A 144,179-nucleotide genomic window follows, 5' to 3' on the forward strand; every position below is an offset into this window, starting at 1 on the left:
CAGAAGCCAGTGATTGCTATAACTGAAGCTGAGTGAAGCTGACCCTTTAATCCATACTAAGAAGTAAAAAATATCAGCATCAATCTCTGATGTTAGATATCCTCTTTCAGATGAGAATTGGAGCTTGCCAAATTCATAAGACATAAATTTCTTTCAAGAAGTTTCTTAAGAAGAGATGAATTGCTGATATTTTCGTGGTGAACTAAAATTTTCCTACATCACAGCATGTCTGGAAGACCAAAAAGACCACCATGGAGAGGTGTTTTATTTAAGTCTTTCTTTTAGTAATTGTGCCCTATTTTGAATCAATTTCAAAATTAGCTTTACATATTACTGAGAATTATTTAGGCCATTTCTAAAAGCATTTTTTAATAACTTTTCTATTTAGATATCAGACCTAAATGAACTGCACAGATTTATTTTTTCTTGATTTTCAAAATATCTGTCTTAATAAAATTAGCTTCTCAGGGAATAATGAAGTATTAATTAACAAGAAGAAAAGGGGAGGAGATAGGAAGGTAGGATAAAGGAGGAAAGGAGAGGACAAGATAGGAGAGAAAGGTATAGATAAGAATTTTTGGTTCTAGTCAAGCATAATTTATACTGATTTGGAAGAAGAATTGGCAGTCAGTAGCTATTCCTTTTCCTAAGTCAACTTAGTCTTGCTCACCAAATAATAGAACAGTGAATATAAATGCTGAAGGTTATATGTAATTAATTTATCTACATAGTTATATACACATGCATAACCAGAATTATTTATATAGACACTATAGTGTAAGAAATACTAAATCACTATTAGATTTCAGGTGAAAATTTGTCCAGTGAGATTAAAACTGCAACTACATGGACAATCTGAGTTTGATTTTCAGAAGGTCCATTGCTAACTGTGCCAGAAAACATAATTTTAGTGAAGGTGCAGGTCCTACACGTTTAGAATCTCCCAACTCCTATGAACGTTCAAATATGGGCAAAACAGAGTTTATCCATACACGGAAATGGACAAATCTCTCTGCTGAAATGTTGCAGTTCATTGCTTAGTGAGGACAATCTCTCCTCATCTGTGGTATTTCTCACTCAAAATGAATTTACATTACATAGTCAGGAGCAGATATTCTATTCAGGACATATTGGGTCTCCCAATACTTGTCCAGAAATAAGTCTTGTTAGAAGCCACAGAAATGAACAAAGCATATAGAAGTGGCAGCAGCAGAAAATTCGTGAGTTGCTAGTCTTTCTGAAATTATGTTTCACTTAAATGGTTTGAAATTTTTAATATGTATTCACTATATTGCAAAAATGCAAAACAGTTGTCTGCCATATTTTTGCATAACACACTTCTGACATTCCAGTCTGTTCATGAGTGTGTGTTAGTTTCCTCAAAGACAGTTTTATAAAGCAATTAGCAATAATGGCAAACTTACTTAATAAAAAATGGAGGCAGTAAACACCAAGAGCACCTGGTTAAAAGAAAGAGAAAACTGGGATAGAACAACAAACAATGTTTCCCCAGATAAGAAAAAGGTAGAACAACAAGAGGAAGTGACATAGTTTCATTCAACAATTAAAAAGTATCACTAAAATACAATGATAGTGCAAAAATAGGAAGATAAATATATTTGTATGTTGCTTTCAGGCTTTTTACCAGCACAATTTTATTTAAATTCAGAAGTCTGTGGCAGTGTGCCTCAGCGGAGACAAAGAGTTACATTGTCCCACCCCAAACCCCTTGTGAAGGATGGCCCAGGGGTTCTGATTGGGTTTGAGTCCCTGTGGGGTTCTCCCTTGGTGTGTTTCTACAGGTTCCTAACCCTGAACTCCACCCTCGGGGGTGGAGACCCTCGGGGGTTCTGTCCCTCAAAAACCCCTGCTGTGCCTCTGTTCGGAGCTCTGTGTTCTGGATCTGACTTTGTTCCCATGCTGAATAAATGGTTTCATGAACCGGGAGCCCGGCTCATTGGTGTTCCATGCTGGTCCCCAGAATCCTGCTGCTTCCTGGACGTGATCCTGAAGTTGTGGACTGCAACATCTGTCTAAGATACTATTTTCACTAATGACGAACTTCAGCCTTTCAAGAATCAGTACAATTATTTAGCAAGCACTTAATCCTCTGCATCCCATTACTTTCAGTGGGACTTGGATCAAGCTGAAAGCAAAGTACTACACAATGTGTAGCATTGTAAGCATCAGAACTCAGAGTAGGTAAGGATTTTCCTTGAGATATTAAAATACTGTCTTAGTTGTATTTGAATTTGGAGATAAATAAAAAGGGAGACATACTATGAGTTAAAACATTTTCAATCAAGATAAAAGATGACAATTGAGATAATTCTAAGTGCATTCTAAGATTACTCTTTCATTTATGTCAAAGGGAGTTTGTTTTAATACAGTAAAATTGATACACATTATTCAGAACTAGACTTTCAAATTTTACACACAGACAGGAAAGGAATTAAACAACATTTTTTTCATATTTGCAAGGTATTTTTTAAATCCATAATGCATTACTGAAAGAAATGTGCATAAGACAGAATGGTCCATTAAGTGTTGTTTTGAGGCTGCACAGAAGACTAATACCTTCACCTGTCATAGCCTTTCCATATATCCTTAGAGATTAGGGCAAATCCAGTATCTCAAATAACAAAGTCAACAGCAAACTGTGTAATGAACATAGCCCACTTAGTAAATAATTTCTCACTTACAATGCTAACTCTAGTCTTCATTATAATTTCTGGCTAATTCTAAAACAGGCCATGAGGCAATCCAATTTTTTGTATCAGAATGTAACAATATATCTAAAGTTAGAGATATTTTTTCCTTCTTCCCCTAGTGAGGAAAATCAAACTTTTCCATCTTGGGAGACTGCACTTCTGGCTATTTGCTGTTGCCATGTCAACAACTTTGCTCTTAGTTATTTCTGTGTCCTTCCTTTTGCTGGAAATTTAGTTGGAGACATATAGTCTTTTCATGGCCTGTATTATCGCCAAAGAGAGGGAGAGAGCTTGTGTTTTTGTGCAAATACGTATGATAGCAATAATTAAAGGGGAAGATAGAATATAAATTCCTTGCATTTATATTTTGTATTCAGTTATTTCTTTCTTGTTCATGTCTGTCTTTTGGAGGCAAATATTTGTTTCTTTCCTATAAGGCAAGAACCTAGGAAATAAGCCTTTTTGTACTGGTTTAGCTGTGCTTGGGGTAGTTTTCTTCACAGTAGCTTGTATGGGGAAATATTCTGGATTTGTGATGAAAACAGCATAAAAATCACAGGGATGTTTTATTCACTGTTGGGGAGCACGTATACAGAGGAAAGGCTCTCCACCAGTGTGGGGTCTGGGGCTGCACAAGGAGCTGGGAGGGGACACAGCTGGGACAGCTGGCACCAAATGACCATATTTCACACCATATCATAATATCATGCTTGGCAATAAAACATGGGAGAGGAATTTTGCTGTGGCTGCCCATGATTTGGAACTGGTAGGATCTGAGAGAGCTGATAATAAGTAGCATTTAGAGGATGGCAAGTAAGAGTTTGAGGGGTTTTTTTGCACTCTTTTTTCTTTCCTCTCCTTTCAACATCCCTTCCCCTCCCCCTCCCCCTCTTCTTATCCTTTTCTTTTTCATTTCTATGATTGCGGATGTCATGTGTTGTCTCTGCCCTCCCCCTCTTTTATTTTCTTTACTTTTTCGTTTCTGTACTTAGCTGTCTTTTATTAACTGACAAACTTTCTGAGCATCAGGGTGATTCAGGCCATATACCCTTCTTTCCAATATTGTAGCTTGGACAAATATATAACATGATGGTTAAAAAACCCCTCAGAACCTAAGATAGAAAAAATAATGACCTACAGCTGGACCATGTAATCTGGTTTCTGTACCCCTAATGTCAAGTTTGATGACAACTGCTAGCAGCACCTGTTCTTACTTGTCTTTTTCCATGAAAGTTGCTAGGAGGAATTAATTAAAGGTTTCATGCATATTTTAATACATACTTGTACATTGTTATTAATATGCATTAATATTATGCATTTTATTAATATTCTTACATTTTAGGTTTCAAAGCAGCAGCCTAAGTTGCCAAGCTTAAACTTTTTATTTTTGCTCTTGCAATTAGTTCAAGACTTTGGCTATTTAGTTTCTGAAGATGCAAGTCTGCTGTACAATGCTTTCTTAGTATCTCAAGGAAAAAGTATAAAATAAACAGTGAAAATATTAAGAAAATTTTAACACATTTTCTTAGTCTTTTACTGTTAAAAACTGTCTGGATGAGAACAGTACAAAAAAGAACTATGGTCCTGTGTTGCTGATAACTGCTTAGTCTTGCATCATAAATGAAGCACAGAGGTTTAGGTGTGCAGGCTGGTATCTGATGGCATTATATTTAAAAATACTGCCTAACTCTACCACATTTCTTCTTATCTGTATATGCCACAACATTTTCTAAAGATTCTCAGTGTCATTATTTCCACTTCAAAGGCGGAAGGACAAGTGGGAAGAGAGAAATGAAAAGACTACAGCTAAGATTAAGTATCAGGCAAGTTGTAAAACTAGAAACAAAGTTATCAAGTCCACAACCAGGGCTGTACTGATTTCTAAATACCATGAATTTTCTAAGTCTTACAATTATTAGAAACCTCTTCATTTACTGAAAACATTTTCAACAAAAGAATAAAGGTGGGACAAAGGAAAAATAAGCTGCACACTTTCTTTTCTATATAATAAATTTTTTTATTGAGTAGGAACAGTGTGAAAATAAAATTCTAAAGAAGGCAGGAGAAAACAAATTTAATAAAATAAATTACACTCTGGTGACAAACTATGGGTTCATTTAATTAATCAAACCTTCAAATCACCTTCTCTCCAGGATATCTAAATCCAATCCACAATAATCAATTCCAGAGTGAACACTCATATTTCAGACCATTAAAATGCAGCACAATGCCATGTTTCTTATCTTTTGAAGAAATAGAGCGGTTATATTCATCAATATGCATCCCCAAGGGCAAAGAGTTTTTATGTTGATTTGAGCAACAGGTCTTTCATAGCATTTTTGAGATGAAGATGCTTCATCTCAAGAATGCTTTATAGTTATTATGGGATATTGTATTAAAACATAAATATCTATATAAAGTATTCCATTAGTTCTCTAGATTTATATTTTCCTAATTCAAAATCACTTTTAAACATGTAAATTTTAAAGCTTGCAATGAAAAATATTCAACATTTTATAATATCACTGACAATACCTAAAGTCTTGAATAATAACTGTGCTAGCATTTTATTCCAGCTCTCAGTTGGTTAGACTAGGTCAAGAAGTCACTAACAAAGAAGTGTTTGAGTAAAAAAAGGGCTCAATGCTCTTTCTCTTAATCTTTGTCTAGATAATAAAAATAATTTGTTGTTACTAAGAAATATTTCCGGTCAGTATGAGTTGATCTATTACAAGCTCTTTGTGAAACACTAGTTAAACATCGCTCCTTTTGCTAACTGTATACATATAAATAGATGTGGCAAGGCATTTATTTTCTGGCTCTGGCTTCCTCCCTCTGCTGATAAACCAGAGCAACATCTTCACAGATGCCTCAAGGCTATGCTCAAAGGTGGTATACTGCAGACAACAAAAATAATTCAGAAATACTTCAGAGATATTGCCTTTGTAGACACAGTCAGAAGTGACAGAGTTGAGTAACCTTCCTCCTTCCCTTACATGTGGCTATCAGCTAAGTCATTCTGAAGACTGACTGCAGGAGTGCCTCAGGGGTTCAGTCCTACAACAAACTGAAGGATCATTTTCCTCACAGGGCAAACAAGAGTCTATACACAAATTGTGGTGTCTGCTTCCTTTGCTCACAGACATTCCTTGAAAGGGCAGCCATTGTCTTTCCTTTCTCATTAATTTCTCAATTATTTGACATTCTGCTTTTCTGCATTTTATATGCTCTTATTTAAGCAATTTTTTTTTCCTTTCTCAAAAGTTTGTTTTTTCTCTCCCTAGAGAGTATTCCTAGGTAGAATCACAAGAGTCTTTGTGTATTCAAAGCAGTTGCCAATGCAAGGCAGTTTTGTAAAAAGCCACCTGCTTAAATAATATATGCTTCCTTCTCAGAATGTCTCAATTTCTACTCCAAAAGTATTAAGAATAAACAAGGCAGGTAGAGTCCATCTTCAGTGTACATTTAGAAAAGGAAGAAATTCCTCCAGTGAGATATTTTTCCTTCAGGAAACATCAACTGAGGTGTCCTTTGCAACTGTGGCAGGTCAAAGCAATGCAGTTTCTAGAAAGTGAGATATTAATGTAGTTTGGAAGAAAAGGCATGATATGAGCTGAAAACTGCTTTTTACTGGAATGAATATGCACTACAGTGCTTGGAGACCCCTGTTTATTCAGGTTTAGTACTTCATATTAAAAGGCAACTGTCACTCCAGAGAATTTGAAATAGGAGGAGCAGGAGATTCCCTTTTTTGTCAAGAAAAGAAAAAAATAAAAAGGGGCTTCCATTGAAGATAAAACCACCTGAATTTAACTTTTACACTTTCAACTGTCTTTTTGCTGCGATACTGAGAAAGAAGATAGTTGTCAAGAATGGGCTGTGAGAATATTAGGAGAACATTTGGAAAAGTTTGACAATCCTTTTATCCAAAAATGCTCACATTTTGGTCCCACTACAGTTCAAGTCCTCTCACAGTCTCGTTTTTTATTTTTAATCAGTCTGCCATGGTTTCATTTTCTCTAGGAATGAAGCTTTTCACTATTTCCCAAGTAGAATCATTAGATTTTTCTCATTTTTCAGAAGTCATCACCCTGCACTATACAGCACAGCAAGGAGTCATTCCAAGTGAAAAGTCAGCCAACGAAACTTCCATAAAGATCAGTCAGTGGTCATGGTTGAGAATGGTTTCCAAGCACTGGATACAGGAAACAGAATGGTAACAAAAGAACATGAGACAGGAGATATGATACAGGTAAACTACAATAGCAAAAAACTTCTATATTTCTCAGTCTTATTCCTTCTTGTCCATCTATTCCTATTCTGTCTTAAGAGCAGTCTCCCACACTGTGTTAAAGCTTTTCTGCTAAGCTTCAGTTTATTCTTTTCCCTTATTATGCTCACAGTCACAGAACTGACTGCTATTTCAGCAGGACAGTTTGCTCTGCCTGGAGATGCCCAGATAACCTGCTGACAGTTTTAATATCCATCCCTGCCAACACGCTCTGCCTCTGCAACCTCCTGGGATCCATCATAGCCTTTGCCCTTAAAGGATGAAAGTGTAACATATCTTAGTTGAGGTGTCTATGAGAGTGCCTTGACTTTTGCTATGTGTTCTCACAAGAAAACTGGTTAAAAAAGAAGGGAAGATAAGACATTTTGCCACAATGTTCTTAGAAGCCAATGTCCAAATCTGTGCTCTAAATACTGGAGATTTGATGCAGCAGAAAATAGATAACTGTTCAGATCAGGAAATGGGTTCGAAGGAACTTTAGTTATTACATCTTTAAGAGAAACCAGCTACTTCTTCACTTGTTTTTCTTCTCTTCATTGGTGTTTCAAGGTTCACCCATATCTCTGGTTCTTATGGGGTGTTTTAATCCTTTCAATATCATCTAAAGGGAATACATGGTGGAGTACCAATAATCAAGAAAACTGAAAGTGCCAGGAATGCCTCCATGATACCTAGAAAGGAAGAACTTGTTGGGGATGTGATAGTTGATGACTCCTGTGGTGGCAGTGGTCGTGAAACAACAGAGATGAAGAAGAGAGTGAGAAAATGAAGAGATAGTGAGAAAAGTAACAGAATGCAGTCTTTGTGGGAGCTTGTGGCATCCAATGGGAAGCTGTCTCTCTCTGGATGAGGCAGAATAATGTGTGATCTTCTGGCAATGTCATATTGACCAGTGCTGTTTCCACTTTGAAGACTCTATTCCCTGACAGAAATTTTTATACTTTTCCATCTGAGACTATTTTTATTGAAAAGTTTCTTCATAATTTCCAAGTTACTGTTGGATGATGATTTCATTGCCTTTAACGTAATCTATTTGGGGCAAATGCCCTCCAGGCAGTCTTGTGCACTGATACATACAAACAGACATGCAAAGTTTACACTCATATTCTTGACTTCTGATCTGATATACATTTCTCATCATACAGAAACATGTCCTCCTTGTCTTTTTCTAGACTTTCTTTGAAGAATTACCACAAATTTTTGTTTGAAATTCAGTGCTTATTTATCAATAAAGGGAAGAGTAAAGTCAAGTTATTTTTTAGTAAAGCAAATTGCACTAAACCTAATGCATCAAAATAACCAGAATATTTTCAAAGGACTTCACATTTGTTGTCACTGCTTTTGGAACATACATATATATATATATATGTATATATATGCCTTTTTATCAAAAACTATGAGCAACCTTACTGTCTCAATATAGACACCAAAATTTAAAGAAGAATTCTAAACGTTGAACCCTAAATGGTTTCTCCTGAGTCACATCAGGGACCAAATCAGAAAATAAAAACGTGGTTTGAATCGGTACTTTTTATTTCTCTCCTAGAGCACACAGGCTTTCCTGGTTCTTTTTCCTACTCTCATCCTTGTCACTCAAACTTTGTGTTTCAGCTTCCTTTTCTACAAGAAAGAAAATATTTCAGGGATGATTTTCTTTTATTTGAGTATGTTTCAAATTCATATCCTGATAGAGGAGAAAATACACTGTTGTTCTGACAGAAAAATAGGTACAGTTTGCAATTATCAAGTTTAAGACAGACTTTACATGTATATTGCTGCAGAAAAAGCTGTGCTTAACAAATGTAAATAAGAATAGATTTGTGTTCTATCAAGAAGAGTTATGAATTTCTCCAAGTTTGGAAGTGTGTGAATGTCTACATTATAGGTTACACCATAACTTAGATTTCATTCAAAATAATGTTCTTTTTTTTTTTATGTGAGAATTCCGCAGTTTTAGGGAGGCTATTTCAAGTAGCATTCTGTCCAAAAAACAACAAAAGTGGCAGAAATATTAAAAAGCTCTCAGAATATGATTAATGTTTTGGAGAAGATGCTTTAAAATATCAGTAACAATGATATGGATATATCTGTAAATATTCTCACATAATCAAGCTACAACCTATTTTACCAAGAGAAAGATACATAAAGTTAATTAATAATTTCAATAAGATTTTTAAAAAATATATTATTTTCACTCTGGTTTTGGTACTTAGTTATATATTCTGGATATAAAAGTGCACTCCCAACTTTCATAGACATTATAGGGGAGATATTTATCCGCCTCTAGTACCCCATCAATTAAAATGAGAGATTTTTCCCTGTCCTAAACTTAAAAAAGATACATTTTGCAATCTTAGGCCTGCTCGTTCTATTGCAAGTAGATCACCACAGAGTGAGTTTAGAGATATTAAAGTACACAAAAGTATCTTGTCAGTGGTAGTTAATTTGGCCATAGTGTTTTGGGACTGAAAAAGAGTTCCAGGAAAGCAGAAGCACTACCAACAGCCTGTAGAGGTGGGATGTTCTCTGGTGTGTGCTTAGAAAGAATTCTTTTAGTTATAAGCACTATAATATATCTAAAGTGTCTCTAAGTTGATCCTGGAAATCATGCAAAAATGATTGTTAATCTTTGAATATAAATATGTCAAGGTAACTAAGTTACATGCTTCAAATCCCATGGAGGTCTTCACTGCAAACCTAGTGTACATGCAGGAAAACATTCATTTTAGACCTTTTCTTTAAAAAAAGGCATTTAAACTTTTAAGGCCAAAGCTATTATAGAAAGATATTTTCTATGCTCTATGTCAACACTTAATAAAACTAGTTGGTTCTGACATAAGCCTTTGTCATTGTTCTAATGATAATGTTACACATAACTACAACTATAAAAAACTACCAAAGTAGCAGCTTTGCAGTACTGGGACCTTAAAAAGGATTTGTTAATACAGAATTCTTAGAATGTAAATCTGAATTTGCTTTAATGCAGCTACACTGTCATTTGAAACAACAGCGTAAAATTTACGTATTAATATTTCCTGATGAATATGAATTAATATTTATTTTCTTCCCTGTCTCTCAAAAATGTGGACTTAGTCAAACAGTAATCAATGCTTTTGTAATGTCAAGGTTTTTCATAAGAATTTTCTTAGAGGAAATTTTAAAAAAGTGATTTCTCCTTTGTCTTTGGGACACAAACAATTTCTCTCGCTTTGAGAAGATAAAGTAATTCTCCACGTTTTAAATGTATTTTTGTGCACAGCCTGGGATACTTACTGACTTTTATTCGTGATTCAAGAAATATTCCTCTTTCTCTTTAAAAATAATTGATTAGAAACAAATCTGAGAACACAAAAACATCTTCATTTCAAAATTTTTATCATGTATATTTAGAAGTGATTCAGTTCAACAGTTATTCAATTGACATTTCTTTACTTGTAGTTTAAATCAGCAGGCCATGTCACTACACAAAACCTAGCATCAGACGCCTAACTGTTTGAAAAGGCTTTATTAAATACAGACTGCAAGCACTAGTATGAAGCTAAAAGAAATTATTTATGATTTGTAACAACACAACTAAAATAAGGCAATAATCATAATGAATATAAAGACTCACAGAATCACAGAATCAGATTAATTGGAAAAGGCCTTTAATGTGGTTGAGTCTGACCTATGATCAAACACCACCTTTGTCAATTAGAGCATGGCTCTGAGTGTCACATCCAGTCTTCTCTTAAACACTCTCAGTGACGGTGACTCCACCACCTCCCTGGGCAGACCATCCCAAAGCCCAATTATCCCTTCTGTGAAGAAATTCATTCTCATGTCCAATCTAAAAGGACTCAGTTGAAGATACATCCCTTGCCAAGGTGACAATCTCTTGTGCAGGTGTGTTCCACCTGTGGAGGATTGCAGTGTGCAGGGTTGGAGAAGCTCTGAGACCTGCAAGGAGCTGGCAACTTGAGGTTCATGAAGCATGGACTGGGTCAGGAATAATGGGGGCCAACCCCATCACCCAGTAGGAGCAGCCCTAGGGCAGTGAGAATGAGCAGACACAGCATGACCAGGGTGGGCAAACCAAGGTGTTGGGAGTTTTTCTTGTGCATTCTTTTACATAAAGCTTTAATCTGTATGATAATGTTACACTGAAATTCAGTTGACACCAGGGAAAATGTATAAACTTGCAAAGATTAATTAGATACTTTGATTATACAGTTCCTTCAAGACTTTCAAATTTTAAGAACAAAGTTTGAGCTACAGTAATCCAGAAAAACCTTGTATTTGACTTTGAGTTAAGACCTTTTAAAACCAAAGTTTATCCAAAATGCCAAGCTTAAAATTGTCACTGTACAAGCTCATGGTAAGCCATCTTTTGTATTTGGAATGGTAGCTTTAAAAATATTGAAATTTGCTATCACAACTTTAGGAAATACTGATTTTAGTTTTTGGCCTTAGCTTCTTTGAGTGTCATTATTTGCTTTTTAAAGCAACATTTTATTTGCTAGTGTATGAAATGTTCGTCTCTGTAAAAGGAAAAGTTTATATATTAAATATTTATTTATGTTACAATAAATTGCATGATACCATGATGCCAATTTTTAACTAGATTAAATATATTAAGTAACCACAAGAACATTTGATCATTAATTAGAACAAATGCTCACATTTTGATAAAACATTTGCCAGCTTGTAAAATCCTACTGTTTTTCCCTATGTAGACTTCAGCAGTTATTATTTTAATATCATGTCTCACAAAGAAATTAAGTTCAACTAAAAATACACAACAGGATGAAAACCAACTATATATTCGACAGGTTGTTAAAAACAAATTGTCACTGCTGTCATTTATGTAAGATAATCAATAAGGAAAACAATTTGAAAATAACATGGAGGCTTATGGGAATGATTTCAAGAATCATTATTCTTATTTTGTAGACAAATAAACTTGGGGCAGTAGTTTTAAAGTGGCTTCTAGAAAATTCAATAAAAAATAAATGTCAAAGCTATGTCTATAACCCAAGAATTCTGCTGTCATTTTTCCATTCATTCCTTCCTGCTCTTCAGTAGTTCATGTCTTTTTACTTTATATATTCAGGAGTGTGCTAGCAAAGGGTAAGAGACAGCAGGAATTGCACAATTAGTACACTAGACATGTTGGTATTTCTTTCAGAACAGACACAGCTAAAGAGGACACTGTTCCTTTCAGTGCCCATCAAATCAATTGAGGCTAAGTGTTGAAATCTATATAAGTCCTAAACATACCAGTTTAATTTCCTGCTCCTTGCCATTATGATTGTTCACCTATAGTTTACAATATTATGTAAGTTTCAATCTATATATCTAGTATCAGGTCAAAGTTTCCAAGGCTCTCAGGACCAGCTGAATAAAAGTGCCTCCTACTATAAACTAGATTTTAAATTTCCTCCTATTACTACATCAAGGCTTTTTCTTCATACAATCTCCCACAGGAACTCCTGATTTATGTTAAAAAGAAACCCCCAAGCAATGATTTTCAGATTCAAATATCATGCCAGAGGTCTCTGTCCATTTCACCTTTATCCTTCCTTCACTTGTATGAGAAGCACTTAATTTGCATTGTAGCTAAAAAAAGAGGTAGAATATCTATCAGGATGTCTCAAATTATTTGACTAAAATTGACAATTCCTCTGAAGGAAAGATGCATTTACTGAGATATTTAGGTCTGATAAATAAATTTACCAGGCAGATCATTATCTCCTCACTTTCCTGAAGGGAAAATGCTTCCATCTTTGTTTCTCTGTGATTCATTATTGATATATGTAGATCTACAGGTAGAGGAGGTCAGTGTACAGCCTACTTAACACACTTAACACTAGTAAGTTGTTTGTTGGAGCTTTTATTTGCAAATGTGATTATTGCTAATGGCAAAAGCAATTGAAAGTCCTTTCAAGTTCAATATTCACCAGCCAGGAAAGTGAAGGGAAAAGCACTCATTTCTTCCTTCCTCCCATCCCCACAAACAGAAGAAAACAAAGACCATTTATTGGCCAAGTAAATACAGTACATAGAATGGGTATAAATTCAATATCTAAGGGAAGATATATTAAAAAATTAAGAGAAAGGAAGGATTGAAAAAGGAAGGGAAAGAGGGAGGGAGAGTGGAGGAAAGGGAAGAACTGAAGAAGAAGGAGGAGAAAGGAGAAAGAGAGGAAGGGAGGGGAAATAGCTAGAGTTATAGAAAGTATACAATGCAGAATAAGATATAGATACTAGTTATTAAAATATATCCCATGCAATCACTGCAAGCTACAGTCAGAGCCTTTAAAGTCAATGCAGAAACAAAAAAACATTGTTGACCTATATCTTGATCTTTCTAATTAGCTGTCCAGAACACAAATAAGATTGTCTGTAATTATTTTATTTTCAGTAATTAATTTTACTTCTATAGTGGATGCCTTCTGGGAAAAGCTATTGATCTTTCTTTGTATTAGACACATAAATATTAATGGAAATTGAAGAACTCGACATTTTCAGATATTGCAACAACTCCATCTAACTTAAAAAATGTCTATCACCTCAGGAGAAATTCTCTATCTGCCAGCATGGCTACCTTCATTGTATGAAAGTTCAGTCAAGCATTTATCCTATCCAGATCTAGCTAACAGCATATTTTAATAGTCTAACCTATTTTTTGTGTAGCAAACTGTCATAAAGTTCCTTTACCTTTAAGAAAGTTAAAGTTGCTGGGGTCTCCTGGGAGTCTTTTCTCTTGACCAATTATCGGTCATTGCTGAGAATTGACAGCAGTTTTAGCCATTGAAAAGTAGAATCAACTTGTGAACCTCACCTTAAAGTGTACACCCAGAAGTCTGTAGTGCTTCTTTGTTTCCTGGTTGTGAAGAGTGGCGGAGCTCCGGCTGGCTTCTCGTTCTCTGCCCAGGCCATGCGGCCTGGGTGGGGGGGGCCGAGCTGGGCCTGCCGTTCTCCCGCCCGGGAGATGGAGACCGGCGGGGGCTTGCCCCGGGCTGAGCCGGGCCAGGCCGGTTCCTGGCTTAGCTGCAGGTTTTGCTGTAATAGAATTTACTAGGAAACTGCCGAGTAAAGAAGAAAAGCTCTGGACCTGCGGCAGGCTGAGACAGCAACTACACTGCAAAGCAGCCATGAAGAATCTTCTATCAAAAACAGCTTCAGCTGCTGCTCCGGCAGAAATCACAGAACCATCTACAAAACCTGGGCAAGATTTTAACTCTTTCTTATCCAGATGAAACTTGCAGATTAATCTTTTCATCCAGAGAAAGAAAAGGAGATTGATCAACATGAAAAGAGACTTTATAAACTACTAGTGGCAAGAAAGAAAAGAGACTTCAAGAAAGGTAGAGAATTAAGGAGATGCTTTAATTAAGCTGAAATATCTTTCTGTTAAAACTATGGAAATGGACAATGAAGTCTTGAGAAAAACCCCTTTAATTCATAATAGAGTATGGAGAGGAATAAGGTGTTCAAAGTGTAAATTTAAGTAATAAGTGAAGTAATTGTGGTATAGTGAAGTGCTGAGAAATTTGAAGCCTTGAGAGGCAATGAGAAAAACTGTTTCTTAGTGAAGCTCACAGAAGCAGATGAAGAATACTTTTTTGCCTTTGACTAACTTATCCTTAAAAATGCTATCTTCAAACTCATGATCCATAACACATTTCAGAGTGATGTGGAATGGGAGGGGTGGGCTTTAATAACAGTAGCTCTGAGCAGCTGATATCAGAGAAACGAGAAACTATAACAAAAATAGTTTTCTTGTGACAAACTCCATAAATTAACAGAAAGGAACTTCTGTTTCTCTACAGAAATTGAGGAAAAGACTATAGAAAGAATTAGAACTGTTTAAACCATCAAAATTATACAGTTTTTGTCTCTGTTGTCATGTAAACAAAAGAATAGTGAGCAGTGAGAAATGAAAAGGTTTTTTCTAAAAGTTTATTCTGGTGTTCTTATTCTTGTAGTTTGTCAATAAACTCCTCTTTATTCCTTTTAAGTTTTATACCTAGTTTGCTCTTATTTTAATCCATATCTCACAGCAGAAAAATAATAATTCTTCTTTCCCCCTTGTTTGTTAATTACTGGTTCAAAACCACGACACAAACATGCCCATGTAATATCTCTAAAGTTAGTTTCAATATCTTTCTAATAACAAATAAAAGTAAAAAGAAAAAAGTCACAGAAACCCCACCACTACCACCACCACCTGCACCACTTATTCTAGTTAAATTTGAGAGATAGCTTTCATATGCTTTTTTTTTTTTTTTTTTTTTTTTTTTTTCATGGGGAAGAGAGTTCAGGGATAATGGAGATGATAAAGTTGAAGATGATGGAAGGTGAAGCACTTGGTTACGAAAAACTCCAGAAGGAGTTCCAGCAACAGAACAGAACATCGCCAGCTGCCAGAGGCATGAGGACAGTGCACCTAAAAGTGATTATTGCTGGGGTTTCCACTGGGTCAAACATGCTTCAGATGTATAGCTCAGACCTTTACTCTTTCCACTCCATCAAATTCTCAGCATGGTTCTCAGCTTGGGTGATATAGTTCATATACAGCAATAGCTTAGATGTCACAGGGAAATGGGACAGCTTAGCAATGGGGTCAAACGCAGCACAGAATTTAATAGAAGAGAGACACAGGACTTGTGAAAAAGTAAAAAAACAGAAAATAGATGGTTAAAAAATCCATATGAAATATTGTTCCATGTAGATCATAAATTATCTGTATACCTTAGTACAAAAATAAATTTATGCAGGGAAATGTTCTACCAAGCTGTGCATAAATTTTGAATGGAAAAAGGTGTTAACAAGAAGAAAAATTCGGTGACATGAATTGAAAATGAGAGAAATGGTGTGGTATATAAAGAAAGAAGAGATCTACTATGCACATTTCTCTCTTACCCATGAAAAGCAAATGTAAAAATACAAAGAATGATGATTCCTTGGAAAATGCCACATATTCACAGATACAAGAAATAGCAAATTGCAAGAAAATGTATCCTGGATTTAGCTTGTTTCAACATACATGTACTTTGTGGGTTTTTTTTTTGCTTTCAGAGTCTTGTACTTCAAACTATATTTATAATGCCCTAGAGCCTCAGTATGTACCCTATTTTCAAAGACCCCACTTCCAGCATCTATTTTGTCTTTAAAGATCTAAAAATCACCTATTTTACAACTGAGACTTAAAATGTATCCATTTTCCTCTCTGTCTCTGTGTAGCCTAATATTAAAATATTCAACATGAGTTAGCTTGAAGAAAAGTTACAAATAATTGAATTTTGGAATTTATTTATAGTACTATACTACTTTGAGCTAGAAATGTTGTGGGTTCACTATGCTTTGGACACAGAAGATATACGTGAACAGGCATATTTAGCTGATCATCTGTTGGCTAAATTGGAGATGACACCTCGAAGCTCTTCTCTTGCCAGATAAGACACCAGTTTCAAAAGAGAAGGAGAATCTAGATCTTGGAACCCTGGGGGTGGAATACTTAGATCCTGATAGAGGGTAAAGCTGACACATCTCTAATTAAGAGAAGTGAATGGCAGTTTTATACTATAAACACATGTAGAAGAAACCTGTGGGTGGTGGGATGGCAGAAATCAGCATTACTATGATTAACTCCTTTTTTGATGTAATATGTTATGTAAGCACTTCATTATACAGTTGCTTGGGGTTAGGATGTTTTTATTTTTTATTTTCTAGAAGAAATAGATCAAAGCCTTAATTCATTTTAGGAGGATTTTCTGTACAACACCTGATAAAATGCAGACTGCAATAAACAAGGAGATTCTTTTTAGCATTCTATATATTATTAATCTAATATTCAATGGCAAAACTAGCAAAGACAATTTCAGGCACTGCCAGCATCAACTTTGCTTTTTGCTGCTCTCATGGCAATTGCAATTTCTCACAGTCAACGGACAGGAAATAATGTGTCAGCTCCAGACAGTCACATCCCACCAGTGAAGCTGGTTCTGCTACATCAGGACAACAGGCTGGGAGGTGCAGAGGCCACCTTGCAGAGCTCAAGTCTCAGTTATGTCTTGGCAACACTGATGGAGAGCCAAGTCAATCAGCTAACAATGATAATGTCTTAACCCACTGCATGTAGACTTCCCATATCACACCAGTAAATCATCTGCAAGGGTGACAAAATTTATCCTTTTATAAGAGTAGCTGGTAATTATGGGGCTGCTACATCAGTTTATTAAATTCTACCAGACTCATACCAGTAATTCAGATTCATAAAAAGAAAGATATTTAAAAAAATGTTTCTCTGAGTATGCTTTTAAATAAAACGGGAAATTTATGGGGGAAAAGCCATTGGTTAAGAATGGACTTAGGACCAAGCTTCTCATTTTCAGACCATGACATTACTTAAGCACTATGTCTAGGCAAGGCAGCAATATAGATACTTAGAAACAGAAAGTTACAGCAGAATTAGAGAAAGAATTATTAATTTATCTTGAGTAGATGTGAGAAATATTTTATATTGCTAAAAAGCACCTTACTCAAACACATTTTAATGAGTAATGCCAAATAGCGCATTTTAGTGAGATGTCTATGAAATCCTTTCAGCAATCTGTTTTTCGCACTGCACCCCAGTGCTGCTCTGTTGTGTTAGTGTTTGAATATAATGGCATAATACATACTTTCATTCCATTTTGTAGCTCCTGTGGAGCACTAGCACAGATGAATGTCAAAAGGAGCTTAATTTCTTTATCACATTTCTTAGCAGGGCATGTACATATCCAAGCTCAGGAAAAGAGGACCCCTATGAATATATCCAAACCATTCACGGCAAACAAGCCTGAGCCTTTGAGAAATCTGAGATTAATAGCAGAATATATTTTCCAAGGTGCAATAAATCTAGAATGAAACATTACTTACAATTAGCTATTGTTGGATTCTATCCATTTCTACAGTAGTTCTAGCTGCATCTTGACCCTTGAGAGAAGCAACATTTTTCTGTAGATAAAGCAGCCAAGTGTACTGGATTCTGTTGCTCCACTTAAACAGCCCTGAGTGGCTGTGTGCATGGCTAACATGGACCTTCTCCTGTCACATGGACTGTCATTTCTGTCTCCTTCTAAAATAAACATCAAATGTGTAAAGAACCACAGAAGGGAAGAATGGGCTGGAAGACTAATTTGTGTGTGAATCCACATTTTGGGAATTGTGGATCCAATCTTTGGGAAATTATTTCTTTATTTTCTGAATTCCTGTATTCTTTGCAGCTACATTATCAGAAGGAGTCTAGCTGAGGATCTTGAATTCCTATTTTCATGGATCATGGTTATAGCCATACAGTTTTTAAGTGCAACTGAGCCTACAGAAATGTTGGTGGGAAAACATGTAAACAGTTCACAAGCATTTTCAGGATCCAGATATGGCAAATATAAAAGCTTCAGTAGGATGTTTCCTGACTTTCAGTTGGAATTTTGTGGGGTTTTAATTTTTACAGATAATCTGGATATAGCTGAGTACTGTCCTGGAGATCACCAAAGGCAGAGAACAGGGTCTCTACTCTTCCTTTAGTGGGAAACGTGGCCAAAGAGCTATCTGAAAATCTCACTTGTGGAAATAAGCTGAAATTGTCTTTTTGAGTTTGAGCGAGAAGTGCTGCATCTGAAAGAATGAGACATAGAGAAATAAACAGAAAGGTTAATCAATCTCTTAATCAAGCACTAGGATGAAAGTCTGATATTGTTTTAGGAATATATGGGAAGTGACTGCTGAAGCACAGTCTCCTCTAATTGTCCAAGGGACACTACTGACTACAAGAAATGTCCGCTTCAAAGACCCGAAAAAAACAAGAACAAGAGGTATCCAGGGAAAGTTTGTTGAATACATGTGAAAGTTGCCCAGGAAAAAGAATCTGTTTCACAGTATCTATTCCTGCAGCTGCCATCATCAGAAGAAGCAGCAGCAGAGGGAACAGCCAGGCATAAAATAATCGGTATAACTGGACATGTTGATCTGCACCCATACATATTGATCTGTGCCATGTATTATCAAATAACTTGGCTCCAGATAGGTTCCACTGGTAGGCAGAGAGTAGTGGATGGGACCAACTTATCTATACTTACTAAGCTGTAAAAGCATTCAGTGTTTTCATACAGGAGGCATACTAGAGATCCTGACAGGGTTTTGAAATATTCTGTTCATGGAATTACATTCAGCTTCTTTTTGAGTCCAGAAAGAAGATGCATCATCCATGGAAAACTTGTCCTTAAAGTCTTTTTAAAAACTCAAGCTAAAAGAACTGTGCTCATTGCTGATCACATGGCCAAAGCCCCTTTAACTTGGCTGCAGGATCCTGATCCCTGTATCTAAGAGAACCAAAGAGAGGAAGAGGGTGGCCAGGCTGATGCACCACCACCAGGCTGATGGACCTTTAACAAAAGGCAGATGCTCTCTTGGCCTCTGGATGGTGATGCTGATGTATGGTTACACATCATGATAAGAAACTAGAAAACAAGATGCCCTCTGGCACTGGACAGGGTTGCCACAGACTTAGCTGCATGATCCAGAGAAGAGAAAAAAACAGATATTCTTTGATAGTGTCAAATCCTGCCCTAAGATAGTAGATTTACTCCAGCTTCTGTATGGCTGTGAGCCCTGCTGATGATGCCTAATAAAGATTGATACTGGCATATGTTTTGCTGATTAAAGCAACTCAGGCAGGAGGAAAAGATGTCTTTAAAATCTGACAACATACTGACCCTTTTCTTCAATTCTCAGTGCTTTGTCCTTTCCTTGTCTTACTCGTAAAAACTCCTCTAGGACATCACATGATTGAGACTAAACTTTATGGTTAAACATTTCCTTTTATTTTATTCATATTTTTGAAAACTTTTTAAGATTTTTGGATATGCATATCCCTTATTACACAGAGAAATCTGAAAAATACTTACACAGACTTCTACGAAAGCATCTGTAAAATGTGCTGTCTTAACACTTTTTCTCTGGATATAGTAAGCATATTATTAGTAATTTTGAGATTATAATATCCAGTAATTGCAATAATTGTAAATTCAAAGTAAAACACTTGGCTTTAGCAATAACTTACATTATATATGAATAATTACAAACCCACTACTACTTATCACAATTGTAGACTGAATTAGTTTGGGTTAATCTGAATTTATGCTTATATATATGTTTTATACAAAGCAATAGAATGTTTCCCTTAAAAAAGACTTTTGCAACAAACAGAATTTCCTATATAATCTGTTGCTGAAACAATCCTTAAATTTCTGTAAAAACATTCAGAAGGTTGCCTTGCTCTCAATGCCTTTGGGCTGGATGTAAGGTGAAGAAACCATATCAACATACTGTATGAATGTCAATTTTTAAACTAAAATAAATTGGAATGAAAATCAGTTTAACAGTGACTACAAATGAGAAATACAATAAGGTAAATTGAATAACCAGTTAAAAATATAAAGTGCTAATTGAAACATTGGGTGCTATAAAACTTTTGCTCTAATTCACTTTGAATGCACACTAGTGAGGAAAGGCATTACTTTTCTCATAAATCCATACATTTCACAAACAACAAATCCATATATTTCACAATATTCTAGCTAAATAGACTAGGTTGAAAAGTACAAAGTGTCATTTTTAGAATAAAGCTGATTTTAGTTTTGTGTTAAATGGTTCCTGATGAATTGTACGGGTTTTTTAAAGGTTAATTCAGTTAGTCTTCAGTTCTGGCATTGTTTTCAGGACTAGTATTGCTTCTTATGAACTGAGAAAATAATTACACTAGAAATTCTTTAATAATTGTCATGATTAACATCACTAGGTAGCTAAACACAACATAGTTGCTTGCTTACTCCCTCTCCCCAGCAGGATGGGCAGAGAATTGGAAGGGCAAAAGTGAGAGAATTTGTGGGTTGAGACAAGGACACATTAATATGGAAAGCAGAAGCTGCGCACAAGTGCAAAGCAGAACAAGGAATTCATTCACACCTTCCCATGGGCAGGCAGGTGTTCAGCCATCCCCAGGATACCAAGGCTTCATTACACATAATGATGACTTGGATGGCAAACACCATCACCCTGAACATACCCCTTTCCTTTTTCTTCCCCCAGATTTATATGCTTAGCATGATGCCATATGGTATGGAATGTTTCTTGGTTCAGCAGGGGTCATCTGCTCTCGCTGCATCCCCTCCCAACCCTTTGTGCACCCTTAGCCTCCTCACTGGTGGTGTGTGAGAAGATAAAAAGGCCTCAGTGTTATGTAAGCACTGCTCAGCAGTAACTTAAACAGCCCTGAGTTATCAACACTGTTTTTAGCACAAATCCAAAACATTGCCTGTACTAGATTCTGTGAAGAAAACTGAATCTGAGCCTAAAACGGTACAATAATATTCTTCTATCTCAGTTGACACCTTGCCATGTCACATGTACCACCCAGGTTGAACATTGGACAGAAAAGGAGATGTAGAGACTGATTAATCTGCAAATTGGTGGATACTTTTTGGAAAGGAACAAAATTGATTCTGTCCTTGAAGCATTCTGTGCATGCAGAGCATAATTATTACTTCCCTTTTGGTATACTGAGTACACTTTGGTATGATGAGTACACTTACAAGGACCTGCTTCTGGGCAAGGGATTGAGTGCACCCTCAGTCTGTTTGCAAATGGCACCAAGTTGAGTGTGAGTGTTGATCTGCTTGGAGGGTAGGCAGGCTCTGCAGAATGATCTGGATAGGCTGGATGGATGAGCTGAGTCTAGATGTATGAAGTGCAACAAGGCAGTTGCCAGGTCTTTCACTTCAGTCACACCAATCCCATACAATGCTACAGGCTGAAGGAAGAATAGCTGGAAGGCTGCCCAGTGGAAAAGGACCTGGGAGTGTTGGTCAACAGAGGCTGAACATGAGCCAGCATATGCCCAGATGTCCAAGAAGGCCAATGGCAACCTTAGCCTGTATCAGTGCGGCTAGCAGGACCAGGGCACTGGTGAAGCTGCACCTCAATTCTTGTAGTGAGGTGGAGGCAGTGTCTTCTACCATGCCTGCAACAAGAGGACCAGAGGAAATGGCCCTAAGGTGAGGCAGGGGAGATCCATAATAGATATTAGAAAAAAAAAAATCACAGGTAAGGGGTTCAGGCATTGAAATAGTTTGTCCAGAGCCATGGTGAGGTCACCATCCCTGAAGGTATTTTAGAGGCATCTGGATCTGGTGCTGGGTGATATGGTTTAATGATTTAGGGGTTGCAGTGGGAGGGCTGGGTGGATGGTTGACTGAATGATCTTAAAGGTCTCTTTCAGCCTTGAGTATGCTGTGATTCAGTTTTGGGTCCCTCACTACAAGAAAGACTAAGGTGCTGAAGCAAAAGTTGGTGCAGGGTCTGGAGCACAAGCCTGATGAGGAGCACCTGAAGGAACTGTGGCTGATTAACCTGGAAAAAAGGAAATCTGGGGAATATTTTGCTGTCTACAACTACCTTAAAGGAGGTTGTAGCCAGATGGTGGGGGTTGATCTCTTCTGCTAGGTCTCAAGGGAAGGAGCAAGATTAAATTGCCTCAGGTCTAACCGGGGGAGATTTGGTTTGGATATTAGGAACAATTTCTTCATGGAAAGGGTTTTCAAACATTGGAAAGGCTGGCAAGGGAAGTTGTGGGAACATCATCCCTGAAGGCATTTAAAAGGTGTGTAAATGCAACACTTGGGGACATGGTTAGTGGTGGACTTGGCATTGCTGGGTTAAAGGTTGGACTTCACAATCTTAAAGGTCTTTTCCAACATCAACGATTCTATGATTCTATGAAAAATCCAGAAGAACCAGAAGAAGGAGGTGTGGCCCATGTGAATACCCTATTGCTTCACTGAGTCTCATCACAATTGAACTAGAAGCCAGGGTAATTGTTTAACATGATAGTTTCATATTCAAGCGAGCAAGGTCAGTACAGTTGGTTGGGCTAGAGATAACTTTCTCAGTATTGAAAGTGCGAAATGCAAATTGTTTCTTCCAATGAACTTCTGTCTTGTACTATGGGTGTCAGACAGACAAATAGAGGCAGACAAGTAAATAGAGAGGAAAGACAGCAATGAAGAGATGAACAGCCTATCAGAAGTTATTGCTATTAGTGCTTGGTCCGTGTCATCAGCCATCTGTCCTGCCTCCTTTATCAGCTTCTTTGGGCTACAGGGTACTATATAAGTATGCTGTCACTCACTGAGTGACAAGTGCTAGTGTCTGTGTTAAAGAGTTGAGACTAATCATTGAACTTTGTCACTGTACCACTTCTAGAGCACGACTGACATAAATGACTGACATAAAGTACTTTACTTGACATGAAACAGCTGCTTTCCTGCAAAATGCAGGCCACTCCCCAGAATACCCACCAGTTAATGGAAATTGCTGGCAATCATCAATTTGTCATTTGTTGGGTGAAGAAAAAACAGTAACATCTCTCATCTGTGGCAGAGAGGTGCAACATCACTTTAAGGAGGGCTTGTGAAGGGCAGCCAGATTCCCAAATGTGCACATGTTAAAAGGAATTCCCTGCATCTTCAGGTGGAGGTATCTACCTCTACTACTGAACTCCTGACTGGCAGAAATAATCAGGAGTTAAACCCCTGCATATTTGAAATGAACACTTCTTCTTTATTAGTAGGATATGAACCTTTTACTGTGTTAAGACACTGATTTCTTGTTGGGACACAGTGACCAGAGCCTGGCACTCTATGACACAAAGCAACTGATGCCTAATTTCACTCTTGGAGCCTTTACACAAATCAGTCATAGAGAAATAGGGCCTCAAATTGCAGGAACAGTCCATCATCAATTTTGTAGCCTTGGTCACTCTATTTAGACAAAAATTAATCTCCTTTAATTACTCAGGAGATTCTTTCCTTTCTGCTAAAACACAATGAGTTTTCATTTTACAGTTTGATGTGGACATTTATGTGTCCTCCTATCATCTTCTCACCTTCTGAGAGAGTGATTTAAGTACCAGCCTAACTGCTACCCTGAAATATGTTCTCAGCTCTCAATAGTTGTGCTGAAGGTGGCAGAACTAGTGACTGGGAAACAAAAATGAGGAAAAATGATAATGGCTATATCTTGGTTTAGAAGACAGGTGTCTGCTAGGGAGGGCAGGAGCCTCCCTTGGAATGAAAATGTAGTCTACCTCCCTCCAAATTATTATAATTCTGAAATCAAGGGGCTCTCAGGCAGAGATCTGGGGATAGGGAATAACAGTTATTTACTAATATTTATAACAAGGCAAACAAACAACAATAACTACAGCATTAACAAGAAAACAGAACCAGGGGCCCTGTGACAGCTTTCTCGGCTGAGGTGGGATGGAGGAGAGGCTTTGTTTTCACAAACCCTCTCGGGCAGTCAGTCCCGGTGTTCCTGCAGGGCTCTGAGGAACACTCAGCTGGAACAGCAAGGATGAGCAGAGATCCCGGGCTGGTGGCTGAGGTGTATCAGCAGCTCCGTGGCGGTGGCTGGCACTGCCACACGTCCCAGCAGGACATGGGGTGCGAGGCCACCAAGGAAGAAGAAAGAAGAAGAAGCAGCAGCTCCATCTGGGTGATGGAGAATTCCCTTCCCCAAACCACAACTGCTCCGAGTGTCTTGCTCTCAAGCCTAAGAAACCAGCCAGCCCCCAGCTGCCCCTGCCCTCCCTCTCCCCTGCCCCCCTCCCCCTCTGGGCCCAGCCAAACTCCCTGTGGTTCTCAAGCACACAAGTACCAGCCATCAGGTTTCCCCACAATTAATGGGAAAAAATTCCATAAGTGAGAAGGAACAAAAGGAAGGACAACTAACCTCCAACAGGCCACAAAGGCTGATAGTGAAAGCACTGTTATAGTAGCCAAGGAAACCTGTGTTCCTCTATTCCACCAAATATTTTTATTTTGCACAAATATTCCAACCACCAAGCTACTCAATGAAAGCAGACGATGTAAAGCACGGCATTTATGGTTCTAGAAAGGTGTCAGACCTCTCAGGTGAGAAGAATTTCTAGTCATAGTTGGGAATTCATGTTTAAATGTTGAGATACTTTTAACTCAGGCCAGGATCAGCTGAACAGAGTTTCTGTCAATCTAGATTTTAGGCTCAGACACCTAGACAGATAAATGTATACCTAGACCATTTGAAGAACCCAAAGGACAGGAAAGAAAAGTACATAAAAGGTCTAGAGGTTTGTATGAAACAAAATGTGAGATACTATATTAGCTTTAAAACCTGCAGAAGTGAAAGACCATTGACAGTAAGAGGTAAAGAAAAGGACCAAATAGCAGCAATAAAATGTTTTAATTCATGCCATGTTGCAGAAATACAGATTTTCAGAGTCCAAACCTCTGTTTCAATCAGCTCCTTGACTTGCCATTTCTTGTTTCCTCATTCCTTATCTACACCATATAATATGACATGAAGTGAGAATGATAGGGCATTCCTACTGTTTACTGTAAAGGATCACAGCAAGCTCTAACTCTTCCTCTGCATACAAGACATCTTTTGAAACCTTGCCTCTTGAAATCTCATTCAACTCATGTCACTGAATAGATTTCCCTTTAGAAAGAATATAAAATAAAAAAGATTTATGATATTGTGCCAAAATATTGAAAAGTAAAGTAATTCGAGAGCTACTGTTCTTGGAGTTATTAGCTCTCAAATCGTGTCTCATATTAAAAAAAAGTTACTGTACACAAGTGAAATAATAATCTGAAGCAGAATTGTCACTTTATGTTGTTAACGGCTAAAGTAATGATTAAAGATGAGTGACAGGTCATTTGTCATCATGTAAAAATTAATTAAATTTCTTTTTCACTTCATACTCCTGAAAAAGAAATAAGGAAAAAAATGCTCTCTGACAAACTATCTAGGAATCCAAATATAAATCTAACACAATTTCTCTTTAATTTATTAACATGGGAAAAGTTATGGATGGTTTTTAACAATAAACACAGATCTGAAAAATAAAAAAATAATATTAAGCAATATTATCTACATTAACTTGTCCTAGAATAGCACTACAGAAGTAATTATACAATTAACTAAGGTGCTTGTGTACAACTATAATGATTAGCAAAGTAGTTGAAGAACTTCACATGAGAAAAATACTTTTATCCATTCTCCTGTTTATTTTACGCAATGTTCAGAATGAAGCACGTTAATAACAAGTAGAACTGATTGGAAGGGATGTATTAGATCATGTTGTGGTAGGGCATATCTGAAGTTTCTTGACATAAAATAGGGTTTTAGGTCACAAAACCCACTATTTATTTAATGTCTATATTCTTTGGCATTAATTTGTGTCTCAGTTGCTGTGAGATGCAGATCAATGCCAAATTTTATTTACACTCACTAGGCAGTCACAAGGATTAGTGAAATGGGAGATAGGCTTCAGTAATGCACTACAGCTGTAGGAGACTCTGTTGTCATAGGATTGATGAAGCTGCAAATAATTTGAGTCTCTTGACAAAATGATAAAGCAGCTGCTACAAACCTTGATGTAATCTTTTTCCCCAGGTGTATTGCTCTGGACCATCATCCCAGGCAGCTACTCCATAGCCCTATATCCCAGATAACCTCATATCTACTCTCGGGGAAATTCACGTTTACTACTGTTTTTAAATTTTGATTGCAAAAAAGTTACTTGATATATTTATTTGCCAAATCTGTTTTCATTTCCATGAATAGTTGAAGTATTCCTTCTAGTCTACTGAAAATGTGGAAAAAAGTCTGGTTTTGGTTTGTTTCAAATAAAAGCAAAATCAAAGATGGAGTCTCCAACTTTTGTGTGAATTACTAACTTGGGTTTTGCCCGCTTCTGGTTGCTAGACACCTCAACTACAGTGCTGAGGGAAATGGAAGTGTCTGATTACAGAAGTGAATTTCAGGCAGCAATAAACCTTCGAAATGAAAATGAACTTGACATATTTGGATGTTTTGTTCTGTGTAAATCCTATGAATCCTGAGCATGAGCATAAAAAGTTTAGTAATTTCATATCAAGGTTTTATTGTCATTTCACATGCTTTTTGTGGAGTCCTTCAGAACATCTTTAAACTGGGAGAGCAGTTCACATAACATGGTTTTCATACCTTTATCACAACCCAGTTTATTAGCAGTGAATGTTTTGACATTCATATGGACAGTCTTTTAAACAGAAAACTATTAATTGTAATTTATTTCTGAACTAGTTAAAAAAAGTGCTGTCTTGAGCATATTGTAGCAAGACTCTTCATAAGCTTTTTGTTAGCTAAAGAAAAATACTCCTTTATTTTTTTATATATTTCTAGCTTAATTCTTGAACTACTTCTGCAGATAATATGAAAGCTCCACAGGTTTTGTCTAAGTTCTGATGTAAACCTGACAGGGATTTTTGGGCGTATTTTTTTTTTTTTTTTAATGTTTCAGTATGAGCTAGAAGTATATATTAAATTAGAGCATGTTTCTATATGACTCAGAGGACATAACTCTTTCTTTTAGAATTTCCACCAAGTAAGAAACAGCAATTACAGAAATAAGATTCTGCAGTATACATAATTTTACATCAGTTAGGTTTTCTGTAAGCTTACTCAGGCAGTTAAAGACAACATATTGGTAGAAAAGCATCTGGTCTATCATTATCCACAAGTATACTTGGTTCTGATCCATCATTCACTTTGTTTATGCATTATCTAAAGAAGTATTTTCACTCTTTGAAACCTTTAACTTATCATGTTCCCACCTATTCAGAGGATCTGAAGGGCATAATAATAAATGCTTAGATCTTCTATAAAATTGATATTTCAAAAAAATCCTGTGGTATTACTGCAGGTTTTGAGCAACAGGACACTGAAATCTATGGAAGACTTGGATATGATGAAAATGTGAGTTTGGTCTTGTGCTTTGAACTCACATGTGAAGTATTATGTTGTAACTTGGGACACTAGGTTTCCTAAACTAACTTCCACAGACTGCTGCTGTATGATCTTCCCCCAATTTTCTTGGGAGAAGAAAAGTCACTACCCTAGAGAAGAAAGATAATGATCTTTCTTTATTATGGTAAACTGTTGTGCAGCAGCAGAGTGGAGGTAGGCACCTGGTCATTCTGGAAAAAAACCAAAACAACCAGAGGAAGAGAAAGGAGGCTGCCATGATAGATGGCAAAGACCTGGAAACTGGATTTATACAAAAGCAACAGGTTTTGAATTTTGGGGGCAGGGGTGTGTGGAGGGGAAACCCCAACAAATAACCATGACTGTTCTTATCCAGAAATCCATACTTATGAAAAAACCAAGCGCAGCAAGTGAAATGTTTTATTTGAAACTTAATAGTATAGGTTCAGTCTGACTAAACCCTAAATGGATCAGCCCTTTTTAGGCTCAAACTAGATTTTCCCCAAGTTACTCTGACCACTCAAAACCTTACCTTTTACTCTGTTTTTTAAAATTATTATTGTGTTTCAATGGCACAATGATTAATGATAAAATACTGAGGGATTTACATAAAATTCAAGACATTATGTTACTATATGCCTAGATGCGTGTCAAATATTTTCATGATGATTAGTGTAATAACAATATCACCTGAATGAGAGACATATGAAAATATTGCATCTCTTTTTTCCCCCATAGTTTAGTTAATGAATAAGACCAAAAAGCCAAATATATCAACAATTTTTAGACAGGTTAACTAGATCAATAATGTTTTTTCAGCACATAATTTTAAGAAATTATTCTCTTTAGATTGCCATAAGTAGTGAATCATTATATATATATATTTTTGGTAGACAGTATTACAGTGTTAATCAAGCTATTTTGTTTGTCACATAAATATAATGACTTTAGAGGAAAATTATTTTCTAGACATAATTCTTTAATTAGTGAAATACACTAATTCAATTGTATTATTATATGGATTTTCACTGAGTCCTAATCACAAAAACATTTTGAGATAAATTTAGATCAGCATTCCTAGCCGTGGAGCAGAACAGTGACCATCCTTCAGAGCATTCCCAGCCTTAAGGAAGCATTAAAAAGAAACTAAAAATCCCTGCCGCTCCCATGTTTTTCTTCTCTGAAGACAATCTGTAGCTAACAAGACAATCTGTAGCTAACAAGAAGCTACTAACTGTTTATTTCTTTTTCCTTGACAAAATAATGCCTTTATGAATGCCTGTAATATTGGTTGGTAACCATCAAGGGAAGAGATTCTTCTTTCTGTTGAAGGACGTTGTTTTGCCAAGTTTTAGAATAATGGTTTCATACCTAAGAAAAAGCCTCCAATTCCAAAAAGTGCAATCACTGAGGGAAGCAGAAGCCATAAGTTGCTGTTGAATACTCAACTACCAATGTATCAATAGAGAGTAGGAGAAGGAAACCTTGTCTCCTCATTAAAAATATTGCAAGGGTTTGTCCTCTGCTTTTGAAAAACACAGTGCTGTCTAAACATTAAAAAACAGAAAAGGAAAAAAGGACTAAATTGCATGTATCTGAATCCTTTCAATCTGTGCAAGAATAAAACACCAGATAGTCTGTAATTAGGGGTAGTTTGGTTTCTTAGTATTAAAATCCTTGATGAGTTTCTGTTAAAACACAGCTGATGTGAACAGCAATCTGAAATGATATAGATTAGTAACGAAGTAGTATTAGAGGCAGCAGAGATATTGGTGAAATCTGTGATTTGTTCCCAAAACAAAGTAGAGGTACCAGAGGCTTTTCGACCTTCAGAAAATTTTGATTTAGCAGTCTCTAATAATGAGTGGTAGCTTGAACTAAAAGATAGATAGTAGGTATGAGAGGAAATGCTTTTTCATAATTATTATTCTTGTTATGTATGCAGTCCATACCCATGAAGATTCATGTTGCAATTGCTAAGGTGGGAGTATAAATCTTGTGTTAAGCATTTCTCCATGAGAAATAGCTATAGGAAAAACCTATGTTCTTATCACAAACAAAGCACAGACTCCATTTACAAAAAAAATAATGTGCTACAAAATTTTCAGAGTGATTACATTCCTTATTGGTACAGACCCAAATTCCTTATCATTCAATTATAGGCTCAGTTTCAGGAAAAGGCAGTGTTCCTACCAAGGTCTGTTTCTATTAGACCACACATCATCTGTCTCTGTGCTGAGAGAGGGCTGGTGCTCAAGCGCCAGGCTGTTGCTGTGTGTGTCATGTTCTTGCTGCACTCCTTGCCTATGAGTGTCTGAATTTACTTGTAAGAATAGTGCTGCATCCTTGGAACTTACTCCAAAAGCAGAATGGTCCACATTGCACCAGGTGCTGCAGTCTCCACCTCCCACACTCCTCCAGCATTATCCTCACCAGGCTTCACACTTTAATGCACCCCTCAACACACTTGCATCATAAGTGAGGACGTACAGACCACCCTGTGAAAACAAGACTTGGACAGGCTATGAAACAGCTGCCATTAAACTTTGAATAGAAAAAGAAAATTCATTAAAAATTGCTATGGTTTTAGGGTCACATAAGGATGAGAGTGAAGTTGCAATGTATGCATTAATAGTGAGGGTGTGCCTCATTCTCTGTGATCAGTTTGGTTTCTTTGTCACTAATGAAATAGGCAGTGTCTGTCATTGGAAGAATCAATAACAAGAGATCTATATAGTAAAGGCTTTCTGAATCACACCAAATGCTTGTTCCTAATTTTTCCAAAATAAAATATGTCATAAATGGAAATCTAGGAAAGAATGAAAAGCTGAGAAGTATCTGTGAAATTTTTGCCTCACGTGCTTTCCAATATCTTTCGGTTCTGGAGTCAGAAATTGTGCATATGTGTTAAATAGGTATCCTTGGACTCGTTTCCCATGAGTTTTCCCCGTCTCTCCTTCAGTCCATGTTCGTTTTAGTATTACCAACATTCTTTGGAGCAGTTCCACTAGCCTACAGCTACTGAGTGAAGAACTAATTCTCTAAAATTGTTTTGAAGCTGACTTCTACTAAATTGATCTAGCCCTTCTTTAATTTGGACAGCTTTATATTCCCAGTGGATTATCAGTCCTTACCCAACTTTTCCCAGACACTCTTTTTAGAAGCGGTCTTTCGTAATCTGTTTTTTTTGTCATATTTTTCCTAAGTTTTAATCTTCTCTTAGTTCTTTATTTTATACAAAAAGCAGTGAATTTTGATATATTTGTTAATTCTTGTTCTCCGTTCCTGAATCTTTTCCAGTTTTCATGAATTCTATTTAAAAGGGAGGAGAAAGGGGTGATTCCAGAGAATTATACAATAACGTGATGTTCCCTTTTTTACTCTTCACTTCTTTTAAAAATTATTCTTACCTTTGATTTGCCTGTCTTATCAATATTGAGCTGACATTTTCATAGAGCCTTTTATGATCACCCAAGATTTTGTTCTTGAGTCATAACGACCAATTCAGGGCCCATTGTGCTCTGTGTGTAGGCCTGCTCATTTCCCTATACTGAACTTCATCTGCCAATTTATTGGCTACTTGTTCATCTTCCTCAGGTCCTCCTGCAATTCTTCATGGTCTGCCTTCATTTTCACTGTCTTCAATAACTTGTTATCAGCAGTAAATTTTGCCACTTCACTAATGGCTTTCAGTTCCACATCCTCTATTAATATTTCAAACTGTACAAGACCTAGCACAGAACTGTGTGGAATTCACTGTTGATTATTGTCAAAAGTATTCATTTCTGCACTCTGCTTCATCATTTAACCAAATGATGAAATAAAGTGAAGGACTTTGTATCTTATGTTGTAACTGATTAAGTTCTTTAAAGCTTTGGATGACAAATTAAACCATAAACTTAGTGGGACTCCAGGTGGGATATATCAGGGTACCCTTACCCACATGCTGAACTTTCAAATATCTATAGTACGTTTATGACACAGGATTTCCCTTCAAGAATCTGCATCATCTCTTCCCCAGTGTATGGTCAGATTTATGTTCGTGATTATTAGTTTGTGCATTATTGTAACCTATACTAAATTGCCTTGTTGAAATACCAGGCTTATGTACCCTGAATTTCATGGAATCCCACTTGGGATCAATTTAAAAGGTACCTTCATATCTCTCAAGTAAGAGGAGAATTTTAAGTAAATCCTGAGTGCATATCATATGATTCTGCCAAAAAGTCAGTGTTCTTTTGACCATTGTTGCTAATTTTATTCCACTAAATGATGCTTAGCAGGTTTTTCCTTCCACCATTTCAGACATGTATGTCTGCTGTTTCATTGTGTATGTCCCTTCATCTGACAATTAATACTTTATATTGTTACTGCATAGGTTTGGTTCTCTTCCCAGCATCCAGTTTAAATCATACTCTATGTTTTATTCTACTAATTCCATTCTGTGTTGTAGCCTCTACAGAGACTAAAAAATTGCCATAACATCATCTGTAATAGATATGTCATCTCTACTTCTGTGCTGTTCTGGACTTGTCAGCTTACTCTTCTTTCATTTAGAAGTTCACTCTCAATTTCCTTGATATTAAATAGTAGCAGTTTGACCCACTTGTCAATCAGAGAAAGTAAATATCTTCTGCATGACCATCCATTATGCTAGAAGATTCTGATGCCTCTTAATCCTTACTACTGGCTTCTTAGCCCAACATTAAAAGTTTGCCTCTCTTTCTCCATCTCCAGCACCACTGAAATTGCAGAGAGCATTACAAAGAGCACTACTTTAGGGATTTTGGTACTCTTAAAACATTCTTAAAACCCTAAAATCTACTCCATCTCTCTGTTTCACTCTTCTATTTTTTATTCCCATGCACACCAGCTACAAACCCCCTTCTGTTGTTTCCTAGCAGTTGGTGGAGACATTTCATAAGGTCTGACACATTTGTGCACTTGGCAAGCAAGTCACCATGAAATTCTCTCTGCAGTCACAAGCCCAGCTTGCTATTTTTCTGGTAGCAATTGCCTACCACTGCAATCTGCCTCTTGCTTCCAGCAGAGCCTCTGCTTAAAGAGGCATTTCCTTGACACAGGATGGCAGATGAGCAACTTTCAGCAAGGCAGACTGGCATCCTTTACCCTTCACCCACCTGATGCCTCCCACCCTGCCACCAGCCCCCAGCTGGGGCCTCTTCTTTGGTCTCAGTTTCTCTATGCCAATCCAAAGTGCAAATATGATCCTCTTTGTGCATCTGTGCTGTTTCTCAACAGTACTGGGTTTGCTGCCTTGAAGGAGAGATGATTAAGTACCTGTAAAAGCTTTTGAAGAATCTCTCCATACTCTGAGAAAATTCAAATCACTTGCTCTAGCCTCAAAAAAGTTTAGGGATTTTTAATGTTAGAGTTGCAACCTACCTACATCATACACATCTGCTACTTGCCCTGAGAATATAGCCAGTCATATGATATTTTACATGGTAAAATGATCCCTCCACTCCTGCTTTGTGCTGGACAACACCACCTCTATTTCTCTCTGAAAGGTGAAATTATTTAATTAGAAATTGATTTCTAATATAAGTATTGAAGTGTCATTTAACTCATTTAACTTTAGTTAAAAAAAACCCTAATTTTTAATTTTCCCCTATATTTATTGATGTTTTTGACACTTTCATCCTATCACTATTTTTCAGTACAAAAGCTTCAGATAATAGACTAAACCAAAAATAAGCTATTGACCTCTACACCAGCACAGACATTGTAGAGTTCATCAAAGTATTTTCCCAGAAATCTTGATAATTTTTGAAACATGTAATAAAATTTTTAACTTTTATTAATACAGCCATATTTTGGTCAAATTAAAATTCAAAAACTCCAATACAGTGTAAAATAGAGGATTTAACTTTTAAGTTGAATGTAGACAGAATAGTCAGTTTACCATGTTTCATGAAACACGCTGTGTCTAAACTGCATCTTCTCTATCTTGCATACTCATATTTCTGCTCAGTGTTAAAGATATTGAGGTTTAAAACAAAAGGATATTCATCTACTGACAAAAAATGAAGATGCAGTTACACGAAGCCAGACAACACACTTTTCAGACACACTTTTCAGAGCTGATAAGAAATCAAAAAAGACCCTGTTATTTTCACACAGTGCCAAATGCTGTGTGCAATATGTTCATATTTTATTTCCTTACTATTTTGTTTTCAGTTATGCTTATTATTTCTGTTATCTCAGTTCATGTACTGTACAATTTATTACTTTAGCCACTGAATAAAGCAAATATTTGAAACAGCATTTCTCTGCTGGCACCCTAAATGTATCACTTACTCCCTGTAAACATTTATTTTTTTAAAATTTTTGGAATATTTTTACAAGCACAATGAAAACAAGTCTCTTCAAAATGGCTTTCTTTGAGATGGATTATTTTTCCTTCCTGTAGTTCTGTGCAAGTTGTTTGTGAAGAACTGTGGGAAATGCATATAAACCTTACTATATAAATTAGCATTGTAGCTATTAAGATTTTAGTTCATCATAGATGTTTTTCCATTCTTTTTGTAAATCATAAATAGTTTCAATTAATTAAATAAAAGGTTCACATTATTTACTGTAAACAGTTACATCAAACAAAGAGAAAAAAATTACATTGCATATCATCAGGATTTAAATGCTGATTAGAATGCTGAAAATTTCCGGAGAGAATACTTTTTTTCTCAGATGTTGTGCACAGAGAACTTTGTCTCCAAACTACACATATTTATATCTATTGTCCCCATCATAAGATGATATTTCCTAAATGATGATTATATCACCTATATTACCTTCTTAGTTGAGCATTTGACACGAGGACTTGCATTGTTAAATAGTACTCTTCTCATTTTACAGACTGGGAATGAGGTATCAAGAAGAAAAGCAATTTTTAGATCAATGAAAAGGAAGTGATTTGAAGGTAAATTTAGGTATGGTGATATAATCCTGGTTCTCTCCTATGGGAAGTATATCTACTTTCTATGGGTAGGTATAGTAAAAAATAAAGATAATATCCAATTTCTATCAAACTAAAGCAGCACAATTTTACACGTGAAGTACTGAAATTTTGTTCCTTTGTTTTGTTGTAAACTTGTGTGCAAATGAGGGGTGTTATCTAGATTTTCCATAATTGATACAAAAATTTTTTTAAAACAATTTTGTTAATCCCTTTTCAGTAGTCAAAGAACCAGTACTTATTATATGAGAACATAACAAAAGCTGAAATAGTTGTTATGCCCTTCTCATCACTATTCTTGCTTGGTAAAAGAATTTCAGAGTTACAGTGAAAACAAGTGAGAAGTAGTCTGTAAAAGAGAAATAGACACAATAATTATTAGGCAGTAAAAGGAAAAAATGTTTTATGCAGCAACAGTGATAAGCTTTTAAGCTTGGGCAGTTTCAGTTCTTCCCTAATAATACACAGTTTATTTGTCTGGATGCATCCTGAATATTGAGGTAGCATGCATTTTTCACCAGTCAGCTGTACACGAAGTCCACCTTTGCCACTTGATAACACACAGCCTTTGTTACTTTTAAGGATCTCAGGTGTGCTTGCTCATCCAGAAGTCTACACAGAACAAAAGAAACAGATGGTTGCTATGTCTTGCTGTGGTCACCTCTTCTTCACATTTCTTTGTCAGACATGCAGACATCATTCTGTTTGCACTGTTCCTTTGTTTTCTGAAATAGCCCTTAAGCAGTACATTCATGAGTGTTTCAGCTGCAAAATTATAGTTTTAATTCTGTATGATCTTCTACTCCAAAACAGGAGATCTAAAGTCAGTCTCAAGTACTAGGAATTATCTGAGGTTTGTATTTTGTGTCTTTTTAAAGTGTGACCTCCTTGTGATCTCCCCCTTTTTTGCTGGCATCTTGGCATAGTTGATGGCAGATGCCATTTCAAGATGAGAGCTCAGCATGTCTACAGGGAAAAGTAATGAGAAGGGCTGCCTAATGGAGCACCATCTATGCTAGCATGATTGCTTTTGAAAAGCAGAGAAAGATGGTGATTGATTATGAAAATACAGATGAATATGGTATAAAAACAGTCCTCTCAGCAGAGAAAAAGGAAAGAAGGAGGCCTGTGACCACCTGAGAAAATCACAAATTTTCTCATGCACCTCTTGGAACCCTTGCTGAGGAGACATAAGCCTAGTCAGTTTTGCATTGCAAGAGTTTATATCCTCCTGTTATTCCAGTCAGCCTCTTTTTCCCAATAAATTTTACGTTGAGCTGAAATAGTGGATTGTCTATAATATATTCTTCCACAAGTCATCAAAAATCATAATATCAATATCTTGACAATGTTTCTGTACCTGCTTTTCAGGGAAGGGTGAGAAAAAAAATGTAGTCTGCTACTGGCTTCCCCCACCTCTGTCACCCTCAAGAGAGCCTTTGGTTTAGCTGAGTTAAAAGATACTCAGGTTGTATCTGACCCATCCCATGCATGACTGTGTTTTGCATGGCATATACGGATTTTTGACAAATATATGACCATTTTTGGAGTCAGATAATTATGAAGCTTTTCTGAAATATTGTATACAAATCCAAATTGGAATACAAATTGGTAGAAATTTCAGTTTCATTAAATTATCTGTCAAATCACAGATTCTTTGAGGAGAAAAGAAGAAATAGCAACAAAGAATGAGGAAATATTAAGGAAGAATTTGTATGATGATTTAAAATAAAGAAATATCCAATTATGATTTCTTAAAAAAAATTAAGCTTACTTTTTCTCCTGCATATGTGACCCCTTTTTCTGAAGATTTTTCTTGGACCAGCCTTTTCTTCCTCTCACTCAATAACCCCCCAATATGCTTCCAAGTATTTTCTGGTTTTGTATATTTAAATGTGTGTTCTTCCAATAAATTCAGATGGAATTTCTTAGAGAACATTGGAGGGAAGGGATTCTATCCCCTCCCTCCCCCTCCCCCCCTTTTTTGGCGGGGGTGGGGGAAAGGTATTGTGATGTTTGGGTATAAACAAAATTTCACTTTTTTCTCATATAACTGAAATGATTCACACTTTAATGCAACGTGTGGAGCAGGAATATTTTGTGAAATAATTTCATATGCAATGCAAGAGATTTTATGTTCTTTCAAAACTTACAGTTGGATCCTTTTCATCAGGAAAACTTCAAGGAATTTTTGGCCCTATATTTATGTTCTTCAAAATTTTATGAGTTCAACAAAGATCAACTTTACTGTAAGAGGCAAATATTTGAGGTTATGTGTCAATACCTCATTCTGTTTGCTTTCATATTTTGGTATTGCCTATAATCAGCTTGTACAAAAAAATACCAAATACTGACATGTCTACTTCTAACATTTCATGATTCTTATAATGCAGTGATACTAAACTTTGTGATTTTAAAATTTTACTTTCACTCTTGATAATTTGAATGCTATAAAACATACAAAACAATAAATATGGCTCAAATTATATTAATTCTCAATGTAAAAACTGTCTGTCTCAAAATCCCTGACCAGGCTTGCATGGGAGCCTTTTGCCCATGGGCTCAGGAACTCCATTTAAACTTGGGTCTGGGCTCCCATTTTTGGCCTCACTTTTGCTGTGATTGTGCCATCTCCAGTCGTGTTTTTGGCCCTGCGTCCCTAGTGAATCCTGGTGAACTTGCTGCTCTCTGACATCTATCTATTATGGGCTAGCTGGTGTTTGAATATAGCACTTTTGGATTTGAGCAAGATATGGGCAATCGGGTAGTTCACTGGTCATGTAACAACCTTACATAAAAACATCTTTTGCACAGGCTGTGGATCATATACTGTCAAACTGAACCATTTTCAAAAGAAAAAAATACCTTCTTAATAATTATTGATAATGTGTTTTCCTTTTCCCCATCAAACAAGGAAACTATATTTGTCATTTTGTCAATTGGTTACTGGCATTTGACTTCCATTAGGTCTTTGCAATATCTGAAATGACCTTAAGTAACCATTTGTTCTGACTTCTGTCTCAAGCATTTGTTTACAGGTGAATGCACTTCAGTCATATGAACAACAACATTTTTCACTTTTTTTTTGACAAAATCCAATGGAATGATTGACAGCATAGGAGGCCATCAGTCAATAAAGTTGGAAGGCAGCATAAATGATGCATTACACTACTTTCCAGCCTGTGAGGAAAGTCACACAGGGCACTAGGAAATGGAAACACTGCTGAATGAAAAATAAGATATTGTGCATATGTGCAGAGCAATTTCAGCTCATGAATTTGTAAAGGTGTCAAGTTGTTATATAAATAAGAGAGGAGAAGAGGAGAATATTCTCTCCTTAACTCTTCAGGAACTGTAAACCATAGTCACTATGATTTTAAGCTAGATCCAGATTAGTTCCCAGTAGCAATTGAAACTCTTTGATTGGGTGGAGTCTCATAGTAGGATCTTAAATACATTCCATTACACTGAAACCAGACAAATAATATCTTTTTTCACAAACAGATGCATGGACAGAAACTATCCCTGCAAACAGACCCATAGAATAGAGTCAAGAAGTGCATTATCTATGACAAATAATAAAATGTATACCTGTGCAGAGCTCACAAGGCAGATCCACAGTTTTGAGCAGGCATTAATGAGCTTTTTAACCTGAAGACTTCTCTAACTCTAACCTGTATTATTTTTAATATCCCTCAATTTGATGTTTACATCAAGTTGTGTAGTATAGTCAATGTGCTTGAGGGAATGCCATCCAAAGGGATCTTGACAAGCGTGAGAGATGGGCCTGAGTGATCCTCATGAGGTTCAACAAGGCCAAATGCAAGGTTCTGCACCTGGACCAGGTCAAGCAGGAGTACAAACTGGGCAGAGAATGGGTTGACAGCAGCCCTGAGGAGAAGAACTTTGGGGTTCTGGTAGACAAAAAGCTGGGCATCACTTGGCAATGTGCCCTTGCAGCCATATATGCCCTACACCATATCAAAACCAGCCTGCTCAGCAGGTTGTAGCAGAGAGTTTCTCTTCCCACTCTGCTCTTGTGACACCCTACATGATGTGGGAAATAAAAAAGGTAGAAAACTCTCAGAAGCTGTGTGAAAGCAGATCTCAGAACAGAAGAATGCAAGAATACAGAGATGCAAGGACAGGAAACAATAAGGCTGTGGTTTTGAGCTGTGTATATTAAAAAATATGGTAAGCAAGATAATAGAAAAATGTAAGTTTACTCACAAGGCTGATGCTGAATAAAAAGTTCAAGGAGTGCCTACCTGCAGCCCCGTCCCATTATTGATAAATAAAGATTCAACACTTGGAGTGCTGCATCCACCTCTGGGGTCCCCAGCACAAGGAGGACATGGATGTCTTGTAGTGAGCCCAGAGGAGTACCACAAAAATGGTCAGGGAGCTGAAGTACCTCTCCTGTGAGGAAAGGCTGTTCAGTGTGGGGAAGAGGTTTTGGGAGACCTCATATCAGCCTTCCAGTACCTAAAGGGGCCCTACAGGAGAGCTGAAGAGGGATTTTTCACAAGGGCATGTAGTGATAAGATTCAATGGTTTAACCTGAATGAAGGTAGGTTTCAATTAGATATTAGAAAGAAATTCTTCGCTGTGGTGGTGGTGAGATACTGGAAGAGGTTGCCTAGAGAAGTTGTTGACACACCACCCTGGAAGTGTTCAAGGCCAGGTTGGATGGTGCTTTAAGCAATCTGGTCTAGTGGAAGCTAGAAGCTAGAGCCCTAAAATACCTCCCAGCCCATACTGTTCTATGAGCCTATGGAACAAGATTTTTATTTTGACTTATCAGATACATACTTAGAAAGAGATATTAAGCAGAAGGAAAATGAGATATTGAATTTTTTAAAACACCATCTAAGCCTTAAACAGAAATGTAGTCACCATATTTCTCATGTAATAACAGTGGCATTTGCTAACCGTAGACTTGAGTAAATCAATATATTTATATTTATTATACTATACTGGGAGGATGAGTGATCTCAGACACATAATTAAAATGCTTTCCTAATGTGTCCGCATTTAGAAAATGTTCCCTTGGAGAGCATGTGGAATTCCTTGCCAGATGAGAACATACTTAAAAGCTATGATTAGATGAATTTAAGTACACCATTTAATTTTGGTAAACATGAAAACAAATTGAAATAATGCTTCCTGAAGAATACAATTTAAAAATTGCACTCGTGTTCTCAACAGTTTTATGAAAAAAGTGGTTTTTTCAAATATAAGAATAGAGAAAAGTTGTTTATTTACAAGTTATTCTATGTCTGTATTTTTTTTTTCAGAATGTCAAAATCAGCCTTGTTTGAAGACAGTTGGTGATGTGAGACCAATAATTTTTTTCCAGAAAACAAAATGTTTCCTCAAAAACTCTCAGATGGATTTTGAAATATGTTCCTGAGCTATAAGTTAAGGTACAAACCTGAAGAGCAATTCTAAGTATTATTCTATATTACTAAAGGCTTAACACTACTGAGTAGGTGTAAAAGATCCGTAAGAGAATTTAGTTTTAAATTAAGTATTTTCCTTCTTAAAGGAACACTTTTTAAGTTATTAACTACTATTTCAGGTATCCCAAATATAACTGAATATACAGAATAGATAAATTCTAAAATGAATTTTTTACTTAAGAGATGTATTATTTCCTGTTTATATTTAGTTTTTAAAAGTGCAATTTCAGTGACAAATAAATCCTGAGAGTACTTTGAATCATGAAAGAGAATTTTAGCATGGATCTCTTATTTAATCTTTTACAGATAAATGCACATGTAAGGTGCATGAAGGTTTGGATTGTTTTAGTGATCCACCTGAAAACTGTCCCTGGATATTTCTTTTCTGGCAGAGTTACTACTTACCAAGAAGCCTGTAAGATTCACTATTGCAGTAACAGCATCAGAGCTGCTGCAATGGAGGGGAGGTGTCTCATGAAAGCATCAAGGTTTTAAAATCGTTTCAACAAGTCATGAAACTCAGTCTTTGAAAAAAGGATAATAATTGCCACAATGTAATGCCACCAGTAATTGTAAACGAACAAAAAGCTACTGAGTCACAGGACTGGAGAGTTATTACTAGAAAGGAATGGGAATGGGAATCAACTGGCAGAGACGAGGAAGAAGCAGCAGCTCTTCTACAACAGCTAAAAGGCCCATAAAAGAGCAGCCTTCTTGACACCTGAGCCAGCTCCGGTCCCCCTGAGAATAAGCAATCTAGCAATTTGAACCCTTTTTCCTACTTTTTCTTTTAAGCCTTGGTGCACAAAAGGTGTTCTTATTTAATTACTCTTAAGGAGAAAGAATGCAACATCTGAGAATAAAATAGATACATAATTTCAGAAGCAAAGCAACTAGAAAAACATGTCAAATTCTATGTGTAATATTTCTGAAGAGAATGGACAAAAAGCTTATGCAAAAACCAGTTTTGTGATATTTCTTAGATTGCATCTTTTTATTTTTTTTTCTTTCCTAAATTAAATTTTTTATTTGTCTTAAGTACACTTTTTCCAAAAAACCCCAAGAGGTTAGGTCATATAAATCATAATAAACCTGCATCTCAGTTAAAATAAAATTGCAGAATTTTTCTAAAATCTTTGTTATTTCACTGATCTCTGTAATGTTCAAGCATCTTCAAACACTGCATTGAATAGTATATTGTTTAATATGAGATGCAATCTGAACTGCTCAGAAAGTTGAAATTTGTTTTCCTACTTCATTTTACTATTTTATTTTTTTTTTTTCAAATATAAATTTGTACTTATGAAAGTAAGAAATGGACTGGTAAGAATGGACCTAGTAAATTCTGTGATAATCAAGAGTTTTTCTGAAAATTTGTTTCCTAATACAGAAAAATGAAAATACTTTTGCAGTCAGAAAAATACTTTTGCATTTACTAGTAATGAGTTAACAGACAATTTGCAAGCACTTAATTACATATCTGCTCACAAAATGAGCAATGACTAAAGCTCTGAATGAATCAGTAATACCGTGTGTGATAACAACCTGGCACTGCCTCACCAGGAGCTCCACAAAGATTTACCAATACATTTATACACACACACATATGTGTGTATATACTTTAGATAGATATAGATATATATATATATATATAAATAATGTGTGTGTGTGTCTGTATATTTATTTTCACCATATGTAATTCTCTAAACCAAGAGAAAAGTTAGAAGTCATATCCAGATTCTTCCCTCCTACGACCAATTAAGAATTTGGAAAATAAAATTGCCTGCTTATAAATATTTTTAGCTTTCCTTTGCCTAATCAATGTCCTTTTAGCAACCCGTTTGTGAATCAGTGCTGGAGAGAAATTTATGCCAGTGTATACCAAAAGTCACTTGTGCAATTTAATTCTTACAATCTGAGTTTACAGTAGTTGAAAGAAAAACCTTGCTGTTGGAGTTTGCTGCATCTAATTTCATTTCCTTTCTCTAGTCTTTTAAGAGCGCAGAATTATACTGAGATAAGTTTGAAAACCTGGAGAAAGTAATGAGTGCCTAATCACAATGCTACAGAATGACTTTCTTTTTCTTCTTTTGACTTAAAATTCATATACTCATGAAAGTTGCAGCAGATTTACCAGAAAAAAAAATCAGGCACTTCCTTCAAAACTACCCCAGGAGTCTAAACAGTATATACTGAAGTCTCCTTAGACAGGAAAATAAAAATAGAGTTTGGGTTTCCTGTAGTTCTTCAGTAGCAGCCTTAACTACAAGAGTGCTCGTTAAAATAGCAGTGAAATCAGCTATCTATCCCTACATACTTCCAGTGTTCTGTGAAATTTGCTTCCTCTTTAACTTAAAAGTACCTCAAATTGGCAATAAAGTTTTACCTCAGGATGAATATGAACTCTAGACCATGTCAAAATACTTTTGATGCTCCTTATTTGCACAAGATTATGCCCATTTTGTGCCAGACACCAAAAGGACATCAGGGAAAAGCTGTCTAGGTAACCCCAGGTAACAGAGCAAAAAGCAGAAATGACAAAGAATATGCCTGCAACTGTTATGTCAATGAGGAAATATATCAACATCTCATCACTGGACAATTAAGTACAGTTCAAGGGTGCTGAGTTGTTATGATATGAACTGAATCCTCCACTTAAGTTCCTAGTCCCAGACATTCTCTGCATGAAGTAGAAGCCACTGCTGAAAGATTGCTGGCTCAGAATCTATCTTTTGAACAATCTGCAGACAAAACCATTAAATTACCATCACTCATTACGAAGACATACACAGGCTGAACTGGTTTCTTGAGGTTAACCTTCACCTGTTGAACATCAAGTATTTCCAAAGACTGATCAGACACCTTTCACAGTATGCCTTTTGCCAGTTTTTCAGTATTACAAATAGGAAGTCAGTTTCATTTCAGTAAGAATGTTCTCTGTGCACTCAGAGCACACATGTGACAACCCTATAAACCCTATAAACAGGTTCGGTGACCTACAAGATGCCACTGTCATATTTGTTTCCACTCAAGAATTTTTTCTTGAATTATACTGGGTCATATTCCATGTCAGATCATCTAAATGTTAACTGTTTAAGAAAACACTCTAGTTCATTCACTCCCAACTTTAGAAACATTACAGTTGCCTAACTTTATTTTCCAAATAACAAACAAAAGAAAGGCTGAGAGAAGTATGGCTTATTTCATAAATATATACAAGAATGTATGTGACATAATATATTAATACTTCTTTCAAAAATTGTTTTTTGTCTTATTCCATCTTAAGAAGTCCTGCAGTCACTCCTGGATAAAGATGCATGTTCATTTAGAAAATTTAATTGCTTTCTTCATAATTTGTCCAAAAAAACCCAAAACCAAACATGTTTAGAGATCACTTTGAGGTCCTTTACTCACATGTTACAGGTTCATGTGTTATACCAGCATCAGGTTTAGCACAGAATTGTAACAGATGCATGAGTTCCTCTCAAGACTTCTCTTGGTGGAAGAAACTTCACCTGGACCAGATGAACAGTCTATTAACCCTTGATTTACAATGACATGATAGATGGTTTGTAATCCTCATCTTCGATTTATTTTTTGTAAAATATTGATTCTGTTTATTGTACTACCCTGTTTACATCCCTTCTTGCTTAAACATTTTTTTTAAAATAGGTAAATAGGTCTTCAAATCCTACTTTACTTATTCCTTCATCAACATCATCAGTAGGCTTACATCAGATATGCCAAGATTTCATTTTTTTCCCCTAGGACTGAAATTTATTAACTTCTCAAATGCAGTTTTACTGTAAATTGTTTTAACAATAGAGGATCATTTACTCAGTTAAGATTTTTTTCCCAGTCTCGACTGAAAAGTACAATTTTATGATTAATTTAAATTTCTGAAATAATACTTGAGATGGTGTCAAGATAGCAAGCTTTAGATAAATGATCCATCCATTTTACGAGCCTTTTCTGCATGTATAAAACAGAAAAATATTTATTTTGCAAGACTAAGATAGTTCCTTATGGTAACCTGTAGAGCAGTTACTCACTTGCTGTGAATATAACCAAAATGTATATGAGAACAATTTTAAACATTGTATCCATGAAACCAAATTTTATCATCCTAATACTTTATCACAAGAATTCCTCATTCTTTCATTCTGTGATTGCTTTTTTGCATAAACATATGTCAATCTTCTGCTTTTAAATTTGCCATCAACAGTTAGTGATTTATATTGTATTAATTTTTATTTATAAAAACACTGCACTTTTATTGCTCAATTAATGATTGAAAGATAATGTGTTAGATACATTTGTAGTCTACCTATTTGTCACTATAAAACCAGTTCTTCTCTATTACCTTTAAGAAACAGTGCTGTTTAATAAAAAAAGGAATAGTAAGATAAAAACCAGAAAAAAGACAAGTGAGTTGGAGACTTCAGAACAGTGATGGAAACCAAATCTCACACCTTATCCTGTCCTCCCAGAGAAAGTGAAATAAATATTTCATGGAAAGTTTTGCACCACTCAAAATAATAATTGTCAGCCTAGAACAAAGAAAATGATTTGTAGGCTGTCATGGTGACGAAGTAAAACATGACTTTATGTTAGTATACAGGAGTCAACTTCATTAATTTTTAAAGAGTAGGTAAGCGCATTCAACATTATCACTGCAGACATTTATGCTAAAATACACCATTGTCCCCTACGAGAAACTATTGGTCATTCACATTTGCCAAGCAGTTAACTTTTTTTTCATGTAATACATAGAAAAGTGTATGTGCTGATACTTGTCCATTGCAAGTTGTCCCTATGCTAAGAGGGCAAAACAGATCACTTTAGTTAACTACAGAATAAAACACAGCATTCTGGTAGCTACTCTCTCTCAGTTTGATGACCAAGTTTCCTCTGTCTGTGCTCTCCTGCATGTGTAAGCAACACAGATAGGCAGAGAGTGTGCCTTCTCAAAAGTTATGCCTAAAAAGCCAAAGCTGCTGCTTGATGAACTGGTGCTACTGGAGAGCTGTAAGGCTCTGATTTTGCAGACCATCTTCTAAAATTTAGCAAAGTATGGTAGCAACAGAAAAGATTTCAGGCTGAGCTTGAACAGCTAAGAAGATTTCATGAAAGCTGCAGAGTGACAGTAAGTCTCCTTATTACTGGTGATATCTGGAGAAGGCAAGAGGAAAATGTCTTTTGCCAAGAACCCTGGAGTTGATGTTCCCAAGCATGTTAGAGTTCTTTGGAGGAGTCAAACTCTGTAAAAGGCTTCCTCTGTTACTTGAGCATGGATCTCCAGAAGCTAAGTTTTCACTTTGCTTTCATTTGAGAGGATTTGATGCAGAGGCAGCTGTTAAACTTTACACGCATATGACCCTCTCCAAGCAACTATGAACCACAGGAACATGAATTGGAAGATGAAAAGTGACCTTGGTGGTGACATAAGATTGAAGTGAGTGTTCAGTGAAGGCACTGAAATCCAAACAGGCACAGGACAAAAATCTCTATGCAGTGAGAATAATCAGCTGTGTGCTCTGACTCAGCAGGCTGCTTGGGCAGTACTGAAATGGAAATGGCTGTGCTTCTTCTTTATGGTATAAGCACTGAGCAGCTGTAAGCAGGGATTATAGCATAAAGGGAAAACTTACTGCCTCATACAGTAGGACCTGAGCATGCAGGCTATTCACTTTCAAAAAATTTTTTTACTATTATATCTAATGAAAGATTGAAAGCTGCTGGAGCCAGAGAGGACAGGAGCCATCCCAAACTATAAGCTGCCAAAGACTTGGACTATACACATCAACAAGGTTAGAAATAAAGACGAGGCACTTTGGTAAATGTTGGCAAAATCCTATCAGCTGTATTCAATTTCTACCTAGATAAATTTGTTTCCATGATAATCTAAGGCCTTCATTACCTTTGAAAATCCATCTTCCAACTAACTCCCCGAACACAGTTGATCAGATTTCTGGAAACCTTCCCAGTAATATACATAGAAAATACACAATACTTAGGAAAGAACTAATCCATATAACACTAAATAATAATCACGTAGGAAGTTTGGTTCCTTGCCTGTGGGTATTCAACATCTGAATTGATGTAAACAGACAAGCTAAAAAGAAATGGTACTCTAGAGAAGCAAACTGGAGCAATTATGTTTAAGGTGCATACACTACAAAGAATTCACCTAGAAACATGACATAAAGCATAAAAATCATACTGATAAAGCTCCAGAAATACCAAAAAAACATGCCTGCAGCAGTGTGTCCATCTCATTTGTATATCCTGATAAAATCATATAGAGATTCACATAGTGATTAGAAGATTTGAACCTATGCTTTTTAATATTTTTTAGCATTTCAGGAATGAGAACTTTCAATTACGCATCTGTCTGTATCTTACTGTGCTAGACAATGAATATATAACCTCAAAATGCTTTTTACAGACAAAAGTGAACAGCTAGATTTGCAATGTGTGTACAAAGATGAAATTCACCCTCAGACAATGAGCCATACCAAAATATTAAAAATCATTTAAGTCTTTGAAATATTATGCAGTTTATTGGAGTTTTTTTCACTGGACAATTGTCTGGACAAGTTAAACTGACCCCTACACATGTCCAGGAGCATAATTTCTTTGATTTGCCCACATTTTTCCTGTACACTTTTCCTCCTTCATTTCTTACCAAATTCTCCTATATTAAAGTAATGATTGTAATGGCTTTAGAGCACTATTCAGAACAGGGTATAATGCCCATTGCAATATGTCAAAGTGGTGGCATCTCAATTCCCTGACAGCACAATGAATAGGATTTAACCATCCCTTTTTGAGTTCTACAAAGGTTTCTTTAGAGTTGTAAAGTGTACTGACATTCCATGATCAGGACACCATACAAAAGAGTTGAATACAATCCCGAATATAGAATTACAAATAGAGTAAATAAAGCCCCTTCAGCTGAGTAACTTGACTTGAGCAGGAGGAATACACTTTTATTTAATATATTAGGAAAAAATAACAAAGTCAAACATTCCTAGATGACAGAAAAAGAAAACCTATTTTAAAAGGAATTAAGAATGAGATATTAATTTAAAGAGAAATATATTTTCAAGGATCAGGACTGACTGCACAAGAAAGTCTTTTAAAGGGAAAAAAAAACCCAAAAAAATAGAGAACCAAACCCTGGAAATACTTATTTAGTGCCTCATGAAAAATGGAACCAGTGAAGAACGCTGTGTAATTCCAGAAGTGGAAAGTATAAGAAAATTTCCAAAGAAAGGCCATCTAATCATTGGACCTGTTTCTTTTCCAGTATGACTTTTTAGTTGCAAATGACAAGACGGGCTTTTATGCTATTTTTAGCATCAGACTCTTCCTACAAGCCAGTGTTTGGCATTCCCAGCCCATTGACACTGAATAGCAAGTCACTTAATGAAAAAAAAAAAAATATATAGCAAGAAGATGTACAAATCAATATTTTACTATCCATTGACCCTCAACATAGGGGATCACAGTCATGGAAAATAGAAATTAAGTATACAGCAGTGCACATTTGTCTATAAAATTTAAAGTGGTTGCCTTTGTGTATTAGAGATAAAAAGATGGAGACCATTTCTAATTTTAGAACATCTTGCTTTGTGTACAAGGAAATGAAAGCATTTTAGTGTCATCAAGGGAAGTTACAACTGTTGTGCTTTTGGTTAATTCCCAGCACCCTTAAAGTTCAGGCTTGCTCAAGTGGGGCAATAGAACATCATGAAAAAGGCAGAAGCCATGGGCTCTAATTTTTTTAACCAAAAAGCTGAGAAAGGCTAAATTTCTGCTCATGTCTCAAAACCAGCTTGAGAAAAGAGTACCCTACGGGTGCTTCAAGAGTGACTTAAGCATGAAACTAAACTGTTCCACTGAAATAAAAATGCACTTCTGCCCACAGATCAATTGTGTCACACAAGGGAAGAACTATGCTACAAATTTTCTATTAAAGTGCAGAATTCTACCTAAAATCAAGAACTCAAAAATTATGTATTTTAGAAGAATTTGTGAAGCAGGACTCTTGTTAAAAGTGGGACAGTAAGTAAAAAAAAGTGTAAAATTATTTGTGTTGCTTCTTAAATAACTGTGAATTACATACTCTGGAACATGTTGCCATTCAGTGGTTCTAAATACAAGTTCTATTTAGTCATGTCACTTACTATATTGCCTTTAAAGGGTTTCATCATTTTATGTTAGATCTGAGTGGGGGAAATGGGAAAATTCATTTGCCACTGGTATGGGTGTATAATTCGGTGACATTTCACTGACATGACACAGATTCATCAGTTCACCCAAAGCAGATAAATCTATCAACAGCTGTTTTTTGTTGTAAGTGGAATTTTGTGTTTTTTCTCTTCATTTTAAGTTTTTCCCTATGTCTTTTTAAAAAATCACTAGAAGTGCAGCACTGATTACACTTTTGATAAGTTTCATTTTCTTTCCCTAGGTTTCATTAGAGCTGGAGAACTCCTTCCTACTTTTCATATCCGGTCCTATTAGGCTGTAGCAGTTTAACCCAGCCAACAAATAAATACCATACATACACCATATGCTCTTTTACGTTTTCCCTCTGACCTCAGTGGGGAAGTGGGGATAAGAATCAAAGTAAAAAAGTAAACCTTGACATAAGAACAGATTAATAATGGAAAAAAAATAAAACACACTACAACCAATGTTAATATAATGACAATAATAATAGTGAGTGCTAAAGATAATATTTATAATAATAATAATTTTAATGAAAATGAGAGATAGAAATAACACCTGAGACAAGCAATGCACAATACCAATGCTCACCATATGCTGACTGATGCCCATCCTGTATCCAGGCAGCATCCAACAGCTCAGGCCAGCAGCCCAGTTTAGATGGGATGACATGACATTCTCTTGTATGGGATATCCCTTTCGCCAGTTTGGGTCAGCTGTCCTGGCCACGCTCCCTCCCAGCTTCTTGTGCATCTACTCATCGGTAGAACATGGGAAACTGAAAAGTCCTTGAATCAAGGTGAACACTGTTCAGCAACAACCCAAACATCAGTGTGTTATTGTCCTGGGGTGACTTTATGATACTGGTATCCCCAGTCGTCTGGTTTATGTTATATATTAAGTTCTGCACCTTTAAAACTGTCTTTGAGAGCAAGAGAGGGGGAAGAAGAAGCGCGCAGTTTGTGTTAAAGAAAAACATCACTCCCACACATCTCGCTCCTGGACTGTGGTGTCTGCAGCACGGACAGACAGTGGGACAGAGCTTCTCTCTGGCTTTTAGTTAGTTTTAGCTAGCTGAGGCAGAGGAGTTCCCTGGACCTTTGGTTTTTTTCTTTTTTTTCTTGGATCTGTGCAAACTTGCTCTGGACTGAACACCCAGCCAAACCCCGGGAGCTCACGCCTGTGGCCCACCGGGGCCTGGGCCTCGGCACTTTCCAGCGCCAGAGGGACTGATAAGAACCTGAGCGAGCCGAGCTACACCACATGAAAAGGACTTTTCTTCCTAGACTTGCCATCCCATCGAACAGCAAGAGGTTTTATTATTTAATATTATTCAATTTATGTTAAATAAACAGCTTTTTCCACTTCTCTCCAAGGATTTTTTTTTCCTTTTCCCGGATCAGTTAGTGGGGAGGGAGCATTTCCCTGGGGAAATCCCCATTTGGAGTTTTCCTCCCTAATTTGCCCTAAACTAGGACAGCTATCAACATTGTCCTCATAATAAATCCAAAAGGCAGTGCTGTATTAGTTACTAAGAAGAAATTTTACATTTTCTGAGATTAAATCAATACACAGAGCTTTAATATGACATGTAATTGTTTTGCTTATCCTGATTCACTGTGGACTACACAAGGGGCTCCAAAACCCAGCACAAAACTCCTAAACCCCACACATACATTCAAACAGACAGAGAACCCCTACCAATGACAATAGCTTCCAGCAACAATGAGTCAGACTGAGGGGGGAATGTGATGATATAATACTGAGCTCAATCATTTCTTTGAAGTCTAAATTAACCTGGAAATTCCATATTCTATTTGCTTCACTTATTAGTTCATAGGAAAAACCTCAGGTTTGAAATTGTATCTTCCTGCAATTATTGCTACATTATTTTGTTTGATCTAAAAATCTTCTATACCTTTGCAGTGAACTGTAATTCCTGACAGCCAGAATTACAATTTTAGTTCTTTTGAGGAGGACATAATGATTTACCATCAAACATTCTCTTAAAATGATAGCTAGTTAATTTCTTTTAATACATATCCTGTACATATATTTTTAAATGACATAATTTATATTATAATTAAAAAACATTTTATCACAGTAAACTATCAACTATAAGGAAGAAGAACTTAACTCCCGAGGATCCAGTAAACCAATTTATCTACCAGGACAAGCTGAAGGTTCTTACTGGGACAATTCAGTAATAATCAAGGAATTCACTTCTCTTACATAATGCAGATACAAGGAGAAAAGGACTTAGAAGATATGTATGTGTCACAAGCAATAGTTCTTAAAAGTCTAGAGGTGAATAGTCTGAAAAGCCCGTATTTCTTTTTTGTTGCTAATGAAGGCTGTGTTTTGAAGAAAAACTGCAATTATTTTATACTTGCATATCCCTTCTGCTACAAAACTGCAGCTAGTAATTACAAAGATGCTAAAAAGAAGTTTGAAAATTCATTTTTCCAAATATGCTTATACTTACTGCTTAACCATACTTCACAGAATCACAGAACTTTAAGTGTTGGACCTTTGAGGTCATCTAGTCCAACTCCCCTGCCAAGACAGAGTCACTTAGATTGGGTTACACAGGATCATGTTGGGTGTTAAATTACTCCAGACAAGGAGAATCCATGACCTCCCTGTCCAGCCTGTTCCAGTGCTCTGCCACCCTCAATGTAAAGAAGGTATTTCTCATGTTGATTTCTGGTGTTTTAGTTTATGGCCATTGCTCCTCATGCTGTCACCGGGCACCACTGAAAAGAGCCTGGCACTGCCCTCCTGACAGCTGCCTTTTCCATATTTATATGCATTAAACTGGTGCCCTCTCAGTCTTCTCTGGACTAAACAGGTCCAGCTCCCAGAATCTCTCCTTGTATGAGAGGGACTCCAGAGCCCAAACCATCTTTGTGGCCTCCACTGGATCCTCTCCAGTAGCTCCTTGTGTTTCTTGAAATGTGGAGACCAGAACTGAACACAGTATTCCAGATGGGACACCTAAAGGGTCAGGATCACCTCCCTTGACCTGCTGACCACACTTTTCCTGATGCACCCCAGGATACTGTTGGCCCTCCTGGCCACAAGGGACCTGCTGGCTCATGTTCATCCACCAAGACTCCCACATCCTTCTCCACAGAGAAGGGCTGCTTTCCCCACAGGGCTGTTTTCCAGTAGGTCAGTCCCAACTTGTATTTATTCTTGGGATTATTCCTTCCCAGGTGCAGGACCTTATTAAATTTCTCTCTACCCAACTCTCCAGCCTATCAAGGTCCTAATGAATGTCAGCACAGGCTTGAGGTGTATCAGCCATCCTCCTCAGTTTCATTAACATCAGCAAACTTGCTCAGTTTCTATTCTCAATTCTATTCCTTTGGCCAATTTGTTAACAAGAATGGATCCAGTAAGTGTTGACCGCTGGGGATGCCATTAACTTCAGGCCTCCTACTGGATTCTTCTCCACTGATCATGACTCTGAGTTCTGCCATTGAGCCAGTTTTTTATCCACCTCACTGTTCATTCATCTAACACACATCTCCTGAGTTTACCTCTGAGGATGTTATGAGAGAAAATGTCAAAAGACCTCCTGAAGTCAAGGTAGACTTTAGTGATTTCTGTCCATTCTGTTTCAAAAGTTTATCAAATGATCCAACACAACTGTACACAAACTAGTGTATTCTCACGTGCCCACATATCACCCTGAAATTACAGCCTTCTGATTGTATGGAGTATTGTATTTTTCTATTATTTATTCTTTTGATTGTTTATAATGTTGCTAGTTTCTGCCTTCTGATTGTATGGAGTATTGTATTTTCCTATTATTTATTTTTTGATTGTTTATAATGTTGCTAGTTTCTTTGTTCATTTTTCTTTTTTCCTTTCTTTTTGTTAAACCAAAAAGGGTGAGATGCCGCTCTGAAAACTCAGCTTCTGAGCTTGCTGACATGGTTTTCTAAGGACTTTCCCAGGACAGTAACTATAAACACAGATATGTGTACATTCTTTCTGTTACACGTCCTGTGATGGGCATCTCTCATGGCCAGTGCAGTGAGAAAGTGTTATCCTGACCATCCAATCCCTGGCCGTGGTAAGAAGCCTATAAATCCTGGGAGGAAAAATAAACTCTGCTTTTCTTTCACCACACCTCGACCTGTGTCCGTGTGATCTATTCATCTTCAGCAGCAACACCCACATAACACTTTGGCAGAATGATATGCAAGGTATCAGTCTCAATTCTAAAAATGTTTAGCAAATTTTAAGAACTGAAAGGTTAAACTGTAAGTGACCTGTTATTCTTCAGTAATGTCAGAAGAAATAAAGATCTGTTTACAAAATCAACTTATCCGTGAAACAGCAGGCAAATTTAAACATCTTTTATATTTGTTGATTAGTGTTTGTTCCATTTTAGATCTTTTTGCAATATGTGGTCCCAAAGATTTTCCCACAGCTCAGGAGAAAAGAAATGCTTGTGACTGTCTTTTGATGAATTTTTACCAAAAACAATACCTGCAATTCATCAATAACAGATTATTCCTGTTAAATATTGCTATGCATCTTGTACAAAGGTAGAGTTTCTGCAAAGAATATTTCTTGATTGGTGAAAGCTTGAAAAAAAATTTTTTTCTTTCTTTTTTTTCCTCTGATTCTTCCTGTACTATGACAGAAGCAAATAGATTTGCAAAGTTATGTAGTTTTACAAGATATATATTCATTTTGATCTGATTTACAGTGAAAATATACTATGTGCATATTGAAATCTTCCCCTGTGGAATAATTCAAAGAGTCTTTGTTTACATCTGTACTATCCTTCTGTTAAATCATTTGGGGAAAGCACTTGTATATATGAATATAAGAAGGATCAAATACTATGTCATACTTTTAACTTCAATGGCATAAAAAGATCTTCAAAAAGCCATCATAGTCAAAAATATCATCCAAAATAATTAAGTTCTCCTGGGGAAAACTCGTTTTCTTAACAAGGCCAGAAAACTAAGCTGATTTGTAATAAAATCTTAATCAAACACTGATTGCTTTCTTCTACCACACTGGGAGAGTTATTTTCTGGACAGTACTGCCTCCTGCAACACTAGGATATTTAATACATATTATAAAAAACTAAGGTAAGAGTCAGGGCTCCCTTTCCAATGTGGTGAGATAATCAGCAACAGAGTTGGAGGAATGCTAAAAGGAAAAGGTGGAGGAGGGTTCTCATTTATATTTGCTTTTTATCTAGTAAAAATGACAAAGAAGTTCTAATGTGCTTTTCCAACAGTGAATAAAAATTTATACCTGAAACCATAGCTTGAAATACTCAAAGGTCTGTCCTCTACCTGCCTCATAAAGCTTTTAAGAAAAGTTCTACCAATTCCTATTCTCCTGCCATAACAGTTATGCATACAGTCCCAAACTTCCTCTCTTTCTTTTACTATAGCTCACCTTTTTTGAGAAAGTGAGTTATAATAGGGCTGACATTTCAGACAACACGAGGCTCCTCCACTTTTCTACATGTTCTTTAGAAGAGCAAACATCATCTGTATCTGTTACTATTACTGTTCTAATGATCCAAGAAAGAAGGTAAATTCTATGTTCTTTATGTTAAAAAACCAGTCTGTATCAGTAGGCAATGGCTGAAGAATTTATTTTTCTCATGGCTGAAGTCTTATTTCCCCAGGACACTGAATAACCCCGTGTTTTTTTCCGCAAGAATGGTTCAGCCTACAAGTGAATCAGTTCAGATCATGTGACATCATTGGAAAGCAAAACACTGGGCAATAACCCTGCAACATACACCCTGCCTATATATTCTTTAGCAAATAGGATTTACAATTAAAATAAATGTTTTCTGGAAACTGTTGCAGTTATTTTTGAACATCAGGCTCATGACAGTTGAAATCTATACAATATGTTACTTGCCCTGAAGAAGGCATTTCTTCAAAATAGATGCTACAGCTGGATTTATAGCCAAACAACCCAACAAAGTACTACAGGCTTTTCCACACCCATGGCATGAACTTCCACAGTATATACAGTAAATCCATTATGCTGTGCCAGACAATGTGTGTGCAGCTCTATATTTATATTTCCGTTGTTACCATAAATATGAAAGAGTCAAACATTGGTTTTATTATGAATTATGTATTTTTAATAAATAAAAGCATTTCCTCAGTGTTGTCGTGAATGTTCCATATCCATTAGTGCCCAACCAAAATGTTACCCTATGCTGTTTCTATATTTTATCTTATCAAAAATATGTTCCACTGTATAACTTGAATGCTTTTTTACTTCAAACCGCATGTTGGAGTATGATTTATGCCCCTGAGGAAAGCCATAATAGTGACTCCCATCATTTTTAAGCATTATGTTTTCTGTTAGTGGGTTTCTTGACATATATTTAATTTGTGTGTCTTTTTCTGAACATTGGTTGCTGCAGTACTTTTTATATTTCCCTGGGTTTAACAGACAATAACAGGCAGTACCATCAACTATGTTGATGGTACTGTCAAGCCAAAAAAACCCACAAAACTTTCTGTAGTAGCATTCCAAAATCTATGAAACCTTGGCTTAGAGGTGCTCTCTGCCTTCAGAAAGCATGCCAATAAATAGCCATTGAAGAAATTGCTAGAGGACTAAGGCACAGACATGAAATTGTCAGAATATCACAAAAGATAAAAGGGAAAGACAGCTGGCAACCTATAAGGCCCAAAGAAATGTCAGTGCATGATATAAAGAGCAAATCTACCTGTTCCATGGATTATACACAATGGTGAGTTGAGCTCCTACTAACAGTTGGACAAACTAAAATTTATGTTATTCAATTACTCTTCTGTCTCAGTTAACAACAAAATAAAAAATAAAGCATGAAAATAAATTAATGTTTTTTAAATCCCCATTTCTGATGAAGAGCTTGTATAGTCTAACAAATTGCATTTAACTGCTTATGTATAAATTTTTCTTCTCTGTTCCCCAGAGCACAATCAGAGCACCTAACATGCATAGGAAAATGTATCTGCTGAACTGAAACAGACAAAATCATTCTCATATGGGGAGAGAAAGTATAAACTAATACAGCAAGAATCCATACAAACTCCGGAGAAGAAGTCTCTTGAAGTTCAGTTCAATACATAAAGCATTAGACCTCTTCCCACAGACATATTTGTTTTAATTTGGAGGTCAACAGTTTTTTGCTCTTGCTACAAGTTTTGGTTTTTTTATCCCCCAAAAGCCTCTTCATTGTTACTGGAATAGTCTCTAATAACAGTCTACCTGTAAAAGCTGTGAAAAGTTTGGAAAGTGTTTATGATACAGATGTTTGTCTGAGAAAATGATTTTACATTTTGTATGATCCATCATAAACAAGCATAAGTACTATAAATGCTGGTAAGATACAAATGCAGGATAATCTTTCTACAGAATAGAAACCAAAGATGGTAGACCAGTTACATTCTCCATAGCTGTGAAGTTAAATAGTCTGAAGTAGTATCACTAAAATTTTCTTTAAAACAGAATTTTGGCATGTCAAGAGATTGCTTCCATACCTGTGATCTTCTTTTGTTTGTTTTTTTAAATCCGAATGTCATACTTTAAGTTTGACCTGTAATTCCACATAGACAATTTCAGTTTTTTAGGTTTTTTGTTCCTTCCATTATTGCTTAGTGGGAAGCAGTCCATAAGATTTATGTATGATTTTCTGCACACTCGATTCTGAGCTGACATTAGTTTGACCTCACTACAGTGGCCTTTCTATTTCTATTTATTCTACAATAAATAACACGCATTAAAAATAAGCTTTATTTTTATTTTGTTTCTTTCCCAACCCCTGCAGCTATATCTTGCTATTATCCAATAGAAACCTTGATATTATAGTGCCAACATATAGGTATAAGTGGGTATAACAGACTTGAGACAAAATTATGCAAAGTTACGTGTTATGTAAAGCTAAATTACAGTTCTACCACAACCGAATTTAACCACTGAGGTCTACTCAATTATTCAAAATTAGAGAGAAGTAAGAGAAATTATACAGATCAATCTTGCACTGTATTCTTGAAATCTGGTCTTAGGTAATTTAGATTTTTTTAAAATCTAATCTAATCTAAATCTAATATTTCTTTCGAACAACTAAAAAGAAAACCCACAGTTATATTTCAGGGGAAGAATGACAACATGTAGTAGTTCCTTATGATGGCTACAGAGGATCAACAACATAGAATAGTATAAGGAATACCAGAAATTATCCCACATATTACATTTAAGAACATATGAATGTACCAAAGAATTTTTACTTTTACAGATGCTAACTAGTTGTGTTATGTAATGTCTTGATAGTGTGATATATTAAAATAAAAACTGGTATTTAATTTGAATGAAGAAGCATGTTATCACTTTTGTGTCCCTTGAACAAGTTAATTAAGTTTAGGAGGACTGAAAATAACAAACTTTAATCTGAGACAAATTGATTTTATTGGCAGTTAAACAGGGAAGAAGGTAGAGGCTGACAAAGAAGGTCTAACAACAGAACAGTGGAAAAATTCTGTAAAATAATGTTAGAATTTAAAGGGAAAGACCTGTATTCTTTGTTTTCCTATACCTAGATTTTATTTTAGTTAATAATTTTTTTTTAAGAAGTCCATCAAGAGATTCCAAGAACCATCATTCTATCACTGAAGAGAAACTAAGCAGAAAACATTTTTTTTTTCCAGTTTAGAAACACTGGGGAGAGAAAAAAATGTAATCTAAACGATTCTTTGTCTTGTCTTGATTAATCCTTATTTTCTTATCTAGGGAGGGGAAAAGTTTTTTTTTTCCTATGACTTGAAAAAAAGAAAGTTTGAAACTATTTGAAATACATGAATTCCTGAATTTGAAAGCTTCCAGAAAATGCCCATCTGGGGTAGGAATCTAGCTCCTTTTTGAAAGAGCAGTTTCTGAGACTATCCGTAGCTGTGTAATACAGGGTAAAAAGTGCAGGGAATGGATGTGAAAAACTTAGTGATTCAGGATAAAAGCTGTAAGATGACCATGCCGTCTAGTATCACTTCTTCTGGAAGTGCACAATGCCTTACAAAACCAAAAAAAAAATAAACCATTACTCATATTTGGCAGAAATTCTTATTCCCCTATATTTTATTTTGCCTTTAATCTGAATTAATAAACAATCAGGGCCTTGGTCTGGTAACTTAATTTTGTTATGATAACTTGTTTGTATCAAAGTTTTCAATTTGTCAAAGCAATTAAACATATTCAAGTGTGTTGTTCAGTCAGCTCTTAAATTAGTAAAAGTTGTATTTATAAGAAATGCTATGAAAAATAAAAAATATTTATTTTTTCTAATTATAGTTGTTACCAAATAATCAGAAATATGAAGAAACTTAATTAATTTTTACAAAATGCGACAGCTTTGGAGATGTTTCATTAGCACATAGACCATTCCCCTGTAATTAAAGGCTTATTATGTATTTTGCCGTTCACCCATATAAAATGCAAAACAGGTATGGAAAAAAGTAAAGTGTTCAGCTCCTCCTGTTTCATGTATGTCAGATCTTCATTTCAAATTAGACGAAAGCATTTTATAATAAAAGAACCAAATCACGTTTGCTTTACTGAGGTGAATAATCCAATTTACTTCAACAGGGCTACTTAAACATAATGTAATTCACCATTTCTCATTCTATACCTAGCTGCTGAATTTCCTCTTTGGAGTCTATCCATTCTTCTCGCTCTATTAAGGAACGGCTGAGAAGAGACAACACAGACTCTCATGGAGTCAGAACAGGAGGATTCCTTAGTTTATTGCTTCAGCCTTGTTTTATAGACTGGTTCGTGGAAAGTACAGAAAGGAAACTCTTATTGGTTAGTAAACTGCTACATCACCATCATTGGTCAGTGGTGAACAACACCCTCTGACTTTCTCTTGCAAAGAAAACAAAGGACAGAAAAACAGCACCTTGCACGGCTGTTTTCTGTCTCTAAGAATTGTTTTGATTTCTCCTTAAAACTTCCCAGGCTACTTTCTCAGGCTGGACTTGAGAAAGCTATGGGGCCTGCAGTTTCTGCAGGCTCCCTGCAGCCTGCTCCAAAGCTAGCATCCACACATTCTTTGTGTTTTTTTTTCACACACACCTTCCTCTTTAATTGTTTTATTGCCTACATGCTCTACTATTAATATTTCTATATTCAAGAAGATAATATCACAAATAATATGTGAAAATCATTTAAATTACAGGTTTAAAATGCAATGTCCATGTGTCAGTTCCAAGAATAAATCTTGGAAGCGAAGCATCTGAAAAATGTTATTAAAAACACACATTAAAACATACAAAGGCAACAGAAGGATTGGAACAAAGCTGCTAAATATTATTAGTTTCTAGTATTTTTGAAGGAATATTTCAGAGGAAAGAAGAATGGAAGATATGATACACTTTTTTTTTTTTTTTTTTTGGTAGTAGCTTGATAGCTTGATTCTGTTGTTTCTAGAAGAATATGAAAACTCTGGAAGTCCACTTTAATAAAAGCTTGCATAGCTTAAACAGCTCTATAAGTGTGAAACATGCAATTTTATCTTCTGGTGGGGTATAACTCTCAGGCTTTAGTTAATAAGTGCAGACGCAGATGATTTACATAATTGCAAAATATGACTGTTAATTGTGAGACAAAAGAAAACCAAAATCCCAGTACAAAATCATTGCACAGAATTAAACCTCTCCCCCCACCAACTTGGCACCACTTCAACTGACCTTGAAGCAAGATTCAAATCTGCCTGTGACAGAAAGCATTCATATTATTTGTACACAACTTATATGTTTCATTTCTGTCTTGAAATAATTGGATAATGGTATTCTAAGGCAAAAATGTTTAACATAATTTCTGCAGTAAATTTTCTCTCAGGACTGTACATCTTCTCTGAATAATGTCTCAGTAAAAAATCCAATGTTTGTTATCTAGATTACTACCTAAATTATGTCAATTTTTAAGCTTGAAAACATGAACTGGAATCCAAACTGAAGATATCTTTGAATACCAAGTTTTCTTTTAGGAATACTTGAGCTGTATAAAACTTAACCAACAGGGCTTCCATTGTCAATATTCAGCCTGTACCTGTCCAGTGTTTTTTAGCAACTATTTGGTTAAAAATAAAAAAGATAAAATTCTGTTTCAGAAGCAAAACAATATAAGAGTGTTTAGAAAATATATTATACCAAATTATTTAGCCCCTTGAATTAAGCAGATTATTTTTTTACCACTGGTTTCAACAAAAGCACACACAGATACCATTACTGGTCTGCAACTCCTGATTTATTCAGCATAAGAAAACATTCCATATTTATTTGAGCAAATAGAAAAAATCTATAAAGAGGTATATGGGAGCAGCCTATGAACATTGTTATGAGGATTTTTTTCCTTTCTTTAAAAAAAAAAAACCCTTCAAAATCATCTTAGTCTTTCTTGGGAACTCTTGTAATGGCAGAGATCCAACTTCATCGACCTCAAAGTTCTGGCAAAATCAACATTTTTCAGAGCTTAAGAGGGGAAAGAAACACATGTTGAATGCTCCGGTGAGGCATGTGGGCACATTATGCAGTCAGACATATGGTCTTTATACATTCTTCTGAGCTTGTGGGAGGCAGGCTGGTGCCAATTCAGAAACCATGGAAGAGAAGGTCCACATGCATTCTCACAGGACATGTCTTTCCCAAATTTCAACACTGTAATAGAGCTCTCCAAATTTTTGAGAGATTGCAGTACTGTTGGGACTTTTACAAGACTCCAGACACTCACATCATGACTCTTGCTGGTCTGCCTTTCATTTACTTGACACCCTTTGCCATCATGCTGCAGATTGCTTCATATTAAGTTACATTGTAAAGTACATCTGTGATTTCTCTAAAATTTCACTAGGGACATGCCAGGTGACCTTGCCTATGGAATGCTGGATGATAGGCACGAACCCATGTAGAATGCTCAGGGGTGGGCAGTGACCTGGGGCTGGGCTCTGGCCCAACAGGGACTCCCTTGAGCATACCCAGGCAGGGTGTGGCAGCCAGGGACTGCCCTGCTGCCCCAGCCAGGAGCAGGGCAGCCAGGAGGGATGGGGGCAGCACCATCTCTGGACGGGCAGAGACTGGGCTCAGTTCTGGGCCTGTGGCAGGGCAGGGCTGGAGGAGCTGGAGGGGAGCTGGAGACCAGCTCTGCTGCTGTGGGGTCACTGGGGCAGGGGTGCCAGACCCAGGGCTCTGACATGGGCTGGTCTTGGGCTGTGGGCAGGCTGAGGAAGCCCAGGGGTTCAACATGGCTGGCCAGAGCTGGCAGTGCCCTTGAGGTCCTGAAAATGGCTCAGACACATAAATGCTTGGCTGAATCAGGGCATTAACAAGAACACATTGCTGGAAATAGTGAAAGACACCATGCAGTGCCTTTCACTTTGCTGAACTGTTTAGTGAATTATTTAATTCCTGTTTGGTTTGCCTTTTTAGTTCCTTCTGCGTTAGCTAATTCTGTTCATAGAATAATTAGGCAATTACTTAATTGAAACAGAAACAAAATTTAGTGTATTTCTATATATGCAAATTATAATTTGTCTGGTTATTAAATCACATTTGCACAAATTATACCTCTTTATATATAAAAGGAAACATGGCTAAACGATTTAGTGTTTTAGAACAGCTGTGAGTGTGTATGTCAGAGGCTGTGTGTGCTAGGTACAAGATTATTATTAAGGGGAAAAAGAACAAATTAAAAAAAAATAGTTTTTGAATAGGACTAAAAAAAAGTAGATCAGAGATTTGCAACTTTGAAAATATGTGAACAATTTTGCCATATGCCATGCTCTGAAGGCCAGCAGACTTTCCTTGTCTAAATCATTTTAATAAAATAAAACCCAAAGTTGAGGGGTTTTGTGTAAGACTTCACTACAGTATATCCAGTCATTATTATTCTTGTATCATGTAGGAGAAATTCAAATGATACAGTTGCAAAAGAAAAGCAGTTAGCAATGATTCTTTGCAGGTCAGATTTTATGATTCAGTCTTGGTCATTTTAATTTTAACCATGAATTCAAGTGAACTAAGGATCACACTCAATGATCCCTGGAAATCCTCATGGTACCATGAAACATTAGATTTTCCATACAGTTTTGACTGAAAGAACTTCACAGTGTGCAAAAATATAAAGCTGTCCTTTGATTACACATATAGAGGGACCTGCATGCATTGTATTACCAAATACATTTTGTCATTAAGTATGCTCACAGTATTCTTGCTTCCAGAAAGAACATTTGAAAAAGTCATATAGACCTATTGCCCTTATTTGCCCTTTTGGAATATCTACAACCTGCTGATAAAATGTTAGACAAACTCAATAGCCACGCTAAGTTAAGATATAGAAATGAGACTCAAGAATTAAGAATTAAAAATTCTCCATAAAGCTAGAGATTTTGCGTAGCATATTCCTCAGACTAACATAGCAATATTTAGTGAAAAACAAAGTTTTAGAAACATTTCTGATCTGTTTCAGAGGATTCATTCAGTATGTATAAAGCTCTTGCAGTAACTTACCCTCACAATTTCAAAGCTGGTCTTTGTTTTAATTTTCTTCAAATCACTTTACAGCTACTGGACACTGCTCCATCTTCCCTGTTTGAACTTCTACCTATTGCTTATCTATCTCAGTAATTAATGGATCAGGTCAAAGTGTTACCGGAGAACAGGAAGGAATAAGGAATAAAGAGGAAGAAATAAATAGATCTGCTTGCAGATCACTGCATAGCTCATTATTTTAAAATATGCTCTTTGCACATTTGAGCCTTGTATGGAGATACCCAACTAAATGAGCTGAGTGATGTTAGAATATAGTTAATTTTCTCCTGCCCTTCAGTCCTGTGCCAGTAGAAATACTTGTAGCATGTCTGAAGGGGGAAGCCACTCAACAGAAGGCTACACAGAAACAGTGTTTTTAAAAACTACATTATTAACAGATGCACACAAAACTTGTAAACTAATATTACGTTTTGATATCAGTGTGATAATTAAATTGTTTTGGGAACTGCCCATAGGACTAATCTTAATTTAATAATAACATATAGGTTTCTATTATGAAATCTCATGACAATCACTATGCCTTCACTTGTTAGTCAGAGGGTGTATTAGACAGACCTTAGGAAAAAATGTATATTAAAATGTAAAAAAAGTATATATACATAATGTATATATATCTTTCACCTTTCAGTAACATAAAAGCAAAATAAATCAAATTCTTTTATAAAACAGTAGTTGATCAAACCCCTGGTTGTTTCATGACTTGCTTCTAATTTAAAGCTCTACATAGAAATTGTCAAAATGGGCATCAAATTAAACAAATCAGAATTGTTAGGATTTTACAACCTCCCTGTACAAAAGTAAGGAAGTGTCAAAGGAGTGGGCTAATGGTGAAAAGTTTAATTCTACATCCTTGTTCTTTTAACAAAATGTCACAAGAATCATATCTCCTGATTTTTTTTATAAATGTCTAGGCAATTTTTTTCATTATCACTTTGGTGCAACACCAACACTTGTGAAGGATTGTCACTTACACAAAAACTACCCTGACTGTTACATCTAAAATGTCTTAAGATGAAATGAGTTATGTTTTTGTTACCAGCTTGAATTCCAAGCCACAAAATGACCTTAAAAATACAATCAGCTGTTCCTAGTAATTAATTTTTAAAAAAAGGTTTTCTTAAAAAAAAATTAAAAAATCCACCCACCTCTGTAAAATAATAACTAAAATTAATAATTGAAAAATATGTTTGGCTCTGATATATTATCTATTATATTACCATGGAAATCTTTCAAGTAATAAATTAATTAGGTTTTGTCTTCCAGAATTTTAGTAAAAGCAGCTCAGTTCAAGCTAATATCACTTAATATTTTAATCTTTTTATATATTGAAAACAGCATTCTTTCTGTCTTCATCTAAATTTAGTTCTAGAGGTTGTGACATTACAGCAAATCTAGTTTAATCACATCGGTAGTTTTACATGTAAATTAATGCATGTACTCATACAGAATTATAGTGTTAGAGAATCATTAACAAAACCAATGATGGGCATTCCCCCCAGAATATGGGATCCCTAATGAGTTATAATTTGGATTTTAAATGAGAATAAATTACCATGCCAACACTTGGAACCTGAACTCAAGTTGTTTTTCGAATATATGTTCACTAGGCAGAATATAATTAGAAGTGAATTAATCATTTCATTCCAGAAAAAATCAAATGCATCAATATAAAACTTGCATTACTGACCAGTTAAACTTCAATTCATCAGAACGGATTTTTGGACAGAAATATTTAGAATGACAATTGATTTTAAATATTTTTGTACATCTACTTGAAAAAGAAGATAAGTTTTACTTGCCCACCAACAAATCAGGTATTGATTTACTTGGGAACTATGGAATATATCATGAGGATAGTTACATTCAAAAGTGTACATCATGGACACCAGAAAGTGACATGAAACAGCCTTTGATACCAATGAGATACCACATACTACAAAGCAAAAGTGATAAAAAGCAGCATGAAACCTGATTTTTCAATTTGGTATTACAGGAGATTCAAGGAATGTGGCTATATATATTTTTTTCTTTATTAATTTATTTTCTTGCTGCATTCTATCATTGTAGTAAGTGTAATAATACAAAATCTGGTTGAATTTTTGAAGCTGATTGAATAAAGTACATGGAGTAGTTCAACATACTAAAGCACAATGAAAGTGAAAAGTCACTATTCATGCAATAGTCAAGAGAACCTCCAGTAGAGCCCAGATTCTCATTAAGTACAAAGTTAATAATTTCCCATGGTGAAAAAAACCAACTATATAAGACTCTCTTTTTATCAAGTATTGGAAGAAATGCAGTATTGCAGCAAGCAAAGGAAGAGGTATTGCAGAAACAAAAACCACAAAGAATAACATTCAGCAGTAATTAACCATGCTGTCTGAAAACCTTCTATTTGTCTTCCTGACAAGGTGAAGATAATAATTTTTGCAAAATTTTGGAAACATTTCTGTTCTCATGGGATGAATGTTTGGAACTTGAGTATAGCTTACAGACAGTAGGGCAAAGTGTTTCTAGTCTTGGCCATCTATGGCTTTCATTATCTATTTAGAAGAAATGAAGACAGACACTGGGAAGGCAAAAAATATGTATTCGCAGTTCTGCACCAGACATGTAGCTCCACATGTTTATGTGCATTTCTTGCACAGAATGCTTCATATACTCATGATAGATATGCCTTTTAATGCTTCCCCTCACCCCCTTCCCTTCCCAGCTGCATTTTGTTTGGTGGACTTAATCAAACTCTAAAGCTGAAACAGAGTATGTGGTGCTGTAAACTCGCACCAGGAAAAGGCTTTTCAAGTAAAACTCCTGAATGTTCCCACTTCTCATGCCTTGACTTATATCACAGAGCAGTTGCACACTGGATTAATTCCAGATGAAAATAAATTGGAAAATGTGCACTAGGAGCCCATTTAATGTTCTTCAATCACTTATGAACATTCAGTGTAAAGTCCACACCTGTCTCCCATTGTTACCAAACATGCACAGTGCAAACACTAAGTCTTCTATCAATTGTTTTACTACACAGATCTGCTTTTGCTGTGCTGGTCTATCTGCTAATTACCACAGTCACATTAACCCATATTCCTTGCCGAGAAGTGATCCTGGGTCTAATAAATCAGTCTCGCTTTTACCTTTTATTTCAGAAGTAAATATATGATACATAATTAAATTTACAACTTCACAGCAACCACTGGAAAAAAGAGGTACCTTATTGTAACAGCAGATAACCACGCTTTAGTAACTTGGTCAAGTCAGTGAAAACACTAAATTGACACAAGTATTTATACAATTATGCTAAATATGAAAACAGGTAAAATTAAGAACATACACTGAAAAAAGCCTAACATCAATGCCTGTGATGAAATGTGCAATTTCTAGCTAGGGCTTCCCTTACATAGTTTTCTTCATTTAGTTCTTCTTAACTGTAGGAAAGCATTTTGGCTATTGACTTTGAAACAGCTACTTTGAAAAGCTCAAAATACCTCCTATCTTAATAAAACTTTTGCCAACTACTTTGGATCTGACTTGGGAGTTGAGATACGTCACAACAGGAAATACTTTAGTGAGTGGACATTAGCATCCCAAATTTGTGGAGAGAACATATGAAAACATTTAAACAAGAAAAAAGATAATTCTGTGGGTAATAGCTTTTTAATACTATTACTTGAAATTACCTCATATCTACAAAGCTTGCTATACCTGTGACTAGACTTCTATGTCTTCATTATTTTAAAATAATTTTAAAATTAAATTTTAAATAAATTTTGTATTTGCTGCCTACCACATGATATATGGTCCTATTACTTTATGTCTCAAGTACACAGTCCTAGAAGTTGTATTTACTTCTTTACTGGCTTTCACAGACCCTTTGTCATGGTTTACCTGTCAATAACAGGTGGAAAGTGTAAGTATACGATTCTTACTAGCACTCTTTCTGCTTGACTTAGAATTTGTAAGTAATTTACAACACAATGAGACTCAGTGTTGAAATCTGAAGGTGACAGAATGATTAAGATTATTGTTTCCAACAATAAAGGTGACAGACATTTGTACTTCTTATTGTCTTGAATACAATATGAAATAAATCTATATTCTTTCCTTTGAAATTAATTATCTAATACATTTTAAAGCTTTTTTTTTAAGCTTGCACAGGTATTCAGAAGTACCAATCTGATTTAATTCAGAACTGCATTAAATCCTGATGTCTATATGCATAAGTTTCATTTTTAAATTCATTTACTCTGAACATCTGAAGGATTAGTTTCCTTGAGAAAAGTGACTTATTTATAAATTAATAAAATAACCTCTGGGTATTCAGATGCTGACTTGAAATGGCAAGAAAAAGTGATTTGAGACTTCCATCTATGTTTGCACAAGTTTCTCATGTTAATATGTGTGGTGGTCTACTCCTGATCATCAAGCATTCCAGTTAGCATCAAAACCCAAGAGAAGACACAATGTAATTCTAATATGTTCTTTACAGAGGTGTTATCTACAACATTAGCCAAAAAATATTCAGCAATATGGCCTAGAAAAAGTGACATGTGTAATCGCAATTATGCAGCTGCATTGTCCTAAGGGCAACAAGAAGCCTGGCTGAGATGAAATGCAGCATCACCACTGGCTGGTAACAGTGTTGTCGGTGCCCTACAGGGGTAGACAGATTGTCATCATGCCAGGGGTTGCACTGATGGTCTGAAAAAATGAAGCAGTGCAGAGCAGTAATGCCCCCCCACAAACACTGAGCGTTGTAATGAGATCAAATAGCTGCCCTTATATGCAGAAAATGTTCAGAAGGTCATGTGTCATTGAATCCATAGGATAAAACAAAACAGGATAAAAAAGAAAAGTAATTTATTGAAAAATACATATGAATATGTATCTGAATAACAGTACATTTATGAGATGTGCTATACACTTGTATGCCATTACAAGAGATATCTTCAGCTTAGTTCACTTTCTCTATATTCTGAAAGAAAATTCACCAGGCATGATTCTTTCAGTAGTGGACTTCGGTAAGAAAAGCAAAATGAGGGAAAGACAAAAGATATTGTCCTGACATGAACCTAGAACAAAGGACACAGATGTGAACATTTGAAAATAAACCTTGTGGGACAGCCTGTAAGAGAATTTAAATATGTTGATTTTGAAATAGACATATATGATATTTATACAGATACTGGTAGAGTAATGAAACAAGCTCTTAATGAAATTGTTGATGATTTCTGAATGAACCCCCCTGGAAATCTTTATACAAACATGTCAATGATTAATTTATTATCCACCAATTTTTCTGTGTATGGTTTTGTAATTTTTCCAGCTGTTATTTCTAGTTCTAAGAATCTATTCTCTTTGATTTCCAAAGACTGTCTTTTTGGAATAATATCAGATGAATCATATATGAGTTTTTCAAATCAAGACTTTATCTTCCCTTTAAATGATTTCTAACTTCCCTAAAATATTTAAGCCTCTTTATGGGAACAATGGTTCACCTATAAAGCACGATTCTTCAGTTTCTTAATGCAGCAAATTTGGCTGAAGATAATAAACTTCCAGATTCTTTTTTCACTTTGGGTCTTTTATAATTGTGTCTACCAGAGATTAGATTTGTGGCCATGCAACATACCATGCTACTTAAATTTGTTATTTCATGTTCACAGTGCACCGGATTTCTTTGATTTTCAAGAAAGAGATTTCTGAAATGTTTCTGGGTTATAAATTTCAGGAAGTTTCATTTTTCTTTGAAGTAAACCCTTATACAGAAGTCTTGAAACCTTACTAACAGATGTATTTTCTTAAAATGAAGTTAGAAGTTTCATAGTACTATCACTGTAAAACTTCTGCTCTAATGTAAAAATCTGTAAATGTGCTAACCACATCAGAAGTTTTAGCCAAAGTAAAATTACTTCTGTTTTTGTTTATTACAATTTTTACATTTATATTTTTGTCACTGAAAACTACCTATGGATATGTATTCATCTATGTTAGTTGTTTGTAATTTTTTTCCTGGTAATTAATTTTTATGACCAATCATCTTCCCTGGAATATATTTGTCTCTTCCTTAATTTTACAGAATTTTCTCTAACTTATGAAGTCCTTGTTTGATGTTTTTTTTTCATATATTTTTTCTCTCTTTCTCATATCACTCCCCATTTACTCTAATTATTTATTGTTTCCAGTATCAAGAAACACCTTATGAGAGCCCTAAAAGCTCAGTGAAAATATGACCCAACAATATTAAAACTTCTTCCGTTGTTATGTTTGCTGCCCAAATAATGAAAATATAGCCATGCAGCTTTACAAAACTGCCATTCCTCACAAGAACAGCAAGAAATGAGTAATTATGTCGAGGGAACTGTTCTTTGTTTTTGACTAAAAAAAGACATCAAAAGTTTTGAGAAAGCTTCTTGTTCCGTCGTGGTTTGGACTGCTAATCATGCCTTATTTACCTGTTAATCTGAAATGTCCATAATTAAAAAACTATAATAAACCTGTTCAGATTAATGATTTGATAACTATTCCTGACTAATTTCATTGAGATAAACATATGTACACTAACCTAAATACCAAGGGAAAAACAATATCACTGCTCTGAATTTCACCAAAGAAAATTTCTCAGCTATGGTTATAAGGAAGGTTATATGGAAGAATATGGTTATATTCTTCAAAGATGTATAGGCCTGAATGATAACAAAACAGCTATTCTTGCTGCAGGGATGAAAAATAATTTCATCATCATTACGCAAAAGTAGATAATAAGAAAAAGGAAGCGTTTCTATTGTCTCAAGAATCGCATACTGGAAAGAAGTTGAAAATACTAAACCATAAATTCTCCAGAATGGGCAAGTGCACTAAGTGTAGGTCCAATGTATAGGAAAGAACCTACACAGTGTTATCAAATACCTTTCTTTCCTTTCTTTCTTCATAAATGACTACATCTTCAAAAGGAGAAACTTTATAACTGTCTTGTATATCTAATATTATCTTCTTGAGCAGCAGAATGACTAAGGTTTATTGAAAAAAAGCAAAGCTTATGTCATCTCTTTAACTCTACTTCAATTTTTTTCCTCTAAGATTAGCAACTCAACATTCACTATTGTTTCTGCTATCTGATTACATCATATTATTTACTTCTTTCACTATTTAAGGCCAAAAAGGGGTCATATAATAAAAACTGAATTCTGAGCTCAGAAATTCCTCCTTCATCAGCCAATCCAAGTCTATTAATGTTTTCATGTATTACACTTTTCTATTAGTGCAAAAAGCTTGTTAAAAACTGAGCTGAATTTTAAGGTACTCTGTATATAGATACTGTGGTGCACAGAAATCAACAGTATTTGTTTTTGATAATTTCTCTTTCTTCCAATTAGTAGAGTGTTTTCAAGTAAAAGTAAGCCACATTTTCACTGCTTGGCAAAGTGAGTTGTTGGACTTTGCTACAAATTGTCATAAAACCTTCCTAGCTTCTATCTGTCTGTGTTTTTTTAGTGTTCCTCTTGATTGCTGCAATACCATACTTAATTAAAATTCTCACATTACCAAAAGTAATGAAACATGCAAAGTATCAGACATTTTTTATGAAAGAATAAAATAACTTCTAAAACTGGAGGCTTGCAGTAAACACAGGCTTTCATTGTAAAGTTATTTTACACATTAAAAATAATCCAGCTTGAGTTGTACATATGGCAACATTAAAAAAAATTACACAAATAAAATAAAATGACATAGAAAAGCCCAAGTCACCAGACTTTGTGTTCCTCTTTTAGAGGTCTAACTGCTCAAAACAGTTAAGCAAAACATTTATTTGTTTCTCTATTGTCTTTTAGCTAAGGCAAATGAGCTTGAGTGAACATATCATCATATCTACTTCTTCCTTTTATTTATTTGGGCTCTTTATTGTCTCTGTCCTTTTTGCTTCCACTCAGGTATGTCTCTATAAAATAGCAATTTCTCAGTTCATGTTTCATTCAATTTTTTATCTGCTGAGAGAGGCTTTCCTTTGATCTGTTATTTGCTAATTCCAGAAAGTATAATATATTAAAATAAAAACAAAAATCAGCAAAAAAGAACCAATCATTTTACATCTACCTGGCAATTATAAGACGTTTTTTGTTCTGATTTGATGAAAATTTTCCCCATTAGTGAAAGTTTGTTACTTTTATATTTTCATAAACTTTACAAATAATATTGAGGTTGCTCTAGAGAAGAATATACAGTGACTAGCAAATTATGCACTGCCAGACACAGATTCTGAATATTTTACTCCAGAGATTTTATTTCAGTTCTTTCTTATAGTAGAGCTGCCTGTTCACTAGGAGATAAATGAAGGCTACTTAAAACATGGACAGATTAGTTTGTATCCTGAGCTAGGTGTTTAACAAGTAATTACTCTCATTGAGGTGTGTTAAAATAAGCAAGCAATCAAAAACCAACAAAACCAAACCCCCAAGTGTTTTTGAAGATGTGATCTCAGTCCTCTTTCCAATGCAGACACATCTTAAGATTCCAAGTAAGTTGCAACAGGATTTAGTACTGCACAAATTGACTACAATGTAATGGCAATAGAACTGATTAGGTTTCTAAACTTTTATTCTTTGGGTTTCTAAACTTTTATTCTTTTATAGTTAAACCTTATATCATTAAATGTTCTATTCTTATTGGAAAGATTTTATATCTGAAAATAAATTCTGGTGCTCCTGGTGTGAGGAAGTTTTTGAAAGGTCTTTTTGCTTAGACACTTTATTTCTGAAAAAAAAGATGCAGGAAAGAGGCACCATAAGTGCTGCAGGAAAATCATCAACAAAAAAGACAAAAAAATCCAAACAGAAGTAAACAGGGGAAAATTTTGCAGTTATGGAAAGGACGATTTTTGGATCTGAATATTTTTGGCAATGAAGAAGAAAAAAAAGAGCTAAATGTGATTACATAAGAGATAAAATGCTCCAAATCAGATCCAAATTAGATCCTCTGTAGTCAGAATCTGATTTCCTAAAAGATTAGGAAAGCAGCTAATAATTTGGAGTTTTTTGGCCATTCAAATTAAAACAATGATGAAGCATGAATAAAAGCAAGCTGTCTCCTGACCCATTATCAAAGATGGAGGAAACAGAAAGACAGATTAAGTACAGATTTGAAACTTTTCTTTCATTGTGTAGAAAGTACTTAAGTCAGCTGGTCTTATAATACTAATTTTTTCATTATGCTAGCACAAAATAATTTGGGGTTTGAAGTAACACAATTTTTTTAGTGGAACATAGAGATAACTCAACTTATTTTATATTGTTAAGATATTGAAGTTATAATTTTTTTTAAAACTGCACATTCAACTAGAAACTCAGATACTGGGATAGAATATTTCAGTTTCTGCTTCTTATTAATTACTTCTCGTCCTCTCCCCTCCCCCACCCCCTTCTGCTTTTTGTAGTTTTGAAGGAAGGGAAAGCATCATAATGTTAAACAAGTTACACTTTTTGCTAGCATTCAAATAGAGAACAACATGCTAAAAATATACAATCTGTACTTTCAGGCAAAAATGTTGCTTCTAACAAGCATCATTCTTCTCTTGAGTTATGATGCACAGTTACAGAAAACCAGCAGAACAGCTAGCCATCTAAACAGCTGAGGATATTGCATTAGAGAAATGTTCTCAGTTTGTTTTGGTTCTCAAATTTCTCATCTTATCCACTTGCTCTCATTTTCATGTTGTGTTTGCAATTATGAACCTATGAGTAGCATACAATTAAGCCTCTCACATGTTTCCAAAGGTTTCAGTTTTGTTGTGGAGTGCTGATTCTCCTCACTCCTTCATAACTCAGACTGCCTCTTCCATGTCATACACCTTGCACTTCCTGCTGTTTGTGGGATATCCAGTCATGGGTTACGTTACCTGCTGAAATGAATCATAGCATAAACTATTACCTATATGTTATTTTCTTCCTCACTGTCTCAGCATACTTGGTCAAAGAAGAATCTAAAATTTTTTAAAATTAATTTAAAATTCTGGCAATCATATTATTGTATCTTTTCCAACAGTAGATCTGAGTAAATCTTCATTCTCTTATGAAATTATTTACTTTATTTTATTTTGTGTTCTTATCACTATCTCTCTCCCTTCCTTTCATCATTTGGTAACTTTAATCTATGTTCAAGAACTCAAAAGCAAGGTGCAGCTTTTGTGTCCCAAGTCAGGTCCAAATTAAGAGGAAACAGATGAAAGAGATCCATTTTCAAAAAGTAATGATCAAATACACGTTGAAGGTAAGTCCTCATAAAGAAAATCAACTAAGAGCCCAAATAATAACAAAATCCAAGTCACTAGTTAGCTTCAAAAATTTTATCTATTTATATTATTTATTACACAGCATGTATTGATTTAAGTACTGCAATTCTATGGTAACAGCATTTTAATTTATATATGTTGATGTGTAAGATGTATTTTCAAAACTGCACTTGGTACTTCTAATAAAAAGATATTTTGGAGAACATTGCAATTAATATTTTTTTAAATTGTAATTATCAAACCCAATTCCAAACATAAGTTAAATTTCCTAAAATCATTGTCAGACATTCAATATACAACTCCCTTATGAAGTTTTCACTTTTTTGTCATCTTAAACAATAATAGTTGTCTATACCAATAATTTTAAAATAATGCAATAAAAAAATTAATGTACTGTTTTTTCCCAAATAAGTAATTGAAGAAAAAAATTTGAAAGCTATTATGTAATAAGTTTCACAACACATTTCACACATTGATAATAGCCCACAATATGTTATTTTCTCATCATGTTTTAGAATCAAATAGGGCTTTTCATTATTAATTGGACTGCATTACTTTTTACCTCCATACTAGATAATTAGAGGTCAACATAGCCAACAGTTAATTTTAAAATAGTCTATCAGGAGAGACTATCCTATACAAAAACTGCATCAGAGCAGGAAAAATACCTTTGCAAATATTTTCAAGGCCAGCTGTTCTACGTATGAATATGCCTGGCTAATGAAGAAGGAATACCTTGTGAAAGTTTTGACCCCTTTACTGATTTCAAGCTGTAATAGTCAAGACTTTTACTTATAGATTTTGAAGACTGTTTCATTGCATATTTTCCCTTTAGTAATTACTCTTTTAGTATGAATTTTGAGCAATTTTTGTTTATAATTTTCTTAATATACTTGTTGTGGTTTGAGAATGAGCTGATGAATGGAGTTTAACTGGGTAGTTCATCATGATTAGTTCTATGAATTCCTTTCGAAATCTTTACATTCATTATTGTATACTTCCTCCTTGAGGTCCAGAAATAGGGTTAATATTATAAATAGAATATACACCCCTTTGGAGAGCCAGATTGCTGAAGTTAATTCTGTATTTACTATGATTGCACCCCTATATGTATCTCCTGAAGCCTGGTTGTTTATAATGTCTCTGTTCACCACACTAATAACAAGACTTGGCTGTGTTTGGTGGGTGCCTGTATATCTTCTGCACAGATAAGTCTATCTCAATTTTTCCACCTGTGGTTTTTTCCACTCTTCTTTCTATTTCCACAGCACAAGGGCTACTGACCCCTTACTCCTTAAGACAACATTTCTGCATTCAGATGGGAATTCCAGTGCCCTAACTGATATGACACTGGTTCTGGTTGCCAGTTGTTGTTGTTATTAAAGGGCTCTGCAACAAACACCTGATTATCCTGTCCTCCTCTCCCAGCTACGTGGCTGAGGCAGTTCCTTGTGTGGACTCATCTAACCAAATTGTCCTCTTAACCTTCCCTGACAGTAATCAGGGCTTTTTCTTTCTGCAGGGTGAGCAACTCCTCCTTAGAGAAAGGAAACCAGACATCCCCATCCCTGTCCTCCAGCCACAGGTAAGGACATTTGCTGCAATGACCTCAGATATCAGGATGGCAGCACTTTTCAGTCAGCAGTGCAGTTGTTTCATTTTTCCAGCTTCACTGTTGGTCCCTCTGTACTTTCATGCACTTAAACTAGTATGAAGGAAAAGTAGGATAAAAGTCTTACAACTTATTATATGACAATGTAAATATGAGCTTTACAGTAGGCTTCACCTCTTCCTAACAGCTGCAGAAGAATTTCTTCATGAAAATAGCACTCATGGAGTTCTTTTTATTTCATCAAAATACAATTTTTTGGAAATGTGCACTAGTGAAGCAGTGGACCCTTACTGTAGGGAATCTACTGGTTAGTTAAAACATTGCCTTTTAAATCTCTGGATGATGCAAGTATTATAGTCCTGAATCTAAAACTGTGTATAAACATACACAATTTAAGAATTTTTATAATCATTTGTATATAAGTGTTGAAAAAATGCACCTTCACAGACAATCCTGAATCATTCTTATTTGACACATACAATATGTACATTGTAGACTTTTTTCAATCATAAATCATGCCAGCTTTGTCAAGGGAAACTTGCATGAGGCTATACTAATGCAGATGCCTCTGGAGCATTTTGCTTCATTTGCTTTACCTTTTCTCAGCTAGTAGTTGCATAAACTGCTTTGGAAGAAAATGTCTCTGAGTAGAAGCATAATACATAATCAGCCCAAATAATTACAACAAAAATGCTAACTTGCTGTTTTCACAACATGGATAATAGGCTTGCTTAAGGGCATGGAATGCAAAATCAGTTTTGCATGTCTTCTTGTATTTCAGAGTCATTAAAATGTGCTACACTCTGAGTACAGAAATAAATGCCTCTTCTGATAACAGAAGTGACAACTGGCACACTGGGAATTCAGCTGTTTCAAACAGTGGCAGAGCTATCAGCCAGGGATTAATGTGGATAATTTTCATAGTGTCTATCTTGGTTGAAATATTTCAGTTTTAAATTCAGGAGGCATAACATGACAGCCCAATATTGAAATTTAGAGATTCAGAGAAATGAAACAGGAAAGATATATGCTTAAATTTACATTGAACTTTATCATATGAAATCAAGGTGTTTCCACTGCGAAGCATTATAAGAATATTATCTAACAGAATGAATTCTATCTAAGTGGTATTTCACATATTAGAAGAGCTTCTGTACTCCTAACAGTTTCCAAACAAGTTACTCATAGAGCTTATGCTGGTTTTGACTTAGCTAGAATTATTTTTATTCTCAGTAGCTGGTATGAGGCTATATTTTGAATTTGTGATGAAACCAGTGCTGGAAACACAAGGATGTTTTTGTTGTTGCAGAGCAGTGCTCACACAGCATCAAGGACCTTTCAGTTGCTCACCCCACCCCATCAGCAAGGAAGTACAGGGAGTTCAGAGGGGACACAGCCAGGAAAATTTATCTCAACTGACCAAAAGGACATTACATAGCCTCTGGCATCACACTCAGCACATAAAGCTGGGGGAGGAAGGAGGTAGGGAAGGACGTTCAAAGTGATCGCAATTGTCTTTCAAAGTCACAGTTACATGTGATGAAGCCCTGCTCCCTTGAAGATAACTGAACACCTGGCTGTCAATGGGAATGTTGAATGAATTTCCTCCTTTGCTTTGCTTGCATGAGCTGCTTTTTCTTTCCATATTGAACTGATATTATTGCAACCTATGAGCTTTCCCACTTTTAGCCTTCTGATTCTCTCCCCACTCCCGCCAAGAGAGAGAGAGAATCAGTAACTGCCTGGGGCTTAGTTGCTGAATGGAGTAAAATCACAAAAAGGTTAGTTTTCTAAATCCATAATTAGTAAACTCATGTGCAAAGAACATTTCATTTTGTACTGAAAAAGTGCTATTAAATAGTCACAATAGTCTTTTGTACAGAAAAAATTCTGATCTAATTTTTTTAAAATAGCCAGTAACCATATCTATTCTGCCAGCAATTTAGCAGCTATTGAATGTGTTGAATCAGAATGTTTGCAAATATTCAATAGAAACAACTCCAAAATACCACATATGTACATATAAATTTTGACGCATTTGCATATGTATCACCAAACATAGGAGGTTGCTTGCAACATCTATGACGAAAGGTATTTACAGAATGTTTTCAGTTTCCTGTCATTAAGTTTGTCAAAATGCCCCCATAACTATTGATGACTAAGCACTAATTAGGATACACTGATACTCAGATTATTCCAGGCAAAGATTGTAAAATAGTCCAGTTTCAGTTTAGTTTCCTCTCAATGTATAAACTCCTCTATCCAAAAGGAATATGCACACCCCTGTGGGAAATGGAAAAATAGAAACTTCCACAGATGCTAAAGGGTTCAATCTGCAGCCTTTTAGAAAGAGCTTGGGTTAATGTAATGATAAAAGCACACAAACATTAAGTAGAAAAATTATAAACTTATGTTCCTATAATTGTAAGTAAGAATATGCCTTGAGTAAGTAAGAAATTATATTAGGTAAAATAGTGAGAGATTTGAGCTGTACTAATGTGACTTATAGGGTAGGCTAAGGCTCTAGAAGCTATAATAGAGGTGTGTGTGGGTACATGACCTGTCAGCTTATTGGCTGAAAGACAGATGCAGTGTGGCAGAATTAAGCAAAGGTGATAGGTTAATAAGTAGAAACAAGTTTCATGTTAACTGTCTATTGGACCAAAATGTTATATATTGCTGTGTGGAGAAGAAACCTCTGACTACCTTGAGCTGTGGCTGACTTGTTGCTTCTCCAACTCTCATGCCTTTGAGACTGATATTTTATTTAGCTTACTTGAGCAATAAATCATCTTAAATAGTACAGTGGTCCCATTCCTCGTTTTTCATCTTGACACACCCCCAGACCTGTCTTCTCATCTTCCAGCTGAAGGTAGTTCTTTTGCTGTGTGAAAGCAGCTCTCCAGCTCATTTCTCTACTCTTTAATTTTCTTGGAAAAATGAGGCAAACCCACTGATGTTCTCTCTTTCTTCAGTTATCTCTTTTTCATTCTTTCTTAGTATATTAAATAGAGTCTAATTTAAATAATAGTATATTAAATAATAGTATATTAAATAGTTAGATAAAATACACAGAGGTGTATACAACCAGGATATGACAAAGAGGGCTGTGCTGTCATGGGCCTCCACTGAAATCAGATAACCCAGAAAACTGTAAGTTAGTAACCCAGAGAGAAAGCTGATATCCCCTTTGATCAAAGATCCTTCTCTTTAGGACTGGTTTCCCAAACACTAGTGCTTGTCATGTCTCTTCATATATTGCAGCTAATCTTGTTTACAATATACGAGTGTCTGAAATCATCTGTCAGTGAGGTCTTTTTGACCTGGCAGACATTGGTTTTTCACCAGAATGCAAACTTTTTAACTTGTGCAAATTGTCATAGTCCTATTTACTTTGATAGCTTAATGACTCTGAATGAGTTGAGGGTCTGACTCAAAGCAAATAGCTCAAGTATTTCTTTACTTGTTACATGTTTAATTGAATAATTTAGTGATAGAAGAGTGGGTAGCAATTGAAAAAAGAAAGAGTCTTTAAAAGATTTCTTAAAAAGAAATTCTTTACTGTGTGGATACTGAGGAATTGGAACAAGCTGCCCAGAGAAGTTGTGGACACCCCATCCCTGAAAGTGTTCAAGGCCAGGTTGGAGGAGACTTGGAGCAATATGGTCTAGTAGAAGGAAAAAATCTGGGCCATGAAAGACAGGTTGGCAATAAATTATCTTTAAGGTTCCTTCCAGCCTAAACAATTTTATCATTCTATAATTCTTTGAAAGTAGACACTCCAGTGTAAACTGCTGAAAATTCCTTGAGTGAGATTTGGCACTTGAAAAATTCCCCTGTTCAGGATATCGGATGGCATTTCACAATGTATGATATATAGAGGTCATCTTTTCCTGCTAGATACTTTAATATAAAATTTCCTCTTGGCTAAATAGGGACTTGTCAAGATTACGATATAAAGGACTGGAGACAAACATAACATTAGTTCACCATGGCCTCATTGTAATAAGCTTCTTGGAAAAGGATTTAGTTACAAGTAAGGTTAATTTAATCTAACATTGTAGATAAGGTACGTTGCAGTGAAGAGTTAGATAGATTTGTCTCTGTGCTGTGTTTGTGACTATAACAGAAGATCAAACCTGGCAAATTCAGCAGTCTGAGATTTCTCAGGGTACATTTCACCCAGGCCTGTCAAGACCAATAGAAAGTGCTTACATGAACTGAAGAAAGCCTGATCGCCGAGATTTCCCTTCTGTAATTGGAACCTTGGAAATATGGAGTCCTCTGTGTATTTCAAGAGTATTTGGACAGATAATTGCAGTGTAGCTTCAATGGAATTGTAGCTGCACTTTAGTACAGCTATAATGGAAATGCAAAAAAGCTTTAGGTAGACAAGGACACTTTTACAACTGTCATCCTAAATTGCAGGAAAGAAGCTACATTTTGTGGTAGCTGAAATGTTAAAACAAGGCTGATTAGAATTTTAAATAAAATTGTGACAAAGATTTGTCAAGGATCAACAATTCCTTCCAGAAAACCCACAAGGCCAATAGATAAGTTACAAGAGGAGGAGATAAGGGCACGGGAAAAATCACTTTTCCCATCCCTGGATGCATATGGTGTGGTTATCAGCTGCTATATATTTCAGGATGGGCTGGGGAGATTCACACAGCAGAAACCTGGATCTAGCTCCTGACACACTGAATAATTTTTTATCTTCCATTGTCTATGGGTTGGCAAGTCCTGTACCATTTGCCATACCTCAATTACTAATCTCTTTCACTCTGCGTTCTCCCCTCAGTACTTCTAGCTACCGATGTATTTCACTTGCATAACTAGTCACTTGATTAAGGCCCTATCTATAAAAAGGTGTTCTTACTTGTTAACAGATGTGGAGCATTTTTTTTACCCTTGTAATGGGAATTCTTATAAGCACATTTGTTTGATGCAAATGCAGTCTATATAATAGGGTAAGTATGATATTCTTCAGACTGATCTCTTTAATGGTGGCATTTAGATGCAGGAATTTGAAAGTATAATTTTTAATGTTAGGTAGAAAGATCACACTTCTTTTTTCAAACACAAAAATGTATATATTATTTATTTATATAAATCCTCTGTCATTTGCATTTCCTGCTTCTTAATTACCTGATATTTCATTCTGTTAGGCTCTGTGTTGTGAAAAAGAGAGATTTCCTCAAACATTTTCTATTTGATCAGTCTGTCAGCACCCCAGGAAAGCCAAGATTCTTGTGCCCAATCAGTCTGTCAGTATCCCATTATGGCAACCTGAGGAGAGAAGACAAAGGACTCTGTATGATTCAATGGGAATCAAGCAAAAGACATTTATTGTGCTTCTAAATATAGTCACACATTGTTTAATTGGTAGCTCCGCTTTGTCCACACACCTCTTGATTGGTAGCTCTACCTTGTCCACGAGGCAAGCAAGCATCTCTTTCTTAATCTTATTGGTAGATGCTGTAAACGTCACTCGGTTTGACACCCCTTTGTCTGTCAGCAGCTTTTCTGCTTCTTGTTGCAACATCAGCTTTTTTATCCACAAAGATGACCTTATTCTTTAGTTCCAGAAGGTTAGGCTGGTTCCTTTAGTACATGTTCATTTTCCTGTAAATATGATTCTACAGGAACCCTTCAGTGAACAGTCCCACTGGACTGGAGGACAGTTCAAATGTCTTGTTCAGGGCCACACACCAAATAGAAAATCCTCTCCTGGGTCTCCACACCTTTACCCACTGCCACTGACTGCCAGTATCCTTGAAGGGCTCACATTAACAGTTTACAGAATAAGACTCTTTATTAGTGAAATTGTGAGAATTTAAGGTTTACGAATTGCCAGGGATAGTATCTGACTGCAAATATATATTCAAAGTAATACTAATTCAAAGCAGTATACTAACAAACTCTACTCCCCAATAAAATCTGGCTCAAGAGAATCATTCAGTATGCAAAGAACACAGTTCGTTACCCAAAAGGCATCTCTGCAGGAGAAAATACAGGTTCAGTCCCTCAACTGATCCCAGAAATTATACTGGAGTCTTCCCTCACTTCTCCCTGTTAACTTACTTTTACACTATTTCTGTACATTAAAGTCGAACTTGGGTGACTTTAGTCATACATTTTACTAGTGAGTGGTGTATCTTGGGGGTGGATATCTCAGGATAGTACCTGAGATAACACTGGGATGGGGACATCTTCCTTTGTCACTCTTGGTTCTCAGCTGCTGTGTTGTTTATCAGCTGGAAAGTACCATTGATTTCTCTCTTCTGCAAGGGTTTTGGCAGAGCCTGGCTATGTTGGCTCCACTCTGCTCTATCACTGCTTTAGTCCCCCTTGGAATGTATTTTGTGAGGGAGGTTGGACATGCTACCCACATTCCCTACAGGGACTAGCAACTGCACATTTCCCTAGAACTTCCATACCATTATCTTTCTACCCTCAATCATGTTCCCACAGTGGTTAGGCTTTCCCTTTAAACAAGTGTTTTAGAAACAGATTATTCACTGTGTTCTAAAAAAGCTCTATACACTCACTGAATTTTGGGACAGAGAGAAGATGCCAATAAAGGGGAATGCAGGGCAGCCCAGAAGATGTCTCATTCTTTTTACATGACTGGCTAATCACGATCCATATAACATTATTGCATCTATGGTTGCATGTAGAATATGAAATTGAAAGGTACAAATAAAACATTATTAAACAGTGTCAGTATGTGTGAGTCAGCCCTGCTGGGACACAGGGCCAGAAAGACCTCACCCCTGAAGCACCAGGCTTTAAGTTCAAGCGTGGGGAAGCACTTGCTTAAGGCTTTATGGCAATTAATATGTTAATTAAGTCATCCCGTGTAAGGATATGCTTCTACATTGTTCCCGGTACTCTCCCCTGATTGGTTGTTATTCGTTGCAGTATTTTGCATACTTCTAACCCCAGTCTGTGATTGGGCCCATGCCCTCAGACTTCGCCCTCAGACCAACCCTATGTATTTTTGTGTCCACCCCTAGTCCTGGTTTTTGGGGCTTGTCCCTATACTGTGCGCTGTTTACGGGCCTTGTCCCTACTTTATTTTCCTATTAAAGTTCTTTCATTTTCGGGCACTCCATTGAACCAGCTTCTTTTATGTGTGCCTCAGCTGCCCTGGTGTCCGGGGACCCTAAAGTTTTAAAGAATTGTCATAGCTTCCCTTACTGTGATAAGTGGCGCCTGAACAGGGACCCTGACATTCCAGGCTTCCTGCATCGGTCACATCACCTGGGTGAGCCAATGCATTAAGTAAATTAAGTTTCAGGGGCATTCTGGGCCCATTACCAAAAATTAAAAAAAAAAAATGGGAGTGCTGTGGAGAGGGATTTGATTTTTGATGGGCAGCGTTAAGGTGAGGGGCATGGCTTTAAGTCCCTTGAGGAGCGGACTCCACCCCTCTGCCTTGAGGGATGTACCCTATAAGCCCGGGAAGAGTTACTCAACCCCAAAATCCTTATCAGCACAGAATGTTCTACCCTTCTTGTGCTGCTATTTGTTATATTCTGCTGCATTTATTTTAATAACCCCTCCTACTGTACTCCTATTGGTTTGTACCTCTGAGGCTTCTCCCCTGCTGTATTCCTATTAAACCCAGACCCTAAACTCCACCCTTGCTCTACCCTATAAAACCCACCACCCTGACTTTGTTCTTGGTACTCTGTCTTTGGTTTATGCTTGGTTAAATCCTGTATTGGTGGCACCCAATAAACGGATTCCCGAGTTTAACCAAATGGAGACCCATCTCATTGATTTCCCACCTTGATCACTGGTGACTGCACCTTCCCTGGATGTGACTTCGTTGCAAATATGCAATGCAACATCAATAGTAACAGAGTGGATATATTTGCTCTTATAAAATAAAGAAGGCTCTGGAAGAAACCATTTCCTTGCTATTCAAGATAGCCAGCATTTTTTTTTTTTTCCCCAGTGGAATTACATACTGGGCTTCTGATTATGTACAGTCAAACTATTTATTATCGTTATTTTGAAAACTAAGTAGCATATTTTGTGTTTCTACTAAGGACTTCAAGAAAACTTAAAACTCAGAAATATTAAAATATTAATGAAATGCTTTATTAGTTGTTAAAAACCCAAAACTATAAGCTGTATAGAGAAAGAAGTGAAAAACTGCTACATGTCTAATTTGAATAGTTTTGAGTGAGATGTTAATTATTTTTGAAAAGTAAGACTTCAAAAGGAAAATGGCTGTAGTACTCAGAAACATACTTGGTCTCTGAGACTTTCTAATCATAGGAAAACTTAGTCCAATTACTGTGTTTGCTTACCAAAAGCTAAAATTAATTTTACCTAGAAAATTACTATTTTTTTCTCTGCCTACTGAAGCAGTGAACAGTAAAATACTGCAATATTTATACATTACAATTAGAATTTTTTTCTACCCTATATCAATAAAAAATATAAAGATATTTAACAAACCTCATGTTTCACAAAGTTTCCCTTGAAAAGTGACCTATCAACCCAAAATTTCATTTGGAGATTTTGAGTTACACATCAGGCAAAAAGTATATTAACATGAAAAATATGAACAAACATAGAAAATTAAATACAAGCTGCTTAAATGTTCAGTCGGTGTCCATTAATGCAAAATATACCATTCTGTCTCCAAAGCTTACCTTTACTTTGAAATCCATTTTTCAACTGGAATACATGTGCTGAATTCCTATTTAAATGGTTATTGCTTTGGTATTTGAAGACTCATTTTTTTCTCCTTTGACTTAATATGAATATAACAGAAAACAACTCCTGGGAAAAAAGGTGCACAAACACTTCTCACCTTGGAAGGTCAACTGAAATAGTTCGTACAAACATTTATGCTGGATTATAACATTGATGCACTTTCTGAAACAGCACAAATTTTGAAAGTATTCTTAGAGCATGTTTGTCTTGGGTTGCAATGCAAGATGTAACCAAAAGTATGTATTCTATTACCATCTGTTAAAACCAAGTGTGGCAGTGTTCTTTATCTCTTCCATGACCCATCCTCCCTCCAGGGGGATATCTTCTGTTAATGGGCCATTGAGTCTCACTGCATGACTGATAAAATTACATCATCCCATTGTGAGATGCTCCAGCCAGGGGGAGGAGCCAAGCATCTAAACATGTATATCCTTGGATACTCAGAATATCATGGCAGCTTTTCTCCACTAAATCTCCGGAGGAGAGAGACCAGACCCATCTACACCACTGGACCTTCAGAAGAAAATTACACCCTTCCACAGAAGATGTGGTTCAACAGAACCACACCTGTAACTCCAGGAGGACTGCAGCCACCATTTAATCAGACTGCTACCAACACCCTGCCCAACAGGGTGTCAGGTTGTATTCTGACTCTGTCACAGGATTGTTTTTTGTTAGTTTTCTTTTTTTGTACTATTGCATTTTTATTTTAATTTTCCTTGTAAAGAACTGTTATTCCTATATTCCATATCTTTGCCTGAAAGCCCCTTGATTTCAAGATTATAATAATTAAGAAGGGTGATGGTGGGGTGGTTTACATTTTTCCATTTCAAGAAAAGTTTCTGCCTTCCTTAGCAGACACCTGTCATTTCAAACCAAGACAACGCTTTTTAAAATCAAGTGTGCATTCTTCCTTTCCTTGGGCTCAGTGTGCCAAAAGTTGTTAGATAGAGAAGTGATAGTTGACCTGATATATTCACACTCATCCCTTAGTCTATCCAATACCTTTGAGGAAAATAAATATCTAATTCTTTGTCTTCAAGGAGAGGAGAACACTCTGTGGCAAGGTGATACTGGTAAGTAACCTAGAGATTATACAGAACAGTTTCAGTAATCGAAGTGCATAGGAAAATTTAGTGTACTGTAAAATATTTTAGACCTGAAAAGAAAAAAGGGCAGAAAAAGCTGAGGGAACCTTAAGGGGTCATTTAATCTATCCTTCTGTCCCGAGAGAGAATTAGGCATTGCTACATCACTTCTGTCAGATACTCACCATCTGTTCTAAAGGGCTTTAATGACAGAGAAATCTACAGCCTCCCCAGGCAATCTATTACATTTCTTGCTACCCTTAGTGATAGAAAAATTTCTCTAGTGTCTAACCTGACATCGTGGCTGCAATTTATGACCAGTTTTTCTTGTCCTATAAATCACAGAAAATGGAAAAAAAACCCAGAAACCTATTCCATTTTAATTGGAAAATCTTTGCTGAAAATGGGATTAATTATGTATTCCCTTTCTCCTACTCAAGAGTCTCTCCATATCTATCCCAGTATTTCTAAACTTTGTCACTAACCAATGCTCCTGGAGAAATTTTCGTGATGTGGAGTACATCAGAAGGATAATGTTAGTAAATATTATTGCCTAGTTTTCTATTCATGTGACAAAATATGAGACATACTACTGTTTTAAGCATTATGGTGGTTTCGATTCATGCTAAGCTCTCAGAAACTTTTCTGCAGAACTCCTATACAGTTTTCATTTACTTTATAGTCTGAGCACAGTTGAATATTCCTCCATTCATATGGTGTAGCTGTCCTAAGTAAAATAAAGGAGTTTGTTTGATGTTTTGTTTATTTGTTTGAACCTTACCTCTGATATATTTCTTTTTAAGACTGTGGATTTCTAGCCTTCTATTTTAGCCTATACAAACTGTCCAGAAATTTGATATCATCCAAATTTAGTCCAGAACTCTCTATTCTATTGGACAAATTATTTAAGAAATCATCTGTTACCAGACTAAGAACCAACCCATAAATCCTTCAGTTTTTCTGAACTTCCAGTAAATCTTTCAATATGGTTCCAAAGAGCTGCACTATAGTTTCTCTTAAATGTCTCTCAAATATCAATTTTGATATTACTTGAATGTCAAAAATTGTATTCAAGACAAGACAGGGCATACCTTACTTCTCTTTGACTTACAAAGCCAGTTAAAATGTAAAAAATTAATTTAAATTATTAAAATCAAAATCAAAAACTATTCCTGACAGATCTGTACAGACTATTAATTTTATGTTATCTTCCACATGCTTTTCAAGTACTTTGGTTTTTTTTAATGTTTTTCATTTTCTGTCACCTATTTTTTAGCATAAAATATAAAATTATAAATTTTACATGAAGCCTTAATGAAAGGAAGATACATACATGAAACTGTTTACACGAAAGCAAATAGAATACCTATGAAAATATATGGAAGGTTTCATATTAGTGCATTCTGTAATTGTATCATTCTGGATGTTAATTACTGTAAGTTTAGGGGGTTTCCTTCTTATAAATTAGCTAGATGTTTGCTTTATTTAGGCATTGGAATTTTTTCTTGCAAAATATGAGGAAGTCCAATAAAAGTTCAAGATTATTTTTTTGGCAGCCATTCAAATACCTTGTGAATTAATTTCTAGGAAGTTCAAAGAGAAGCAAATAGCTTATGTAGTCACATGAACTTCCTTTCTAGCTCCTTTTCTGAATTCTTGAGCAATTTGCCAATCCATTACATTACAGACATAACTTTCTTCTCCTTATCAAAATGGTGATTTCAACCACTAGCATTTTTTCCTGTTCACCATGAAATTTTTGTAGGTAGGTTGATAAATCATGGTGAAGCACAGTGACTATATGATTTTGTATGGACAGGTACAGGTACAGGTGGGTATTCTGTTCATTAAAAATAATCTGTAATTTTTTCCAATCTACTTACAAGTTTAACTAGTTTAAATTTATACATTCAGTGTAAAGGAAGAGGTACATACCCAGTTTTTTCTTTACCTTGAAAAAAAATTAATGAAATATGATCCGATATTTTGGTTGTTTCACTGACAGATTTCTTTGACAGAAACCTTGAGTATAAATACAACATCCTTTGACTATCATTGCATTCTTATCCTGACATTTATGTCATTCTTAGCATAATATCCTCTTAGTTCATTCTCTCTCTGATAGTTCCTAGTAACAGCTTCTTGCCATTATAAGGGGCAACACCACAGCAAACAGCAAAGAAACAGCCAGTTCTCTGAGAAAGTGGGCACTGTTTCCTTACCAGGCAAGAAATATAAAAAATTTTGAATAGTTTTTTCATTGATCTAAGACAGTAGGGCTTAAACATAACCATGAAAGTTTACAAGTTTAGAAGAGTTTAGAAGAAAAGAGCTTGGTAAGTTTGGAATGTTGCTAATGAGAAGCAAATTATGCATGAATTTTCTCTAGTTCTTGAGGTCCTGATCATATAGAAATGAATCCTTACAAGAAAAGAAAGGAAGCTTTTGTGCCATTCATTAACAGATTAAATGAAAATGCAGTGAGTAAATTTTTCTGGTACATTTATGAATAAGCAATTGCTTACATCTATAAATAAATAAATTATATAGGAAAACAAATAATAGTCAAACCTGAACACAGTGGATTTGAATAAAAATAGAGCAAAATCAAAATTTTGACCTTATTACATTTTCTAGTGTCAGGCTGATCACTTCAGTGAAAAATGTTTCTTTACTCTTGTTTTTTTGGGGGTTTGTTTTTGGGTTTTTTTGTTGATTTTTTTTTGGTAGGTTGGTTGGTTCTGGTTTTTCTTGGGTTTTTTTTTGGTTTTTTTTTTTTAATTATCCCATAGTTGTTCTTCTATGCTACTGAAGATCAAAAAAAAAAAAAAAAAAAGAGATGAACCAAGCACAAAAAAAAAAAATACCAAATTTTAAAAAAAACATACAATCTTCACCATAGTGACTACGAATAAGTAAAACTACTAAATATGCATCTCGTGTGGGAACCTATGAAAAGATATATGGATCAATTCAATATTAAAAGAAAAATTAATCAATCAATATGAAAAAAGGAAAATATTTATTTATACCTAGATACTTTGACACTACCAAAGAAGTGTAGATTTTTATTCTGTGGACATTTTTTAGTGAAATCCAGTGAAAGTGAAGCTCAAGCTACAAAAGGAAGTCAGTGAAGTTAGTAGAACAGTATTTGGCTTTATGAGATTAATCTAATCTCATAAATCTCTGGTAAGAGATTAATCTAATTTAGTAGTTGGAATTTACACTTAAATTCAATTTCCAGGTGTTTTGTCCAGTTTTTAGAGGAAGGAGGGAGGGGAATAAAAATTTCATATGTGAATAAGAGACTTAATTTTCAATATTCTTTTGCTCGTATGTGTCCCTGAAATACTGTGGGCTGTATTTCACATGGAATTTGTCCATAAATCAGAAGGAACTGCTAGTATATGACTGTAATGACTAAAGTAAGTGACTAGAGGTAGTGTCAGAACTGCTGCTTATCCTAGTAAACAAAAACCCCACAAATAACAAAAAATGCACAAAGCCCCCAAAACCTTTTAGAAGACCTTTAAGGTAATTTCTAACTACCAGATTTTTTAATCTGTTTTCTCATTTTTGATGTGTGCATATGTTAGACACTAAAAAGCCACATATTCTCAAAGCCTGAATGAAGATATTATGAATATATATCTAACTTCCTCACATACACTATTACTGATAATTTGCAGACCAAGGCACTTAAATATCTTTGTCCCAAGTTAATTTTGCTTATGGAAACATTGTCATTTCTTTCTTGCCCCATCACATACCTGAGATATATAATCATGGTGTCTCTTCAGTTATGAAACACTCTTTAGAGGATTAGTATCTTGAGTGTTTATAAATTCTCTATGGTCAGTTAGATACACTTGGTACCTTAGTTTGCACTGCATTGAGTCAAGGGTATCCCAAAGTCAGTCAAAATTAGAAGATAGACCTGCAATAGGAAATACAGCACTGTTGTGTAAAATAAATTAAATGCCAGGCTACTTTTAGATGGGGAAGAAATAGAGACATTATCCCTTATATTCATACAAGAGTGGTCCAGGCTCTTGGGTGGAAATAGTGGAACCAGGAGTCCTTGAGATGCACATAACAAATTTTGCTCCTTTCAACAACTCAAAGACTTTCAACATTCCCTCTGCATCAGATGCCATACTTTGAACTCATGTCTAAATCTTGCTTCAGGCTCCCAAAGGACTGCTTTTATGTCCCTGCCTGCCTCAGTCTACAATAAAGCTGCTCCAATATTTACATGCTTGGTGACTCATAAGGAAACATTGTCTTCGCCTTCAAATTCCTCATGTCAAGTAGAATAAAACAGTAGAAATATTTTTGGTTTTGGAGATGCTGTAAATAAATAATATTTAATAATTTGAAATTCTTTGCCTTACAAGTTTGTTCAAAATGAGAGAGAACCATTCTTATAATTATGTCATCATAGGTATAATTTTGAATCACCATTTAGAATCTCTGCTTTAGGAAGTGAAGGGTAGAGGTGGTTTTATGAATCTGTAACCCTCTGCAAAGGTATTTTTAACGTGTGCAATACATTTGAAAATAAACTAAAAAAGTGAAATTGTATTTGTAGATTTTTCTTGGGAGTAGCTAACTAATGGGAAAAAGGTACAGTTCAAGCTTTTGCTACAGAAATACATTAATATTTACAGAACATTTTACAGAATTGCCATGTGGACAATTACTTCAGTTTATCTTCCTTTTCAGTTGTTATCAGAAATCATATTTTCACTCATTGGAGCTTCAAGAAAAATAAAACTATCATTTCATTGCCTCTTTTGTGTTTCAAAAATACCATTAGACAAAAATTTTAAGAATATTAGTTACCAAATAATCTATTCTGTAACAGAATTAAAGACACCATTGATTTTTAATGGAAAGGGAAATGAAAACTTGATGCTGTTAAAATCAGTAAGTTAATTTTATTATTTTGTACCCAAAGATTTATTAAAAGCTTAGTTTTATTGTACTTTAGCAAATGCTTTATGTTAAATCATTACACACATCTACCTGGAAAACATGAGATGCCTCTTTCTCAATTTTTGGTTGTTTATTTAATGCAATGATACTTCTGGGCAAATATCGAAGCTTTATGAAACTCATATAATAGCTACTAAATATATCAAAGAAGACATAATCAAATTTCTTAGACTCCAGCATTCTTTCTGAAAATTTGGGGTAAAAATGCACATTAAATTTTTGACATTTTATTGTACATTTAGAAGCTATTCAAAGCATACCATGAACTGTGCCTTATATAGAAAATTTCATAAAGTAATTTGTAATGGCAATTTATACATGGATTTCAATTGTGCAGTAATAAATCTAGGAATTACAGCTTCACCAGAATCTACAAATGAGAAGTTTTCTGAAAGAGGATGAGAACACCTAATTTTTTTAAATTTAACTATCTTCATATTCACGAAAGAATAACAGATATTAAAAAAACCCCCACAAATCTAATTGGATTAAAGAATGTAAATTACTTGAGGCATGAGGTGTAACAATAATCAGTCTATGGGGGTTTTCATTATTTTTCTGTGGCATTATAACAAGCAAGACTAGAGTAAATTAATACTTGCTAGGAGATACAGTGATTAAAAATATTGGCCCATGGCAGGGTTTTCCTAGAAGTTAGTTTTGTTTTTATGAAGGCAGATCTGTCTAAATTAAGTCTCATGCCTCAGAGAAGTTCAAGTCTCTTGTGCCTTTGCTTGTCTTCCTTCTTTTAAGTAAGAACCATCCGATATTTTCTTCTTTGTCCCATTCTACCCTTTCAACATAACCTTTAAGATTTTCTGACATCTACAGTGCAGTTATAAATCTGTCAATATCATTCGCAAGCAAGCCATCAGGACCTCCTGATTGAACCCATCATTAAAAAAATAATTTGAAGAGAGATCTTAACAATGGTTAATATTTCTATACAAGTTTTATAGAAAGGAAGGTAATGGATCTTTTTACATTTCAATCTAAACCACATTAGCTGAAATATATCTTCCATACCCATTTTTAGGGAAATCCATGTTGTCTTTGAGAACTCATGAACAGTGAGCCCTTTCTGATCTTGCCAGAGTACTAGCTTTAAGTTAAATGGCTTTGCTGTTGCTATCAATTCAGTTATACATGCTTCCATAAAGGAAGAAATCCAGATATGTCAGAGTCTGGATTAAGAGGGACCATAAACAGGGGCAAGCATAGGCTTTGATTGGATGGGAAACTTGTGTTCTGATAAGGTATCCCATGCAGGGACTCAAGGCAAAATGCTGAACAGAAAAGAGACTTCTCAGTCCATGAATATGAGACCCCAGTGATGTGGTCTCCAGAGGGTGAAGACCCCAAGTGAGGCAGGTCAGGGCCATTAGGGCCTGTTCAAGCACTCAAGACCCTCACAGTTGAAATGGAGATTCACTTTAGAACATGGTGCAAAATATCCCACAAGAATTTTATCATCTATCAAATTTTAAAACAAATCTATTGGACTCTCTAATCCCCCGCAAAATTAATATTTTGCAAAGTATTAGTGGTGTTTGTTTATTTTTAGACATTGGATATTCTGTTGCAGTGTTCCAAGAGAGAGAACAAAAACTTTCAGAATATTCTGTCTTCGTGACACATTGCAAGTGACCTTTCATATGCTCCAGACACTGGAGTGTTTAGTCTGTTCACCTGTCACTTAAAGACCTTGAGTTTCACCTGGTTAATTTCTACCAAGACCCCAAACTTTAATTTTTATAGTTTCCAGGAAATCAAATTGTCCTGTTTTTATAGCAGGAAACCAAGGCTGTGAGTTATGTCAGAGAGAGAGAGATGTCCAAAAGCTGGAATTTTAAATTCTCGTTACAGGGAGTGTGTATCTAAGGATTTTCCTTAGATATCACAGTAATTCACAGAAGAGCAAAATACACTCAAGCATACATAAAAAATAATATAGTAAGCAGAGAACAGTCTGATTTGACTAGTTAGAAAAATCAAATAAAATGTGATAAGCACCTCCTCAGAATTCATCCATACTCAGCAACAGCCTTGAAGTCATCCAGATCAAGCCCATTAAAAGATATTTTAGCCTATCTTCCACATGCTACTAGTAGAGTAATTAGAAAAAACAAGCTAACACTTAGAGGGCCTAGGATCAAATCCTTCCTCTCCCAAAGATAATTTGAGATCCTGGGTCCCTATTTTCCAGAAGATTCAGCAAAACATTGAGTTTTAGGATACTTTTAGTAGAAGCTTCCTATACTTAAATTCTTTTGCTTTTATTGGAGCAATTTAAATTATGTTATGTAGGTAAATAAAGACTCATTTTTGAGGTTAAGGCAGATTTACAAGGGGACAGTTAAGCTCTGTCTAGTGAACATATATATCTCCTAACACAAGCACACTAGTATTAAAAGTTGTTTTAAATATACTTTAAAATATTGAACTATCCTCCTAGATGTATGCAAAGGCAAAGCTAAACAGCCCTAAAAGTATGATGTCTGACTGATACAGATATGCAAAAGAAGAAATAAAACTTGAGTATTGTTGTGGTTTGGTATTGGTGAAATGCCACACACCCACAAGTCATTTGCTCACCCTCTCCTGCTCTCAGCTGGGCAGAGGAGAGGGAAAAAAATTATTGAAGGGCTCATGAGTTGAGATGAGGACTAGGAGAACAATACATTCTAAGGGCAAAACAGGTTCAAATGTAAAGGCATAAGATAAATTTATTATTAATAGAGTCAGAGGACGATAATGAGAAGTAAAATAACCCTTTAAAATACCTTTTTTCACCCAGTGCCCAGCACCTCCCTCCTTCCCACTGACAGAACAGGGAGACAGGGCATGGGGGTTTTGGTCATTTTTTCTGTGCGCTCAGAGAGAGGAGTCCTTCCTCTGCTATACCTTGGGTCCCTCCCATGTGTCGCCCTGAAAACTCAGCTTCTGAGCTTGCTGACATGGTTTTCTAAAGACTTTCCCAGGACAGTAACTGTAAACATAGATAGATATGTGTACATTCTTTCTGTTACACATCTTGTGATGGGCATCTCTCATGGCCAGTGCAGTGAGAAAGTGTTATCCTGACCATCCAATCCCTGGCCATGGTAGGAAGCCGATAAATCCTGGGAGGAAAAATAAACTCTGCTCTTCTTTCACCACACCTCGACCTGTGTCCGTGTGATCTATTCATCTTCAGCGGTAACACCCATGGGCAATCATTCTCCCCAAAAGTGTGTCACTCATAACAGGTTGCAGTCCTCAAAGGATAGGTTGCTGTAGTTTGGAAGAAAGGGCCATTTCTTCCTGTCTCTATTTAGGTCTCCCACTAGATTACAGCTTTCCCAGGCATCCACCCACTCTCACATGAGCACTTTTTCCACACAGCTTTGAGTGGATTTCTGCATCCCCCATGGACTTCATGCATTACAGGGAGACAGTTTGTTTCTCCTCACTATGGCTTACCAACGAGTCTTGGCTCTGACGCTTGAAGCACCTCCTCTCCCTCTTCTTCTTCTCCCACTGACCTTTGTGCCACCATTTTGCTTTTCCTAACATGTCCTCACTTCTTCCTCTTGTCTGGCTAGAAGAAAAACTGCTGCTCATAGGTACCACTGTCAGCAAGTTCCACTAATTCCTAATTCCTGAAGGATCCCATAGTGCCGAGAGGTTGATTACGTCCAGGTTCCGTACTGGGGAATTGCTCACCATGTTTCTGCTGCCAGCCAGGTGGCTGCTCCACCATCATGCATGCAGTGGTGGTCACTGTGGTGCTGGTGCTATTTAACACCTCTCTTCAGTGCCAGGGTGCCAGGAAGGAGAAGCCACTGCTGCCTCCCTTTCCCTTCTGCCCATAGTGTGGCTGGCTAGGGGCAGCCAGGCAAGCAAGGCCTGCTGCTGGCTGTGCTGAGATGGCGGAAGCTGTGGTGGTGCATCACTACTTGCTGCACTGAGCTGTCCCCCAGCGCCAGTGCCTTGCCACCCCTGGAAAAAATAACTGCTTATTCCCTGTTTGAATTTTCTTCTTAAATATGTTGTCACAGAGGCATTACCAGCCTCTCCAATTGGGCCAGCAGCATGTCCGTTTTCAGAGCCATCAGGGATTGGGTCTGTCGGACATGGTGGAAGCTTCTAGCAGCTCCTCACAGAAGCCACTTCTGTGGCCTTCTCCCTGCTACCGAAAAGCAGCCCATGCCAAATTAACACAAGTATAGGTCTCCTAAGTAGCAAGACAAACAGCTAATATGCAAGATGTCTGTACTTCAAAGGATGAATGACAACATCTAGTTACTCTGGTATCAAAAAGTCCCAAAACATCTTTCAAAGGACACAGAATATGAACTAGTAAAAACTGAATATTTACCACAACTACTAACAGGAGCTGAGTTCTGCGCTTAGAACATGATTATATGTAATTATTTATACTTTATTGGCAGAAAATTATATGCAGTATGGAATGGCACAGCAGAGTGAATGAGGCAATAGCGTAGTGGATAAAGAGCAGAATTATAGTTTGAATTCCTGGATTGACATTTTTAGACTGTTGACTTCACTGTGCAATTGTCTGATAAGTGTTAAACAAGTCATGTTTCCTACTGCTTTACAACACAAAAACAAACGTCAAAGCTTGAAGATCAAACTCAGCATCAAGCCAATGTTCATGCTGGCAAAAACATAAGTGGCTTTACTTCTTCAAAAATTCAGGAACAGGAACAAACAGTGGAAGTTTCTGAATCCTGTTTGCCAATAGTGAACCAGGAGTCTATGGAGATACAACAGCACATGAGTCATCAAAACCAGACACTATCAGGAATAGAAATTAAGAGCAACCAAAATACATAAAAAATATTTTATTTTAAGGCTGTTGTGGTCTAAATTCCAACTTCACACTCTAGGAAATGATCATGCTTTTGATGGGTGTCTTTCCCATATGTTTATTTTGACAACATATTGTTCTCCTACTCTCTTTTCAGACTTGTTTTACAGCTTGTGTGTCCCTAGGGTGTGCTTTCTTTTCACCCTTGACAATTCTATAAAAGCAAAAATAAGTATCAGAGAATTTCTTTATAATTTTGACAATGCTGTTTAGAGAAATAATCTGCTTTATACCTGTCTTTTCAAAGAATAGAGGAAATTTTTTTCTCTTTTTTTTCATAATTATGTTCAGAGTTCATGATGAGGAAGCTACCTCTGACATTTTCACCACTTTTTTAGTTATTTTGTTATGAATGATAGAAAACTGCTTGTAGTCTTGGTTAACATTGTACTGCACTGCATATGACTGTGTTGGAAATATGTTGTCTTACTATCTCATATTCATAGGGAATTCTGCAAGAGTATTTTATTTCACTTGTAAATTATTGTCTCACCAAGCATCAGCAATCAATTCACACTAGCAATTAATTGATATAATTAGTGAAATGACTGACAATAATTTCTACTCTTTTGCATGTTCCTGCCAAGAAAAAAAAGACACCTCTCTGTCTCTCCCCTTTTTAATTTCTCTGCCTCACATATATTGTTAAATAAAATCAACATTGTTGACTGCAGCACATTGTCACAGCTTCAACAGGGATTCCAGAAATATTTCTAGGTCTCAGAGAGACACAAGCAGTTGGTTGCTAGTAGGTATTTATTGTATAAAAGCATCAGTCTCAAAGGCAAAGAGTTTAGAAAGTTACAGTCCTTACTTATGCAGCTTTGGCATAAAGTCCTGAGTTCTGAGCAGCAGCTCTCTGGTATAAGGTCCCGATGTTCAGGGCAGCAGCTTCTCAGCATGGAGTTCTGTCGTCCTGGGCCGCAAAAGCAGTTGGTGATGATGATGGAGCTGCTGTCCTTCTTCTTCGGATGTTTCTCTCCTATCCCCAATACAGGGGATTAAATTAATAAATCATCCAATCAGCTAAAAACACACTTCTAAAACAATACTTTCTACACCAATCTGAACTTAATTCTAACATGCAAAAGTAACGTTCTTTTTACCTAAACCTTATGTATAGGTTATTATCTGTTTACATGAATAATTCTATCTGTTCTTATCCAAGAATGCAAACTATATTTTCATCATGTCTAGAGCTAAGCTGAATCTGTGAAGGGTATTATCACTGAACTTTAAACTGGGTAATAAGGCTTTTCACTAGCTAACACAGACTCTTAGGGCACTTAAGCTACATTTTTACTTTCTTAAATCTAAAACATACGCTCTTACTCTATATCTACGGTTAAATATATTTTAATTCTTTTCTCTCTCTGAGGTGCTCAAAGAGGCCTTTATTTTGGATTCCAACAGCACATGAACTCATTTGAACCTTAACTTGGGCAGAGGCATCCCTAAACAACAGTGTCTTAACCTCATAAACAATTTCTTGGCTTGCACTTAACAGGAAAGCTTCTACTCTTTGTCTACTTTGTATCTCTTCACATTAACCAAAGACATTTGCAAATTCTTGTCCATCACAAAGCTGAATCTGTCTTCAAATTGCTTTATAATTGGGTATTATCGATACCCATATCCCTTACATAGAATATGTCATTAGGGCACAATCTCTAATGGGGAAAACAGCCCACTTAGATTCCAGGCAAGACATTCCAGGCTGTTGCTTGATTAGGGTGACCCTTTCTCCTGTTTTAGCATTAACATGAAATTTTATTTTTCCTCAGAAATGTAGAAGATTCATTTGTTTAGTTAAACATCTTTGTTCAACAAGTGGCAGCAAAATATTTGTTTCTCTTTGAAAAATCAAACATCCCTATTACCTCTCTTCTGTATACACATTTAGACATGGGTTTCTATTTTTATTGGTAAATAACAAGAGAAATTAGGACAAATCTGTTGGTATCAAAGAACTTTGACCTACAGACTTCAAAATATTGGATAGGTTGAACTGAGGATTGATGCCAGAGAATCAGTCACATTGTCTCATTTTCTGTAAAAAACAACTTAGGCTAATAGATAATTCTTTTATTTCCTAAATATTGAAACTACAGAAGACTTTTGGAATATCCTCATTTTCAAGAGTTGCAGGACACATAGAATCATAGAATATTCTGAGTTGGAAGGGACCCAGTGACACCCAAGTGTCATCAGAGTCTAATTTCTGGTTCTGCACAGGTCAGTTCCAAGAAACCCACCCTGTGCCTAAGGGCATTGCCCAAGTGTTTTTCTAAATGCTCCTTGAACTCCAATGCTGTGATTCCTCCTCATTCCTGCATAGAACCTGTAATTTTTTAAGCTGTCTTCAACTATGGTGTATCTGTGGAACTGCAATATCCCTACAGTCCTTGTGTTTGCTTAGTCTGTCTCTAATGCGTTTTGCCAAGGTATTAGTTGCAAAATCTTACATCCTGGAATAACAGGTACAGCCCAATTGATAGTAAAATATTTTAAAATCATAGAAAATTCAGGGAGCTAGAAAGAAAGATAGGCTTGACAAGCCCTTCTGAAAAGTGTTAAAAGTAGGCCCTGGGAAATGTTAGGCCTTGCGCTTGCTAAAGATCATGTGAAACCATATCTGTGTAGTCAGTATATGATAAATGATACAATTGTTAGATGTGATGAGATATAATTATTGTTTAAAGAATCATGAGAAACTATGTTAGGGGGTTTGAGGGGGATCACAAGAAATCCATGCTTGGGTAAAATCAATGTATAAAATAGAACAATGTAAGTTTAATAATTTATATGTAAGTTATATAATGATAGAATATAAAATATGTTCAGCTCGAAACCAAGTTGGGTCAGATTTGGGTATGTGTACCCCTGACACCCAGAGCTCTTTGATAAAAGCACCTTTATATAATCATTCTGTGATTATGTGTTCCTGAACGCTAACACAATCAACAGCAATCACCTAGAAGGACACAGAAAGACAACCTTCACCCTGCAGCAACACCATGCAAAGTGTTTGTGTTCATTTCACAGCCTAACAAACTGAAGGTAACTCAGTGCAAAACACACAAGTTTTTCTCCAGAGAAAGTTCTATCTTCTAATTGTATACAAACAGATAATAAACATTTAAACACAATAAGGTAAAACTATCAATTTCCCAGTGTCCTCTCCGACTGACTTCAATTTAAAAATCATGAACAAAAAATACTTTTTTTCTTCTAGTATGGGAAATGGAAAAATGGAAAATTCCATAGATGCTAAAGGGTTCAATCTGCAGCCTTAGAAAGAGCTTGGGTCAATGTAATGATAAAGGTACATAAACATCAAGTAGAAAAATGATAAACTTATGTTCCTATAGTTACAAGTAAGAATATGTCTTGAGTAAGTAAGAAATCATATTAGGTAAAATAGAAAGGGGTTTGAGCTGTAATAATGTGGCTTATAGAGTAGGCTAAGGCTCTAGAAGCTATAATAGAACTGTATGTGGGTACATGACCTGTCAGTTTATTGTCTGAAAGACAGATGAGGTGGGGCAAAATTAAGCAAAGGTGATAGGTTATTAAGTAGAAACAAGTTTTGTGTTAACTGTCTATTGGACCAAAATGTTATATATTGCTGTGAAGAAGAAACCTGTGACTACCTTTGAGCTATAGCTGACTTGTTGCTTCTCTCCAAATCTCACGCCTTCAAGACTGATATTTTATTTGTCTTACTTGAGCAATAAATCATCTTAAATAGCACGGTGGTTCCATCCCTCATTTTTCATCTCAACATTTTAGTATCTCCTGGTCCACCGTCCACCTCTGGGTGACCTCATTGAGACTGCTAATGGGTTTTTTACTAGAGTCAGGACAAAGGAAAGTTCTACTGTTAGTTTTCCCCAATGTTTTATAGCATTGGATGTTTTAACTGGTTTTGAGTTGCTACCCAAGACAATTACTCTTCCCACTAAAACCTAATGAACAACAAGAGAAGCAAAATCTAAAAAAAAGAGCAAATGTCTTATCAGCATGTTCCTGACAATGCTATTGTACTTCAGTAGACGGTGTCCACGGTCAGGCTGAGTGGACCCAGCAGGGCCACCAGAGGTCCAGAGCAGCTACAGGGCCCAGCCTTGGAAACATAAGCCTCATACCTTTTGCAATGAGTTCAGCAACCACTCTCATTGCCTCCCAATAAATTTCAACTGGAAAAGGTAGGATTATAAAGGGTGTTCCTACATCCTGCTTTGTTAAGATTTTACAAACTGAAATTGTTTTTTTGGATGAAGAGTATTTTATCCAGGTGTTTTGATGGGTATTATTAGTGTGACATGCAGGTTTGGGTTTTGGTGTTCTATTTCTGGTTTTCTTCTTCCCTAAGGCACTGTCTTCATAACAAAGTATTCCTATTAATTATGGAAGGCAGGGAAGTAAATTTTTGCTGTCACCCTGGAGGGCACAACCAAGGAAAGGTCAAATTCTAACAGAGTACCTCTGAAAACTTCACTGCCTTTTCCTCAGGATGGCACTCAAAAGTCAGGTCTGAACAGGTAAGAGTTCCTGTCATGGGTACTTGCCTTCCCCATGTGTTTAATAATAGAATATAATGAGCTGTGGCTGAAAGAACAATAGTCACAATCCCTGAATATAATAAACCAGGTCCAACAAGGCAAGAAAAGAAAGAACAGACTATGGTAAGCCTAGATGCTGGCCACAGATAAACAAGTGGCTAGAGAATGACACCTTAGTATTCTGGGAACATATACTGGATCGTGGACTGATTTGATTGGCAGTTTGTGTTGATATCTGCCTAAAATCTCTCGGTAGTAAAAAATCGATGGAATATCATTGCTTGGCCATCCAGCACCATGTAGAAGCAAATTGCCTGAGGTGAAGCTGCTTCACACTGGTGCCAAGACATTGTCTAGAACTTGACACTGAGACTGGCTGAAGCAATTGTTGGAGTTTTCCTAGACTCAACAATGCCAAGTCTTTGGAGAGGTGTATAGAATAGGTCTCAGTTACTGCAGGTGCATTTGTGAAGGGGGAGTGCAAAGATTTTCCTGATAAAGGTGGTCACTTGGACCACTTAATAAGTTCAGCTTAACAGTGTCATGTTTTCCTGATGTTCATGTTTCTCTTTAGTTAATTTTTCTATATTTGCTTGGGGAAAAAAAGTATTTTTTAAAACCATTACAATGTTCCCTTTAAAAAGAACCTCCTGTGATAGAGATGGTGTCTTCTAAGATCCAAGTTAGGGACAAAATTACTATTGTTCTTCATGGTGAGCTAGTTTGCTGTTTCAAGGCTTCTTTTTAAAGTTAGGATACCTTTACAATATACTGATATTTTATCTCATCATCCTTTCCATTGTCTTCAGCAAATCATAAATATTTATGATTTGTGACTCCTGAGGAAGATATAGACAAAATCCCTAGCATCTAAAAATGGATTTCAATGGAAGCTACATGCTCAGGATTCTTCCTGTTTAGACTATTTGGTACTGGGTTGTAATTAAGACTTGGAAACATGTATCAAAAAATAGCTAAAACATCTCTGTGTATTTTATTTCTAATTAATTCAGGTATCAATAAAATTTGGGGGAAGAAAAATTTCCTTTCTAGATATTCTGGTAATTTTTCCAACTTTAAGAAATATTTCCAATTAAATTCTCTCTTCTTTAATACCCCCTCTTGACTGTAATGAAACAAACTCTAAAATTCTCTTGGGAAAATCAGAGCTGCATCATAAATCCCGTATGAGTTGGAAGGAATAGAACTCATTTTTACTCTAGACATACTCTAAGTCAGCACACTGCAAAAGATTTTTTTACATCATAAAGTCTGTTCCTGAAAGCCCCTGTCTCAAAAACCACTTGAAGTTTTTCAAGTAGTAGACAGTTTCATCTTCTCTGAGACACCTAAATGTGTCTCTCTCAATTTGTGAATTCCTTTACCTCAAAGGAACTTATGTGAGGTAAAGGAAAAAGTATTTGAGTTTAAATTAGGTAAATTACTAAGGGTAAGGAGAGTTCATTGTTTCTCTGGAATGGAAAAAAAATGGAAAGCAATAGCTTCATATAATCTTGATCGTCTCCCTGGCAGTAAGAAAAATGTGCCAGTAGGTTAGCAACTGAATAGTGAAAGGTAATAGGTACAACTTTACAGTGCTTCCTTGGAAGAATAGCCCAGTTTTGCAATAATTTTTTAACTCACAGGTCTAATTATCTCACATTTTATAATTTTCTCCACATTCCTCACAGAAAGTCTGATCAATCATTTCTGAAACTATCTTATTCAGGCACAAGGTCTGTGATTCTTGACATTGTCCTGTGCAAGTCCAGGAGCTAGAGTCAGCAGTCCTTTTAGGTCCCTTTCCAACTTAGGATTTCTATGATTCTGTGTTTGTCAGTGCCGCTAATGAGTTCATAAACCTGTTCAATAATCTTTATTTTTGTTTCAATTTTTTGGCTTAAAGTCTTTTTAGTTATTCTTCCCAGACATTCCATACATATGATGACATTTACCATCCCTCTTCCATTTGCTGTTTTACCTCTAGCTAGTTTCTTAATGGAGAAGAGAAAAAATAGATAAACCAAATGGTTTTATGGGAAATATTACATATACAACATATCGCATGAAGTCACAAAAGCACCACAGTAAAAATGAACACAAAAGGTATATTGAAGGACAGAAGGATATTGAAATCAAGGCAATTTTTTTTCCAAAGAAATAAAATTATTTAGTCCTACTTAATATTTGCAATATGAGCTTATATTCCTAAATTTAGCATTGGACTCCAGAGTGCACAAGTATCAAAACTACTTTTAGAGCAGAGTATGAAACCACTTCCTCAAAAATGTCTTTTATATAATATGAACCTCACTTTTTTTTTTTCCTGTCTCTTAAATATTGAATTATGTTGGATCTAAACTAAGATTTGCAGTGGTACAAAAATATTAGCCCTTACCCTTATTGGCATTGCTGTGTCTATTATTTTGATTTACATTTCCTTGTAGCTTAGTAAACCAAAAATAAAACTAGCAACAGCACTATTACTCTTTTTTCCCTTCTTTATGGCAGTAGCTTACTGTAGCTTCATGGGTAAAACCTCAAGCTTTATACTTAGTATAATTTGCTTACCTTCCACAAGATTCTCAGATTTTTTTCCCAGAATTTTTTTTCTCATATCTGAAGGTCTAAAATATAGTGGAGAACATCTTCTTAAACAACACACACCCTAATAACTAGTAGCTGGACTGGAGAAAGCTCCTAAATACAAGGTTATTGGAAAGTCAAGTCTATATTAATGAGATAGTTCAGGATCTACTGTTCTGGAAAGGATAAGCTTAGGAAACATGCACATATTTTCATATTTTGGACCAACCCTGGAACCCATTAATTTCACCACACACTAATTTATCATTCAATTAGAACATTACTGAAAAATGCTACCACTTTTAGGCCATGGTGAATCAGTTACTTGCATTCCTTCCTGAATGCGCAGTTGCTTCCAGGTACCCTGTCACTACTGAGCCAGGCTGACCATAGTAGTGAATACCTTACAAGGTAGGACAAATACCAAACTGGTACCTTGGAGTAACAGTAATTTATGACTTGGTACATTCTGCTGAAAACCTAATTAGCATTTTTATCCAAGGGTATTAGGTTAGGCTGCCACATGCTGGATTAAGAGATCTTATTAAATGTGGCCATTATTGGAATATGAAAGCCTTTCAGAAGATGTACAGATGTACACTGTTTAGTGACCTAATAAAACACAAATAGCAAGAGATAGCTCAAAGCTTCTATACCATCGAAAACAATAGATTTGCTCATGTTGTGTTAATGGTGTTTGTTGATGATAAGTTAGAGGAATCAAACCATGAAACCATGAAAGAGTCATGGATTCAGTGACTGCCAGCAAAGGACAGAAGTCCCTCCTTGTCTTCAATCCTAACTAGCCAAATAAAGTGTTTCTTTCACTTTTGCAGGAGCATTAAGTATTGATCCCAGCTAGAAGCAGGGCATCAGAAGAGATGTGATGATTGGCATTAGACCATTTTGTCTATATAATTCACCACAGTAGTAAGTTTTGCCTCTTAGATTTCAGAATTAGACCAAGACTTTGAAGATGTTTCCCTGGCATCAGGAAGGCCAGCACAGGTCATGTGGGCTCACCTCATAATTTACTTCCTTCCATTTCAGGAATGCAAGATACTGGCAGCTTCTGTGCCCTCCACATCTTAGATTTCTTTTTTTTTTTTTTTTCCTCCTGCATCACCTGAAAACGCCTAATTTTAATATGTCTTTGCTGCCACTACCAAACTTGATTTATTGTTCTATTGTACCTAGGTCTGCTGAGTATCTGAGATTCTTTTACAGGTAGGATTCAATTGTCAATCTTTCCTTGAAAAATGTTTCATTAAAGGGCAATGACAAAAGCTTTTCCAACAAGAGGAGAAATGGAAAATGGTAATAAAAGATGAGGTTTATAACTACACCAAAACTGAATGGAAAATGAAGACTATAAAAAACCACTTTGCACTATCCTATAGAGGGAATTTATTGTTAACATGAAAAGACAAAGCAGGCCCTGAACTGGGAAGCAATTTTATACAGATGGATTCCAGAGGGATGGAGTTTTTATTGGTGGATTTAACAGAAAACTCAAAATAATTAGATGGATATAAATAGGTAATGGTTGTTTTTAGACCTCCTGTTTTACGGCAAAACAAAAACACATAATGGCTTCAGTTAAACATTTACGTGTTAAATTTCAAGCAGAGTCTAGGAGTGCTTTATGGTGAAGGCAGTCAGCAAGGCATATCAGAATTATAGAGGACTTGAGAGATGCAACATTTAACAGATTAGTTCAGTAAAATTGCTGTCCACTGTACAGCAAGGATTTCTTGGACTTCTGAGTATGGTATCAGTCATTTAAAGAGGAAACAAGTTTGGAATGGCACTTCATTTATAAAAAGTCCCAAACAACTCCATAGAGGTAGGAGTGGGATGGAATCATGAGACCATATTATCTGTCCCACTGTGTACAAAGAGAGGAGAATATCTATCAAAAGAAAAGGATGTGTTATTGCTATGTTTTATTGGGTAGTTGAAATAGACTGCTTCCCAGGAGTCCTAGGACTCAGTAGGATCTGTTACATATTCTCCTCCATGAATTCCTTAAATACAGATTAGTAGTTTAGAGATTAACAGACTTCTACTTGGAAGTTTGATTTTCTGTTTCAACAATCTTATTCAGATACTTTCTAGGTACTTCTCATGAAGTGCTATTATTTCTATGTCCCCTGCTTCTCTGTTACTACTGTCCGCCCAGCTCCAGCCAGGGAAATAGGGGAGATAGTATAGCATGGAACAGAAGAACTAAAAACGAGGCCCTTTCCCTTACTGAGATGTACGTGCAGCTTTATTCTTGTCCTTGGGATCTCATGGAGAAGGAGAGCAGGAACGAAAGAGGAAGATACATTGATAAGCGCCTCTTTTTGAAGGCAGGGGGAAGAGGGTGGATTACTTTCACACAGCCAATAAGGGGAACTGGGGAGAAAGAGATAAGGGAAAGAAGCTTACATTCTGCATTTTCGGGGGTACATTCTTTGGGTCATACCATTTTTTCTAGATGCATTACAACAATGAAGGAGGGTTGATTAGCCTATGCTCACTGATCATGTGGTTCATGTCTTTCTGAATTGTATGTGCTGTTCTTTTGACAAATACAAGAATCTACGATATACAATCTAAAGTTAGAAACCCTAAAGCCCTTCCTATTTTCTGTATTGTAGAAAACAAAAGCATTAATGAAAAATGAAAGTGCTGTAGCACTAAATCTAAAAAAGGCAAAGTAATGACCTCTCAAATGTAGAAATAAAATTAATACATAAAGAAAAATATCTTTGCCATCCAAATTAATATTAAATCTTGTGAGGTTTAAAAGAAATGTAAACTTAAGGAAAAATGAAGATCGGAAGTTGTGGCCTAAAGATTTTTCTAACCCTCATACGCAGATCTGCCCTGAGTTCAATTAAATGTTTGTCATGACAGACATGAAGCCAGCCTTTCCACCCCTACCATGCCATTACAACACCACCATACCTCTATTCATGGAAACACTCTAAATATTTATAGTTTTAGGCCATATTGAAACTGTTTTCCAATGAACTTTATTCCTCTTTTCTTCACAAGCCTGATTTCTCTAAAAATACATTATATTTTACAAAGAGGATTTTTTAATCTATCTGAAACATTTTAACTTCCCTCATTTAAGTAAAGAATAGAAACTACATGATTTTGAGCCAAACTTCATCTTTTTAATGATCATTTATAATGATCATATCTTTTAGCATCATTGTGTTAATTTGATAAGTTTAATATGCTCCAAATTATAGTCTCCTACAAGCAACCATGAACACAAAGCTTGTTTTATTATCAAAACAGCATTGGCTTTCAAAGTATCAGTCAGGCTCAACAATTCCTTGGGGAATTATTCTCTGAAGGGAAGGTAGCAGAAGTAGTGATGTAAAGAATGTTGAAAAGTGGGAAAAAGCAAAAGAATGCAAATAGGATGTGTAAGAGAGATGTTCCATAGTCACATGGAAAAAAAATAATGAATAAAAAAAACTAATGAAAACCTGTAGTTTTTAAACCTAGCAAAAGCAAGAGATCTTAAGAAATGGTGTAAGACTCTAAAATGGGAAATGAGGCTGACAAGGAACTGTTCATGAAAAAAGATTCAAGCAGATTCTTGGCAATGCACAGAGTTAAGACATTTCAAACAATGTGCTGTAAAAGAACAAGCTAAATGCTGATCGTGTAAAAATCCTTACTGTGACTGTAGACTAATAGACTTTGGACTTATTTTGCTGAGAAAATAAATGTTGTATGCCATATTTGTTACTGAGTCCCACTTAATTAACTATGAATATAATCATTAAGTAGCTTCCAGACTGTATGTCCGTTATATAATACATGTGCACACATACAGATATTTTTTGACTCAGGATTAACAGCTTTCCATTTAACTCTTCTCCACTTCCCTCAGAATAAGTGCTAGAATAATGCACTACTGCATGGAAAAAAAAAGTTAGCAAGAACCAGTGACTCAAAGTTTATGTGTGTAGCATCCAAGTATATATATAGTATATTTTAAACACAATTAATTATTCTAATGGCTTAAAGCCAACTTTGAACTTCAGGGTTTTTTTTGTTTCAAAATAAGGTTTAATGCTATTAAGCATTTGATTTCAAACAAATCTCTTTTTTATTTTTCTTTCATGACAATTCCAACCTAACCTCAAATGGAAAAAGAAAAACCAACATCTGTCCATTTAAACAGGAAAAAGAATCAGAATGTTTACTTTAATCAGTGGCAATTTAAATCAGTGTGCTATAAGAAAATACTAGTTTTCATGCACATACTGTTTTAGATCCAATTTAAGAAGAATGACAAGGAAATATTTCATACTACCTATATGGTCTCATCATACAGAAAACAAGACTATCCTAGCGTCAAAGAACAAAATGCTAGTTAACAAATGGCTATACTATAATGATAGAAAAGTGAAAGGTGATCATGACTACCATGATAACACTTAATTTCTGATCTTGTCTCTTCAATGAAGTTTAAAAATAATTTTTTTACTTGTGAAAGTATGGCAGACTCTCTTGAATACTTAATTTGGTGTGTTTTCACACATTAGAATATTCTGAGGCAAAAATTCAATTTAATTTAAAAGGAAAAGAGGTAAGAGGCCTATATTTCTATCTTTCATCGCATTCCTACTGTTGGCCCTGACTGTGTGACAAAATTTGTGTTCGTTTCCAAAATACATCCAATATTCATTGGAAATAAAGTTGTCTGACAATGGTTTATACCTGAAGTCCTACTCCACAACTGCAAATTACAAAGAATTATGAGCATCTGTTCTCCAGTTGTACAGTTAGGAAAGTGAACACATATAGTTTCCTATTAAATCGAATTCACAGGTCTTCTTTCTCTTAGTAACACCACTTCTTATTTCTACCAATTTCCTTTTGAAGAAGCAGTACTTACATGTTGTATAAACAAGTCATAGACTACAAAAATGAGAAGCCTTCAGAATAGAAAAAAATTGATGAAAATTAAACACAAGAACTTTTCAAAGATTCTTCTACCTGTTTTTTTTCTCCCATTGAAAAATGTGTCAACTGAACAGGGATGTTGCTTTGAAAAATGTGTAATCTATATCTATTCCTTTCATTTCTTTTTTCTACTACTTTTGGAAAAAAATTATCATCTCTTTTTGATCATACCATTTGATTCTTTAAGCACTTATAAATGCCATTTAATGGCAAGTCAAAGATTACCCCTCTGTATGTGGAATTGATTTTCCTTATAGATCTTGTGGTTTTGTTCGCTTTATACTTTTTCTCCCCTTCACTTATAAGAGGAAATCTAGGGAATTTTTATTTTCCCTGGTTATTACTAAGAAAAGGTTAAGGAAGTATTCTTCAATATATTTGTACAGATGAGTCTTGGCTGAAGTTTATTTCCATGTAACCGACTAGAATTAAATGAGATTTTTTTTCTTTCTGCACCAAAGACCTGACATTTTATCTATGTGCACAGTGGGTTTAATGCACATTCTTCTTTTTTATAACCACTGAGTTCCACTCAGGTCCTCTGCATTTTCCCAGTGATATAATCTGTCCTTTTGTTTCATTTTCACTCTCAGTTATAGGGAAGTAAAACTTTACTGACAGTCAGTCACATTCTTACAGAAATGTACATGAAGTACATGAAGCCAAAACTTTCCCAACACAGCAGAAACTCCCACAGAAGAAAGCCTCTTTCAACTATTACATGAGCACCTGTAATATCATTGGTCCACTAAAAAGCTTGGGGCTCTAACTTATAAGCTGGTATCCACTTATTTCTGTGTCCTTTGCAGAGCTTCCAGTCCTTGACAAGTAACTGAGAACTTTTTAGTGTGTCAGAGAATGGTATAATGCTATAATGAAGTACTACTACTACTACTACTACTAATAATAATAACAACAACAATCATAATACAAAACTCTATTATATAGAATTTGATTTATGGTAAATAGCTGTGTCTTAATGGAAAGAATGATAATGGAAGTGCACTTTATCTTTTGCTCAAAGCCCAATTAACTTGTAGTTAATCTGATATGCTGGTACTAGAGAGACTTACTTGTTTTTATGTTTTTTGTAGCTTTGCATTTGGAGTGAAGAGAGGCATCTCTCATTATTATTTTACTAGCCTGACACTCCGGGCAACCTTCTCATTACTAATTTGCCACAGAAATGCATATAAAAATGATCTGCAATCATCACCCTCAAGAAAAATCGTGATGTGAAGCTGGCCACTCACATTAATGTCCTGTTACTAACCACCCGAAAAAAGGGAATTAAGTTGCCATAGTAATAAACAAACCTGAGCTTTTGCATAGAGAGATATAGTGTATGTGAGCTGGATATTTAATTTTAGGCATAACAGATAAGTGTAGTCCAAGAGGGATGGACCTAGAATAGAAATTCCGAAGACTCATTTAAATCAGTGAGGAATGGATTATGAGAATAATTGTGGACAACACTTGCTTTATTTTTTAATATATATTTTCTGGTGTAGTAAATATTTGAGAGGTTTTCCCTAGATGCTTGTAATTGCTCTTTTTCCTAGGTTTGGCTGAGAAAGCTTAAGAGAAGAAAGTTCAGAGACATGTCAGGATGGGTCAGATAGAAAAAAAGGGGTCAGAAAGTCAAAGAAAAAACAACTGGGAACCAGTGCAGAGTAGTCACCCCTGCACTTTGGGTAGCTTTTATAGAGTTTGTTGCAACTCAGTAAGCCACTGAGACCTCTGACAGTCTGAATGCAAGGGCACGCTCAAAGAAATGTTTATAAACTTTATTTTACTGGTATTCATCTGGCATAGTTTATTCAAGATGTCTCTGTTTAGAATCTTAAAATACCCTACTTTGGATTCCAAGTCATGCTGTTTTACTAGGAAAATTTTCTGGCTTGTTGTGAGATACTTGGTGTGAAGAAAGTATTCAGATAAACCTCAGGTCTGGGCTAATACTAATAGTATTAGGTGATAAAAAAACACCAGCAGAGGCAATAATCTGCTGCCTAGGTGGTGATAAACACTTAAAACACATTAGTAAACATTTTCCCATATATACTGTAGATGACCTATTTTTCTAGTTTCTATAACTATTCTTTTTGGTTTGTGGGATCACCCTAGGAAACCAAAATCCAAACCAAAGGGATTTATGTATAAGCACGCTAGACAAAATAATTAGAAGCCCCTGGTGACAATCAAGGAATATAGCTGCAAAAGACTCAGAGGACCAAAATTTGTCTTTATGTCTTGTTCAAGCTGTGTTCACTGCAAATAAACCCAGTGTCACTACAGCCCCCCAGAAAATTTAAAATTTCTCTCGCCATGCCACGGAGACTTCTCCACCAGAAACAGTTCTCTCATGGCTTTTAATTTCCACAAACAGCGGCTGCCTGGAAAATCTGCAATTGTGAAATTCCTCCCGTTTTCACAGTCTTCCCACAGCTGAGTTCATGGGCCATATCAACTTACGGAGTATTATTTTAATGATGAGCTGTTCAAAAGCAAAGGTTCTCTTCATCTGTCTCTGAGATCATCTTCATCTCTGGGAACAGACACTCCATCCTCCCATACTGTCTCATTAATTAAAGGGGATATTCTAGGGTAACACAGTCCATCTCTATGGTCTTCCCAAAAGACCTTTCAGCCTAATACCAAGGCATCTCCTTATTCTCCTTCCATCGGGGACTTGTCTCCTTCTTTACTGACCTTGGTGTCTTCATGTTGTCTTCTATGGACCTCCACTCTGTCCTTTCACTCGAGAGCATCAATGTTTTGCAAGTTTCATCTGTGCAGTGAAAGAGTTAATATCTCACCCAGGCCTGCGGGTAGTCATACTAGGGTCATGTGCCAGGCTGCGGCCAAAGCTGTGGGGCCACGCTGGGGCTGTGCCAAGATCTCAAGGGGCCCGGCCAGAGCGGTGGCGGCCACTCTGGCCACATGGCTGCTCTCCGTCCCCTGTTTCCTTCAATATCATCTGAGGGCCTATGGCTTCCCCTCCCTCTGCCCGGCAGCCTCTGGGGCCCTGCGGGCTGCAGCGGAGGGGGCCTGGCCCGGCCCAAAGCAGCTCCCGGGGCCTGGCGGACCCCAGCTCAGACCTGGCCGAGGGATGGGGAAGGTTTAGTGTCAGACAAGATGTGACAGCCATGGCCTGGCCCAGCCTCGGCCGGGGCCCCACGGCCTCCCATCCCCCTCCCGGCCACCGCTGGGGTCCGGCCCGGCCCCACCAGGCCACACGAGCCATGGCAGAGCGGGGCCAGCCCGACCGGCACCCAGTTACCTCTTCAAGGCCAGAAGCAAGAGAGAGATTTCCCAGGCTTGTCTGTCTGTAAAATGTGTGGAATTTTACACAAAGGCAGACCCAGCTTCTAAATGGCTTAATAGGTTGTCAGTTCTCAGAGCTAGCCAGGTATTGGTTTCTACCACGCACAGAGGAAACTATTAGTAGCTTCTCTCAGAAATAGCTGTGGGTGGCTTCTTCCCTCCTCAGCCAATACCAATTAATGCAAAACCATCGCAAGTAAATATAGTATCAACTTTATAAACCAAGTTAAAAATCACCTTTCACTAATTTCACATAATAAATACTTGGTAAAAAATTGAAAATCTTTTGGAAGTATTTAAAAACACCCAAGCAACTTCTATATTTGACTTAATTTTTCATGGCTTATTTCAATTTAGAATCAGTTTTAGTGTCCGCTATGTCAGAATAATTGAGCCTCTTTTCCTTAGATGCTGAGAGTTTATTGTGAAAAAATTCAATATTTTAAACTTTTTTCCCACATCTTGAACTGTGGTTTGGATTTAATCAAAATACACGCAGGGAATTTTAAATGAAGTTATTTTCATTATATTTGCTATATGGTGCAAAACCGGAAAAAGCCTGTTCTTGTGTGGGAATTGTGCTCATGGAAAAAAGGAGGAAATTGTTTTATGTGAAATTTCATTAGTGACCAAAAATCGATTAAACTTGATTCTTGCATGCCTAATTTTACTGCTTTCACTTAACTAGACTGTGTTTGCTTTGAGGTGAGAGGGACTATTTGAGAACTTTAATGTGAAGCAGAATTATAACATGGAAGCAAAGAAAACCCAATTCGCTTGTTCAGGAATATTGATTTTACAGGCAACATGAACGCACATAGTAAATACTTAACTGTGTGCATTATATTTATTGAATATCTCATAGATAATTTAATTAACTATGCTGTCTATAAAGTGATTTCTCTCCAGTTAGCAAAAAAACAAACCAAGGAGTAAAAATGGGCAGGGGGCAGCAGTTTAAAAAAACTTACTTGCCTTAAGACATTTAAAAGAAACATGACAGATCCCAAAGGGAACATTTAGCTTAAGTGTTAAAAGACAATTATTCTTTTTGCTCACATTAATGCAAAAGAAACCTGAATGGTTTACATAGGACTCTTCTTTCACAGTTATCTTTCAGGTTCAAAGAAGTGTAGTGATTTCTAATAATTGATGAGATATGCAGCAGCTCCCTGGTGCAAACAGACATAATGCTGAGGAGCTAACATTCTTTCTTACTTTTTTCCTGGAAAATTATTTCCATCACAGACAAAAACCAGAATTTTCAACCTTTTTTAGGAACTGGGAAAAACTTATTAGTTCTAAGTCACTACAAAATCAACAAGGCTATCTCCATATTACTTTTATAAGGTTTGAATTTTAGGAGTCTGAAGTATCCCTTGGTCCATAAGTGTTTTAAATTTGCATATAAATAAGTGATTTTATAAAGATATTTACTATGAGTCAGGCTGTAAGCTACAAAGTCAAAACACTTCAAAAGATTTTTAATTGTGTATTTTAAACTAAGTATATTTACATTTGGAAATATATCCTGTAAGTTATCATCAACATTTCAAAGTAGATAGCTATTTAAAAGAAAATTAACATCCATTCCCAGAGGCAGTTTTCTCAAAAGAAAAATAGATGAATGACTGATTTTTGCACCCTAAAATTTTAGTAACATTCAAACGTTCAAAAGTGGATTTTTCTTCATGTGAATTCAAAGTCTATCAACTTACATAGACAACTTCTTGTTCATTATTATTTAGTTAATTGTCTAAATTTATTGCTTGTCACTGTGAAGACAACAATAAAACACTAATGAATCAGCTTCCATTTTTCAAAGGTCTGCACTGATCAATAATTGAGCTTTCTTCAGGTTCATAATTCTGAGGAGGAATTTGTGGTTCCAAAATAGCTGGAGTGTGAATAAGGCTTAGTTTAGATGAAATCTGAGGATATCTTTCATATAGGTTTTAATTAAAGAATTCCTCAGACCAATTCAAGTAACATCTTTTCTCCAAGTCCCACACTTTCCTTTTGATGTTTTCAGTGCTGATGTTACTGCAGTGACATCCAACACACAAGTTCCCTATCAATGTTTTCTTGAATTATCTGCATTTTATCTGGCCAAAAGCAGTTTTTTTAGGAAGGGGTTCAAACTTGTTCAGTGTCTTGCCTGCACTTGTCAGTGTGGGCAATATCCAGCACTCCAGTGGTTACTACATAGGTGGAGATGCACAAGTAACAGTGCAACACACTCCAAGAAGTGAAGTGCAGTCAGAAACTATTTTTGAGACTGTTGGGTTTGGCACTCTTTCAGTTATAAGAATTCAAGCAGTAGCTGAATAGAGGCAGTAAACTCATATCTCAAAACGTGACATGAGGCAATATTGAAAGTTCTCAAATAAAGTCTCAGGCTCTTTGTTAAGCTAGAAGGATTCTATGAAGCATTCAAGTATCAGAGCTCTTGTTCTGTATTGCATAAAACGACTCAGCATTCAAGACAATGATTGAGATTAGAGAGTTTCCAGTAGTGAAGATTAAAGGCTGTTTTTTGTAGATTGAAATAGTTTAGTAGTACTCCATTTAAGATCTGTCACATTTTTTAACTGAGTTTTGTAAGAAACTACAATTTAATTTTCACTGCCATCTGCAAATGGTGTGGGAGAAAATTGAAACCAAATATGGGTGTTCACGTAACAGCTACAAGTTATACAGTGAAGCAGCAGGACCCCATTTAATCTTAGTCTTCAGGTTTTGGGATGGGGAAATACTCACTTTTTACTTTGAGAATTTCCATTGCTGTTCTGTTACTCTTATTTTTGAGATGTTTAACAAAATAATATTGAACCCTTCTATCCCCTCATTCAGTGTCGTGATTTAACTAGCTCATCAACGTCATTTTTCATTAATCCAAAGTGGGTGGCTTTGTTTTACTGTTAGTTTCTTCTTATTATCTTAGTCTTAATCATTTCTTCATATACTATGTTTCTCTTCATGCCTTAGGTTTTAGCTTTCATATTTTTCATATTCTGTGCTGCCTAGATGTGTAGTTTTGAGCTTCATATTAAGTGCAAGTAAACTCTCTTGACAGAGTAGGTAAACAAAACAATTCCTTTTCTAGCTTGATACCAAGGACAATCATTACAAGTTTCAGGCCCAAAGCATAAACAATGGTGGAGAGAGAAAACAAGGATGAGACTTCATAACCTGAAGCTGTAATTGGACAATTAACCCTGATATGCAAATGGACCAAAACTTATAAAAATGTGAGACCTCGTGACCAGGCATCCATTTTGTGACCATTTTTAGGTCCATCTTGGGTGTAGCCATGGCCAGGCTCCTGTACTGCCCAAGGTGTATCCTTTAAGGCCTTTCAATAAATACCTGCTTTACTCTTAACTCTGTCTAGCCTCTGTTCTAGGTCAGCATTCTCAAGACATCACTCTGAGAGAAATGTTATATATAATTTTTAAATTGCCAATGTAAATTTTAGACAACTCTTTGATGTATTTGTCAGAAATCAGTATTTTAGTAGATTTTATTTTAAATAAATCAGATTCTGAAAACAGTTTCCTACCTTCATGAAATTTGGACTTGAATATTTCACTAGCTGTAACTGTGAAAGATTTCCTGTTGTTTCAAGTATTTTACTGTATGAACAAGAAATTAAAATGACTATTTGTAATCTCAAAAATAATTCCTAAAATTCTTATTTATCTTAAAAATGCATGTACTTTAGAAGTACATTATTAGTATTAGTACACTCCATTTAATGGAATTTTATGAAAGGCTGAATATCTACAGTGCTAGGGCTTGTTAATCTTTACTATTATTATTATTATTATTATTATTTATGAAAAAATTAATTCAAGTTGTATAATTATACTCTCACCACTGCTGGAAAACAGGAAGAATAAATGCATTATGATTACTTATAATTTCTAGAATGGGAGCACATTAATTCAGTTAAAAGAATATATTTGAACGAACTCTGAAAAGAGTAGTCTAAAACTGGTGTTGGTAGACTGATAGTTAAAATCACTCTTTACTTCGGCCTGGAGATAACATATGTAGATACAACTAAATTAAAACAGTAGAAGTTTTAGGGTGAAGACCTTCTTGTTGAAGGCACAGGACTGGAACTAGATGATCTTCAAGGTCCCCTTCCAACCCAAATAATTCTATAATTCTATTATTCATTCTATGATTCTGTGACCAGAGATTAAATAAATGGGGTGCAGATAGGCCCCTCTATTCTCATTTTATTAGTTTACATTAAAATCTTATAGCTTCTCTGAAGGCTGAAAATGGATGTCCTTGCAACAGAGCAGAAGTCTCAGTGTCCAGTTGCCTACCTGGCCAGCAGTGTCCCCAGGCACCTGCCATTGTGCCTTATCAGATATGCATGGGAAGCAGATTTGAAGCTTTCTCAGATTTCTCTCTGATCTCTGCACAATTTTTATTGTCTCTGTTGTGTGCAGAATTAGGTGGACATTTAAGACCAATGGGTATATAATCTTTCAAATTTTAGGATGACTGCATTTGCAAAATCTCATTATACACAATAAGCATCATCATCATGCTCTGATGCAAAAGAAAGTGACAAATCAAGACAGCTAATTCTGCATCAAGAAGAAGGGCTATATGGGATTATGAAATCCTTGTGAAAGGAGGTAAAAAGACATGTTTTCTGAGTGCGAGCTTCTTATCTGAAGATATTATTTTAAAAATTATTCCTTTCAGTAAACTATTTTAAAACATTCACTGGCTGCTCTGCTCCAGAAATGTACACAGGTATTACTGAAGCTGATTTTAATTTGAAGGAAAAAATATCAAGAAATTGTGATTTTTAGTTTATTGTTCTCATTTTTGAGAAGAGTTCTCTATCCCTACCCTGCTGAAGTGAAAACACTTTCTATGCTTTAGTAGCTGCTTTATAAGATAAAAATAATATTTTTAATAAGGTTAGTAAGCATAGTACTCTTTTTTGCCTAATGGTATTTGTCTAAAACTCTCATAGAAATGCAAGCTTGTTATTTTCATTCTGAAAAAATGTAATTCGACTGAATCTCACTCACTTTTTCTTTAGGTTTAGGCCTAAAGAAAGAAGGAATTTATATGGAGTCTGATGTTGAAAATCTATGATAGATATTAGCAAGGTAAAAAAATAAATATCTTATGCATGTTTTTTACTGATAAGACAAATATTCAGTATATTTTTTCATTTTAAATTTCAATTTTGATTGTCATATTTCTCATCAGCAGATAGATAATTAAGGGAAATGATAAGGTACTCATAATAAAGGAGGTTAAATTAAATGGTATTTATAACTTTGTTTTAAATGGTATTTATAACAGTGTTCCAGAACACAGAAACCAAGTGATCTTCTCTAATCCCAGTATGCTTTACATCAGAATTCTAGGCTCCAGGATGTGAGAGAAAATAGTATTAGCTTGTTTTTACTGATATTAACCCTAATGGTTGTTTATGATTCACAAGAAGCCTTGATTACACAGAAACTGGTAGGGTTTTTTGTTAGTTTTTTGGGAGGTTCCATTTCCCTAGCAGTTCATGCCAATTTATCTTTTATCACTGAAGAGGTTAAAACAACAAAATCTTACTGATGCTATCTGAACTCAGCTCAAACAGATGGCATCATTCTATTCAAGCCAGTTTTGTGCAAGTTCTGCTGCACCGTATGCTAGAATCAATTGAACAGCTAATCATTGCTTTTTACAAGACTGTCATTCTCCCAAGGAAATTTCTTATGGACAGATCACAAATAAGAGTGAGAAACTCCAAATTGCATATTGTCTCACTAGCTTATCTGCTCCAGTCATAAATAAAGGTTAGCATGGTAAGGCATCTTGAATAACCTTTCAGCTCAATCCCAACAGTACTGACATTCCTATGTTGTATTTAGGAAATAAATATTGAATGCTGTAGTGACTTTGAGCTTTTCCCCTCCTTTTTCTTAACAGCTGTGTGGTAAAAAATGGAATAAAGTTGATTAAGCAACTGAGTTCCCATCTAATAAAATAATCTAATTAAAAGAAATTGGAACACAGAGTTATAAAAGTTTGAAACAACCATCTCAAGAAGGAAAGTGATTATTATAAACATCAAGCGCAGCTTACTTAGACATTAACTGTAGCTTACAAGGCAGAAAAGAATCCAACAACAGACCTGAAAGAGAATGCAAATATTTTCCTTGGGCAAAAGCAAGAGGAAGGTAAAGAAAGATGTGATGATATGGTAATATTATGTTATCTGCTACCCCCTTTCTGTGATTTAATATGATTCTCTGAAGTCGGATTTTTTAAGGCTTATCAATTCAATTAGATTATTGAGGTTCAGGCTTTACAATTTCACTCTCTGAGGCATGCCTTCTGCATAACTAAACTGATATGCAAAGCACTTCTGTAGTCTTGATGTTCAGAGAAATTGGTAGAATGAGAACTCTGTAATTACACAGGCTGAGAAAAAAAAAGAATTTTATGTGCAACAGATGTAGAAAAGACCTATTAGAATGATCAGTAGAATTAGTTATTACAGGAACAAGTATCTACCTGTGGTATTTCATAGGCATTTATAAGCAAGCTTTCTTTGCAGATTTTGTGTGATTGGAAACTATGTTATGATGCTATGTAAATAAAATTGTTTATACCCCAGATTGTTCATGCCAAGAAGAGGCAGAAGAAACATGCATGATGCTACAAAACTTGAAAAAATGCATTCTAGAGAATCTTGGCCCTGTTTTCAATCATTTTCTCATAGCAAAAAAAAAAAAAAAAGCCTCAGGAAGAATTTACATTTTATTAGATACACAAAAGAGGGAAGTTTCAAAACAGTTGTATGATGAAACATCAGAGCCAAGAAACTACAAATTTTTAAGAAAAATTTCATCATCTTTTCTAAAGAACTCCAAGGCAAAGTAAGTAATTGGTTTAATTTGTTGTGTGGTTTTTCAGTTTTGTTTTTGTTTTTTTTTTCCCCAGAATGTGGTTTCCCCAAACATCCTAATATGGCTTTCTGGAATAAGTCATAGGGTTTTTTCTAGTTGATAATTCTAGACTTATTAAGGTGATTTTTAAGTACAGTCCATTATGAACTGGAAAATTTCTTTAGATGCTTAACTATGACCAGGTCAAGTAAAGCTCAAATAATAGGGTCTACTACTGCTTAAGCTGCCTCTGTTCAACCAACAAAAGCACTTAATTTCCCTGAGCAGATGAAAAAAACTTCTACTCTCTAAAACAACGGTTTCTGGCAACATATTTGAATGCATTGCACCTCTGCAGTAAGTCTCATGGTTCAGAAAAATGAACATTTACATGCATGCATCTTGAACAATATGCACCATGTGATCTCTGCATGTACATTATGTTCAAGTCCTTCTTGGAATATTAGTCACACTTGGGATGGAGGTGTTTTTCCAACAAGCTACCTCCTACAGGGAAAATACCAGCCAAGAGCTACCTAACATTAAAACAAACTGTATAGCTGACTTCCACCTTTCTGAACCATTTCCTTAGCTTGTGTTGGATGAATTGCTTTATTGATAAGGAATTTTTTTTGAGCTGTTGCCATTCCCATACCCACCCCTTATTTAAATCACTTGAAATGTGTCAGTAAAATGTGGAAGACAAGGAAAAACTTTGCTGCTATAGGAATGACTCAGTGGTTTATTTTATACTTATGAGCACCCTGAGACCAGATGTCTCAGGTTAATCTATGCATATGCCACCAGAAGAATATGCAGCTAGATTTTTAATTAACATGAATTAGCATTGTTGACCTTGGCTAAGGTTCTAATTCCATCCAAACATTCTCTCATTCCTCCTCCTCAACAGGACAGAAGGATAAAGTGGGATGAAAAACCTCCTGGGTTGACATAAAGACAGGGAAATCACTTACCAATTACTGTCTTTGGCAAAATAGGCTAACTAGATTTGGAGAAAAATAATATAACTTGTTGCAAATAAAAATAGGTTTGGGAAGTAAATTCTAATTGTTAAAGTGCTGGTTTAAAACTGGGACTTCTGTGAAACCAGAGAGAAGTAGGAGCACAGAAGCTATGGAGGGTGACTATATGACTCTTCTATGAGTGATTATAGAGAGCAGGTATTCTCTTCAGTGCTTTTCCTCACTTCACAGTCATCACCAGAATTCTCAGCTGGCCTCTCCATCAACGAAGAGAAGTCCAGGTCTGATGACTCTAAGAATTTTACTTTTTTTTGAAGGAAGAGAGATTTAAGAAAGAGATAGAAGGAATATTCCCCCAGAAAGTATGTTGCATAAGATTAGATACCTGTTGCTATGGAGGAAACAGGCATTGAAGTGAAAAGCCCATCGCCAAATCTGCTCTTATGCCTGTTTGATAGCACAGCCTGGCAATGGGGCTGAAATAGTTTTGCATGGCAATTGTTGTCAACAAATAGCTGCAAATCACCACAAAGAAGAGAGTTGCGTGTCTCAGTAAAGAATGTTTATGACAGCTAAGTATATTTTGCATGTACATTTGCTTTTCTACATGAAAAAAGGACATGAACTACTTTCAAAACTGATGCCATACATAGTCTTGGCAGGACATTGCTGTGGGTGTACAACTTTCGCTAGTTGTCCCAGGGCATTGTCATGCACACCAACATAAGGGACACCTGCCAGCACTTTGGAAGTCATGCTATCTTCTCAGTCCTCCAGGGATATGGCCCTCAAAAGAACGACTTGCCATCCCACCTGCTCTGCAAGCTGTCATCTTGTGATGCCTGTGAAAAAGATGTGTGTGGGAGAAGCGCATTGCATTACGTGTTCACCAGAGACTGCACTGTATAGACTGCCTCAATTATTTTTCTTCTGCAGCGTATCTAAGGGGGGCAGTCTGAGATGCTACCATCAGCCTTGGGACCATGGTGTGAAGAAGTCATAACATTACAAAATAATCCCAGGAGTGCTACCCAGAGGCCAAGGAACTTAAACTTCAGTACCAGGGGACAGAATCTGTCCTAACTTGCAAGCAGGAGAACTTGTACAGGAGTAGCAAAACAGTCAGTTTCTCCATGTCATGCACCATATATAAAAGAGCCTACAGTACTACTACAGTCTACTTAAGAACTCCTGAATACAACTGCACAAACTTGGGTATTAAAAGCATGCAAGATGGAGAACATTAGCTTATTAAATTTTAGAGTAGCTTTGGGATCTCTGTTGCAGTGCAAGCAGGAGTTGAACTAAAAATACAAATAAATATCCATACTTACGCTCCTTCCCAGCAATTATTTTTGAAATAACAAATGAAATTATCTTTTTGGACCATTTATGACCTAACTGTCATCTCTGGTTCAAAAATCTAGCTATCTTATTCCTTAACATTCATGTTTTTATTTTGCTTTGTCTTTGAGAACTACAGTAAGTACTGCAGATCTGACTGTAATTATTTAAATAAAAATGAATATAAAATTAAGCTTCTAGACTTCCACTTCCAAAAAATGTTTTGTCTTATCAGTGCTGAAATATGATGATGTTATCATTTAGCAAGTGAACCAAAGCAAGCACAATGAGCAGTTTCTAATAATCACTGATTTTTACAAGGTTGTTTTGATAGTTTCCACTTTGACACACTGTGATCATTTTGGAGCTATTAAAGCTGACTGTACATACCCTTTTCTAAAGTTTGTCAGTTCAACTGAATTACAACTCTCTACTCACAGAAAAAGAACACAGCACTTCATATATTCTCTGCTTTACGATGTTTGCAATTGTTATGCAGTAAATGTTGTGCAGCATAAAGAAGTGTCACTCCATTGATAAGTATATATATTTGTTTCAAATTTCAACATAATAGTGTAACATGTTTTTTCCTCTAGGAAATTTGTATTTGTGTCCTTGGAATTCACATTTAAATAGCTTCTTATCATGCTTTACATGTCAGACTTGATGAAATTAACTTTTTTTTCATAACATCTACCATCTCAAGATGAAAATTTTAATGGTGTTTTATTGCTAAGATATGTGGTTTTATAATATTAAAACACACTGTTCTGACTTTGAAAATGGAATTCATTGGAGTTTCAGGTGTCCTTAATATTCCTGTGACTGATTATCCTCAAAATGCTTTTACTGAATGCTGCCCTGTCCTTATAACTGCTCCACTAGTGGAGTGATCTGAGAAAATCTTTTCCATTACAGCTTTTTTCTCTTCATTCTTTTAATGTCTCACAAGAACAGCCATTCAAAGCAGGCTGATCTCTCCCTGCTTTCAAAACCATAGAAATCCTTTTCATAACAGAAAGAACTATATCAGCTCTGGATGGTCTGAGTGAGAAATCAGATCTTTCCTTGATTTGATCCTAAGCAAATTTAGGACTTGCATGATTTTTTATTACAGAGCCACACAAAGATAACAGGTAGAAAATTAACAAGTCACATAGTTATCCTGTCTAAAAATGAATCCAAGTAAATCCAAGCAAATTCTGCCAATTTTTGAATCATTCTCATTTACAGTAGGCAAATTGCCTGATTAAATTGGTAGAAGAGTAGATTAGTCTCATGTGTCATGTCCCACATGCCTTTTTCTCCCTAAGGCTGAAATTAGATTTTAGTTATGTATGCATTAGTTTGTGAGTGCATGGGGTTGTATTTTTATGTGCAGTCTTACACAATTTTGAGATTGTTTGAGAACCCTTATGGCACATTGACTAAACCTAAAGCTAAAATATGTTTTACAATGGAATATTTGTCTGTGCATTGCATTATTTCATCCTGTACACTATGATTGCTGTATATAAGTGCAAATCTGTTTAAGGGTGATGATGTCTCCAGGCAGTGGATGTCAAGATGTTTAATGGCTGCAGAAAGCCCTATGAAAACTAATTGCGTAGGAGTTAGCATAATAGAGCTATAGAACTGCAAACATCAGAAAGGCAAAAATATATGGAAATTTTGAGTTGCAGATTTGATTGGGGATTTGTGGAAAGCAACAGAAATAAAGCCTGCTACGTAACTAGGTGAATGGCCCTCTTTTCCTTAATCATTTCCCAAAAAGAAAAGGGTATCCTCTGCACTTAAATATGATCAGTAATGCTAACACAGAAATACCTGATGTTTGGTAGATGTAATGTATTCTGATAAATGTAAATCAAATTTTTAGATTGTATGTAATCTAATTTCATGCAGTGTTGCCTTTTTCATCGTTTTCCAAACTGGTATCAATGATCCACTTAATCACACCAATTAAGATCCTGAAACACTGTACGTTCATAAAATATAATTTAGAGATAATGAAAAGAACCTGAATTACAATAGATTTTAGAAGTGGAGACTGATGAGTCCAGTGAAGGGAAATAAGTATTTTAAACAAAAATCAGAAAAGAAATGCAAAAGAGGGGTTGAAAACAACATCTTTTTGTTTTCCAAATATAATTCCTGTAAGCAATGAGTCATACAGTCATAGAATATCCTGAGCAGCAAAGGATGCACAAGGATCATAAAAGTCCAACTACTGGCCCTACACAGGACAACCCCAAGAGTCACATCATGTGACTAAAAGTCTTGTCCAAATGCTTCTTGAGTTCTTTTGGGCTTGGCGCTGTGGCCACTTCCCTGGGGAGCCTGTTCCAGTGCTCAGCCACCCTCTAGGAGAAAAACCTTTCCTAATATCTTACCTGAATCTCTCCTGACATTTCTTCAACGTTGTTCCTTTTGATCCTGTCACTAGTCACCACAGAGAAGAGACCAGTGTCTGCCCCTCTGCTTCCCCTCACAAGGAAATTGTGACTGCAATGAGGTCTCCCCTCAATCTCCTCCAGGCTAAACAGACCAAGGGGCCTCATCTGCTCCCCATACAGCTTCCCTTCAAGGCCCTTCAGCATCCTCATGGCTCTCCTTTGGATGTTCTCTAAGAGCTTAATGTCATTTTTGTATCCTAACACCCAAAACTTTCACAGGACTCGAGATGAGGTGACACCAGCACAGGCAATCCTTTCCATTGACCAGTTGGTGATCCTGTTCCTGATACACACCAGGACATGGTTGGCTGTTAAAAAAGTGAGAGTAGTCTTTTATCAGGTATCCTGGTGGTAACTATTGTAAAGAGAAACACTAAATATTCAGTTCATAACCTGACCCCAGAGGAATATGAGGTACAAACTGAGAACTGTAGACACAAATATAAAGATGGTCATTGTCAGAAAAACCCTCTTTGTATAGTGAAAAATCCAGGATAGGAAAGAAGGGACAATTTTTTTTTTTGTTTTCCATGTTAGTGCTTATTTCTGTATGAAGCTGTTATCTGGCTATTCTGACCTATAAAAAGTTGAAAAAACAGTACTAGGATCCTACTAAAGAAATGTATGTTTTTCAAATCCTACTCTTTACAATAGAGAACAGGTAGGAATTAATAGCTGAATGAATCTGTAACAGAAATTACCATCAGTTTTAATGCTTTCTTTCTCTGTTTAGTAGACTGCCAGTAGTGCATAGTTTATAGGGATGATTTGGCATTTATATGCTTTTACATTATCTTAGTGTGCAGTCCTTTCCTTATGAAATACTGCTTTGTGTTTTTTACTGAGGCTCTGCTCTATAATGAAATTAATTTTGCTCTTACACACTGTGCTATCACTTTGAATCCAAGACGGATGCTCCTCAAAATTCTCATCCCACAGTCTTTCTATAAATGTTATACTCACTTATAGAAAGAAGGAAGTTTTGGGGTATTTTCTGTCTTGTATGCCAGATATTGTGCAATAAAGGATAAGTTCCTTGAGTGACCAAAAAATACTATTCTCATGTATGTAAACTACATAGCAAGAAAATTAATTATGCAGATTATAATTTTTTTTATCTTTAAATTTAGTCAGGTATGATGTGAATGAAATTTCAGAAGCATTCTACAACATTTTAAGAATTAATATTGTTCCTAACCACCTTATCCATCCTTGTACAGATTTGTGTGTGTTATTGTAACTGGTTATGGCTGGGATAGAGTAAGTTTTCCCATAGTACCTGGTAGACTGCTGTGTTTTGGATTTAGTATGATTCCCTTTGGCCCACTTCTTAAGCTTCTCATAGAATCACAGAACTGATTCCTGGAATCATCAAGGTTGGAAGAAGTCTTCAAGATAATCTAGTCCAATCATCTACCAGTACTGTAAATCCTAAACCACTAAACCAGATCACCCAGTGCCAGGTTCAGATGCCTCTTGAACTCCTCAAGGGATGGTTACTCCACTACTTCCCCAGACAAACTATTTTAGTCCTTGACCATCCTAACAGTGAAAAATTTTTCCTAATATCTAATGTGAATCTCCCCTGGAGAGTTTAAGGCCATTTCCCTCTAGTCACTGTAGGCATGGCAGAAGAAAGCAGTGTCCACCTCTGTTTTTGTATTACTATATTTTGTATTTGTATTATTGTATGTACTTGTTTTCAATTATTAAACTGCTTTTGTTTCAACTCAGGAGTTTTAGGGTTGTTTTTTTTTCCTGATTCTTTTCCCCATCCCACTGCATTCAGTATCTCCTAACAGTTCATTACTCAGTGAAAATGGAGACAACTTAGTGCATTTTAAAGAAGTAACAGACAAAAAGATATCTGTAGTTTTAAAAGAGCCTTAAATAAAACACCTTGGGGAATGTAAACATGTTGTAGAATATGCACAGGAAAAGATTACCACACTATAGACAGAGTAGTACTAGGTGAAAAAAACATATATTTTGTATGTTCTTTCTGAACTTTGATTAAAAACATGATAGGATGACAGTAACTGACGGTTTAACCAGTAGAACACAGCATATTGTGATGAGCACAGCATGGTAGTTACCTGCTTAACCCAAACAGTGATATTATGTATGTATGATCAAAGACCCAGAATGAAACAAAGTGTAGACTTGCCTTAGTCATCACAGCCCTGAGAGAAGCAAACGTCAGAGAAGCTAGCTTCTAAGTAAAAACATATTAAACCATTTTCTTACTATCAAAGGTCTTGGGGTTTTTCTTTTTCACTGAAGGGATAAAACGGAACAAAAGCTTTAGACTGGCTCATAATTAGGTGAAAGAAAAATATCTATCCAACATACTCGACACAACACACTTGGTTCAACTACAGCTTTTGCCATTACAAAAAAACCACAATGTAATGTATTTAACTGAATTGTCTACTGCTACATAATGAGAGTTTATTCCTTTGTAGCACTGGTAGCCAAAATAGCTTTTCATGAGTCACAATTACCTCAGGCACAATAACAGTCTCTGAAGGCCCAATGTCATAAGTGCTTAACTGCAAGGGCAGCCTAAGATCCAGAAACTTATCACTTGTCTAGAAAAAATGTTTTCTGTTTTGTTATTCTCTCAGATGATCTGGGGAAAAAAAAAAATATTTGCCTCTTTTGAACATTTATTTTTCAGAAACCCAGTCATGGCAACAGGTGTGCCAAGGCATTCTGCTTTTTTGGAGTATAAGGGGAGCAGCTTTACCATCAGTCTGACCCATCACTCCTCTTCTGCTTCCTCCACAGTCTGTGCTTTAATGGGAAGGGGTATTAACACTCTGCCTGTGACAGCAGCTCAGCAGACTGTCATGTTCAGAAGCAGATTTTGAAAGCAGTTCATGCAAATTACATGCCAGCTTGTCGTACTCAGTAGAAGAGAAAATTAAGAGTATGAAAATCTTCAGGAGTGACAGTTAAAAGAGTAAATATGAAAAGTTCTCTGTCAAGACAGAAAAGAGAAGCAAGGTGACAAAAAGTAGAAGAAAGTAGTTTAATTCTCATGAACAAGGTACAGCTAGCAGCAATGGTTAATAAGTCAAAACTTCTGAATGTCTTAGATGAAAATATGCAAAGATAAAGAGCACAATAAATCTTAGAAATTAGTGATACTATAAAGACTACAGAAACTGAAAGAAATATGATGCCATATTAAGAAAAGAAATAGACAAATGAAATGATGGTGGGGCAAAATTAAATCCTATTGTTAAAAGACTGCGCTTAGCATAGGGAAAGCAAATACTGAACATTTACTGGTATTTTCTGAGATTTTTCTTGTATGCATTTTGCATTAAACAAAATGCCATTACCTTGGTAAGCCTGAATAGGTTGATCATGATTAGATACTGTATAGGCTTGTTAAATGAGGGACCAAAAAGCTCTCAGACATTTTTCTTACCTTCTGAGAGGCAAAGAGAAAGCACCAAGGCACAGCTCTTGCATCAGCTGGGGGAAGAACACATTTTGTCTCCAGGAGCACAGTGTGTGGTTCTCTTTAAGAAAAGTATCTCTGGAATTAGGCTATGATGCTCAATTTATCACAGCTAAACCTAAGAGACCATTTTTGTAAAGATGATAAACTTCTTGTTCCATTTAGTTGATGGAATAGTAGACAGCCAAGTAATTTCATGCAGTAGTATTCTTCCTCAGAAATACTATCTCCAGAAAAACTCTTTGTATCTAGATAAAAAAAGGACTGTGAGGGAGACTCCTTTGGCTTGAAACTTTCCTTCTCTGCTATGCTTTTGATTAATTTCTATGCTTCTCATGGGGAGTTTGTGAAAAACCTTCTGCTATCGGTCTTTACCTATCCTCCTACAGAAGAAGTAGAAGAAATCAACACACTTCTTTATTTTTTCTACTAAGTACTGGTAAGTTTCTCAAACCTGTGAGGTCACTCAGATTTGTGAGGCACTCGCCATTAAATACTTCTCTTCAACACACACAAACATTATTTCCTTTGTCTCAGTTTATCCCTAACAAGGGAGGAAAGAAATGCTATAAAGTCTTTTAATTTGTCCAAATACTTTACATACAAACAAAATTAATCAATGAAAAGCATCCAAGAAATAGCTTTAACTTAACTTCTTCTTCCTGCTTTGCCATCATTTTCTTTTTATTATTATTATGTAATTCCTCCTTATTGCAAATAAGAGAATGGAAGGATAACTGCAGTTCATTTTCAGTCCTAAAAATTGTTGAAAGTACAACTCTGTGGAAAACCTTAGCAAACTGAATGTTTTCCATAGTATGCAGAATGTTTAATTTATTTCAGTAGTGAATTTTCAGTAGCTATTTTTTAACACTCCAACATGAACATAATATTTAATACATTCAAAATCTTTACAGGCTGATAACCATCATACTTCAAATTATTACTCTTTCCTCCAATTAAATAAATTAACTAAAATAAACTTTATTACTTTCTTAAATAAAAAGTTCAAGCTATGATAAATGGAATGGTTTTAAAAGTTTATATATGTGTGTATGTGTGTGCATGAATATTAATTATGGCAGAATTTTTAAACATTGAAATCTCTAATGTATCCTTTAGAAATGTTGCAGCTGGAATATATTAATATGAAATAAACATATAAATTTCAGTTGAAGTTGTTATTATTCAAGGTAGCTCAATTTAAGAGTAAAAAAATTAATCAAAAGTTTATTAAGCCTCACGATATAAGAACAATGTACTTTCCTCCACACTGAGATAATTTCATGCTCTATCAGCTGAAATATCTTAGTCTCCAAGTTGAATGTTTAAATGCTTTCTCCCACACTAGAGAGTTTTCACTTCACAGAGGACAGAATTTCTTATTCACTTGCCTGTATACTTGGTTTGGTATCACCTGTATTATCACCCATCAGAATAATCTAGTCAATCCAGCACTGATTGCTTTTAGTACATTTTCATCATCTTTTTAAAAGAGATCCTGAATTCAAGATGTATATGTATGAGAAAATACATACATTTCTCAAGTACATTGAGAAAATACTCTCAACCTAGCAGTGCATTCTTCATGATTTCATTGGTTTGCCACATTTACTTGAGTGTTTGGAGGTAGGCAGTTTGAAACAGCCTTTACTTCTACAGAAGTGGCCATAGAATTAAGGGAGAAGAAATGTGTTCACATGCAAAAAGAAAAAAACACCTTTTTTTTCAAGTTCAGCAAATGATAAGGGGAGGATTAAAAACTGAGTTTACAAACTATTCAAGATCAGACAAAGATTTTTGTAGCTGATTTTTACTCTGAAATGGCTCCTTGCAATCTCCAATTGCAAGGAGAAAAACCAATGTGTTCCAAAATTAGATACTCTGAAAAAATAGAGATTCCAGAACATTTAAAATTTTTTTCTAAATGAACAAGCTGCAGGTAATTAAGAAAAAAAACCAATCCACATTCTGTTTCTGAAATATATGTTATTAATTGCAGACAAAAAAATTTACCTACAGAAAGTTTTCAAGGTCATAATACAATTTAAAAAATTGTAGCATTCACTTCATGTTAGTTAGAAATAGTTGCTCTACATAAGTGAATACACCTCTTTCTTAAAAACTATTATTAGTTTGAATGCAAATTCTTCTAATGTGTTTGTATGCCTTTTAATACTTGAAATACTCGATTTCAGGTTCATTAAAAAAATAAATACAGGTGACATTAAGACCAATTGAAGGACAAGTTAATCTAAAATGAAATGTCCTAGTTTTGAAATATTCAAAGCTTGTTACATTACTGTGATTACTTTTAAGGAAGGAGTGACATGAACATGATTGCAAATGTTCTCTAGGAAGTTTATACATTTTGTAGGTTAGGATTTCTGAATCTTAATAGCTTAGATAAATATTCATTTTATTTGCATGCTAAGGAGAAGACACAACAGAAAACTATATATCTGGCTTTTTTTCCAAATTATGTATAGCTCTGTAGCAAGCTTTCTGCTGCCTCCTAAAAATGAAACTTTCATTTAATTTTCAGTTTGTTTGGACTGGGTAGCATCAATAATAAGGCAATTTTGAATTCATTGCAAAGTTGGAGGGAAAATAAATATTTTTTTTTTTTTCTTTCTTGTACCCATGCTTTGAATATTTAGAAAAGCACCATAAATCAGAGAAAAGAAAAAAATCAACATGTAAGTTCCTCTCAACGTCAGTCTCCCCCAGAGTTATATGAATTTTCAAGGGAGGTCAGATGATCTGACTCAGACTGCAGGCAAAATGTAAATCTTTCAGAGAGGCCAAACCATCCAAAAATCCAAACCTGTAAGAAATTGATGTATTGAACAGCATATTTCTCTAATTTAATAGCATTTGTCTTCAAAATTATATTAAAGCTTTTTCCCTGACCATCATCCTAGGCCCTTAGACTTAGCATCAGAAATGTTGTCTCAATCAGTGTAACTTGGCCTATTTTATCTACAGCTCTTCAAACAGTTTTGAGTTTTGCATCTGCAGTTATTCACTAGTATCAATATACATTTCAGTCTAGCTGTGTGCTACTCCTGCCTGAAAAAGTGAATGGCAAGTACTGAGCACTGACCAGCCACAAGCATTTAGCAAACTGCTAGATCACCATGAAGAAACATTAGATTGTAACACAAATATTTGTATGTAGCGATTGCACTAACTCAAATGCTCCTTTAATATGCATCTAGTAAATTGGTTATATTAATTCCTACCAAATATAATATAAAGCCTGAATAACTCTCACCACTGTGACTACCACACATCAAATAGGGTGCACATGATCATAAATTGTGTTCCTGTTAATCTGCACTGTAAAATTTAAACCATCACATTTCTATCTTCCTCTTATAATGAAAAAGAGTAAAAAAGTATAGAATATTAAGAACCATTGGCAAGGAAAACAAACCAAACTGAAATTTTTCTGTCACACTTTAAAACTTCCCATGCTCAAGAGTTACAGGAGGAAAATAACAACTGTAGAAAAGGACAACAAAGAGAAACCAAGGTCCATATTAAAGCTTTTTCTTTAAAAAGAAAAAGCTTTAATATGCTCCTAAAGGGATGAGGGCTCTTACCAACTAAAAAGATGACAAAAGAAGTGCAATAATTGATTTTAAAATCATTATAGACAGGAGGAGTTGATTACAGTTTGCCTCTCAGAGTATGAGGAAAAGTGGGCATCAAAACAAAGTAACAGGAGACACATTAAAAATAAAACTTCATTTAACACATAACTAGATGGTACCACAGAGGTACCATATGATGACATAAATGTGCATGAGATGACTCAGGCCACAAGAATGCACTTCTGCTTTAGCAATGATGAAGCGGGATGACAAGGAGAGACCATACTTGATATGGCAAAGAAGCTCTGAGCATATGCAGATGCCGTGCATGGCCCCACACATGCAAAAAATGTGGCTGTGGAAACACATCTGCAGAAATTAGAAGACAAGATAGAGGAGAATCACAAGAAACTCGGGGAGAAGACTAAAGAGGACCTTCTCCAAATCTCAGCAATGCATAGCTCTAGTACCAAATGCAGAAGTCCCCGAGATAGGGAGAGAAAATACTCCCCATGTTGAAAATAAGAAAACTAATGGGTAAAAAATAACTATCATGAGCTATTCGATACACAGAGTTGATATCCAATTCATGAAGTATTTGGTTTACAACTTACTGGGAGCTGGGAGATCATAAAAAGGGAATGATCACTACATTCATGTCTCATTTACTTTCATTGTTAGTCTGAACCCATGTAGGCATACTATTTATTTTTCTGGTATGTATCATGTCCTGCGATGTTTCTGTTCAAACATGTCAAAAAATAGCAGTCAATAGCATTTTATATCCTCCCATGTACATGATTTTCCAGAATTAGGTGACTGCAGTAAACTCTGCCTGGGGCCATTTTCAAAGATTTGTTATCATTTCAGACACAGTTCTGTGCTGTACCCATTAGGTAGACATACAATTTTCAGAAACTCTGTCAGAATACAACTGTGGATCTCAGTTTTGACATAACCATAAAAATACTAAATAATAAATTGAATTGTTCACTTTACTTTGCATGACCTAAGTGAAAAAAAAATATTTTTAATTAAGAAATCAGATCACAAATATATACAAGAATCAGTATCTGAAGTTATTTACTGAAAATAAACTCACTGGGGATTTTAAAGCACAATCATTAAGCAGAGTCAGACATACACTGTTCTAATGGCAAAAAATTATCTTTTTTATTGAAAGCAGTTGACCAAACCCAGTTCTCCAATGCAAAATTTTAATAGCAGCAACCTGTTAAGGTACAAACAAAAATTTACTTCAACAATGGTGTGAATTCACTAACTCATAAGATTACCAAATGGGACAAGGCCTTGCAACTAACTACAAGATTTTTACCTTGGAGTTTTGCAAATCCTTTGACCTTTACAGCTATGAGTACTCAGTCATAAAAAACAACAAAAAAAAGAGTGTTCTGAATGGTTTTGCTTTGTTGGTGCTGAAATGCAGCTCTTTTCCTCTGTTTTGGTTTTGTTGTTGTTGCTTTTGTTTCATTTTGGTTTTTAACTTCTAATTTACAGCTAACACAATAAGTTAGAATCAGTAGAATCAGAAAATGAAAATAAGAGCTGCCATCTCTCACAAGATCAGATCTTTATAGGTAGCATTGTGACTTTCATTCAAAAGCTGTAACAATTCAAATATAATGAAATGCTTTAGCACGATGATGGCATTTTCAGTTTCCAATCTGACAAAACTCCTGTCCAGGTTGTTCCATAGTTTCAATATTACTGAAACCACTTCATAATGCAAAATGCTTTCAAAAGCTTTCTGCAGAGACTTTGGCTAGATGTGAAGCAGTGAAGTGTTAAAGAACCAGGAAAAGAAATATGCAAAATCATTTGGCAGAAAATTTCCTTCTCTAAGAACAACATAGGTATTAGCTGCTGCCTAGTCATTCATCCTCTATGGACTTCTGCTTCTGCAAACTGTATGACAGTATAGGGCAGGATGGCTTTCCCTTGGAAAATAAAAATTTTTGAGATGCAACAAAATATAATTGGTTTATAACATCCAAAATTTTGAAGTTTTAATTTACTGTATATGAATGATAAGAAGAAGTGGCAAGTATAAAATAGACAGGAAAATGTAAGGAATACATTATGAAATTATGCACAGCAATAGGGAACCTCTGAGTTCTGTCATGGTCCATTTCCAAACTAAGGTCATGTTCTCTCTCCTTTTTTACTGTCAAAAATATTGAATTTCAGTAAAATGCACCACTAAAATGTATTTCTAACCCTTTCTATGTTGTTGAATAATATGAAATAAAGGCAAATTGAGTTACAATTAATGCAGGTGAATACTCTTCTTCACAGTACCACAGTCACCTAATAGCTTTTTCAGTAAACGCACTGTAAGCAATCTCACCTTTCTGGTGTTATCTAGTGGGTTTAAAAGCCTGAAAAAACTGTTTGTTTCCAGTAGTTAAAAGTTTAAAGTAGACTACTTCAAAATAGAAGAGAATTAAAAGGTACCACTAACTAATTCAGTATTGATTCTCTCAGGGAAACAATAGAAAATTATTGCCATTTCTGAGTGCAAAGAGCACAATGACTGCATCAAATTGCCTTTTAAAAATGATGGGCAATCCATAATGCTCTAAAGCAATGGGACAAAATTGTATAACAGAAGGACCTTCAATATAAGGTGAAAGTCTGTTTTCAGCAAGGGTAGGCACTGCTTCCATCTATTTGTCTTGCACTTCAGGAATATGTAGCAGAAGGATAAATGTGTTTCAAGACCAGCCATATAATACTCAAGGATCATTTGAGCATTTAATTAGCTTTTTGAGTCAGTTTATAGGAGTCATATGAATGACAAATTTTTTGGTGTTCCACAACAGTGGATTGTCAAAAGCTATTTCTTTTCACTTTAGAGCACCCTGCCTTTTTATTTCCTCAGTCAGATGAGCAGCTGATGACCCAGTGCTGGTGATCCAGAGACTGCCTGCCTTTCTGCTTGCTGCACAGAACAGAAACCCCTGCAGATGTACAGAGCCTGTAATAAAGAATTGAAAAACAGAGCCTTGCTGCTTTACAGCCAGTTTTTAGAAAACAGCACATGATAGTCTTGTAAACCACCACCAATTTATCTGCCATTCATGCCACATGCCACTGGCCAGCAGTTTTATTAGGAATGCAATGTCATAAGTTTATACATGCAGGGAGAAATCACTCACTTGAGCACTTAGCGTATCTGATTTGCACTGCAGGAGATGCATTGGCAGGTGGTACTGGTGAGACTAACTGTACAAACCCATTTTTTTCTATTAGCTAATTCAAGTGTGCACAACTGTACTTCACTAACAAATCAAGCAGCACAGAGGAAGTATAAATTGATTTTTATGCTTCAAAACTTGGGTATTATAAACAAAATGGAAGCATAGTTGGAAAATCAAATTTATACTGGAAATAAAATACATGAATCTGGAGTTTGTATCATATTTGGTATTAATAGAGCAGAGGAGACAGAAAAAATGAAATTAATATAGCCTCATTTAGCTCCAGCGACAGCACTAAGCTTTAAGAGATGATGCAACTTCCTGGTCTTGTGAAGTTGGTCAACCTCTACTTAAGAAAGAACATGATGTGGAAACAGATACAAAGTCAGAATCACAAGAGATGTAAGGTTTTGAAGTTTAGGTTATCTTTTTGATGACCTATGATCCTGATGTAGACTCCCACCTCAAGTGAATTGTCAGTCCACTAAAACCTTTGGATTATCCCTGCTGGACAGTACAGTGCTCTCTCTATTACCTCTCTGTCCACAGATTTTCCTTAAATTTATCTTGTCAGCAAAAGAGCACAATTACTGTTTGTTGGTTACAACCAGGAGGTACGTATGTGTACCTGGCTGTGTCCTGTCACCTCTAGGAGATTGAAAAAAGCTAGTATTTCTTTTTTGACTACAGAACCAAAAAGCTGGCTTGCCTGGGCTGCATGGGTTGTCACACTTTACAAGTCTAAGTTGCTTCCTTGATGTTTTATTTCCTGCAATGTTTAAAAGCTGGAAAGATGTTTTATAATTGCTTCATCACCCATTAATCCTAGAATGGAGATGAAAAAGCATTCTTTCTCTGGATCTGGTAGTAAGAACATGATGTGAATAGAAGATATCCTCAGACTTGAATTCGGAAGAATTTTCTTATATGCTCTATTATGTCAGTTCTGACCAGGATTCATGAAGATATTCACAAATCTTGGTTTAGTCCAAGAGAACTGAGGTGAACCTTAGTCAATCTGTCTATGCTATTACATATAAAATCAAAATGAAGCACAACATGTTAAATTACACATATTTGCTAAAAATATATATAAATTTTTAGAGGACAAGTACTTGTCCTTGGCAATACACCATTCAAGCAATGAGCAAAAGCAAGCAAACCAAGCTGTAAATGAACTTATTTATCTTGAAAAGAAATTTTTGATCAGAGAACTTGTCCTTCCTCTAGTAGAATTGCTGTATGAATTTTTGTGTAAAATTTCTGTCTGGTGTCAAATGTAATAAAATTGGATTTGCAAGACCTTGATGTCTGGCCAAACACTACAGCATTATTTGAACCATTGTCAAATTGAGGCAATTTGTTGATGTTTTTACAGATATTGCAAAGTGATGTGAAGCTTTTAATGCAAATGGTAGTGCAATGAGTTCTTCTGTAGGTGTTATCAAAGGTTCCATAGAGAAGTTGTCTTTCACTAGCATCTAATAGTGATAACAGAACTTGATAGTTTAATCCATTCACTGCACAAGTTTTGCAACAATATTGTGTAAGAACAGATAGGGTTTGTTTTATTCCTAACATACTTGACAAAAACAAACTGTCTCTGTTCATAAACAGGACATTAACTTCAAGAAACAGATAAGACTTTTATTTCCCATCTGGATCTTAGGAGGGCTTTTGGGGAATGAAAAATCTTCAGATAGAACATTTAAATGGGGACATATAAAAAGAGAAGGCACACAAAAAGATCTCTTGGCAAAGTTAAAATATTTTCAACAGTTCCTGATGAAGGAACCTGCCTGGAAGAGTCAAAACAAATCATGTCTGCATAAAAAAGTCTGCCTTCTAAGACTGCCAAGGGAATGGAGAACTTGACTTAATCCCACATGGACACCAGATGTCAGTTACCTTATAACCACACTGTCTAAACACACCTATAAACATTTAAGAGAGAGCATCTTGAACAATACGTGTTCAATTTCATTTGCTCACTTATACCTTTCTGACAGTTGAAAAGTACAAGTGTAGACAAGGAATGCATAGATGAAATTATAAAAATGAGCTAAATTATAGACTGTGGAACAGAAAACTATACACTGAGCTAAAACTCTCAGATTCACAAGCAAGTACTAGAAGAATGTTTAGTGATCACTAAAGGGTCATAACTTACATTCATTATAGATTCAAATATAAGAAACTGAACATTTTGACAGACTGGGGAGTAAACTGACAAGAAAAAGTCAATAAATTGTGGTAGAGTGCTCTTTATGTCCATTTGGCTACATGCTTTTCTATCTTCATGGAAAAATTTGAAAAGATCTATTAACTCCTCTCATCTGTGGTTCAGCATTGTTTTCTCAGCTTTATGGAGTTCCATTAAGGTCAGCAGCATATCAGTCTGAAAGTTATTTCAAAATTTGAGCAGTAAAATCCCACTGAAAGCTGACATGGGTTTAGTGAACAAACAACTCAACTACGGAACAATTATATATGTCTTTGAAAATATCAGAATAGATGGCAGTTAGAAACAGACAGTGTAAAAATAAGGTTATTGTGATCCAGGGACTGAAAGAGAAATGAAGCACTTGCACGTTTCATAAGTAACTTTTTGGGTACATTACAAGAAAACCACTATCATTTTTGCAATAAGTAAATTTTTTAAACATTTATTAAGCAGAAACTCAAGCCACACTTTATCTTACAATTGTTGAGGTTGCACTAAATGCCACTCAGTACTATAGGTGTGCTTCCCAGGACCAAAGTCAAATTTACTTTGGGTCGATCTAATTATATCACACTAGATTCTTGTCAGGAGGAGTATTATTTCTCTCTTGTTCCAGATGTGCGTGTGTGCCCATGGGTATAAGCATGAGATCAACTATTAAACAAGCCAATATGAAGGTAAGAAAAAAACATTTGTCAAAAGTACAATACATGGAATGGCTGTGATGAGGGGAGCAGCTGTGCTGAATACACTTCTGTAGTACTGTAAACACTTGGAGAAATACTTTACACAATAATAAACTATTTTTCTCTGCTCACTACTCTAAAATGAGCTATACACTGCTAAAGAAGACTGTGAGCTCTGCTGTTTGTTCCAAGCCTGATGAAAATTTTAACTCAGAATTTCTAATTTTATAAACTGAGGCATATGGATTCACAAGTTTTCAAATGTACATGTCAACTTCCAGAGATCAAACAATCTATTAACAGATTCTATTCAATCTATTAACAGATCTTCTATACCATCCAGCAGAAAGCAGCTCTCACTATGAAGCCTTTCCGAGTTTTTTATACCCTGTTTTTTTAGCAGGGGATTTCAGAGAAATCTGTTCCATTGTACTAGTCTTTAAAATTGTACTAAGTTTTTCTACCTGAAGGACAATAAGTTCTTTTTACTCTAGAGATATGTTTAAAGTAATTTAAATACAATCAGAAATTTAACTTTTATACATAATACTAATTCAGATAAATACTCTGCAATTATTTTTTAAAAATCCGTGAAATAGTTTAAACTACAGTGTTCTTTGCCATTACTAATTTTAACAGCTAAAACCAGAATAAATTTGATGAAAGGATGTAGGGGAAATAATGGCCAGTTTGGAGAGTTTTTGTGATATTCTAGATGCAATCAGCTTCATAAGTTCCCCATTTTCTTCCCTGCTAAAAAGTGGCCTTTTATTCTGAACTTAGGAATTCATTTTTAAGTAGACCCAACTGGTTTTCCCAGAAGTGATTTTCTAAAATACAAAGTCTCTATAAAGACAGAATGTTTTAATAATTAATCTTATTGCACTCAATTTTTTCTCCCCTGCTCTTTATTATCCAAATTAAACATTATCCAAATGTAAAGAAGAGAGAAAAACTTTAATTTGCTCTCTTAGACTGAAAAATTTAAATTTAATCATATGAAAAAGAGTGTCTTAAAAATTATGGTAATTTTCAGCCAACAGCTGAGTATGACTTCACAGGAATTTATTTAATGAAACCATTTGTTATTACTGAAAACTATTTTAAACTAAGTACCCTGATACAAGACCTGAAGACTGCTGAATTAATATCTGGAGCATGACCCAATCATATTGATAGAATTACCTGAAATTATATTGGCTTTTGAATCACAGTGAATTTTTGTCTAAAACTTTCACATTACGCTTGCAGCTCTTTTACAGTTCACACACATTTAACACACTGAAGTTCCTTTTTCAGAAATTTCTGACCTTCCAGATTATTCATGAAGTTCAACACCATGAAAATATATTAAAAAAATAATAAAAATAAATCTGCTTCCAAACCTTAATTGATGTTGTGATGTAATTTGTGTGAATCAACACATTTAGCGCCTCTTAAAGGCACAGAGATTCCAACAATATAGCAACTACATTTAATACGAAGAGATTGAAGATGTGATGTCCCCTCTGAATTGCTATTAACATACTCTCTAACATTACTCAAGTAGTTTTCGCAGTGACTGATTATTTACTAGAATGTAAAACATCCTTTGCATCTGCCTTATTTCTGCTTTGGAGTTTAAGAGCACTAAGAAGAACATGTAGAGCACTGAAGTGGTAACACAGGTATACACTTATTGTCACTGAGGGTAACATTCATTTAGATTTGTTTTTTAGACTTCCTCAATATCAAATACTATCTAAACTGAGTTACCTTTGGAAAAGAACTTTAAAGTTACCTGTAGTTTTGCTCTACAGTGATGATCTTTTTGCTCCACAGGGATGGTCCAGTATTATTTTTTTCTGGCCAAGCTATAGTGTTGTACCAATATCTCTGTTTGCTCCTGAAACATCACTGAAAACTATTTTTGTTTTGTCTCATCACCCACACAGTACAGGTGTGCAGTTCTCTGCGTAGTTCTCCATCTTCTTCCTCAGGTGTCCTTTGGATAGGTCTTCGTGCATCACTGCATTTGAATGGTTCTTCCTTCCCCTATTAAATTTATATATGTAGCAAATTCAAAGCCCATCCTTTCAGATGTTCTTTTTAAGTGTATAAGTCTCAAAACACTTCACTTCACGTGATTAGTTTTGCTATCAACATCTTACTTTCAGACGTTTTTGATATCCTATAAGCCAATCTTTGAATGCTTTACTAAATGTTTGATCTTCTGTGGTGTTAGATATGAAACTGTGGTATCCGAGGAAGAGCTAGCTGAAGTACAAGAGACTCTTCTGCTCAAAATGCTTCCTGTACTCTGGCTCAGCCCTTTCTGTTTTCTGCTCAGCTACTTTATAATTCTTCAAGTTGAACTAATGGCTGTATAATACTGTGGCTAAATCAGAATTTCTCCAATGTGTTTGATGAGAAGTTGGACATATTCTATTCCCTTCTGCAATTAAGCAAAGGTTAATAGCATCTATATTCTCTGTTGCAAAGCTTTCCAAGTAGGAAAGATAACACTTTTTCAGGATCATTTATATTTGTGAAGTTAACTATACAATGTCCTTTGAAACAATGGGCTGTTCCCAACCTCAAAGCATTTTGATGGATTTGAAGCCAACATCATGACAAGTAGTTAGATATTTATGGTTGTGTGTTCTAGCTCAAAAATTATTTCAGAAAATAAACTCTCAAATCATAGTCCACCAACCTCAGATTCATAATCTTATGGATGTAATTTTTTGTTGGAGGTACTTCTGTTCCATTATCCATTATAGCACTCATGTCAGAGATATTTCTACACTAGCAATGCTTTGTCCATCATTAAAATAGTTTATTTTCAATAGATAATTTTTTCTTATGATATAACTATTATGAACTCAGGAGTCTTTCTATAATGGCATGTAGAGATAGAACAAAAGGGAATGGTTTTAAACAAATAGAGTACGTTTGGATTGGATATTAGGAAAAAAGTCTTTACAGTGAGGCTGCTGAGGCATTGGAACAGGTTGCCCAGAGAAGTTGTGCATAGCCCCTCCTTGGTAGTGTTGAAGGCCAGGCTGCATGGGACTTGAAACAACCTGGTCTAGTGGAAGGTGTCCCTGTCTATGGCAGAGGGGTTGGAACCAGATGATCTGTAAGGTCTATTTCAACCCAGACCTTTCTATTATTCTATGATTAAACTTGCTGTCTAAAAGTTACCAGAAGGCTTTTCCTGGTATTGAATGTACTGGTTAATAAAGTGATGTTACCAAAACCATCAAGAAAGTAGACTCTGACACTATAATTTTAGTGTTAGGGCACAGGCATTCTATTATGGCACTGGATATATGGGGATAGCTCCACCTATTGAACATGTTGAGTACAGAAAAAATTCCTGTTTATATGCTATGTTTAACACACATATTCATGGTTTCCCCAGAAGAAACATAAATATGATAATCATTTTCCCCAAATCTTTTACATATATTCCCTCTAATTGGTTTATAATTCTGTCCTGGGGGTCTCTTTGGTGGTCTCTGGTGGTCAGCAACCCCACAGTCATGAGTGACTGCCCAAGGATCTGGTGCTGCTTTCCAAAGGAAGAGAAAAGTTGGCATGACTGGCTTGATTCATTAATCTGTGTGTCCTTAGATCAATGAAGAGTTGTTTCTTACTCCTTTCTTTGTTATATAATTTGCTATATTTACAGCCCAATAGTTTTGCAAAATGATAATTATATTAAACCTCCAGTACAAACAATTCTTCATCTGGCAACAATGTCAGCAGAGCTCTATGACCTGAAGTGGCTACCCATGTTATTAAGTGGATGGAACAGAGCACCAGTGTTGTCTTACAGGTTCAGAGGTGCAGGGCTACCTGAGGCTATCTGGTTGCATGTCTAAATACTGCTAGGATATTTTTAAGGAGAAACATGGGAACAGAGACTCGGAGCAGATGATAATATGTTACTTAGTTACTTCTTTGTAGATCTCATGTTTGCAGTTAGCGCTGGGTCAGAAGCAATTTCTGCCTTTAGATTTTCACTACACAGTCTTCTCTATGTGGGTTAATGTTCATAATTTTGCCAAAGTTGCCTCTAAGTGCAACTTAGACAATTGCTTGGTTCTCCAAAGTGTTATCATGTTTTCTTTATCATTTTTCACTGAAAAATTCTTATGGTAACGTCTGGTGAGCAAAAACTATGGTCTTTGCTACATCCTTAAAAATATATCTGTATGTTGTAAGGAATACTTATATCCTGGAAAATAAAATAAATATCTAGATAAGTTTCTTCATTTATAATGTCCAGTTTAACATTCTTGAAAGTCAACAAAAGATTTTATGCCGAGCTACATTGCTCCAGGATAGAGTAAGAGTGATAACTAAATATAGAAGTAGATCTAAAAGAGGTCTGAAAATTACTATTGCATTCCCCTAACATGTCCTGAAAAATTATTGAAATCAAGCAGAGGTAGTAGTATAACCAATACAATGTGTAAAATCATGTTCTGTTATTAAATATGTAAAGTGTAAGAGTAAGTTTTCATAATTTAATATTTTGTTTGTCAGACAGGAATAGAAGAACAAAAATGGTGAAACCCAAAAACTCTTTTCCTGTTAAGCAAATTCAATACAGATAGTCAGTTCTGGAAACATTAGTTATTTTATAAATACACTTTTGTTACAGCTTCACCTACTACTTATCACACTATTTTGAATGCATTCCTGAAAAAACTCTGATTGAAGTTATTAATCTCTTCTGTTCTTCATAATAACAAGAAGACTACAAACTTCAAGAAGAATAGAACAATTACTCTTTTCATCACTAAATTTTAGAGAATGATGAATCAAAAATAGATTTGCTTAAGTTTTATTTGTAAGGAGGAGAATAACTTTTAAGATTTAAAACAAATACAAATTAAACTTTATAGAAAGTTTTTAACTTAGTCTATTGGTCTTGTTTGTTCAGTCATCTCAGTTCAGTGCTGCTTCTCAATGTAGAGAATAACGCCAACAGTTTACTAATGTTTGAAATTATGTTTGCTTTGGGTAATGAATGCTTCAAATGAGAAAAATGTCTTTATTACAATGAAAAATGCTGTGATTTCAAGATATATGTATGTATCCTAGCTTTCCTCCTTGTTCTTTAGTTTTCTTTTTGATTTTTCTCCTGGCACCCTTCCTCTATTCCACTTTGTCATTTTTTTCCATGTTTGTTGTGCTTAATCTTCTTTTGTATATAACATATATGGCCTGTGCTTCATGTTTAATGGAGAACTTCTCAATTCTTTTATTTTACTGGACAGAGGAGACAAACTGTATTGCAAAATATGATTTCACAACAGTTAAGACAAGCATTTATAATTCAGGTACTAGGAAAGAAAATTTGAACGAACTGAGCTGAGTGAATAAGAAACATTTTTGCAACTGTACAAATTTATTGTAGCTAAATATTAAATTGAAACTTAATCTGTATAGAACCCTGGTTTATATCATCATCTAGTTTACTTCCCCAGGAGTAAGCAATTATATGAAATTAAAAAACATATCACAAGTTTTGTTTTTTTACAGGTACTCACCTGTCATCTGGAGAGTTGATATTGGACAGTGGATCAAACAGCTATCATTTTAACTAATTTCAGTATCTTTAGTCATAACCTTGATATATCTCTGTAACAGATTACTTCTAGTTCTGTCTAGCACTGTGTTGCAGACGGACTGACAGCTGACCTAAATCCAAAGCAAAACCCTAGTGATTCTTAAACCTGATTGGGAGGTGACATATACTAGCTCATCGCTCAGGTGCCTTTGACTGCCATATTCCCCCCTAAGAAATGAGCAGCTATTACTCTAAAATGTCTGCGAGCATCCTGTTCTTGGCAACCCGCAATAAGAAAATAATAGGAAAAAAAAAAATAACCCATTTCTTGTATAGGGGCATAAATCTTTTGTAGTAATTTAAGAGTGCAGAGATTTCTTGGTATTGTTTGCTGCATTTGCCAGCTTGCACACAACACTTACAGCAAAACCCAGGAGGAGCAGAAAACCCTCAGGTGCACAGGGGGTGCAGTGCTCACTCTTTAAAAAGACCTGGAAAATACGTTACTGCCCATACATTGATATTTTCAAAGTATCCAGTAGACTTATCCTGTATAAATTCTGTTAGTTACTTGGCCAAGATTTTCACTTAAAAGTGTTACTTTGTCCCTAGGGTATCTCTCTCCAGGGGTATTTGTGACAGCTGTTACAGTTTTTTGTCAGAAAAGCATGCAATGGAATTTAGCATATTGTCCACATAGAAATTGAATTTCTGTTTCATTTGTGTGCAATGTGTTACTGGTTGTATATCTTAAAGTTACTTTTCGGTGCCTATATTTACTTTAGTGGAAGGTTTTCACTACTGCAGTTAAAAAATAAAATTAAAAAATGCCCTATTAATTTTTTTCAAGTGGGTAGGAGCATTGCCACGTGTTTGCTTGTTGAAAGAAAAGCTATATCATTACTGCACTAATAGAAACTTGCTCATTTATCTAGATTAATAGAAAGGAGTTTAGCAAGACTAAGACATTAAAATAATTTTTAAAAACTAAAAACCTGACAAAACAAATCGGAATTATTTTAGATATGAAATTTCAGTTCACTAAAGATTTTTCAAGTCTGGCAGAAGCTGACACTTTGAATTCCATTAAAATATTCTAACTGGATAGAACATATTGTTTGTCTTTGAGGAGTATGACAGCCACAGAGAGATAACGGCAATTAAACAAGAAAGACCATCCAAGGAGCACATTTAAGGGCAATGTAAATGATAAGAGTAGACATCAGAAATCACCTTCTCATAGTAACATTCTTCCTTTATAAAAATAGAGAAATTCATGCCCTGTCAGTAGAAGGGACATAGAAGAGATCAGTGCACTGAAATGCATGCATGCATTAAACATCTGAAAAGGCACCTTATAAATATTTGTCATTTATGAAGGAGTAACCAATTAAAAGTTTATGTAGAACCTATGTGAAAAGTTATTTTTCATCTCTTGGCTTTGTTGTAACTAATGTTTTCATTGACTATTTTATCATAAATTAGGAGCTTGCTGATTATATCTGATAAAAATTTTAGGAGGCATCATCACTGTGACAAGCAATGGATTATCGTGCAGGAACAACTTGAAAACTAGAAAAAAGGAACTGAAATTTGACACACTCATGCTTCTGATATTAAGTAATTGGAGTGTGACATGGGAAGTAAAAGGAAAGGGGACTAATGAGTCCATATTTTCACCACACAGAATCTGCATGTTAAGGTAATGTCACCATAAAAATCGAAAGCATAGGCCCCTTGTTTTACCAAGATTTTTTTTCTGTGCAAAATTAGATTACACACAGAAGAGGAAAGGTGAAATTAAATACACACAAGTATAGAGAAAGACAACTAAATTAGACAGATTCCCTAGTGGCCCACAGCAGATTTGAATACTTTCTCTTGTCTAACTAGTGTTTAAAACCAGATGAAAGAAAATGGATACTTAAACGGAAATACTCTGTAACCAGACCAATATAATCAAGACAGCCATGGATACATTTAAACTGAAAATGAGAACACAGGTTCTAGCTGGCAGTTGTGAAAAATCATTAAAAGAAATAGAAGGAACTCAGGCCTAAGTGATTTCTGGGATATTTTAGGCTGTATTTAGCAAAGTGCAAACATAAAAAAACAAAAACAAAAACAAACAAACAATCAAACAAAAAAATCAGGCCTTCTAGTACTATGTAAAAGCATTCCTTCATACTTTGAACCTCAGCTTTTTAACCTCAGGTAAGAACAAAAATTGCAACAAAATGAGAGCTGCTGTGAGGGCATATTTTCCATAATCATTCTAGTGAAACCCTGGAGTTAGTATAACAAAAGTTCTTCCATTGTTTGTTTTAGAGAAGGAACTGTTTATGGTCTCTTTTTTTGTGCAGCAACACTGGCCTTTATAGATAATAGAATGCCAGATTTTATCTCGTAATTAAAAAAAAAAAAAAAAAAAAAAAAGTAAAGAGAAAGATCATATTTGGAAGTCACATGCACTTCACATAACTGTCTGTCAGTCACATATTTGAATATGCACATATGTATACTGAGCAGCTACAAACTACCTTCTAGCAGTATTGAAATTTTAGCAAGAGAAGTAAAAAGTCCGACCTCCCCCAGCAATTTCCTAAAATACTCTGGCAGCAGTATTTATGTTTTTAACTTCTGTCTGAATCTTATTTACAGAACTGATTTAGGATTCTAGAAACTGTCTACAATCAAAATTAATGCAGAATGGGTTAACTAAACAAAATTTTGTAAAAGTATCTTTCTTTTATCAAGTATTATCATATTATTATCTAACTTGCTTTAAAGTTCGGAACAATCATATATACCTTGCTTTCCCTTTAAACTACAATTTACCCTGCATTCCAGGAAAAAAATAAGTTCAGCAAGACCATTCCTCCTTATGCTTCTAAAGGGGAAGCATGCAATCACACAGTATGCCAACGAATAAACTTCAAATATTCTGAATGGGATGGAAATTAGGAATTAGGCTAAACTTGAAATATTCTGAAGGGAACCTGACTCTAGGATTACTAAACTGCTAAATTATCTATTTATCAGAATGATTGACTGAAATACTGGTGTGAACATCGTATATTTATAAGAACTGGGTTTTATGAAGAAAAACAATTACAAAATACTGTAAAAATTTATCTGATCTATTGAATAATGAAGATAAGAAATACTAAGGTTCATTACTCAAAGGCTAACTAATTACAGTATTTTAATGAGAATTTGCCTTACTTTTGTTTCTTTTTCCACAAGAAAATCATGGAATCACATTAAATTGGAAGATGATCTATGGAGAAATTTTAATTTATATGATTATTCTTACCCTTTAATGTAGTTTTCTATGGCTGTATCATTGGCAAGACTTTCTAATGGAAATCTAGGAAACTGCAAGCAAAACTTTAGTATGTTTAACAGTCTACACAGTATGAAAATTACTCAGGAAGAACCTGCCTTAAGGGAATGTGAAGAATGAAAAGTGAAAATGCCTCAGAGCTGCCTTAAATCATCATCTTAGATTTATGCAGTACAACAAAGAACTGAATTACATTCTTGCACATATTGCCAGAGCATTAGTGTGTTGATTAATGCAAGATTTTTTTTTCAGAAAAGGAAAAGGATTTCACAAAGGAGAAGGTTTTTCTACTTTATACCTTTATACAGTGATCTTATATGAGATTTCAAAATGGCTTATAAGGGAAAATTAGCATTATTATTTCCTATTTCACACCTACGAACTATTTAAAAAAGGAAGTTTCTTGCCTAATTTCATCCCATCAGTAATCTTCAGTTCTGGATCGGATTTTATACTGCAGTGATATGCCATATCTGTATGAATTATTTATTTTTTTAAGGAAAGCTTTTAAAAATATAACAATAATTCTTGTGGGTAAGAAGAACATGTCAGAGAACCAAGTCTTATCCCTCATGAGTATAGGGTATGTATGCTGACAATTCACACAACAAGATGGTACCCCATATTCCACACTTCCACAGCTAATTTTAAGAAGGAAATAAACATTTACCTATATAAGGACATGCTGGCAGTCTTTAATTTGTAAATTTGCAGTTTTTTCATTATCAGTGTTCTGAGATTTGTCTCTCTTCTGTCAGGCACTCAGTTTTAAGATACATTTAAGATACAGCCCCTGTGATAATGCAAAATATAGACACTTCAGAAACACCAAGGTCAGCAAACAAACAAACAAACAAACAAATGAGCCACTCTTCTTTATTAGATACTGGCCTACACTTACTTGCAAAGTAATTACCTTCAAATTCTGTCTTCACCTTTTATTGTTTCAACTCTTTAACATTATTGGATACACAAGGATTTGTTTAGAATTAGTTCTGTGAAGAAGTTCCAGAGGAGGGATGAGCAAAGTAAATGGTTTACCTTTGAAAGAAGCTGACCTTGATTTCCATGTGCATGATTTCTACTCATGCACACAGCCTTCTTATTTCTGTACCATGACTATGGCACTGATAAATACTTTCTTTCTTTTAAAACA

The sequence above is a fragment of the Poecile atricapillus genome, chromosome 2 (assembly GCF_030490865.1).
Source record: "Poecile atricapillus isolate bPoeAtr1 chromosome 2, bPoeAtr1.hap1, whole genome shotgun sequence".
In the NCBI taxonomy this organism is placed as follows: Eukaryota; Metazoa; Chordata; class Aves; order Passeriformes; family Paridae; genus Poecile; species Poecile atricapillus.